Source organism: Streptopelia decaocto (assembly GCF_964273445.1).
Source record: "Streptopelia decaocto genome assembly, chromosome: Z".
Classification (NCBI taxonomy): Eukaryota; Metazoa; Chordata; class Aves; order Columbiformes; family Columbidae; genus Streptopelia; species Streptopelia decaocto.
This window is the reverse complement of record NC_138657.1, coordinates 67,139,657-67,261,552: the sequence shown is the minus strand read 5'-3', so window position 1 is coordinate 67,261,552 and position 121,896 is coordinate 67,139,657. Positions and strand designations below refer to the sequence as shown.

Genomic DNA, 121,896 nt, shown 5'->3' with positions numbered 1-121,896 from the left:
AACAGGGTGCCCAGTGGGGTTGTGGAGTCTCCTCCTCTGCAGACATTCAAAACCCACCTGGACACGTTCCTGTGTAACCTCATCTGGGTGTTCCTGCTCCAGCAGGGGGATTGGACTGGATGATCTTTTGAGGTTCCTTCTAATCCCTGACATTCTGTTGGTTCTGTGATTCTGTGATCATGGTGACCAATTTTATTTATTAGTTGTCTGGCCTGAGTGTCTTGAAAACTTTATTTCTAGAAACTTTCATGTTGGGAATATATAAATACGTTGCTTTATGAGGTTTTGTTCTTGAAGTTGCTGAAGATCCATTTTGAAGCGTCAGTAACAGGCAGGAACATTAGCAGGAGAGAGTTTGGGCTTGAATTGCTCTGCCTATAGCTTGACCCATGTTGGAATTATTTTTGGGATAGTTTATCACATTCCTGTCTCTGTCTCTTACACTACAGTTTGCAAATCCAAGCACGAGTCTGGAGCCATCAACAACCATACTGTCACCAAAGGAGCTGTGAACCGAGGGAGCAGCCTGCAGGTGCCTGAGTTTGTTGTGCAGCTGGTGTTCTGCGGATCTCTGCTGTGTTGTTTCTGATTGCCATTTTTATATGTGAGAACGTGCTGAAACTGGGCCTCTCCATTTCATCGTTCTAATTACTGTTCATAAGCAAAGGCAAGTGGCAAGAGGCAAGTGTAACCATGAGGCATGAGGGGAGGAATGAGTGTAACTGAAAGGTGCTGCAGTTGCACAGGCTAGCAATTCATACACCATGGGATGCAGAATCCTGCAGAGTTCTGTTCCTTCAGTAAAAGCACGTTTTAATACCGAGTAACACACAGTTCAATAAAAGCATAGTACTTGCTACCTTGACTTGATCTTCAAATCTCACCTTCTTTTATGGGACATAGTTTTTGATTGCTCCTCTTCGGGTACTATTCAACACACTTTTGCCTTACCTTTTTTCTTTATATTGGTTTTGCTTGTTTATGTATTTATTACTACTGTTATTTTAGATAGTAAAAAACGGGCTGAGTTCCTGGCAGAGAGAGAGATGTGTGAAGTGAGGAAGATGTTCCAGTGCTCCCTTGCTCTGTATTCTGCACTTTGTTCTGGATTCTGCATCTCTGTTAGTTTCTGCATCAGTCTTTTCTGCGGTTTGCTGGAGCCACTTGAAAGAGTCGTGACTGTGGGAAGTGGGTAGGGAATGTGATAAATTTGTTATTTGCAAAGTTTGATTGCATAAAGCATAGTTGTACTGGCAAAGTTAGTTAAGAGACCAGGGATACACTGTGAAATAGTGTTGTATGACAGTAATTAGAACTGGAAACTGACAGCTGATTTAGAGATTCACACTCTTAACTCATGCCCTATATGAGGCTGCAAATCCATTCCTCCTTTGGTGCCAGATTTGTAGGCAAACCTAATCATTCCACAGTTGTCTGTTGTCTCTCATTTTGAAAAGGAGCATTTATGTTGCAAACAGTGGGTCTGTATTACTAGTCCAGGCACCATACAGAAATAAAACTCTTCCTCTTAAGTAATTCCACTGGAACATTTGACTCACAGGAAGCAAGTAAAAGTGAAACTTCCGTGATTCAGCTATGGATAAAACAGTTAATTGTTCTTCTCACTCTGGGTTTATTTTCACAGGGTTTGGTGCATTTTTTTGGTGGTTGGTTGTTTATTGTTGGTTTTGTTTTCAGCTAAAATCTATCTACTGGAATTATAGTTGATGAAACTGTTGTATCAATCCAAGGTGTACCAAGTATAAAGATTCCTACATATCATAGCCTGACTGTATCAAAAATGTTTAAAGAAGAAAAAGACTGTGAAATCTCTTCAGGTATGATAAGCAGAATCTAGGCAACTGGTTTTGTATCCAAATCTGCTGAATGTACAAACTTTTTTTCATCTTTCAGATTAATTTTACCATGGACATGTACAGTGTTAGTTATCTTGGAAGTTAAGACAACTGTGTCATTTAATTGCGAAGAAAAAAACAGAGTGAAGGATCTTAAATGTGTCTTCAGTGTGTAAGGCTGAATACCAATAGTCCTGCTATTCTTTCCAGAATTTGTTTTGAAATCTTAGCAATGCCAAAGGCTGTTTTTAAAGTAGAGTTAAACATAGTGACTTTAAACAAGTTTTATATCCTATCTCAGAAAATCATTGTCTACACAAAATGCAGTACCAATGCTGGCTTAAGTAGACCAAAGTTACAGTAGACTTCAAAATAAATTGATAAATTGGTAGATCAGATGTGTTTCAATATGTCACTTCATAAAAACTGGAACTTTGGAGATGTGTGTATTGATTTAGATTGGACTTTGACAAAAACAAATGAAACTATTGTCTGCTTGAAAACAAGGAGTCTTGAGATTGGATCAATACTGCCACTGCGCATGCATATTTCTGCCCAAATTTTCACAGAAGCACCTTAGTCTCTCATGTCCCAATGCTGTGTCAAGATCGCAGGGTTGCAGGGACATTCACCCTCTCTCCAGTCCTGTGAGAACTGTTTGACAGCAGTGAGAATAATTCGTAAGAGGAGCTTCCCCCCACAAAATGGCCTTCAACCTGCAGAGAGAGCTCCGTGACTACCCTGCAATCAGTGGCAAAGCCACCTGGCTCCAGGGGTCCTGTGCATGCTGTGATGCCTTTGTGTGTCTGCACATGTGTGCTTGGGTCATTGCTTTTCAAAAGCGCCACTTGTTTGTGTGACGGTTTGGGAAGCACTTCAGGAGCAAGAAGGACTACATTTTGGTCTTGTGTGTGCATTTGTAGGTGTGAATTGCTATTTGGATGTAAGGCTAGCTGCTAGAGAAGACCTGGGCCAGAACTGTACGAGGCTCACCCTGTTTGGTGCCTAGCTAGTATCAAGAAATTCTGTTTATTTAGTTCCTGAATTTTTTTCAAACAAACTCTCGAAGCTGCTCTGCACCTCTCCCTCCTCAGGTGACACGGCCAGCCGCTGGGGTGCCGCTGGCGTCGCACTGACAGGGTGCGCTGGGCTGGCTGGGTGTGCTCAGCCAACTCACAGCCCCAGGAACCGGTTTGTCAGGGCCAGCACAAGGCACCTCCCTTAGTGTCCCAGCCTGGGGCCCCTTCCCTTGGGTGAGGAGGAAGAGGAGCCAAGGGCAGTGATGAAGGGGCTGAGCCGTCTGCTCCACGCCGCAGAGGACGCCACACATGGAGCCGCAGCAGCCAGCCATGACGGCCGTGAGTGTGCGGGGGTCGGAGGCGGCAGCGCAGGCCCTGGGCCCCTCGCTGCGGGCAGGACAGCCTCAGCTCCTGCTGTGCCTCGTCGGGGCTGCTGGGGTGGTGGGGTCCACCTGAACCCCCTTTTTAACTCAGCCAAGGAGCAAAACGAGTAGTGGTGGTGGGGGAGAAAGAAGGAGGTTAAACGTGATCTGCTTTATACGTAGTAGGAGACAGAGGGAGCTGGGTCTCTTTAGTTTGGAGGAGACTGAGGGGTGACTTCATGTTTATAAATATGTAAAGGGTGAGTGTCACGAGGATGGAGCCAGGCTCTTCTTGGCGACAACCAATGGTAAGACAAGGGGTAATGGGTTCAAACTGGAGCACAGGAGGTTCCACTTAAATATGAGAAGAAACTTCTTCACAGTGAGGGTGACAGACACTGGAACAGGCTGCCCAGGGAGGTTGTGGAGTCTCCTCCTCTGGAGACATTCAAGACCCGCCTGGACACATTCCTGTGTAACCTCATCTGGGTGTTCCTGCTCCAGCAGGGGGATTGGACTGGATGATCTTTTGCGGTCCCTTCCAATCCTTGACATTCTGTGATTCTGTGAAAACATATCCAGGAGGACATGTGGATGGATTGGGAGCTGGGGTTTGTCACGTTCATCTTCCAACGTTCAGCTCCTGTGAACGTCCCAGTGCTCCGCTTTAACTTCAGCCCCGAAGCTGTCCAAGGGGGTTCACTGGGATGGGTCACATCCCAGAGGCTGTGCACCTGCCAGCAGTTTCACAACTGGTCAGAGCCCTTGATCTGGCGGCCACACAGGCATCGGACCTTCTGGCCTCCTTGCACTTGGTGGCACAACTCCCAGTGACGGGGTCTCCAGGTTTCATCCCATGAACCAGTTTATGGAAGAACAGTCTGCTCCGACGTGGGCTGCAATTCGTGAAAATCGGTTATTTGTGGAAACTGAGCAGTAATTGTTAAACACTACCACAGTCCTGTCCTGTGATAGCAGCCTGACATTCAGGACCTGTTTTCCAGGGCTGTGTGTCCTGCTTCCAGGCTGGCAGAGAGGGCAGATAAAGAAAAAAAATGAATAAAATATCACTGTTAAACTCAATAGGTAGTTTTTCCCATTACTTTTTTGAATTGGAAAATGACTATTTTAGAAGAAGATTCTTGTGAGTTAACAAAATAACTGCTTGCCCCAGTCGTTTGATTTCTGGTAACAAACAAGAAAACATAGAGAAAAAATTGAAAATATTACCAAATTATTAAAGATATTATATAATTTTTAGAAACAGTAGAGTAAAAATTATTTTGTTGTCTTTTGAATCTGAATATTGTTGTTATTTTTCTGTTTTATCTACTTAGAAGTCTTCAGCCAATTCAGCTTCCTGGGTTTTTCCATGTGCTTTTTGAGACAATGACAGATTTTCATCTTATGGATATAACAGCAGGAAATTAAAAATGGGGTGATGGTGGTGGCGGAAAGATTTCCATTGTCTATGAGTACTGAAAACCCTGGTGCACTTTTTCTCTTCATTGGAAATCACCCTTATTTGTGGTATTACTGAAAGACAAATTGAGGCCAGTAAAATAAGATGCAAATATAAGAAAAGAAAAATTTTAAGTACCTCAAAGCTTGTTGAGGAAGAGTTTCTGTTTTCAAGTTAACAAAGCAATGGACTTTTCTGCATCTTTTTACTTCCTTGCCCTTCCATGTGAGGTGAAAAGTTGTCTTGTTCAATAGATTGCAGACAGAGATTGTTCCTGAATATCCTCAGATGCAACAACATTTATCTTTGCATGCTTATGTAAGATGCATGTGTGAGTGTTCATCAGCAGTCAGTAGAAATGAATGTGGCTTTATTATGACTAATTGCAGCTAATTGGTGTCCTATGTTTTGTTTCCATGTTTGCCACAAATTTGCCTTGAGCAAGATATCCTGTGAACACTGGGTTCAAACCCATGTTTGAAATCAAGGAAGTGGAAACCTCTGCTGGATACTTCTTCATTGTGTAGACTACAAAATCTACACGTGATTAGTTTATTCTGCAAAGATCCCTGTTCATTAAGCCATTTTGCTGTTAGCCACAGTCCTTGTCACAAATGCCAGGGGTGAATTCTTATTTGCAATGGGGTTTTTTTGTTTGGTTGTTTGGTCGTGTTTTTTTGGTTTTGGTATTTTTGGTTGTTCCTCCATGTTGTCGGAAAAGCGAGTAATATTCTGGGATTTACAGAGAATTTTGGGAGGATGCTTCTGTTGTCATAGTGACATTCAAAACAGCTTCACAAGTGTCCAGTTTAATTTCTAGCTTGTTTTGTACAGTACAGCTGTGATTAATCCCCCTGTGATTATAATAATGGGTAACATGTAAACTGCAATTAAGTTAATGTCATACTGATTCTCCTTAGTATGCTCGGTAGCCATCTTGCCTCAAGCCATGTTCTCATTAGGCATTAATGAACTTAGACATAATGCAGTGGGATGAACTTGCATGAGAGGCCTCTAAGGAACAGATAATTGCTGCAGTTTCTATTTCAGCGGAGAGTGCTGTCCTCTTTGGTGACACAATTAGACAAGTGGCTCTCAGGCCAAAATATTCTAGACAGAAGATATCTAAGTAATTAACTTCTAACGTGTGATATACTAGGAAATTAAAGATATCTATTAACATTTTTGCAGATGATTCAACTGATCCTCTAATTTATTGTTAAGTGTTCAATGTAAAGGTAGAAACATGAGAAACACTCTGAGCTCTAAATCAGCTAAACCAGTTATCAGACAATGGAATTTTGTTTTCCAGAGTTACTGAACTATTGGTGTCTAAATGCATGCTGCAGCTACTTCAGTTGTCCAAACATTCATTTTTTGGTTGAGACCTTAAAGGAAGGTCCTAATTTAATAGTAAATTCCACATTGTGGCCAAATTTTGAGTTCAAGTATGCACCTTTTCTTTTTTATTTAATCTGTAAAACTCCTGGTTATATTGTCTTGTTTGTTCATTGCTTGGTTTGTGGTTTTTTTGTTGTTGTGTTTTTTGTTTGTTTGTTTGTTTGTTTGTTTTGTTTTGTTGTTGTGTTTTGTTTTGTTTTAAGATGGCTCATACAATTTTGTTACTGTATACATTTTGGTGTATTTTGGTGGTGTGTTCTGTTTTAAAACTGTTCCAAAAATAGGAAACAAATACTGTGGTTTGTGCCTCAGTTCACCGCTATGCCTGTAAAATGCTTTGGGACCCATTTAGATGTGAGAGCTTCATAAATGAACTCTTGTTCCTGTGAGCAGTGCAAATAATGGTAATCTATGCTGTGAAAAGTCTGCCTCTATTTGCACTTAAATGTTGAAACTAGAAACATCAACCAGATGTTTCTAGAGGAGAAAAATGTAGTCCTGGAACACTTCTATGGTGAGAAGCAAATAATTCTCATAACATATTAAATCAGGAGAAATAGCAGAAGGTAAGAACAGTACCATCATCCCTTAAACTGCTTATGGCTATTTTTTTAGTAATACATTTTTTAATCGTGTTTTTTCCACAGTGTTGCCAGATGAAAGAGAATTTCAATATGCTGCTAAAATGAACAATTTGGAAACCATGGAAAAGCTTTTTAAAAAGAATGTTAACATGAATGCTGTAGATACTGTGAGTATGAACCGTCTGACAGGCCACTGATCCGAGATGCGATTCCTCGGGGTTGCATGGTGGAATCCCTGCCAGCTGCAAGGCAGTGAGGCTGCACCAGTCCCTTCTAGGACCCGACTAAGAAACATTTGACACCTCCAGTATGGACAGTAGGATTTGTGCAGCGTAACTTGCAGGTCTTTTCATTTAGCCACTGCTCTGTGCAACACATCAGAAACTAGGTGCTTCTGAATTGCGGTCCCTACTCTAATATTTACCCTTTGTTCTTGGGTGATTTATTTATTGAGTTCCCCATCTTTCAGAGTGGGAAGACTTAACCTTACAGTCACTTTGAGAATGAATTTATGCTGCTAGCATTACAAATTTCAAGTGTGAAGTGTTACGTTTGGTTTGTGTGCAGCCACAGGAGCATTCTAGCTTGTCCTCTGGCTTCAGGCTGAGATCAGAGTTCGGATTTACCCTGGACAGATGACAATGCATTAGTTATGCTGATATAAACTCTAGGCCTAAAATCTAAAATCACGGTAACAAAATATAGTGCCATGTTCTGCATGAGATGTAGTTCAACAGCAGTAGACTGTTCATGATATTTCTTTGGGAATTGTGGAGAATAGTTTGCACTCAGTGGCTACATTTAAATCATCTACCCATGAACACAAAATATTACTCAATCATGGGTTCTGGAAAAAACTTGCTTTCCATGCCCATGTGCATTTTGCCCACTGGGGAATTGTGGAGATGGTACAGCTGCATTCCTTGGTTTGTTTGTGAAAAGAGAGGAGACAAAAATTTCTTTTGGGTAAACTTCTCTTGAACTATGTGAGTGTTCCCACCAACTACACAGTACTCTAAAAAGTCACTTAAAATGCAGTTCTCACTAACTTATTGCTTTCCAGAATTCAATAAATTAATTACATACCTTTCCAGTCCAGCGGTTCATATTTTCACTCTGTCATCCTTAAATCAGTGTCTAAGAGATTTACTAGCATTGCTATGTGAGCATTTCACATTGATTGATTCTCCTAGTGGGGACTAAGCTTATACTGGCAAAACTATTATTTTGTTAATGTTGATCATTCCTGCCCCTGCACTCCCAAGCCAAATAAGCAAGGCTGCCAAAAAGGTGAGTTTTGTTGACAGAACTATTTCTGTGCAAGAGGCTTTTTGGGGCATAAATGCATGTCTTAAATCCCACCTTTTTATGCTTTTAACACATATTGCTGTAAATTTAGACTTATACATGAGTAAGTCAGTTGATCTGCATAGAACCATAAGATAACAAATCCAAACTGACTTTTAAAATTAATTGGTTAAATCAGTTATATATCCTTGTCTGGAGACTCTCAGTGAATTATGTTAAATTCAGTTATGCTCACTTTAATTGGAAGCAAAACTTTCTCCACTAAAGTTTAATTTAATTTAACCAATGCCTTTTAAATTCACACCATTAATTACTTTAGTGAAAAATTATTCAAATGTTCCTGATAAGCCTTGAGCCTATTCACCTGTGTGAGATTACTCACTGTTTGCAAAGTAGAAGCTTTCATTTACATAGATAATGACTCAGTCTGGGAAGGTGACTAATATTGAGTGAGGCAGGAATCTTGTCATGTGTTGCAGAGGTGTAGCCAAAAGCAAGGAGGTATCAAAAGCAAATCTAATTGCATAAATCTAGTCCTCAGCTTTTCAAATCAAACCATATCATAAAATAAAAACCATGGATGCTTCTTGTACTGTGTGCATCTCTTCTAGGCAGTATATGATTACTTAATCCCCTCGGACACTTCAGTGAATTTCAGTGAAGGGATGATATTACATAGAGTGACTAAATCATTCTGGTTCTACAAGAAATCTTTCAGATCTATACCTAAATTATATTCAAGGGAACAAAAATGCATATAAAGAATGGTTGTTGCAGGAGAAATATACAAATGTGTATATATTGACAAACACATTTGTTAATAATCAGATAATTCAGAAATCCTGATCACCTACACAAGGAAAAGAACGGTAATATAAACCTGATAACCAAAGCTTTGCTTATTTCAGCTGAAGCGCACTGCATTCCATTTTGCTGTTGCGAGAAGTCATATATCAGCAGTGGATTTTCTTCTCCATCACAAAGCTAGACTTGATATGGCAGATCAGGTAAGCTGGCTTACATGTTTTGAATCACACAATACAGGAACAAATTAGGACAAAAGTGAAGGTAAATGTTTGTCTTACACTCTGCATTTTGCAAAGTTATGTGCTTGCTGTAAATGCATCAGTTTGTCTCAGGAGTGCACACGTTGATATGAAAAAACATTGTTAGTAGAAAAACATGTTGCTCAAAGCTCCAGCTATGTCTAAATACTTGATGGGAGCAAGGATGGTTGAAGCCACATGTGCAAACACTCTGTCTGTGGGTAGTTAATCATTGGCCACTTAATATTAAAGCAGTCACTAAAAGTGAAAATTAGCTCTGGGGATCTCCAGGAGCTCAGAAGGTAATTGCTTGTGTTCTTTCCCTCCATTTCTATGTGAGTAGTTTAATGCAAAACTGTCAACTACCCTGCAGCCACAAAGACATTAAGAGTTCAGTAGCTGTGGCTGGCTTGGTTGGACCAGATGGCAATACACATCCATTTGATTCAGATGTTAAAACCAAATGTATGGTATGTTATTAATAAACAGGATATTCAAACTAGGAGTTTTCCAGTCAACTGAGTAATAGAAGTAGATGAATCATTTAATGTTTTTCCCCTGCTTGGTTCTTTCTCCTTATGGCAGTGTTCAAGCTGTAAGAAAGAGAAATTCTGGGTTGTTGAGGGACAAAGCTACCTTGTTTCCATGTTGAGCTGGAGTGAAAATGAGACCTATTAGTTCCAGTTACCAGTGGCTCCTGGCTGGGGCATCTGCTTGCAGTGTAGATAACCTATCCTCGTTAGCACTGCTTGAATTGCCCCAGAATGTTGTCCCAAGCTGCTCTGCCAGTGAATATCTCACATGCTGCTTTCAAGAAATATGACTGTCTTTCTGGAACCTGTCAGCTCCTAAGCAAATCCTGCACTGTTGTAAGCAACATTTCTCTTTTGTCTGGCAGACTGAAAGACAGTGCCTGAATGAAGAACTCTAAAATTAATAGTCTATGTTACAAATGCTAATAAGGGAGTTCTGCAAGAAGTGGACAGTTTTCTTTAAGTAGTATTGCTCTCCCTAGCAGTAGTTAAGAAATGGATACCTGGATCTTTTATGGAGTACCATTAGGTATAGTGTTAATGTAATTTTATTCTCTAACTATGCTAAATTATTCTTTGTGGCCATTTTTTTTTTTTCCAGTGTCTGTCTTCCAGATTTATTGAGGCAATAAGGTGACTCAAAACATTTTGTGGGTCCTTTAATTACCCTGATAGGGTGCATTGTGACCAGGTTGGAAACACAGACCCTCCACCCTTGATGGAGTTCTGTTAGACACTCTGAGTCTCATTCTAGTCAAGGATTATCTTTTAATTATTAGCTGTCTTTAATTCTTAGATGAAGCCTTTCATGCAGCCACTTCTGAGGACAAACTGGGGATAAATTGTAACACCTGAGGAAGTACCTCAATTCCTCTTGCGTCCTTTAGGTTCTTCTGACTCCACCTGTTATGTCAGGTGCTTTTATGGTGGAATACGAATGGTGTTTACACAGCACGTAGCATGATGAGCCATGATTTATGGTGCTGCACCCACACACAATACACACAAATTGAGGAGGAGATGTGAAAAAGTTATAGAGATCTGAGGCCAAAATGGGAAGCAAAGTGGGGACATTGGCTGGAAATTCCTTATATCTATTTCTTCTGGCTCTGAGAAATTAAGAAACCCCCTCACAACACCAGGTGATAACACTGATTTTCTAGAGCCTGCATAACAGACCCCACTTGTACATAGAATTAATTAAAAAAATAAATTTGGCATGAAGTATATTGGTGGTAATTTCTGCCTTTTTCATTTTATTTGAAGCACGGCTTGACAGTGATTCATCTTGCAGCTTGGAATGGAAATCTGGATATAATGCGAAAATTAGTTAAAGCAGGTGCTGATCAAAAGGCTAAGAATGAGGTTTGTTGATGACAAATTTTTACCGACTCTAAACAAATTGATGTTGGAAAAACATAATACTTATTCTTACAGAGTTACTTTTTTTTTTTTTTTTTTTTCCCCAGGAAGGAATGAATGTACTGCACTTTGCAGCTCAGAACAACAGTGTTAAAATTGTTGATTATTTTCTTCAAGATCTTCATCTTAATGAGTTGAACAAGCCTGATGGGGTACAGTATGTTTCTTCCTGTTTATTTCTTTGATGTCATGAGGCATCTGTTGTGGGAAAAGCAATCCCCCCTTAGGGAATTCCAATGTATTTTAATTTATTGCCAGTTACATACACTTTCAATTACTGGTTTGGGTATTGAGAAACAAGCAAGACAATCAGCCAGACAAGCACCTAAGGAAAACATTTCTTTGCCTGTCTCAGGTGAACTCCAGACACCTCTCCTCCTTCCCCTGCTTCCCTTTGTTTTGTGGCACATGATGCTCAGTCCTATTGGTGAACAATGGGAGGAAGAGGAGGTTGGGGTAGGTCCACACTGGTTTCCTTTTTCTGCTGCTCCTCGTTTCTTACTGTGTTCCTGTGCTCCAACAAGGGATCCTCCATGAGCTGTGATCCCTCTGCAGGTGTACCTCCTCCTGGGTCTCTTCCCTTGAGTCCTCTTGTTTCCTCCAGTATTTCCCCATGTGCATCCTCCCTATAGCAGTGACTGCCCATTTTCTAGTACACGTTTGCAGAGGAACCACATGCTCCTCTGATGGGTTTAGTGCTGGCATAGGGTAGGTTGGTTTTGCCTGTTGTGGAGCAGGCTGCAACACGGGCCTCTTTCATCAATGTAGAGCATAAAACTGTCATGCAGAGGTGGGCCAGGTCTTCAACAGTGCCAGGGTCTTGTCCTCACCAGGTATGCTGTGCTTATATTTTCCCTTCCCACTATACCGGGATCTCACTTTGGAGTCTTACATGGCTAAGTAGGATATTTTATCTTTACATGAGGCAAAACTATTCTTATGGAATTTGTCACCAAAACAAAGATCCCCTAAGCTCTTTTTGAGCCCTGAATTTTATAGATCTGATGGTACAAAATTCCAAATTTTTCCTAAGCCTGACAAGGCTGACAAAACAGAGTTTAACAAAACAAACCTTTGTGGTTTAGACCTTGGGAAAGAAAGGGTAAAGAGGATTTTTCTTCATGTCGAGTTTATTTAATAATGATCTATTACTTGTGTGCAATTTTTTTTGGTAGACATTTGACATAGGCCACTATGAGGTAGCCTTTGATAACTGATTAGATAGCCTCACTGTCTGACCAGTGGTATTGTTTTACATCAGGATAACTTTCTGCAGTTGAACCGCAAATGATTGGAAAAGTTTTTGTTAGTTTAACCACCATGAACACAACCCCCTAATACACAGCATTAAATTCAAGCCTCCTGGTTGAAACTTCTGAGATGCAGTCATTGTGGTCTGTACTTGCAGAATTCATGTTAAATGTGTTATGTCATGGAAATAAATCTTGCAACTTCTTTACTGCCTGTTTCTGAGCATACTCAGACTTCTAATGAGGCAGTTCTTTTGATAAATAGTTTCATACTAAGAACAATTAATAATTAAATATTTTGAGGACATTTTCTACCCTATTACCCATTCTGAACAGTTCTCAAATATTTTCTTCAGGTGCACAATCTGGTGTATAATTTTTTTTTTCACAAAGAAAACATTGCATCTTTTAAAAATTCTTACTCTTCTTGTATATATCTACATTTTGTTGATTTACCTAGTCATACAACATATAGATTTTTATGCAGATATGCATATGTACATGCCAAATATCTAGTAACTGGAAGCAAAGTATTTTTACTTTCAGTAACACTGTTTTTCTTTCTGTTTTCTAGAAAGGTAAAAAGCCATTTCTTCTGGCATCTGAGAAAGGCCATGTTGACATGATAAAAAACTTGATTACTCTGAAACTGTTTACATCTGAAAAAGATAAGGTAAAGATTTCTTTTCCACAGAAGTACAACTAAAAATATGCTTGTAAAAGATTATTTTTTTTCAGTGTAGTTACTATATAACCAAGTGACATGAATAAGCTGTGCAGGTATCACAGTGGTGGCAGTGATATATGTTGGACCAACAAATGTATAAGGATGATGTTTTTTCAGTAATTAAGGAAGGACAGTGAAACTTCTGCTCTTATTGCCAAGAGACTTTTCCATATGCATTAATAATTAATGTAAAGCAAGACTAGCATATGCTGTCTGTTGGGAGAAGTGAGAAGGTCTGGTAACTAAGATGTCAGCCTTTGTGTCGGGAGATCATGTTTCCCAGTTTTTTGCTCTGCTCAGCTGTGTCTGTGTCACTGCTGAGTCCTGCGTGACTAATTTTTCAAAGTTGTTTAAATACTTCAAGATGCAAATAAACACCCATTTTTCAGAAGTGCCTAAACACTTCAATCTGGTTGAATTTGCTTTTGACACTGCATTTTAAGGTGTCTGAATAACTTTTCAAAGTCTCTCCTTAAATTTCCTTACTCCTTTACTTCACTGTTTGTGGAACGAGCACGTCAGTGTTTCTCTGCATCTAAGGCAAGAAGAAATACATTAAAAATTGTTAAATGGTCACATACTGCATTCATAGAACCATGCAAACAAGCACACAGGAAGTTATGCCTTTTAAATTTTTTTGTTTTTTAATTTTAATTCTGATGATACTTTAGAAGGTGCAGCCCAACTTAGAGCTCTAATGTGCTAAGTAGTTTATCAGCAGCAGTTAAATGAGTGTTTTCCCAGGCATACAGCAGGCTGAACATATAAAGCAGCAACAATGAGAGGTGAATGCTGAGATCCTAAAGAGTAAGTAAGAAGTCAGGACAGCAGCTCCAGTAATGCATCTCATGGGTCACTGAAAGCAATCGCACTGTCATCATCAATTAACAAACATACCTCTTCCAAAACTGTATGTGAATTTTCTGCCCCTCCACCTCTGTAGTGGTCTGGTTGAAAAGCTGTTCTTGACCTTCATTTACCTGAAGATTAGGATCCTTCTCCTAATTGCCAGCTTCAGTTTGTTTCTAGCCAGTTCTATACTTGCTCTTGTGCTCTTGTGTCTTTTAGCTCAAAAGCTGTTGCTCTTCCTGTTAATGATATAGCTCACCCTGGTTTTGTTTGCTTGCTGGTGTGCTGGTTGTGATGGGGTTGTTTGTTTTTTGGGTTTTTTTTGGTTGATTGTTTTTTCCCCTTAATTAGCTAGTGAGGATTTGTACTGATGGCAAAGAGGACTGAAGATTATGACATTGGCATCAAGGCCAGTACAAGATTACATATACTTACCTAGGTTTTGTCTATTTATCTTTAAAACAGTGGTTTTGGGGTCTTGATGTCCCCATCCTTGTAGGAACCAGTGTCCAAAGTTTTATTCTGATCCATTCCTCAGGAGTCAGAATTTTAAATCTTTTTGAGTGCTTGCATACATATGAAAAGGTTCCTTTCAGATTAGTCTGAATCTTGGAACATGCCATGTGGATCTACCTCCTCCTTGTATGTAAAAGAGAGGTGGAAAGACCAAAGGCTTTGTGTTTAAGTACATGGTGTTTTTACTTATTGTTTCAACTTTATTCTGGGTTTTAAATGATCTTATCTGACATTTTAATTTCAAGGAGGGAAACACAGCATTGCATCTAGCTGCCAAAAATGGTCACAGCAAAGTTGTAGAAATTCTGCTTGAACAGTGGGAGGAAATAAATGAATTCAATCAGGTAAGGACACAGAAATTATTAAAATAGATAAAGTCTGAGATTTGAAAAATTGATTAAAAATAACATTTCAATGGAATAAACGTTGCAGTGAGTAGACTTCATCAGTTCTGCTGCTTTTCTGTTTGCATCCTGTTTAATTGTTTCTCCTCCAATAAATTCAGCTCTATTATCTCCTTCAATGTCTCTTTCTCTGTCCTCTGTTCCTCACACAATGGTCCTCCCTCTGTCTCACAAGCCCTATCTGCTGGTAGAAGGAAACAGGAGGACCTAACCTCCACCTTGCTTCCTGCCTTCCAGCAGTTCTTGCTACATGATCCCATTCCTTTTAGTGTTTCTAATTAGGCTGTTCCCTGAGTCAATTCAACATATATACCCAGTACATAACATTGCAGGCACCTCAGCAAAGAGGTCTTAGATTTGCACCTTGTTCATTTGATCTCAACTGGTTGCACAGAATGGGCTGCAGTCATTGCCTGTCCAACTTTTTTTTCAGGGTTAGTGTTGGTGAGTTCAGCCAGCATATTAATAAATTGCATATTAGCTGTGAAGGTTGTACCCCTGAGCTGATGCATTCATGAGCATAATATTAAGGCTTAAAGGAGGGGTGGCAGAATGAAATGCACACTAAGTACGCAGCTCAGTGTTCCTGCTTTGCAAAGGATCCTCGTGTCTTCTGCTTCTTCTGTGGGGCAGCTGGGATGAGCTGAGTGAGTTAATTCACTTTCCTGTGGGCTGACATGCCCATTGCAGAAACCTGCCATATAGTTGACTATCTGTTCTGCTGGCCCAGTGGGTGAAATGAGGAAGGGACACCCACTCTTACCCAAGGCCCTCCTCTTCCTTAATCAGCAACAGATTTAGGGGTTGAGGGTTCTCTTTTATCAAGGTATGCAAGCTTTCAGGCACACAAGCCTCTGTGAGATGTGATGTCCTCATGTTTCCAAGCCTGGTCTAATAATGCTGTTGCTTCTGCACGCAAAGCTTGTACTGCTTGTGTCCCGCTTTGCCATGGCTGGTGCTCAACCTTCCTGTCCAACTGGACATGTTCTGCTCTGTTGATAAGCAAGTGTCTCTTTCCCCAGCATGCACAAAGCACTAAAATGTATTATAATAAGTTTACCAGAGTAATGGTGGCAGGACTTCAAGTCAAAATCAGGATTTATTGATGCTTCGGTGAATGCTGAAACAGTAAGGTACTTTTCAACAAACATTTGTGTATTTTAGGAGTTGAGAAGCAGGGATTAAATTATTGTGCAGCTGATGCAACTTATTTTAGAGACTTGCTGTGAAGACATGGAGACTTTTTTGGGGTGAGAAGATTTGAAACAAACATGCAGCAGAAGTATATGCCAGAAGTATTCCTTATCACTAGTGCTAGAGCTGGGAATTCGTCAGAAATCCATGGCATTTGGCTGACAGAAATCAGTACTTACGGTATGTGCCAGGGTGTTAGCGGTGTTGCCTGATGTTGAACAACAGCAATTGCTACCCACCAGCTTTGTTTCTGTGCCTGCTGCTAGCAATCATCTTCAAAAGGAGCACAATTAATATTTATGAACTAGTTATCTGTATTGTAAACCTTATTGTACATCGGTCAACATTAATGTCATCTGTCACTGAAGTGTTGGTGAGTTGCCATTTTACCCAAGTGTTACTTTAGGAGCATTCAGGTTGTGTTCTCTTGTGACCATCTCCTCTTTTGTATTTGGCTGAATGAGTCTGATCGAGCTAACCTGTTTTATATCACATCCTTACAGTCATGCGGCTTAAATTGAAACAGATATTTTCTCTCTATTGCTCTAGAAGGGAGAAACTCCATTTTACTTGTCTGTTGAAGGTGGTCATGAAAAATGTGCTGAACTCCTACTGGAAGCAGGGAGTGACATCAATATTTTAACTCACGTATGTACACAGTATGCCTCCAGCACACAGGTACTGTGACATCTTGGGCTGTGGGAAGAACATTTTCTTCCCTTTTCTGTATGTACTAATAGTATATTTCCTACGCTTATTTTTATGAAATGGTGAAAAGATAAAGAAGTTAATAAAATAGAAATGAGAATGTAGAGAGTGCTAACAGAATAAAACTGATGTAGAAGAAATACAGCATAGATATATTTGGCAGAGTACTGTGGTGGAGGTTTTTTATTTACTAGGTGTCCAACAGTAAGACATATGGCTAAGAAATGGAACCAACCATGGTAATTGAAAAATTCTCCTTTTTGGCAGTGCATATGATTGATCTGATGACAAACCTGTTCTCCATATCTGGTTCCTGGACACCAGTCCAGCTCACATCTGTTGCATGGCCTTGGCTTGCCTGCTGCAAGGAGTTTATGATTCCAGCAGACTGAGAGCTTGCTTGTTTTAGCAGAATTAAGAGAAAATTGTCTATTGATTTATTTTTTAAAAGCTTGTTAATATGACTGTACATTATTGTTAAAGGTCAAACTGAATGAATAAGACTAGGAGACATGTTGGCTTTTTCGTTGTCCATGGCACAGGACAGCTGACAATGCTGATTTATCTCTTTCTTAAGAGAGATTGAAAAGGACTAAAGAATACTAGTGGTTTTAGCATGTTTGTTGTGATATAGTAAAAATGGGAAGTTCCTTCAGTATTTACAAAATCACATCACGCTAACTGCTGATCCACTTCGTTTTAGATCATTTTATCAAAGGACATTTTTTGGAGGGAGCAGATCATAACACAAGTTAAAATGAAAGATTGTGTATTGATAGCTCTCTTTAGTATTGTTTTTCCAGCAACAAAACCGTAAGTTTTTGCTGCCTATACCATTTCTTTCAGAACAATAGCAGTGCTTTGCAGATTGCAATTCAGAATGGACACTTATCCTTGGTTACTTTTCTTATTGATAAGAATATTGACCTGGCTCCTAAGCCTGAGGTGAGTGTAAATCAACACAACTTTTCTGCTTCTCTTCAGCATGTCCTGTCTTTTATGACCTTCCTTGGGAATTCAGGCAGCTGAATGAGATTAACTAGTTCCTTTATTTTTTCACTATAAACATCATTATGTGGTTTATGGGTGTTGGTTAACAATATGTATGGACCAACAAAGCCAAGGTCCTGTTGCTCAAATGCAGTGAATACCTGGGCAGACTCGTGGAGAGCAGCGTAGAGTTGGCCAGGCTAAGCCAAGAACTGGGCCTTGTGGGAAGATAAGCAACGTACCCTGCTTGAAATAAGCAGCAGTAATGCAGGCATCCCTGTGTGCTATGGGCAAAGAGTTAACACTTGTAACTGATTTTGAATAAAGGTAAATGAACACTTCAGTGTTTTCACCCTCTGCGCTCAAAGCGTATGCCTTCAAAATCTGCATCCCACTATTCTTTGGGGTTTAAAAAGAAAGAGATATTCCTAAAATCAAATCTTGCCTCAATTTAGATATTACAGTTTTTGTCACATCTGGGATTTTCCATCTCTACAGTACAGGATGCAAATGGAAAATGGTCTTCATGACTTATCTGCCATAATCACTGGCCTGTTGCATAATATTATCAAGGAAGACCAATTTATGTTTTGCTTGAAATGATTTATTTTAAAGATCAGGAAGTTGTTGTGCTGTTCTTTCTCATTGGCTTTCTGTAGCAGAAGCAACTCATAAAATTGTGACTTAGCTTTTGGAAATATTTCCAGTGCAGTGTTGTATAAGCACTTGCTTTATTTTTTCTGTAGCCTAGAAGAAATGGCTGTGGTTTATAAAGACACTAATGAATTGGTATCTGGCACCTGTGAATGGCACTGCTATGGAATTATTTTTCAGCTGTATTTAACAAGAAACTGATGAGTCACATGTTTAACATGATCTTGCCAATCTAATGTTTGGATTGTGACTGGTCTTGGACCTGTGCCTCAGTTATTTTAATGAATACTCACGCAAATTTAAAAAAATGGCTTAATTTCTTTCTAGCTGTAATTTGCTTTTTATAAATATGACAGCAAATCAGCTTAGTATAAAGAGTATTTCAATCAGCAATATGTGACAAGATTTTTTTTCCTGGAGTGTAGATTTTGACATTGGTTTCCTCAATACATAATTAATCTGTCTATTCAACTGTGGGCAAACCGAATTTTCTGAGGGAACAGTAACATTACTCTAACCTCCCTATTGTCAGCCAAGTGTAGCAGTACATTCGAGGTAAGAACACATAAAAGCAGTGTCTTGCTGCATTCCTGAATGGTAACACACTGATACACGCCCCGTGCACTCAACATTTCCAGGTTTTTCAGCTGTATTTGTTTGCCTGCTGCTGTGGTGTTGCAGGAGCAGGCTGCCATTTCGGGCTAACTCTGCACCTCAAGGTGTGTTTTCTGCAGTCTTGAACCATTGCTGGAGTGTATCACCTTTGGTGGATTTTAGTAAGAACCTCTTTTCCTTTTTTAATGAACTTCTAATAATGTACCCAAGTTTAATAGTTTATTATTTTCCCTCTACAGCAGAAGAATTCCTCTCTCCATCTAGCAGTCATCAGTAATCAACTACCAGTAGTAAAAAGCCTCTTGGACAGCAACCATGATATAAACGCCTTAAATCACGTAAGAAAACCTGGAAATTAGCATAACTTCACTGGTAAAGAGGAGATTATATGGATTTTTCTTGATTTTTTTTTTTTCTTAAAAGGAAAGTACAAAAGGATAGGAAGGAAGAGGCAGTTCCCTCCTTAATTTTTTGCGTGTGCGCATATGTATTAGTCACCGGTACACACTGTGCTCATATTGTTTGTACAAGATAAAGATAGCAAAATGCTACATACTCAGAAAATGTTTGGATCAATTTATTGTTTGAATGTTACAATTCATGCATAATAAATGACAGAAATGTCTCAGTATTGATCTCAGAGGGATCTCAGAATGTCACTTGGGTGGGAGTTTATTTTTTTTTCACAGCAGCCCCTATACTGTGTTTTAGATCTGTGACAAAAACAGTCCCTGTAAGGGACCAGTGTTTTACGTGTTGCTGAACAGTGTTTGCACAGCAGCAAGGCTTTTTCTGTTTCACATTCTGCCCTTCCAGTGAATAGACTGGGGGTGCACAGGGAGTTGGGAGGGGACACAACCAAGCACATAAGCAGAGCTGACCAAAATGATGCTTTACAACCAGAACATCACACTGAGTGATGAGGTTACAAATCTCTGTGGTGCAATCAGTTAACACCTTTGGCTGTTAACTGTAAAGGTCAGTGGTTCGAGCCTAGACAGGGATGCCACCTTCTGTTTTCCCCACCTTTACCGGGATTGTTTGGCCTCTGCATGGAGGCCTGGTTGGTTGTTGACCATTCTGCTGCAGACCACCTCCACCACCACAAATTCCCTGAAGTACTGGATACCATCCTCTGTGGAAGGCCATGTATTCAGTTTGGTGCTGGCTTGCTTGATCCGTTTTTAGCTGCACAAAACCTCCTATAATTGTTAATGACCATTTTCAGCTTTTGCTGTATCACTTGCTTTGCCTGAAAGACCTGTGATAAAAACACTGATATTTTTGGGCCGCATGCTACTGCTATCCAGGTACTCAGAGAACCATATCATAGAGAAAGTGAGCAGTTACACCTTTCCCCCTTTTGTCTTTGAGAGATGCTTTGTGGAGAGAGGAACAAAAGGCACCTACCCTTTCTTGTCCTCCAGGATAGGTGTCTCCCACCATCTTGTAATGATCTCTCAGCTCCTTGAATATCCTTGTATAACCAGGCTGTTCATATCAGTGTGTGTCTTGAACCTGATTTTTTATTATCATTCATAAGGTTAAGCAGCTAATTGGGAATGCCACACAGGAATGTGCCCAGAGCCAGTCAATCCTTGGGTGGCTGGGTGTGCGGGAGGAGCTGGGCAGGTGTCTGGGGCTGTTATTTGCCTCAAATATCTTGAGAATTCCTGCCTGATCGGGCATGTAGTCCCAGGTAACTGGTACACCATTTGAAGGAGGGGCCCCTTCCCTGCCCTGATGAAACACAGTAACTTCTAATGCTGTGTTGATGTCTGATCCATGTCTACTGAGCTGCCATCCGGTACCCTCAAAAGAGAAAGAGGATCTCTTGATCAAGGAGCACACAAAGGGATGCTGAAAGATCTCCTGATCTGAAGCCACCCGTAAGGACATTGAAAAGGTCACTCAATCTGAGGGCACACAGCGAAGCGTAAGCAGAAATCCAGCCCTCAAGTGTAATAGTTGCTCCTGTACTCAAGAAGAAATGGTGGAAGTGGACATTGACTTGGTTAGTAAGAAAAGCAGCAGCTCCTGCTTGAGGGGTGGAAAGGGAAGAGTCAGAAGAGACAGCCTGGCCAGCAGCAGGACAAGACAGGGAAGAAACAAGAAGGACAAAAGAGGCAGAAACTACCTGGTCCCCAACCTGAACATTGTATGAGACAGGCAGCAAGTATTAATCTATGAGCAAGGTGAGCACATTATTACCTGGTTGCTCCAGTACTGGGAAGGTAGGGAAGCCCAGCAGCTGGGGTCCATCACAAGGGACTATGGGAGTGACAAAGGGATCAGAAGAGAGACAGCCCACCTGTGAGCCTCTGGACGTGGCTCTTATCAAGTGTGAAGGCAAGGTATCTCCTCAAAGAAGGCATTGTAAACCAGCAAGACAAGTAGACTACCACAGAATAAGTTATCTGTGTAGGAGTTAATGGTGATGGACGTGGTCTACAGTGACAACCAGGCCTCCAAAGATCTGGATGACATCCAGAGCTCATGGTCCATATGGCAGAAGTTTGTACAGATCTTGTGGATGTTGTATGCTGGCGCCCTGGCCATAATGGACTAGGCAGACATTGAGGCACCAGCTGTGTATAGACCAGCCTGCCGGCTGTGGTGCTTTAAAGAGAATGTTTCTTCTCCCTCCTCATCAACCCTATTTCTCAGCTGTGGAAACACTTCCCCACCCGGTCTGTGAAGTCCCACATTGGGCACTATTGTTATGTTTGGAGAAACACACCTTGGTTTCCCATGTGACAGGTGGGGGTTGCTCCCCAAGAGAGTAACAAGGACTAGTCTTTGAGAAATTATAGTTTGCCCCTTTCCACCTGTCATTTTGTTGCTAAAGATTGATTTATACACATTTTTGTGGGAGGCAGAGGCTGCTATTTGCAGCTGTGGGCAAGTATGAAGATAAGCTCTTCTGCCACATAAACCAGAGAATTTTGTAACCTTCTTGAACACATGTTTCAGAAATGATTTGTGCTTTGTCTCTAGCATGTCTGAAGTTATACACAATAGCTACATACATATCTCTAAATTACTGCAGAAAATACTGTTGGGAGAAATTAATGAGGTGATGTGGTCATAATGTGTATTCCCAAAAGAGCTGATGAGTGACTCCAATGTGGAACCCTGAGGCTGGCGTTTCTTGGTGTTAGGCCTTGGTAGTTGACCCTGCAACCTTTAAGGTAAGGTCTGAAGGCCAAAAAAGTTCTCTAACTAGACCTACAGAATGTAGACTTGCAACATCAGGCAAGCACAAGCACAAAAACATTCACCTTAAAGGGATGTTGTGTCACATGAAACATGCTACGGGACTTGTCCAGACATGCAGGGCTTCGAGAAACAACAGCTATCTTATTTGCTGCTTTATTACAACTATAGGTGGCTGGAATTTCTTATCCTAACATTCTGTAGAAGGATAAATAAATAAATAGGTTTCATTTGGGTATATGCAGCTGCGTGGAGACTACACAACCCTCATTTCAGACGCAAAGATTAGATGTGAAGCTGGATGCCCCTTTAGCTGTACTTCTTTATTGTCTAGTTTTGTCTAATGCCTTTTTTTTCTAATGTCTGTGTGTGTGGTTTAAGTTTCATCAAACCTGTTATGGAGCAGGTAGACTTCTTAGACTTCTGCTACATATAACTGTTTATGGCATGGTTGGCTAACAAAACCCATTGTGCACTGCGGCACAATGTACCATTGAAAATTATGGATGTCCAGTTGTCTTTGCATGAATACCAGCAGGGAAAAGGTTACCGAAGAGGACAGTATAGGCAAGGGTTGGCAGTTGCATGAAGCACTCTGTCCAAAACACCTTGTTTTAAGAGGGAAGAGAGAGAGCTCATTATGTTACAGTACATTAGAGGGGCATGACATCAACTTTTTCCTCCGCCAGATGGAACTCATGCCTGGTTTTCCTGCAGAGATCCCAGATGCTCCCTTTTCTTTTCTGAAGCAGAACTGGCAGTCAGATCACTTAAAAGTTAAATTATTTCATTCTGTTCAGTATTTTCTAGGCAAGGCTGTCGCTTGTTGTGAATCTTGTTTAGATCCAGATTGTGAGCACTCTGCTTCCAGGAGGGACTTTGGCTTATTGTATTTCTTTGGTGTCATTAATTCCAGAGGCAGGAAACCCCTCTGCATCTGGCAGCTGATCTTGGCAATGTGGAGCTGGTGGAAGTGCTGCTGAAGGCAGGCTGCAAACTCAAGACCATGGATAAGGTAGCTTATGTTCCTCACCTATGCAAGGATTACATTATTTTACTGTTTGTTTTATAAACTGGCAGAGATGCAGGAAGCACTTGTTGCCAGTTGTCTTTCCTAGGTAAAGCTAACAGTTAGCTGTAACATATTAAGTCTCCTTTTAAAACTGCCATACCTGCAGATTTCAGAGATCTCAAATGGTTTTAGTGAAGAGCTGTAAATCTTCCAAGTTCCATAGTTTGAGGGGTATACAATACTGCCAGAGACCTCTGATGGAAAAAAGGACTAGGCTTATAGTGTGAAAAACAGTCTTTAGCTGTTTTAACAGTGCACCCGCAGACAGGTTCATTGCCAGGAGACGCATAGGTACTGCCAGCTTTACTAATTGCAGTGACAGCGAGTTTGCCCTTTAGAACCCTGGGCCATCTGCAAGTGATGGTGCTGTGTCCCTGAGAAGCTGTTCCAGATCTGTTCAGGTGGGTGTTTAGACTCTGTTGCTGAAGTTCAGCCTGGAAAGACTGAGGCAAGAATGGCAACAGCTGGAACAAGTACCAAAGCAAAGACTCTCTGGGGAAGTGCTTTTGAAAGGACATAGTACCAAATCCAGTATTTACAAATGTTACTAAGTTACTGGAAGATTGTTTTTTCCCTTTTTATGATGTTACCACTATATTGATTTTCTTTATGACTGAGTTGACATATTTTATGTTTATCATGAGCAAAATATGGCTCTTCAGTAATTTTAAAAAGTAATTTTCATGTACAAGTTGTCCTGATGAGAAGTTAAGCTATGGTCTGGGATCATCTCTTTCTTCTCAAGCCTGATGTGAAGCTCTGGGCTCTGAGTGTGGGTGACATGGTTGATATGTTTTGGGAGGCTGAGGTAAGATAATGCATTGCAGTTAAGCCTTCTGATTCAGAGTCATGCCTAGGCTAGCCAGAGAGATGTAATTCTCCTGCAGGTTGGCCCAGAATGAAGTCTTGTCCACTTTGGACAGGGACAGTGCCTTGGCAATTAGAAAATTCTCTCTACCTATCGCCAAGGGGATCTGAATCACGGACTGGATCTGAATCTGCGGCAAAAGCAGCAGATTTTCGGTGCAGGCAGGTGTTTTCTGAGGCAGGGGACCGCCAGGGCAGCACTAGGATCTGTCGGCTCTGGCGAGAGTCACTGACGAGACCTGGGCATTGCTGGAGCAGCTGCTACCACACCTTTAAAAAGCAGCCTATGGAGGGCTAGTTACCAGAGCAGGTAAGCAGAGTGGGATAATACAGTTTGCATAGCGGTTTGTGCAGTAGGGCCTGCAGAAAGGGCAGGGAAGCTCTGCCAGCTCAACCAGGGAGTATGGTGTCCACCTGTCTGAAAGCGTACCTTCTGCAAGGCCAGCACCCATGACAAGTCATGCAGCTGCCCAGACCAGAACCTGGTGGGAAGACGCTGCCACCCAGGTGTCAGGCTGCAGGGTGTGCCCTGCTCTTATACCAGTACTGGATGGCAGCAGTGAGCACAGCTGTGGGAGGTGTGCCCAGGTAGAGGAACTCCTCCGCTTAGTGACAGAGCTCGGGGAGCAGGTGAGTAGGTTGAGGAATATCAGGGAGTGTGAGAGTGCAATAGATCCCTAGAGTTGCACCCTGCCTTCCCTGAGGCAGGTCCAGCAGGTAGACAGGGCACAGGGTACAGAGGACTCACTATCCTCTGTCTGCATGGCGGAACGTGGTGGCTCAAGGGATAGGGGACAATGGCAGCGTGTTTCTGCCCGGCACAGAGGGACGGTCTCTGCTGCGACTACCTGCCCAGCTTCCCTTGCACAACAAGTATGAGGCTCTGCAAGTGGAACCAAACAACAATACAGAGGATGATGGTTCAACCAAGCTAGAGGTGCTGTGGAGATTAAGTTGGTCTATGCCCTTCATAAAACAGCTTCTATAAAGAAGAAAAGGTAGGTTATTGTCACAGGAGACTCCCTCCTGAAGGGAACAGGAGGTTCTATATGCAGACTGGATGCACTTCTTAGGGGAGTCTGCTGCCTCCCTCGGGCCAGGGTTAAAGGTCTGAAAATTTCCTGTGCTGGTGCAGCCCTCAGATTATTATCCTCTACTAATTTTTCAGGTAGGCAGTGATGAGACTGAAAAGGGAAATCCAAAGGCAATCAAGAGAGACTTCAGAGACTTGGGATGACTGTTTAAGCGATCAGGAGCACAAGTAGTGTTCTCTGTCCCCTCAGTTGCAGGAAATTATGAGTGAAGACCCAGGAAGACACTGCAGATCAATACCTGGCTGCAGGACTGGTGTCACTGGCAGAATTTGGGGGTTTTGATGACAGGTTGGTTTAAATGACACCTGGTCTGCTGATGACAAATGAGGGCACACCTGTCTCAAAGGTAGAAAAAGGTCCTTGGGCAGGAGTTAGCAGGGCTCATTGAAAGAGCTTTAAACAGGGTTTGAAGAGGGGAGGAGAGAAAACCAGGAGTAGGCAGAGATAAACCCAAAGGTGGTACGCCAGCATTTGAGGGATGGGGTGCTAGTGAGCCCCTTTGTCTGCTGTCTCGGTGGAGGTAGGGGATCCAGAGCCATGTGGTAGAAGAGACATAAGGGTTATAGATCTGTTAGAAACCATGTAAGCACCTGAGAATGGACACAAAGGAATCAGGGCTTCTGTAGTGCCCTGGTCTGATTTTGGGCTCAGGAAGGTTTCAAAATTATCCCAAGAGTGAGATGGAGAGAGAAAGGAGGTTAAATGCCACCTATCAGGCCAATTTATTCCATCAATTAATTATGTGGAGTGGAGAGAGACAGAGTAATGAAATTCAGAAGGAAAATGAAGCATGTATTTGAGCAGATAAGCAAAAGATAAGCAAGAGATAAGCACCATCTGGATTCAGCGTTTTCTTCCATCTGTCCCATTGGTACGGGCAGGTCTCAGGTTTCAGGTCCTCAGTAGTGGATGGCCACACAAAAGGTCTTTTTCATGCGGCTTCTTATTGCACTTGGTGACAGGAGTTGCCTGGACAAACTGCTGGCCTGGTCCCAGGTGTTGGTGGCTGATACTGCTTGAGCTTCGATTAAGCTTACGTGACCTTTAAGCATGCTCTGAGTCCACAAACTGCAACTCATGGTCATCAAGTATATTCTACCTTACTTGAGTTTCTTCGCACTACGCAGCTCACAGTGATCAAGCCTTACTGTGATTAAGCATTTAAAGCAAGTATTTACAGCGAGCACAACAGGCAAGCACCACGAGTAAACATCTTCCTGCCTTGTTCCCCCGAGCAAGCAGGCTTTCAGACAATAATTCATATTACTTCAGCAAACAGGCTTTGAGACAATTATTTCAAATACCTCAGCCTCCCACACTCACACTGTGGGCTAAGAACCACCGCCTCTCACAGCTTCTCACTGGAAAAAGGTGGCAGGATCAATAGCCCAGGTGAAGTGCATCTATATGAATGCAGCCAGCATGGGCAACAAACAGGAGGAACCGGAGGCCACGGTGCAGCAGAAAAACTGCAATGTAGTTGCCATCACAGAAACATGGTGGGATGACTCCCACAACTGGAACACTGCATTGGGTGGCTATGAACTCTTCAGAACAGACAGGCGAGGAAGGAGAGGAAGAGGGGTAGCCCTCGATGTTAGGGAGGATGTTAGGGAGTGTTTTGATTGTCTGGAGCTTGATGGGGGTGCCAGTCGGCTCATGGGTAATAATCAAGGGGAAGGCCAACAAGGTAGATATCCTGGTGGAGTCTCTTACAGCCCACCCAACCATGGTGCAGAGGCAGATGATATCCTCTGCAGGCAGCTGGGAGAAGTCTCACGACCGCTAGCCCCTGTTCTTGTGAGGGACTTCAACTCACCAGATGTCTGCTGGAAATACAACACAGCAGAGAGGCTGCAGTCTAGGAGGCTCCTGGAGTGCATGGAAGACAACTTCCTGGCACAGCTGGTCAGTGAGCCTATTAGGGAAGGCACCCCACCGGTTCTGTTGTTTGTAAACAGAGAAGGACTTGTGGGCAATGTGATGGTTGGAGGCTGTTCTTGGGCATCGCGGTCATGAAATGATCGAGTTTACTATTCTTGGAGAAGTTAGAAGAGGGCTTAGCAGAACTGCTGCCTTCGACTTCTGAAGGGCAGTCTTTGGTCTGCGTAGGAGGCTGGTTGGCAGAGTCCCTTGGAAGGCAGTCCTGAAGGACAAAGGAGTCCGGGAAGGCTGGTCACTCTTCAAGAAGGAAATCTTAAGAGTGCATGAGCAGGCTGTCCCCATGTGCCAAAAGACTAGCCAGCAGGGAGAAGGCCAGCCTGGCTGAAGAGAGAGCTCCGGCTGGAACTCGGGAATAAAATGAGAATCTATAAACTTTGGAAGAAGGGGCAGGCTACTCAGAAGGAATACAAGGATGTTGTGAAGTTATCCAGGAAGAAAACTAGAAGCTCAACAAGAGCTGAGCCTTTCTATTGCTGTAAAAGGCAACAAAAAATGCTTCTATAAATACATTGACAACAAAAGGAGGGCTAAGGAGAATCTCCACCCTGTGGTGGGTGCGAGGGGGAACACAGTGACAGAGGATGAGGGAAAGGCTGAGGTGTAAATGCCTTCTTTGCCTCAGTCTTTAATAAATACCAGTTGTGCTCCAGGTACCCACCCCCCTGAGCTGGAAGACAGGGATGGGGAGCAGAATGAAGCACCAGTAATGCAAAGGGAAATGGCTGGTGATCTGCTTCACCACTTATACACCCACGAGTCTATGGGGCCAGACAGGATACATCCAAGGGTACTGAGGGAGCTGGTGGATGTGATCACTAAGCCACTTTCAATCATTTATTAGCAGTCCTGGCTAACTGAGGAGGTCCATGTTAACTGGAAGTTGGCAAATGTGATGTCCATCTACAAAAAGGGCTAGAAGGAGGATCCAGAGAACTACAGGTGTGTCAGTCTGACACTGGTAACAGGGAAGGTCATGGAACAGATCGGCTGGAGTGCCATCACATGGCCTGTACAAGAAAACCGTGTGATCAGGCCCAGTCAACATTGGTTTATGAAAGGCAGGTCCTGTTTGACCAACTTGTTTTCCTTCTTCCTGGGGTGTATTAAAAGGGGGGTGGTGAGTAGGTCGAGAGAGGTTTTCCTCCCGCTCTGCCCTGGTGAGACCACATCTGGAATATTGTGTCCAGTTCTGGGCCCCTCAGTTCAAGAAGGACAGGGAGCTGCTGGAGAGAGTCCAGCGCAGGGCAACGAAGATGATTAAGGCAGTGGAGCATCTCCCTTATGAGGAAAGGCTGAGGGAGCTGGGGCTCTTTAGCTTGGAGAAGAGGAGACTGAGGGGTGACCTCATTAATGTTTATAAATATGTAAAGGGTGAGTGTCACAAGGATGGAGCCAGGCTCTTCTTGTTGACAGCCAATGATACGACAAAGGGCAATGGGTACAAACTGGAACAGAGGAGGTTCCACTTAAATTTGAGAAGAAATTTCTTCATGGTGAGGGTGACAGAGCCTGGAACAGGCTGCCCAGGGGGGTTGTGGAGTCTCCTTCTCTGGAGACATTCAAAACCCACCTGGACACATTTCTGTGTAACCTCATCTAGGTGTTCCTGCTCCGGCAGGGCGATTGGGCTAGATGATCTTTCAAGGTCCCTTCTAATCCCTAACATTCTCTGATTCTGTGATTCTAGAATGAGGTGACCAGCTTAGTGGATGAGGGCTTGCGGATGTTGTCTACCTGGACTTCAGTAAAGCCTTCGACACTGTTTCCCACAGCATTCTCCTGGAGAAGGTGGCAGCTCATGCCTTGGATGGGTGTACTCTGTGGTGAATAAAGAACTGGCTGGATGGCCATGCCCAAAGGGTTGTGGTGAATGAAGTCAAATCCAGTTGGCAGCTGGTCATGAGTAGTGTTCCCCAGGGCTCATTAATGGGGCCAGTTCTGCAGATGACACCAAGGTGGATGTGAGTGTTGATCTGCTGGAGGGCAGGAAGGCCATACAGAAGGATCTGGACCATCTGGATTGTTGGGCTGTGGCCAATTGTATGAATTTTAACAAGGCCAAGTGCCGGGTCCTGCACTTGGGTCACAACAACCCCAGGCAGCGCTATGGGCTCAGGGAAGAGTGGCTGGAAAGCTGCCTGGCAGAAATGGATCTGGGGGTGTCGATTGACAGCAGCTGAACATGAGCCAGCAGTGTGCCCAGGTGGCCAAAAAGGCCAACAGCATCCTGGCTTGTGTCAGGAATAGTGTGGCCAGCAGGACTAGAGAAGTGATCATGTCCCTGTACTCGGCACTGGTGAGGCCGCACCTTGGATCTTGTGTTCAGTTTTGGGCCCCTCACTACAAGAAAGACATTGAGGTGCTGGAGAGAGTTCAGAGAAGGGAGACGAAGCTGGTGAGGGGCCTGGAGAACAAGTCTTGTGAGGAGTGTCTGAGGGAAATGGGGCTGTTCAGCCTGGAGAAAAGGAGGCTGAGGGGAGACCTTATTGTTGTCTATGACTACCTGAAAGGAGGCTGTAGTATGGAGGGTGTTGGTCTCCTCTCCCAAATAACAAATAATAGGACAAGAGGAAATGGCCTCAAGTTGCACAAGGTAAGGTTCAGATTGGATATTAGGAAAAATTTATTCACAGAAAGGGTTACAAAGCACTGGAACAGGCTGCCCAGGGAACTGGTTGAGTCACCATCCTAGGAGGTGTTTAGAAGACGTGTGGATGAGGTTCTTAGGGACATGGTGTAGTGCTAGAGTTAGGTTATGGTTGGACTTGATGATCTTAAGGGTCTCTTCCAAACAAAATGATTCTATGATTCCCTGATTCTATTCCTATTCCAAGGGCAGGCAGAGAAAATTACTTCTAATTGCCCGCTTTGTCCTTAAGCACCTGCAAGCCTGAGGGCCAGATAGTGCCCTGGTATTACAGCAGTGTTGATAGAATTCAGGGCATATTAAGAGAATATGGCTTTGAGCCAGCACAAGTTCTGTCACCTTTCTGCATTGGTTTTATTTCTTGGAGAAGCTCTTCCCTTGCCTTTTTGCTGGATGATGCCTGAGGCCATGCCACTGCTGGGAACACTTGCAAGTACAGCCCTCTTTAAACTGAATTGGTGCTGAGATGCCAAGAATATTCATGTCCCTTCTGAATACGAGGAAGGAAAAAGGGGAGCCTGCTTTGATTGCACAATGTTTTGCTGGCCCCCATCCCCTGGCAGCAGGAGTCCTCAGTCTCTGGAGCATGTCATGCATCTGCATGAGATGCAAGGTGTTACAGCTTAGGAAATGCTCTCTTGGGAGCTCTTCCTTCCTCCTGTCTGCAGATATAATTGTCGTTGGTTGTGATTGATAGTGGAGAGAGTGCTCCCTGTGTGCAAGACTGCTGTGCTACATATGGATTCAGGATGCCAGTGGCGTCTGCACAAGCACAGGAGGCCAGAAACACCACCTTTTTCCACCTCTCCACTTCCCTGTGAAATGCACAGCACATGTGTAATGAGGAGCTAGAACTCAAAAGGTATATATTAGAGAATTTTATAATAGCTGGAGAGTTGAAATGCCTTATAATTTAATTACTGAACCATCTAATTAAGGGGTTGGCTTCTTTTATGTCTAATTTTCTAGAATGTCTAGCACTTGATATGTGGAGAATACCATGAACATTTACATCTGAGGTACCTCCACTCAGCAAATCTGCTCAAAATAGACAATTGCAGAGAGGGCTGGACAACTGCAGAGGGAACCCCTCAGAGCCACTGAGATGCCTTGACATCAAAGTGCTGACAGCAGGGATGGGTTCAGATAAACTGAGCAATCCTCTGCAGCTGGAATTAAAGCAATGGCTTATAATCCCTTTTGCTGGTTTTAATACCCATGAAACATCACCTTCAGTTGTGCTCACCTCAGTTGTCATAAGAAAGTAATTCCTGCACCCTCTTTCCATTGTGTGAACCAGCTTCTTTCACTATGCAAAACAAGATGCAGGTTTGCCCTTAAATTTGGAGGTCTCCAGCTTTGCCAGCCTGTTGGTCTGAAATGCCAGTTTAACCATAACCTGGGAATGAACTGTATTTGAGGTAGTTGTCGGCCTGTGGATGCCTGGGCTTGCATGAACTTGGAAGCAGTGACTGGAGAGTGTAAGCTGGTATAAAGTAAGCACCAGTCTGAGTGCAGGAGGTTTCTGGAAACAGCTGTACCTCACCAGAAATACTTTAGGGGGAGTTCAATGAGGGGGAAAAGTGACCACCTCTGGGCTGAGGAAATGCAGCTCGTGCAAAGCATAGAACTTTGATTGTAGTTACCCTAAAGCCATAAAACTGTAGTAATACGTTCTCTTGAAAAAACGGGATGGGGGGGGTCTGTAAACAAAGATCCTTTGTTTCTTCTATGCTATACTTATCCTCACATATATAATGTTCCGATTCACTACCTCTGCTTTCAGCACGGGAAAACTGCACTAGCTGTGGCATCAAGGAGCAATCACGCCCTCATTGTAGATATGATCATTAAAGCAGAAAGATACTATGCCATGAAACAGGTAAGAGATGTCTTTCCTTACACTGAGGAGAACTATAAGGGAAAAGCTGATTCTGATCCTGAAGTGCCTTTTTTCCTGGGGTGGTTCCTTTTGGCAGGTTGTAAAACTGGCCTTGATGAACTGAGATTAGGCTTGGGAATGGGAAGGTCTCTACCCCAGCTGGGTTTTATTCCTGACTGGCTGTGAAATTGTAGGCAGATCTTATCATTTTCCTGTATCCTGCTCTACACACAGACATAAAGGGATGGTGGGAGATTCTGACCTAAATTCAAACTGTGCTGTCAGCATCAGGGCTGGGATGACCTAAATCCAGGTTGATCTTTGGTCCTCTGGGACAGCAAAACCTGCGGCTGAAAAATGGAGGAGTGTGGGTGTCTCACTCCTTTGCTAGTGAGAGTTCAGATGCCTTGGCAGGAGCCCACTCTTCTCTTTTATGTGTTAATTATAAAACAATCAATGAAATGGGAAAGAACCAGTCAACAAGTGTGAATGACACAGCTTAGACTGACCTTTGATCGAATTTCTAACCTTCTTTCCTTAGCTGTTATTTAAATGTATGCTGTTTAATGATGGCCCTCGGTAAAGGGCTGAGAGTCATAGAATCACAGAATGCCAGGGATTGGAAGGGACCTCGAAAGATCATCCAGTCCAATCCCCCTGCCAGAGCAGGAACACCCAGATGAGGTTACACAGGAATGTGTCCAGGCGGGTTTTGAATGTCTCCAGAGTAGGAGACTCCACAACCTCCCTGGGCAGCCTGGTCCAGTGTCTGTCACCCTCACTGTGAAGAAGTTTCTTCTCAACTTTAAGTGGAACCTCCTGTGTTCCAGTTTAAACCCATTACCCCTTGTCCTACCATTGTTTGTCAGATGTTTTAGAGTGTAGATGACAATTATTTTGGCCTGTGTTGACTATTCCATGTCACTTATGAATCTGTACACACTCCATAGGTGATGTCTGAACAAGAAAAAGTAAGCTTAGTACCTCTTAAAATCAAAGGAGTGTTTGGAGCTGGCCTGCTGCTGGGGCCCATCTAGGCTCATGCCTTGGAACCCTGACCCAGCCCAAATGGAACTTGAAAATTCAGGACATCTCATGTCACAGGGTGTTAACTGGGACCATTTAGAATTCTGAGAAGGCTTATTTATTCCATGAGCACCAGAGCTAGCAAACCAGGGCAAAAGGACTGGTGAAAGGAACCCACTTAACTGTCAGCTCTTGCACTCTTATTGCTGAGCTGCCCCACAAATCTGTGACTTCCTTCTCATTCCTGCTTCCTGCTAGGGAGTGTTTGTTTTACCAGGTCAGCCAAGTGCCTCCCAGGGCAGTAAAAAGACACTGATCCTGTCCAAGCGTAGGTACATGAATTAGCCTGGCTTTTGCCACCCCTGCATGTTCAAATCTGTGACGCTTAATGTTGCTGGGCATCATGCTGGTACAACACAGACCTGGATCAATTATCATGAAAAACACCTGCACACATTCCCTGTGTTGTGCGTATTTGATCTGTGCCGGTTCAGCTGGAGTTGTCAGGTACAATATTTTATATGTTGTTTAAAGGAGAATTAGAAGTCATCTGCTGCCAGAGAAGACATGCCACATCTGACAGCGGTGAGCCTGTAATGCTCCTATTCTCTTGGCATTGTTTACTGAACTGTCTGAGGAAAAGAAAACATGCTTAAGCAGATGGTTTTCTGCAAGAGCTGCAGACATATTGGGAAAAAGATGCCTAAGTGTCAGTATCCCATTACCTGGAGCTAAAAGCACAGCCTTTGGGAGCAGCTTAGATCTTACAGTTATGGAATGTGACATTGTACAGGTGGTGTTGCCATTCAGGAAACTACAGCATTTTTAAACCATTAATGTAGGAACTTGTCTTTTTGTCACATTGAGATGACTTATTACCTGTGACAAGGCATTAGTTACAAAAGGAAATGTCATGTTGCTATGAGAAAGTGCACAATACTGGTTTGTGTGAGAACATTTTGTTCTGTTTGCCCTTTTCTCTATTTACTGCTTTTGCCTAACCCCACTCTATCACTGCCCAGCCTGCTTTTGATGGTCATTGCCTAGACACACAATTAGCAGCAAAGAGAAGCTGTAATGCTGCAAAGGGAAGAGAAAAAAAAGGGGTATTTTTTTGTTGTTTGCCCTATTAAATTAAAAAAAAAAAATAATTAAATTTTAAACCTCAGAAGAGAAACACTAAACCAGGGAGAGCCTGAAGCCATCCTGTAAAATGTCCTAAACCTCACCTTGCATGCGTCAGGAAGCATGAAATAAAGTCTGCACTAGAAAAATGGAATCAAACATACGTGACAATGCTAATTGAACTATTTTTTTTTTCTTGCAAGACTCTTATAACATTAGGAAATAACCCTCTTGTATTTTTCTGACTTTAATCTGGAATGGAATGATTTTTGCTTAGCACTTTTCAAATGTGGCATGCTGCCATTTCCTTCTTCGCTTGGTATCTGCTTTGTAATCCTGGATCAACCTCTTGTTAGAAACAGGACTAGCATGTAAACAAATTGAAATATCAAAGTAGTTTGAACACACCTACACTAGCGGTGAAGCTTTTCCCTGGCACCACCCTGCGAGGGCTGAAATCACTGCTAGACATGACTTTTGCAGAGGTGCCCAAAGACACAACCTCATCACTCCTGTTCCAGGTGAGCCATTCATAAGGTAGCAAAATCACTTTTAATCTGGAGGGTAAAATGCTTGCGGTTTTGGTCTCTCCCTGGTTTTGCTTATGCAGGCAATAAAACTAGATCCAGGTTCAATGTGCACATGCTTACTGGTGCTCAGGCACTTTGCCAAATAGGACTCTGCAACCTAAACCCAATGACCCATGCTGCCACCAAATGACCTGGTAGTCCCACTTCAGCCAAGCAGAGCTGACAGGGCAGAGGCAGGAACGGCCTGAGCAAGTGCCATGCCAACACTGCCTCTTCTCAGGGAGAGTAAGAACTGTGGTTGAAACCCAACTATGTTCAAAACGTGACATATAAAGCAGAGAGAGCCAAGGAACACAGCAATGCTAGCGTAGTACTTGCTCTTGGGTATCAAGTGTCACAGAAAGTGGTTTATTTTGCATTTAACTCAGTAAGACATAGCAATAGACGCGGGAGGGCTTTGTTTCTGTTCTGTTTAGACTGTAACAACACCATCTATGCTAAGACAATCTTCCAAAGAGCTCTAATCGCCAAAAATGGTTCCTTTTCCTGCACTGAGCAAATCACCTGTCAGTACCTACGTATGGCTGTACAGGACACATTGTTCACTGCTCACTAAGCAAACATTCCCAGCTTCAGTTAAATGTTTATAATCTGGTTTCTTTTTCAGGAAAATCTAGCTGATAGTGATGACGGGTCAGACTTTGGCTTGTCTTTCAAACAAGATCATAGTACACAGACCAAGCAAATCCGTTCTGCCCTGTGGAATCTAGCATACAACCAGTTAAAACCCCAGGAATGGAAAAAACTGGCCCAGTGCTGGAAGTTCACAGATGAACAAATTAAAGCTATTGAAGAACAATGGACAGGTAACAACATTTGAATGGCTAGATATAATTTATAAGCTATAAAAAACACAAGGCAGAGTTGCTTTTTAAACTGGGTATCACAGATATGTACTGCCTGTGCTGTTCTTATTTACATTATGAAAAAGAGCAGTGAATAGATAGAAGCCTTGTCCTTGGTTCCTGGGAAGTGGTCCGGTAGAAAACCAGAGGCAGTGAGCACCATGGAGTGGTCTTACAGATCATGCTACAAAGTGAGGACCTGGGGAACCTCGTGACACACTAAGACCTTGTTCACACTCTGTCTTCACAACTGCCATGAAACAGCAGTTTCTGGTTTCAGGCATCTCAAGTACTGGGAAAGCACTATTTCTACAGCACGCATTGTTTGTGTTTACCACTATTCCAGAGTGTATTTCCACACATTGAGCAAAAATGAAAGGAAAAAAAAACAATTTTAAGATGTATTAGCTTCCCCCTCCCTCTCCTTGCAGTAGCTTTATGATAAAACTAGAATTTTTGTTTGGGGCTTTTTTAACCTTTATAAACCTCAGTGTTACTTTCGCTTCTAGGGGAGAAAGGAAATACAAGCAAATAAGTAGGTTCTAAAATGTCTCAGAACTCTAGAAGGGCAAAAGCACAAAATACATTGTTACCACCATATGCAACAAATACTTTGTGTATTGCATAGGGAAAAAAAGCTATAAGGAACATGGAAACAGAATGTTGCTTATCTGGTTACATGGTATACTGCTGGCTCACCAGAACCCTGTCAAGCACATCTACGAAGATCTGGTGGAAGCAGGATTTCGGCCTTTAGCTGGTAAGTTGCGTCCTCTGTGCAGTTCTGCGGTCCCCGCGGCTGCTGGGGGGTGGGACTGTGGCAGAGCTGAGGGACAATCTCTGCCCTACTGGGAACCTGCTCTGGCTGGGGAAGGGGGTGAAGTTGCTTGAGGAAGAGTTTAGGTGCAAGGTGAGATTTCTAAAGGAAGATAAAAATGCACAGACTCTGCTTCCCTCCCTTGTCCTGCAAACACCATTAAAATGTGACTGACCATCCTTCAGTTAGATTAGTCTGACATTGTAAAAAGTGGAGCATGTCAAGCATTTCCTCTTCTTACTTCACAGAGAAGATCAGAGCTGCAAGTAGTGCTGACATGGACTCCAGAAAATGTGTGATTTCTTGAGTTCATCAATAAAATATGGCATATACGACGGAATCACAGGCCAGGTGGAAAGTGACTTTCAAATACCAATAATATGTTTTCTAGAAACAAAAACCTATTTTGAAGTTGTATGACTTTTTACAAACTTGAAGAACTTGCACTCCTGAAATAGTGCTTAGTTGTTATTTTTTTTTTTTTTTTTCTCATATGCTTGCTATAATATTATTTAAAGAATTTAAGAGTGAATGGCCTGCTGGTAATTTATGACTATACTGCTAAGCAAGAACTACCCCTCTACAATTTCTATACCTGGTTTAACATTGAGAAACTAATTCTGTATTGGAACTGCAAATTAAGCTGTTCTGCCTTTGACATGAAATGTAAATGAGATGTTTTCTACCTGAAAGAAATTAAATTTAATAAGTGAAAATTATATGTATAAATCAACACTTCCAGAAATAGGTCTCATTTGGGATTTAGGTGTTTATAAAGTCTTGTTAGGATTATAGTGTTCCTGTCTGAAGAGGGCTTTTCTCTTGTTTAATTAGTGTGAGGATTAGGACAAGTCTTTCCTTTTCAGTATTTGATTTATGTAGTGAAAATATACAAAAAAGCACTGTCTAAAACCATGTGTGGCTGGCTGCAGAATTTTCTAAAACGGTATAACCTTTGTATACATACTCAAAAAAGAACATTTGATATATAATATTTAACACACTTAGCATTTATTTACCTATTTTTTGGTCATATCTTAAATTAATACTTGGTAGTATTTTGCTGAACATTTTTACATGGTTTCTCACTAAGTATATTTTGCATCTGAAAAATTATGTAAAATGTCTATCTTTGTAGTCTTCTCTATAAGAAAACAGCAGTAGTTTGATCACATAATGAAAGCATTGAGTATGTATAGCTAGCATTATTTTGTACTAAATCTTACTGTTTGTAATCAAAAGATGATGATCTGTATCTTAGCCTGAAGTCTTACTCCTAACCCATCTCTCGTGCGAAACCTGTTTTACCACAGCTGCAGAGCACCACAGGAATCTGAAGAACAGACTAGTAAATCCTCTGGTTTTGGAATTAGGGACCTAAGATCACAAATTCTTAGATACTGACAGGTAGGCATCAAGTTCTGCAACATTAGCTTGGAAAACAAGAATGTTTAACAACTTGACAGGCTCAGTACCTCACGTGGCCCAAGTTGCACCCTGGGGGTGAAGGCTGCAACCTTGTTATTCTTCATTTCAGTATGCTGTTGTAGGATAGCATTAAAATGTATGTCAAGTACATTTAGTTGCATAAGCAACTAAAAACATGTGTAACAAAGATAAATTAAATTTTCACTTTAAAATAGACACTAGTAACATTAGAACTAAACAAAGAGATTCAGACAAAAACCACATTCTATCCTTTATTTAAAAGCGTGCAAAAGATTCCTTAAATAAAAAGTGTTTATCTTAATAAAATACGTTCTCACACAGTCTGGAGGTAGAACAACATTTCAAGTTCTCTTATCCCCCTTCAGTTATTTACTATAAAAGCACCTTTAATTTTTTTTTTAGAAAATGTTAAAAACATGATACATATTTTAGGCCTTTCTACATCAAGTATGAAAAGACTGGAAAAAGGTTTAAATTGTACCTTGATGAAAAACCCCCACTGGTGAGAAAGATATTCACTCAGTCAACAACTTTTATTGACTGAACACTGGTATGAGATTGGCCCTGAAGCATTCGCCCAACTTGTCCTGCAGGTCTCACAGTGGTAGAACCAGAAGAATGGAGCATGGTTCGAGGATATTTAGCAGCAGTGGCTTGGGATATGGTTTGCTGAAAAGTAATCACATACATCAACACTTAAATTCCCATTAAAATAGCTCTAAGTGAGCCGTAGTTTAAAAAGAAAGATTTGCAATCCAGCAAACTGAGATAGAGTTAAAACAAAACAAAACAGGTTACTTTAACAGAATGAGTAATATTTTTCCTTCCTTATCTGTAATATACTTTTAAAAACAAAGTACTAAACTTCCAATTAACTACGTACTCTGAGCTTTCATCACCTCAATTTTATTTCAGGGATGGTTTGGTTGTTTTTTTTACCAAATTGTTCAGAATTCTCCTGTAGTGCTAATTTAATCATAATTCCTTTTGAAGTTCAGTATTTGCTATGAGGAAGTCTCTGAGAGGTGTCTGGTCTCTGAAAGGAAAAGGTTTGCATTTATTTAACAACAACTAATTCTCTCCCCAAAAAACTAGCCACCTAACTGTAATAAACAGCAGCCATTCTGCTTTTAATCAAGGTAAACTTGCTCCCTTGTCAGATTAAATACAGAGAAATACATCAATTTGATTGACTTTGACTTAGGCATTTATTTGTAGAAAGAGTATATGAAATATCTCTGGGACTGTCACATTTATTACATTTCTAGAAGTCAGTTTTTGGAACAGTAGTTCAGGTACCTGTCACACTAGTCACACAATCTGAATCCAGAAATTGTTCTTCATAAAGGAAGTCTCACAACAAACCTCCAACCCACTAAGGACATTTAATTTAAATAGAAATTTCTGCTTAGGAGCCTAAATTCACGAAAGCTGTGCACAGCCTGCCACAGGGCTGTTTCACTGCAGGAAGCGCATGAGAACAGAACATCCCTCAGACAGACAGTTACCAGTATCTCCAGCTCAAATTAAAGGACCTGATGTATCTTTGCTTGTTCTGGCAGTATCACTGAAGAGAAACTGGACTTTCAGATAGCACAGAGGAAACTCAGATCCTACTTCACTGGTTAAAACATAAAAAACAACCTTCAACTGTTTCATACACCTCCAGTCAAAACTATATTTTACTCAGATTGGTCTAAAAGTGTAGCAATTGCCTAGGCCATTTAAGCCACTGTTTAGTCTTTTTGTATGTTGGTTTCACACCCTATTAATGCACTTATTTCAGTGTTTTCTTCAAGATAAATGAGACGGGTATGACTTAAAACACTACAAGCAGCAGGCTTCACAAATCTGATTGCCTTTGGACAAGAGTTTAACTTTTTTCAGCAATATTTTGCTACACTCAGCCTGTCAATCTAATCTACATCTCTATCATGTCTGGTTTAGTCTCTCTTCCTGCTATACACCATGAAGCTTGTCTTTAAGTGGTGGTTGCATGGTGATGACACCAAACATTGCTATACCAACGGACCACTTCTGCAAAGAGGAAGACTCACAGAAAAGCTGGACAAGAAAGAAACAGCTAAAGCTACTAGACCTGTGAAATAACAACAGCAGAGACAAGACAAATAGATTCAAGTGCCAATATTTACTTCCTCTCCTCACCTTCTACCCAGCACAAAGACAGTACTGTCTGTTATTTTAAACAGGACTCAAGTCTGAGCCTTATTTAATATCTCTTTGTAGGGGTCATTTTTCTCTAAACTACTACCATGTGTGTTGCAATAAGAATAGAAATGTAATTCTGACTTACCTGAGTGACTGGATGATGTTTTTCAACAATGATGGAACTCATGGGTGGAACAACTCCCATCACTGCTAAACTACCACATATTCTGGCTTTTTGCCCCATATCAGCTCGGCCTGTGATTCGAGCAGTGATTGTTCTTCCTGCTTTCTGTTGAGCAGATGTTATTACTTTCGCCACAGGCTACAAATAAATTAAGTATAATTGGTAAAAAATGCTAAACATAATATTTACAATGCTCTATAATGTCTGTTTAACCAGCCACCTGCCCAAAGAGAATATGGGATGTTGCAGATAATCCAGTTACGCTATATGAGACTGAATTTGCTCCACCTAGTCGTAACCTGGTTTATTCCATCTTTTTCCACTCTTAACCATGAGACAGTGTTACAAGCAAGTGAATTCTATACTGAGGGGAGTAAGGCTAATTTGACAACAAGCAGCATGGACAGTTTATCTTTGCTCACTGGCTGCATACTTGAGTGACAGCTGTAGGCATTTCCATCACTCTGGAAAGCCTTTCTAGCAGTGACAGCACAGATTTAAAAAAGCTTTCGTGCAGTAAAATGCTGCATCTTTCTCTGACAGCTGGTAGCAAACTGTATCAGATGGGAAAAAGAAAGAAGAGCAATGCAGAAGACAGTGGAGAAAAGTAAGAAGGACAGCAGAGCAACAAATACAGAAAAGGCAATGAGAGACACATTTCAAACAGCAGGATGCTAAAAGCAAAGTATATTCTTTCTAGAACAAAATGGTATCATGTGAAACACCAAGTGTTCCTATTGCGCCACACTTGAGGGTACGTGCATTCTTCTATTCTTCATTCTGTCACACTTCCCCCTCCAAAAATAATTTAAAATTGCTCCTAATATAAAAGGGTTTCTCTAACATTAATCAGCATTTGCAAGCTAGTGTCTTCACTACCGATCTTCACATTTGAGGAAACTAGTGGCAGTTTCCTCAAATCATCCTTGTGTTGCTCTGAAAAATGTGGAAATACTGATATCAAAGCTAGTATCTGTTATAATTATGCCTTAAAAATAAAAAGAAAGTGAACTTTAGCATGTTACCAGTTTCTGAGCTGATGCCACACCAGATCCTGCAGCTGTGCTGGTGACAATTACTGGAGAATCTGAGTCCAGCCTGGTCTGAGAAGTGCTTGCATGACCCAGGTGGGTAGAAAACTATGAATGAAACCAGAGTTCACAAAGAATTAACACAACTTTCTAGAAAATCAGTTTTATTACTCTCTAGGTAGTCAAGTTTTTTACTAACCTAACTACCCTTCTAAATTTAAATTCTTTGCAGATATTTTATCTCCAGTTTTTACTGTTTTCTGGCTAACTTAAAAATATTAGACTAAAAATTGCAGACATAGCATGAATAACATTTGATACTATTACAATGAGAAATCAGGAAGAGAGGCAAGCCCATCTTCTCTTTTCTAACCTGTACTTTAGCGTGAAATTGTTTTACAGTGGCAACATCTTCAGCATGGCTCCAGGGCAGGTCTGGAACATTTAAGCTGGATAACGATCTGGCTAAGCTGACATGACAAGACAATAAGCTGAGTTCCCTCAGTGTCTCTATGTGTTACACAGTTAAAAAAGAAGCTTCAAGCCAAGCCAGCTTTTCTTCTTTTCAGATTATATATTAAGCTCAGGTGGGTTTTTTTGCAAAAAACTCTTAACAGCTTTTTTTCCAGAAAGAACCTTAAAGAGTAAATTCTGCTTATTATAGTGACCTTGTCTTCATTAGTCTAATGGATTTTCACTAAAACAAAAAAACAGAGCTTAATGAAACTACAGCAAGCTGTGCCCCAGTCACTTCACTTACACAACAGAGTCTGAACATACCTACAGGTTTCTTTTTAAGCTTAGACTGTCTTCAAATTCCTTCCAACCAAGGAAGTCCATTTTTGTCACTACAAAATTATAATATATAATTATATTGTAAAATAGTTCTGTTCCAGCTACATGCTTACCATGTCTTCCAGCTGAAGAGTAGTTGCTGGTGGAGGTGGAGGTGAGGGCGGACTTTGTGAAGAAGGTAGCCTTCCTGCAACAATGGTACCATTATAATTTCTCCTGCCTCCTACATCTATTATTAGAAACACAAAGTAATGGGATCAACACATAATCTAGCAAACCCTAAGGGGAAGAAAAAAAAAGAGATAAGTCACAGTAAAAATTTTACTATTCCTTTGGGATTTCTGTATAATCTAATTAAAAGGATCAGCCTGTTCTTTATAAATGTGTATATAAAATGTGTGTGTATATATACATATATAGGTATATGTATATATACACACACATAAAAATTCATGTATTTTACCTTTCTTTTCAGATGCTTGGAAATAATATTTTCCAAGGGCCTTGTTTCTGTCCTTTGCCTCAGCATCCCTCTGGCACTTGTCACACATGGTGCAAAGAACTGAGGTTCTCCGTACTGCTTACCAATACTAAATCCAGTATGCAAGAGCTGCTCTTACACTAAGAACCAGTTCAGGTAGAGAGCAGCAGAACACAGGCCACTCCAGGCTTCTGTGTGGGTGGAAGATCCTTAAGGGGGTGTCAGTAAAATAAGACATTATTTTAACATTCCTGAGAACATACTGCAATTTCAAAGAGCTGTAAACCATGCACAGCAGCACCTTGTCTCCACGTACAATGGGTGGACACTGGCCACATCCTGGCTGTATGGCTGGGACGATCTATGGGCACCCTACAGCCCTCATCTCCCCCCACCAGCTGGCTAATCCTGGGCTCGTGCAACATCCAGCCAGGATTCACTTGTCATGCAATGCAGACATCCTGGGGAGGTCAGATCTTCAGACCTATATTCAGTATCTTTTCCAAGCAGTTTCAGCTTCTTCCTTTAGAATACAAACTTCTTTAAAGAAAGCAGATATTCTTATTTACTCTCCTATTTCTGGAGCAGATGATGCTGGCAGCAGCTCCAGGGCAAGAAAACTTTGCCCAATCCAGGGACTGGAGTGACACCAAGTGGTAGTTCATGGTTTTTTGTTTGTTTGCTTTTTTTGTCTTGAAGTGAATGCGAAAAATATAAGGAAAGTAGTTCAAATCAGTGTAATTCTCAAAGATTTCAAGAGTGAAAGTAGGCCAGAATATGCATTTTGTACATATATATGCACACAAACATTAAGCTTAAGCACAGACAGTGCCAACATACAGTTACAGACAGATCACAGAATCACAGAAACACACAGAATCACAGAATCGACTGGGTTGGAAAAGACCTCAGAGATCATCGAGTCCAACTCTTGGTCCAACTCCAGTCCATTTACTAGATCATGGCACTAAGTGCCACATCCAATCTCAGTTTAAAAACCTCCAGGGACGGTGAGTCCACCACCTCCCTGGGCAGGCCATTCCAATGCCTGACCACTCTCTCTGTAAAGAATTTCTTTCTAATATCCAGCCTAAATTTCCCCTGGCAGAGTTTAAGCCCATGCCCCCTTGTCCTACTGCTGACTGCCTGGGAGAAGAGACCAATCCCCACCTGGCTATAATTTCCCTTCAGGTAGTTATAGAGAGTGATGAGGTCACCTCTAAGCCTCCTCTTCTCCAGACTAAACAACCCCAGCTCCCTCAACCTCTCCCCATTGGTCTTATGTTCAAGTCCCTTCACCAGTCGTGTTGCTCTTCTCTGGACCCGCTCCAGCACTTCAATGTCTTTCCTGAACTGAGGGGCCCAGAACTGAACACAATACTCCAGGTGTGGCCTCACCTATGCAGAGTACAGGGGGAGGATCACTTCCCTTGTCCTACTGACCACGCTATTTTTGATACAGGACAGGATACCGTTGGCCTTCTTGGCCACCTGGGCACACTGATGGCTCATGTTGAGCTTCCTGTCAATTAGTACCCCAGGGTCCCTTTCTGCCTGACTGCTCTCCAGCCACTCTGCGCCCAGCCTGTAGCGCTGCAGGGGGTTGTTGTGACCAAAGTGCAGCACCCAGCACTTGGCCTTGTTGAACTTCATCCCATTGGAATCAGCCCATTTTTCCAGTCTGTCCAGATCCCTCTGCAGAGCCCTCCTGCCTTCCAGCAGGTCGACACTCCCTCCCAACTTGGTGTCATCAGCAAATTTGCTGCTGATGGTCTCAATCCCCAATCCTCAAACCAGTCAGTTCTGACTATGTTACTTAAGTTGCTACGTTACAGTGTTAGGCTTTTTAAAGTAATGAATTCTTGTGGCTTCAATAGTCCTTAAAATAAAGAGCTTTAAAAGAATCTTAATAATAATTATAAAAAAGATCACCTGTCAGTAAAACAGCCAGATAGATTTTAGATCATCAATGTTCTTATAGACCCCTTAAAGTTATGATACTTGCACACTAATAATAACCTACATTATAATGTACACTATATGTATGTTATTTGTATATCGTATGTATACTAAATACACATTATAATAACCCAACAAGAATTAACTTGTAAATGGACCAAATGCTGCTTTTATTTCCAATGCCAGTAGGTGGCACTGCAGTGCTCACATAAATACATAATCCCCCACTGACTCTGGCACATTGAAGTTTTAATGTCCACAGATTACAAGACTAGAAGAAATCACAGTAACCATCCCTGATGTCCTGATCACTGTCCTGTTATACTCGAGGAAGAATGCAAATAAATGGTTGTACAACCATATTAAATAATTATGTAACTAATTTCATTAAAAGCACCATCTGGCTGTAGGAAGAGAGATACCGTGCCTGGGGCAGGGGAGAAGGTGATAAGAGAGGCAGTGGGAGAAGACAACAGGCATGGGACCAAAGACAATAGAAACTATGAGATGTTATGACACCTGACGAGGACTACAGTAACTACAGGAAATTAAAAAGCATGATGATGGACACCTAAAAAGTTGGGTACAGGCACCTTGGTGTTGTCCAGCACAGCAAAATCTTTAGGTACTGCAGCTGTGCAGAGTATAAGCTTCTGCTTCACAGTGCAAAACAAGCAAAATGTTTGGTCCATGAATCCCAGGGGCTGGTCATGGCAGCTCTAGAGCTCAGTTTTCCTCATTTCCTTCCTACTTACCCTGTTCTTTACAGGTTTATAGAAACAACACTTTCCTGTATCACACCACTCAGATACTCAGCATTATTTTGGAGACCCACTGGCTATTGCATATTTTTGGAAAACAATAAAAACCCAAATTTAAGATAAAGCATCAAGAGAGAGTAGTTCTTAATTCATAACACAGTGAAAAATAAAGTACCTGGGCAATGCTCTGTAACATTATTCCCAAACTCAGTATCGTTTGACAAATACTTCATTCTTAGCATTCCCGAATACTGATCCTATGTTTTTACTAGCACATAGCTACTGCACTTAGCCAATGTCATATTCTAGTTTCCTAAGCAACTGTACAAATCCTGCTTATGTTTAATAGGCTCAGACAGCTGCTCAGGTAAGTCTCCTCTTCAAGCCTCTTCAGGTTTTTATTTCCTCTTCATATCTACATTTTTGGGAGGAATTTCTCTGAAGCAGTTCAGAAATTTCTGGTATAAGATTGTTAAGTTTAGCCACTGCAGTTACTTGTCTAGGGCCATTAACAACTGCTGCCAGTACAGCTGGTTGTTAAGCCACACGTACAGCTGTGACATTACTGCTGGCACAGCTGTTTTCTCTGAAATGTAGAATGCTGCACCAGCATGATTATGCTTCTACTGCTATAGATTGTCTCACTCTGAGGGGGTGATTTCATTGCATCAGTAAGGGTGTGCATTTCCTTCCCATGTAAGAGTGTGCTGCTGATATAATTAGGCTGGTGTTCCCTTTTCTGGCACAGAACTCCAACTAAATACAGAACCTGGGAGATTTACTTGCCCTTTTTGCATTAAAAGGAAAGATTAAGAAAGAATGGAGAGCTGAGAGCTGTCTGGAAAAATCAGATTCATTGCACACTGAGATTCCAGAGAGTTAAGAAGGGTTTTCCAGGATTTTCCCCTCTCCCTCCCACAAGCTGTGTACTGACAGAATTCTGGGTAATCTTCCACAGTATTTTAAGAAGTTTGCTATCCCTGGCTTCTTGTTCTGCCTTCAGCTGCAGGCTACCACCCTCACAGCAAGGCAAAATGAAGAGAACATGTTCCACCTTTCAACTACCTCGTTTCTCCGACAATAAGCCCTAGCATGATTTTTTTCAGGATTTTTGAGGATGGTTGAAATATAAGCCCTACCCCAAAATAAGCCCTAGCTACAGTTAACTTTAAAAGTCAACTTAAATAGTGTCCAGGCAGCTATACATGTAAAAAAGTAAAAATAATTTGCAATAGAATGCAGTAGGACAAATAGAGACTTTGCTGAGAAAAGCAGACACCTGACAGCCAACTGACAGTTGCGTTGCCAATGTGCTATGAGCAGGCTCCATGGACAAGAGGTGCTCATTTAGGGAAAACACTGTCACTAGACATGAGAAATTGGGGCCACTGGTTCTAAAAGAAATAGAGTCACAAGAAATTCACGATGAAATTCAGGGTTTGGAGAATTATGATGACGTACCAGAATGTGGTGAAATGACTATATTTGAATAAATGTTGATTTTTTTGTTCAAGAATAAATGTAGATTGTTGTTCATGGAAAAATAAGACATACCCTGAAAATAAGCCGTAACGCATCTTTTGGAGTAAAAGTTAATAAGACCCTGTCTTATTTTTGGGGAAACAAGGTACAGCAGTACAAAGCCCAGCATCGGAATATTTCTCAACATATTCAACAGGACTTTTTAAAGCAAAAAGAGTTTGCTAAACTACATATTGACACATGTCCTCATACTAAAACAAATTAAAAGAGAAGGGAAAAGTGAATCCTTTAAAACAAATGAAAAAAACTCCCAAACAAACTCAACAAAACCCTCACACCACCAGATTAGAGCTGCTTTTCATACTGACCAGAATCTGTCCTACTGTCCTTGCTCTGAAACATGGTCATTGCTTCGAGATTCAAAGCGCACACACCACGCATAAAGGCTTTCTTCATGGTGTCTTCATACTGTTCTCTTTCACTGTGCATTTGCAGAATCTCAGCTTTTGTCTGTTCCAAAGCAGCAGTTAGCTACGAAAGAGAATAAGGAAACAGCTGTCTTGTACTTCTGAATGCAAAATACAAGCATATTCCTCAATCAGCTTTACAAGTCACTATGTTTACAAAGATAGGCATGTTCACTTCAAAATCTCTGGTTCACTAGAGATGAACAGCTACTTGTCACTTCTCTGTACTACAGCACATTATTTGTACCAGAGTGTGCCAAGGACAAGAGTGAATTTGAAAGGACTGCCAGACCCCACCCAACTAGCCAAGCATCACTTTATCTTGCATGCTTTTGTGTTTTAGAAGTTAGGCAAGCATCACAAGCTAGATTTCTGCAGGAACATGCGTTTTCTCAAGAGAAGACGAAGTGGTGCCAGAAAATAATTTCAGTAGAGAGTGAATTGTCATCAACAATCTCTTTTCTAGCTACTGTATAAAACTACAAATACTGAGAAAAGACAGACCTTTGTAACTCACTACTTATCGTTTCTGTGATGCTAAGCCACATTTAGTAAGCCTGTTCTTAAAATTCTAGATTTTATTTCTTGTTAAAATACAGACTTTCAAAAATACGTATTTTAAAAGTTTATTTACTTACTGTGCACCAATGCGCACATTAATAACTCTACCTTAAGCTCTGAAAATTCTTTAACAATCTTAAGTGGCAAATTGTATGCAAAACTAAACTTAAATTCAGCCTTTAACAGAGTAGCTATTATAGGAAAGAAGTATTGTACTCGTCATGATCATTCATTATAATAATGGTCTTCTATTTCTATTGTCTTCTTCAGTTAGACCTCAAAATGCATAGCCAATATTAAAAGCGTGTTCTTAGAAAAGAAATATCATCCCTATTAGTGGGCAAATAGAGATTTGTCTCATTTCAGCAAGAGTCCAATTTACTTCAGCTGTGCATGCTGATCAGCAACATTTTACATCAGATGTACAGAAAAAAAAAGGCTACATCTAGAAACCACAGTAGGGATCTTAGAGCTCAGATATTCTTATGCACTGGGAGCTCTGTTCATGGCAAGTCCCCACGTTTTTAAAGTTTGCTGAGAAAGACACATGATGGAGGGAATGGGGGCAGGGGAGTGAAGGAGAGAAAGTATGAAGAAACCTTATTTTACCTCTGCAATTTTGGCTTCATAATCATTGGTGAGTTGGACACAAACATCTTCTGCCCTTAACTGACAGGCTTTTGCTACTTTTTCTTTCCATTTTTCTTCACAAAGAGAGCGCCACGCTGCCCATACTTTCTTCAACAAAGCTGTCCGGAATTGTTTGTCTGCTATTCTATTTGCATATTCCTTAGGAAACAAATATAACTACAAGTTACATGCAAGTTCAGATTTCCTAAAAAATTAAGTACTCAAGAGAACGTGGATGATTGTTTCACAATCTGTTACACAGACCACAGTGGGAATGCCTAAACCGAGTCACACATGCCGCAGTGAAGTGGTAGCATCAGCAGCAAAATTCTTCTTGCTGCACACGTCACACAGTGTAACTGCCCCATGTATGAGAAGCCACTTTTGTGAACTCCTAGGTTACACAAAACAGTGTTTTTACTGTTAGCTCAATGGCGCTTGAACAACAACCTCACATATATGGTGTAACCATGCATATGTGAAGCCATTTAACGATTACGTGGCACATTTTGATTCACTGACAGAATCATACAAAACCTGCAGTTGCAAAGATGGCAGATGATTAGCATAAAGTGACTCCCTTTAAAATAAATTTAGACTTCAGGATGCTTTAAAAAGGCTGTAAGACAACTCTTTTATTCTACCCTGCTTCAAAATATTCACCAGACAATGTGTTTCAGCATTTTTTTTTTTCAGAAACAAATCAGAAAAAATAAAAAGAGCTGAGTAAAAAACAGACTCCTAATAATAAATTTTAAGATGGGAGGGAAGGAAAAGAAAAAAAGCTATCCCTCTCTGCAAATCACCAGTTTTGGATAGCATCAAAGAAACTGAGTTCAGCCATGAATGAACAAAGATCCTGAATACAGATTTTCCTTTTTAACAGTCTGGAATGGGAAAGGTTTGCAGTCTCGACATGGGATCCTTCTTTTCTGTCATAATTAATTTAGTAGACTGTTTACCGCTAGATGCCTGATGCAATGTCCAATACTTTGTGTGTGACTAGCTCTTAGCTACTTCAAGGTTTGGCAATGTAAGAAAAGAGTGCAGCAAAGGTTTTAATTGTGAAAGTGGCTTCCTCTGAAAATATGATATTGTATCACATCACTATTCAAACATAAAGTGTTTGAAATTTAGACAGAGATTCCCTTGGCAGCTGCTTCAAAATGCAGATATGTAAACTATGGTGATTTGCTGTGAGCTGATCACAGCAATTGGCCAAATATAAGACAAACATAGGTTTGACTTTTTTCCCCATCCCAGAGAGTATTCCAATACCAGCGTTTGAGAAGTGATGTTTTCAAACAGTTATTTGACATTGTCAAACATGTCAAAATAGAAACAATGTGATTCCTTCAAACTGTAACAGGAACTGCAGCAACTCTGACCCTTTTGAGTTCAGAGGTTTCATTTTAATCTCATTTTTATTTTGCACACATACCTCTTGTTTGGAATTAACGTGCTGAATTCGCCACAGCATAAACTTTCTCATCAGCTCTGTTCTCTCCTTTTGTCTCTCTAATGCTTCAGTCAAGTTAGTAATCACCTGCAAAAATATTTATTAACACAATAGCTATGATCTTTGTATGGTCAAATGGAATGTAATGTGCGCATCAGTTACTTTTCACTTAAAGCAATTGCTTTTAACAGATGCTTTCTACTGAATCTTCCCCTTACTCTAATCATGAAGAATAATCAGAGTTCAAATCAGAAGTAAAATTCCTGGGGCTTCAACACTCAGACTGTGGTACTTAAACACTTTACCTATGTAGTTTTAGGAAAAGTTCAACAGAATTGTTATTTCATCCTGCATCTGCAGGCTTTTGTGCTACTTCCTTATAATTAAATGCTACTGTACCAGAATTACTTATTTCAAAGACAATTTTGATAAATTAGGAAAACTTTATTAAAATTTTGGTTTGGTGCCTTCTTAAGTAACTGAAGTGTAAAGAAATTATTTATCTGCAGAAAGCTTATTCAACTGTCTGAACAGAATAAACAAGCTAAGGAGTTGCAGAGAACCAGAAAAATCTTTAGTGTTAGTCTCTTTAAAAGTTCTCATGAAAGATATCATTTAGTCCTATAGCAACCAAAATATTTGAGAGGCAAGATGGCCTACTGGCCAGAGAACACAACTAGCAATTTTTACCATCAATCTCTAAGTATGTTTTAATTAGTATACAGAAACAGCTGAGGTCACCTGATTAAAAATTAGTCCAGGCATGGTACAAATTAGGTACACCAAATCACTTGCCTAAATTCTTAGGCTAGATTCTGCCATCAGTCACATCTGAGCAAGTCCAGTGCGCAATAGTGACCAATCTTATGACTCATGGGAGTAAAGCTATTTTAACTACCACATAAAGATTGCGAAAAACCCTATTCCATGATGTTATATGCTAACATGTCTTAATATGTTATATTGCATACGTTACGTGCAATAATTGAATATACATAAATGAAATGAACAATACTTAAAACAAAATTTATCCTTTAATCAACAAAATTATCTAGAAAATTTGTTTCAGTACAGAATTTCATACAAACTGTTTCAGTCAGTCTTCAGAATTTTAAACGAAATATTATGAGGCAAAAGGATGGTTTATGTAAGGTGTTTAAAAAAATCAAAGTCAGAAAACAACAAAAGTCATTTTGATACATTTGAAGTAATTTAAAACTGATACACCTCTAGATTTTTAAGAATGAGGTAATCATAGTAAGATTCATAGATCTAGTGTTAGTTACTTTTCTCTGCTTAAACATGACTGATTTTAAGTTTGTATAGTTTCAGAATAACGGAATAGTCTGAGCTATACAGTAACAAAACATTTATCTAAAATGAGAAGTAAATTTGCATAAATTATCAACAAATCAATAAGAAAATAGAAAGCAAAGGAAATTAATATAATCACTTCTGTTGAAAAAGTGTCATACTAACATAAAACATCAACTTTTGATATTTCATACTTGCTGATACACATTAGAAGTCTTATTCTAAATCTATGCTTGTTAATTAGCATATTTTGGCCACTAAAAAGCATTTGTGAGGTTTATAATGTGAAAACAAGAATCCACAGTATTCATAATCCTTGAGAGGCTGATGGACTTTGTGTGATGCCAAAAACCAGCAGTTTTGATAAATATGGTGTGATACATGGAAACACTGCCACTTACTGTTAAGATGGTAGAAATAATAATTTTCCATTGAAAACAACTTGATTTTGGAAACAGAACTATTAAATTGACTGAAGAAATAATTTCTTTGGTAGCAGAAAAAAGCCCACCATTTTCTAAGTGTCATCAAGAATTATAGCACATTAAACATGAGTGACATACAATGATATCCACGGAATTAGATATGTTTGAATGATATACCCTGAAATAACAACAGATCTGTATATATGTACTAATTAAATTATATTTTACTAATCCTGCTTTTGTAAAGTTAAAACATTCTTGTTTACTTGGTCTGCAAGACTAGACTATTTTCCAGATGGACACAGAACATCATCTTCCTCCATCTTTTAACTCCTTCAGTGGATACTCTTTTTAAAGAAGGCAAATAGGGGTCAAACCATCAACCTCTGCTAAGTGTTCTTAAGTCCAAGCTTAAAAAAGCAGCATAGCAATAAGAGGATTCAATTATATTATGTGATTGCTGGGCTGCCAAAATTTTATATCCATTTCCACAATTCTAGTTTATGTTGAAGCTGCTGATGTTGTTGATAGAAGAAAAGTTTAACTCAGAGACCCCAAATGTACAATCCTAAGAATTAGTACAAATGTACAGTCCTTAAGAATCCTAAAACAGAGACTCTCTAACATTTAGGAGACTGATGCCCATTTAAATTTCAAGAAAACAAATCCAGTCATTGAAAAATTAAATGCTTTTCAAGTGTGAGAGCTAACAGACTCATATAAGCCAGTGTAATCTTCAGGAAATAAGTAAGGACCAACAACAGATCCTACATATAAGGACAGACAATGCAAAACATATAACATTAGCAACAGTAATTATTTTTCTAATCTACAGTCTAAATCTATTATTCTCTTATTTATATTACTTGCTGCAAGAAGAACTTTGTTCAAAGAGATGGATCCAAAAATTCAGTGTGGATATTTTTTAAATTAAATTAAACTACCACCTCATCTTTTCTGCCAATAGAGATTTCATAAGTATGTAGCAGCTCCTTCAGGTTTTCCATCTCACTGGTCAGTTGTCTCACGTGTGCAGTTTGTTTCTCTTTTTCTTCTCTCATTTGAAGCTTGTAATGGTCAATCAAACTAAGCCTCCATTTTCTCAATTCAGTCAGAACATTTGTCTGAAAAGTTAAAGGGGTGACAGTAGAGAAATTAGTAAAATTATTCCTTTCTCCCTAATCTTTAAATCTTAAAACGCTTAGCAGTTAAGGAGACGTGGATATTTACAGTGATCCCTCCATTACACAGGCTGTCTATATCTCTAAATATTAAGCAAACATGAGCTTTTGAATGATAGCAAACTGAACATCTCTCATGGAGAGTTATTCCAAAGTTCTGAAACAAGATATTCTAATGCTTACATGCAACACACAACAAAAACGATCAAAAATAAAACTATAATTTCACAGTGCAATCACACTGCAACCTTTCCTGCACTCATGCTTACTCTACAACACACTGACATCTGTATATGATTCTTAAGAATTCCATACAAAATAAATACCTTAAGACTTCCACTCCAGAGATCAAGTATACTTTCTATTTGAGTTACTTTTTCATCAGGTAAAATTAATTCAGTTGTTACAGTTTCATTGATTTCTCTTGGACCACGTGTGGACCCTTGTGAAGAAGTTTCTTCTGAAAGACCAGGGCAAAGTCGTTCCATATTGGCCTCAGAAGGCTCCTTCAGTGATATTAAGACTAAAATGAAACAGAGAATAAAGAGTGATAGTCTGAAAATGCTAACTGGTCTGCATTCTGGATGTAACCCAGGAGACAGGCATTAATAACAACAACAAAAAGCCATCAGAAACCTCCCTTTCCCATGTAAACCAACCTTAATTCAAATACATGTTTCCAAGATAAGTATATTTAAACCAACAGTCCTACTGTAACATTAGGCAAATCAAAACTGCCACTCCCTTAAAGAACAGAATCTTTTAATGTAATTTCATTTTAAAGAGGATGCCCATAGCAAGTACCAAAATATAGTGTTGCCAGAAACAAGACCCATCTGATTCAGTAAAGACCTTTTGTTGATTAATGTCTCACATCAAAAGTTTAAAAACTTTTGCCATTTTCCTTAATGAGACTGTAAACTTCTGAGGCCAGGGGCCTGCCTTTGTGCATTCACAACGCAACCTTTGGATGTATTTCAATGTTGGTATGTACTTGCATCCATTTTCCTTGCAGGCTTTAAATTGCTCATCTAATTAGATTTTAAACTCTTTTAGAAAGGAAGTATCTATTATGGATTTATATAATCCCTTACACAATAAGGCCTCACTTTCAGGTGCCGTGGCTAACTACCACTGCAGTAAAAATTAATCCATGCCCAGAAACGAATGGGCATGTATGTGAGTTCCAACTGATGGGAACAACAACAAAAAAAAAGCACAAAGAGGTTAATAATTAAGTAAATAGATTAAATTCAATCTTGTTTCATATTTAGTTATTCCTGACAGAAAATTTGTTATTTGAGTGGCCAGCTGAATAGAAAAATTTGAAGAGGGATTAGCAGATTCCTGGTATTAATAGCAATCAGGACGACTTCAAAAGAATACTCTCCTTCTTTCACAAATGGAGAGGGGAAACCTCCAAAATCTTATTCTCCCCTTCTGAAAACAAATATTGTCTATCCAACTGGTTTTGTAGTGGATGGGTACTATTTTTTGTTACAAGCATCCAGAGATAAGATTAACTATTTGTCACAAAACAGTATCTTCAGTGGACACTGGAAATGTATGTTTCTAACTCATTCAAGGCTGAGCATGATGGTTGACACAGTTACCGCGACTGTCAGGCCTCCCGTCCAAAGGAAGTGAGAGAATCTGTCTGGCTAATACTCCCCCACATCAAGTAAGCTGAACTGCAATGACTACACTCATGCTCCAAAACAAGACAGAAATAAGGAAGAACTGTGACGCAGAGGCAGTTATAGCTGCTTTTTGGCATTCCTCCCAAGGCCATATACAACTAAACACCATAAAATTAAAATTGGCTTGAGCTAAATTAGCCCCATCTAATACACCATTTCTCTAGACTAAATGCCCTGCCCCATTACGTAAGCAGAAGTCAATAAACAGATTCTTCCCATCAGCACATCAAGATCAAGTTCTGGCTTTTTTTCTTTGCTACTGCTGTAAATAAGAGAATTAACTAAAGGCAGAATTTGAATATTGTTGCTTGTAAAGATCTCCAAATATATGACATGCTAGCCAGATGACCCACACTACTTGAAATACTTCTGATTTCAGAAATGAAGAATCCGGCTGATGTTTCACAATATAAAATATTTGGCAGTGCTACTATTATCAGGTATTCCCAGTTTTGTCCTTCACTACTTGTTCCCGTTCCTGAATCACTGTGCTCTTCCATCAATTGCAACATTGCTGTAAAATGTGTGCTTTGCTTTTATTTTTAAACTTTTATTATTTGCTTGGTTTACAAACATATCAAATTTTCACAGCACAGTTTCCAAGATATTTGCAAGGAAAACCAGAAAAAACTGTAACCAATAAAAACAGCGTATCAACATAGACTGACTATTGCCATAATCCGTGATTGCAGTAGAAAAAGTTTGTCGCTGGTTCCCATTAATGCTCCCTATGTTCAGATTATCCTAAATCAGCTTTGATTCTTCGTATTTACCATTTATCATAGGATGTATCCTTCACTGAATCCACTAAGTGTATCTGTCACATATTTATACCATTGTAGAATTTAATTTACAGAATAGAAACATTCCAGTTGGAAGAGACCAGCAAGATCATCGAGTCCAACCATAACCCAGCTCTAGCACTAAACCATGTCCCTAAGAACCTCGCCTAAATGCCTTTTAAACACCTTCAGGGATGGTGACTCCACCACTTCCCTGGGCAGCCTGTTCCAAAGCCTGACAAACCTTTTCCTAATATCCAATCTGAACCTTCCTTGGTGTAACCTGAGGCCATTTCATCTTGTCCTATCACTTGCTACTTGGCCTTCCAGTATTGACTTAATTTTCTAGTTCTATACATTTAATTAATTTATTTTTTCTTATTCCTAATCCTCTCCTGTTGTCCCTGTTCTTTCCACTGCATTAAATGGTGCCATTTAGTTAGAATGCACTAAGTAATCAAGGACATGGAACTATTTGGATATGAAAAAGTATAAAAACGTACGCCACTAAATAACCGCCACTTGCATTTACTCCGACAAATCTCTAGACTGTATTTTTGTTTATAGTAGAGGTTATTAGCTGTTTTTCCAGATATCTGTTATCCCAGTACTACTTTTTTAAAAATGTTCTTTCAGTGCTTTTGTTAAGTGAATAAGCTTTCACACACTTCTCACAAATGATCTGCTATCAGTGGCCCAAGCTGAAGGCAGCAATTTGCTAAAATATATATTTTTTTCAAGAAATATTCTCAAGTTCAATGGATCAATACTGAGGACTGGTACTCTGAAGAGAAGGAATCTTCCCACTGTTTGGGCGTGAATCATCATTACACATCTTTGCTACAAATAATTTACTGTTCCAGTCTTAGTCATTTTCAAATTTAATCAACTAAACTGGTAATGAGAACAGGAAATTAAGTTTTAGGTTTCAAGGTTTAAAAGCATTTGGACATTGAATTGAATAGCACAGCATGTTTTTTTCTATTTATTTTTCTCATTTGTCTGTAAGCTTTTAGTGAAGATACTATGTGTTATTAGATTTACTGCAACAAATAGAGGTTACCAGTAATTAGACTTCTACCTTCAAAGAGGAAACATTCACTTCAGTTTCAAAAACCTGAGAAGAAACTCAAAATTCCAGACCAAAGAATACTACACAAACCGAACTCAACTTAAGAAAGCATCATGTGGTAATGGAAACTCTGTTGTTTTCAATGCCAATGTCACATGGAGAAGGGGAAAAAATATTGCAAGCTTGAGAAGATCTGTAGAGGAGAAAATTCTAGGCATCAACACTATACTCAGCACAGACGTGCATTTTATTTTACTAAGTTATAGAACACTACAGTAATAAATTCCAGTTTTGTTATTTTAACACAGCACCAGCATTAGAGCTGGACAGGGAAAGAAGAAATGTCAAAGAGCCTGTCGTAGCATAAGCATGTAGCCATGTCAAAAGAACAGAGCTAAACAACAAGAACAACAACAAACCCTGGCCTTCAGAAACAACCCGCTAATCTATCCCACTGATCAGTATCACAAGTATGGCACTGAACTTGAATTTACCTACTTTTTTGCTGTCCATCCAAAGTCTTGTTACTAGTAAAATGAAAAAAGAAAAATGTATTCAGAGGCCATTAACACTGGGGCAAACACCACTCAAATATGCAATAATCCTCTACCAGTACTAGAGGTTATATAGAAGAGTTGGAAAGATTTTGGTCAGATTCTTTTGAAAAAGTTGAAATAACCTCCTTTTTACAACTAGATTGTTTCCAGATCTGTCTCAATGAGATACAAGACATTTCTTTTCTAGAATGACAATGACGTTTTAAACACCAAACCTATGTTTTGATACAGCAGCAAAGCATCAGAAATTTATTTATAGTGTGTAGTTAAGAGAAGCATTATGGGGCCTTGTAAGTATTCTCCTTGCCTCAGCCTTTGAGATGAACAAGCACACATTCTTAACTGTTTTTAACAATTTCTTTGATTTTAAAAATAAAAGACAAATTGTATTTTACAAGGTGCTGCCCTTTGCAAAGATACTAAATATCGGAGTGTCTGTAACTGAGGGCAATATGGGACTCCTTGCATTGAACAACACATACAACCACAATGCAAAATTTTGATCACCATCAAGTATAAGAGCATGTCTTTACCCTCTGCCATGAGAATTAACTACAGCTTGCAAATAACTATTCTTATTCGATAATACCAAGCATATTCAAATATAACTCTATTCAAATATTTCAAGAGAAGTAATCAAGGGAATAGAAATTCATTCTCTCACTTCTGTTGCGTACCAATAGGCAGTCAAAAGGAACAAAGAGTTCACAGGCTACGTGTTTGGCCCCAGAAAAAAAGAGAAAAACAAAAAAGACCCCACAAGAGCACCACCTTTCTCGCAGAATTAAAGAGAAAGCAGACAGAGCTGGCGAAAATCTTATCTTCAGACAATGACTGAAAATTGAGTGTACAGTCACCTGCCAAAAAAAGGTACAGTCTAGTACTTTGATTCTGATTTTCTTTCTTATGAACAGTAGTATTACACATCACAAATATTTCATTAAAAAACGATGTTTCACTCAAACTGGAAGACAAAACTCTACACAGAGAGTGCACTAGGGTCAAGACCTGAGCTGCAATTTGCTCCATAATATAATTCCACATAGCTGGGTTTGAAATGTTCTACTCCCCTTTTAAGAAGAACTTCTCAGGATGAGAAATGCTTCCAGCAGCTGACCTGAATTGCTCTACAACTGAAGAGGTTTGGAAGTGTATTTGAATCCTGGCCATCTGCTAGTATGACAATGGATGAAGACACAGGGGCACTGTGCTCATGAAGCTCAGGGAAGAATACAGGGAATGACCACAGCTATTGTAAAGAAAGCTGAACCTAACACAGGAGAGGCAAAGGGTGGCCTTGGTTTTTCATAAATGACCATACCAGTCGAGTGGATCAACTGGTTGTTTAAGTGGCCTTAGCCGATCAAGAAGTGTGAATGCATTTCTCTGCTAACCAGATGAGAATGCAGGACGTGTTGGCTCAACCCAACACAGTATAAAAACTGAGCAACCAGAAAAAACAGACTTTCAACAGAACAAGGGGTTTGAGCTGGCTTCAACCTCCATAGTCCTTCATGGCAACTGGGGACACCCAGCGTCATGATGGTTAGTGTATTGAGACCAGTAACAGGAACCATGTTGGTACTGTGATCTAACTGTATATGACAATTTCTCTACTATGCTGTGACTGTTCACCAAGTCCTGCTCAGATTTTGGCTAACATACAGCTCATGCTAAAGTCTGGTGTATTCTGGGAGTAGTGCTATTAGGTCAAGGCAAGAGCAGCATGTAGGGAGGACATGATGGACAGAAGGGCTACAGGTCATTATGCAGCCGTTATCACCTGCAGCTTGCTGTCTCCTGCAGCCGTAATCCTTGCACATTCATTGTCTGGCAGTTCCCTCAGAATTCACTAACTAATGGAAATGTTGTGGACCAAACTTCCAATCTGGAAGATATAAATATGTCATCTTACCCAAAAGGCTTACGAAGGATATCCAACAGCAGCTGGACTGCTGAGGCTTTTGTGCTTACTGGTGTGATACAGGGGATGCCTGCGCTGCAATGGAGGAGGAAGGAGGAGCAATCTTGCTGTCAGCTGGGCAACTATTTTGCTCATAGGGTGAGAGCTACAAGTTGCAAGTTATTAAATGGAGAACTTGTGAGTCAGAAACCTCATGAACTAAGGGATGAATTAGTAAGGTCACGTGTTAGACTAGTCTGTACAAAAGGGATTGAGCCCTTGTTTGATGTGTTTGTTTTCTTTCCTAATGAGCTTAGAGAATAAAGTTTAATTTACAGAGTATGCTGACACGTAAATTTGAGACAGTCAAACGGACTGTGACAGGTGCTTGCATTGTGATTTCAGGATATTGCTTTATCACCCTGATGAAACAAGATTCTATGTAACAGCAAGTAACTTCAGACAAGTCAACTGATATTAGAAGACTAAGCCCTTCCCACGTGCAATATCTAAACAAACTTTGTCTGAGTGTATTGGGCTCTTGACAGCAGCCACAGAATATTCTTTAGCTGATTCTACTAGGCTGCAATTTTTGGTACCTAGATCTGATATAACAGATGAGGATATTTTATTCCCCCAATAAAAATATTTTGTATCATAACTTTTTAAACCCAAAGCAACTGTTCTCCTTCTAGGAAATTTTTCTACAAGTTTTGACTGTTCAGGAATAATTGCCATAGTACAAAATACCAGCAGCTTCTATTGATCTGATTTCTTATGCAACTTGGTACAATTTTCACACAGGACATAACTACACCGGGCTAAATTAATAACCTTCAATATGTAAAAATCATAATGCAAAGGCTGCACTTGAACCTTCTACGTTGACAGAAGTTTTTCTAACATTATTCATATTCTAAGTCCAGATCTACTTCCATTACAGAATATTTTCTCTCTCCAAATCTCTGTTCCCATTCTCTCAATGAAACCAAAATCATGCCTTCCACATTTCCTATGGCAGTCTGATATTCAGAAGAACAACCACCCTAATTCTGCATGGGAATAAGTTACAGATGTGATGTCCTTAAGGACTAAGATTCACCATTAGTTTATAAAAATAATAGAACATTTCTCATTATGGCATACTTGAAAGAGAGATATTGGCCTGGGTGTCTGAATGTACCTAAAGTCCACTGTAGAGATTCATTATGGAAGGATACAGAGCATAACCAATACTAACACCCTCACTTTAAAGACAATTTCTTATCTTAAGAACCTATTTCTAGATTTTTAAAAAATTATATTGTATTAGCATGAGTGAATTAAATGGTAATTGACAGCTTACTAAGCCTGCTTTATATTCCAGTGAAAACAAAGTACAATTTAAGAAGATAGATTTTTTTTGTACTCATGGTTCTTTTTCTGATATGAAGTAAACAGCTGCCGGTGTCTGCACTGCCCTCTGCAATCACACTGGCAAATTCCTCCTAGCAGAGAGTTATTTAGCTCTGATCAGCGTAGCCGGGAGTTCTTCCACACATTAGCCATGCAAAACATTTATTCCAAGATAATGATTAGCACCAGACTTACATAGCACTTCAAGACTGCTTAGTCTCTAGTAGTAAAATTATCTGCACATTTTGCACCCCATGCTCCTCTAAATAGTAGAGATAAATCCATCCTCAAGGATCACAAAAAGAGGAGTGAAAACAGTAGGTAAATATTTTTCTAATGAAATTGCATGATAAAGAACAGAAGTTAGTTTAAAGTAAGTTCTTCCTGATTAAGCTAAAATCCCTAGTAAAGAAATAAAGCAGGCATGATTGTTTACTATTTCTTCTGAAGCAAAATTAACAGAGCTCCCTCAATCGAAATGCTAGTGATATAAGCAAACAACATATAGCCATAAGTGCCAGTGCTACTAATGCATCATAGGACACTATACAGTCCTAAATACCAACCAATAAAGTAAAACTTAGAAGAGAGTGATTGAACTAAAAGAGCACGAATGACATTCGTGTAGTGATATGATTAGTCTTCATGCAAAGCCCTTTTAAGGTAACTCCTGCTTCCAAATAATCCTATTTTAAATATTAATTTATCATGACACCACAGGTATGAACAAAACCAGTTATGACCTGTCAAATTTCAGTGAAGCATACTGTAAGTAAGGGCACTCCTTTTTGCATTATTACACCAACCACTTTAAACATCTACATCACAAACCACAGAGAAACGTGAGAACATCAATGCTATAATCTGAAACCAACATCAGAGACAGAAATCTTCAGTCAATATGCCTTCCTAAATTTCTTGTGCAAAATGTAAATGTACTATATATCAGCTACATATATTTTTTCTAACAGAAGCTATTAGAAAACTTAATTCAAAAAAGTTATATCATTGCTCTTGTAAGCTCAAAACAGAGCTTTGCACATACTACCTGGAGTCTTATGGTGAATGGCATCATCTGTTGCAGTTGCAAACCTGACACCTGCTCTCAGTTCTGAAGCAGGTTCTGAACTCTTTGAGACACGCTGTTCAAACTTCGGAGTCACTACAGCATAATGAAGCAGCTCTTCATATTCATCCTGTCACAAAGTGAAGGCAAATAATTATAAAACTACAATTACATTTTTAAAAACTATGTACGAAGGAGTAGAAATGGTTTTCAGGTTTTTATTATTATTATTATTACTGTGAAAACTAAGAGGATTTCCCTTAAAGTTGCAAAAGCAAGCTGTTTTCTAACAATGATTATGATAATTTATCTTTCTATTGTTTCATGTTCATTCCAATTACAACTACATAGTTACACAGAGAGACTTTCCCAGATGTCAGAATTGGAAATTATAATAAGCACCTTAAACAAAAACGTGAACTAAAAAAAAGCTCCAGATCCTGTAAGCTATTAATCACCTGGTACTATTCCTAAGCATTAGTATTACTGAAAAGAAACATGTATATTTATAGCCACGAGAAAGATGCTACTGAACACAGCCACATTTCACATTCCATAACATTACAATTTCTTTGGCGAGAGTTCTAAAGCCTATCAAAAGACATTTGATTATCCAGTATTTCCTTTAGATTAGATATAATTGTCACCTCATATTATTAATTTTTTAAATCACATAGGTATAGAGAATGTGTATATAACACTAAAATAAAAGCTTTCCAGTTAAGAAGTTATAAATTAGTCTAACTGGTATATGGCACTATACTATGTATGAAAGTGAGCCAATTAACGTTTTTTTTAAATCCCCTAGTTAAACAGATTTTCAGAATGCAAGTATTTAGAATTCAATGTGAAACTGTGAACAGTCTGTAGTATAACTTAAAGACACTGTATGAGGAGTGGTTAGTCATATGAGGAGCGGCTAAAGTCACTGGTTTGTTCGGGCTGGAGGAGACTGGGGGGAGACCTCATCATGGCTACAGCTTCCTCACCAGGGAGGAGGAGGGGCAGGCCCTGAGCTCTTCTCTAAGGCAACCAACAACAGAACCCGAGGGAATGGCAGGAAGATGAGCCAGGGAAGGTTCAGGTTGGACATTAGGAAAAGGTTCTTCACCCAGAGGGTGCTGGAGCACTGGAACAGGCTCCCCAGGGAGGTGTCACAGGCTCCCCAGGGAGGTGTCACAGCCCCAAGCCTGACAGTGTTCAAGAAGAGACTGGACAATGCCCTCAGACACATGGTGTGAACTGTGGGGTTGTCACATGCAGGGACAGGAGTTGGACTTGATGATCCTTGTTGAGTCCTTTCCAACTCAGGACATTCTATGATACAATCCAGTAATTAATTTTAAAAGCTCCAGTAGCAGTTAAATGCTGAAACCAATCATAGCCACTAGTTAAACATTTGGAAAAAAAATGCCAGTTGGAAGGTACTAAACCAGGCCACTAGTAGTCATTTTTTCTTCACTTAATACTGTTCAGTATCCTAATGCAGTCAAACCTCAGAAACCAACTGTGAATTTAAAAATTATTTTCCTCTTCAAGCTGAGAAAAGTTAGAGTAGAAACAATCAGTCAAAAGTACTAATTACATGTAGTAAGTTTTTGGCTCTACCAGCTGAAAAGGATAATATTTTAAAACTTTTAGTGTAACCCTTACATCTATGAGGGTTTCAACTAATTAGATGCCACTTAAAGAAGCTAGGTTTTGTGCATTTTAGCTGAATTATAGCTTCCTTTCTATTTCCCATCTTGCAGTCTATCATGTTAAAATTGAAATGCATGTGAAGCTATATAGTTATAAACAAATATCTACTGTATCTTTTCAATAAGCAAAAGGGAGTATCGTGTTCCACATAGAACATATAGTTAGTTGTGCATCAGTAAATTATCAAATTTTCCATATCCATATCTTTCTAGAGAAATACAGTTTAGATTTTATCAAATGTCAAAAAAAGAAAATAGATATCTTCAGATGATTTACTCAATCAGGAACTACAAGTATCTATGCAAAATTCCCCGCAGCAAAATTTCAGCAGAATAAAAAAGCCAATGTGTTAGTCTTAGTTCCACTTTAAACAAAGCTGTCAAACTGTTAACTACAAAAATTCTGTTAGAGCATAAGGCTACAGGAATATAGTTCTAAGGCTGGATGGTCAGAGAAGTTTTGATCATTTAAAGCATACTATCTTGGTTTTGTAGAAGTAAATAAATTAGTGTTGCAATGACCAAGGGGCACAAGAGCATTGAGGAGTTTTTAAAATTCCTTCTTAAAATATTATAAAATTCTACAGATGCTGCATAGAATCTGCCCTTAGGATTGCAGTCAAGGTTACTGAACAACAGGAAAAGAATGGATTAAATGGATAAAGTCTTGCAACTCAATTATCAGTAAACGGAAATTCTCGGAAAGCCAGTGGATTCTTTTTATAAGGAAAAGGTAATAATCTGGCCTCTATTTAAAGACATCGAATTATCTAAAAGGCCCAAACAAAACAAAAAAGGCCCTTCAAAATTATCTAAAAGGAGTACTTCCCTGTCAGTATTCCTATTGCTCAGCTGTGACCCCAGCGTTCTTTTTCAAGAATAAGAGGCTCCTATGAGGAGTCGCTGAAGACACTGGGTTTGTCTAGGCTGGAGAGGAGGAGGAGGCTGAGGGGTGACTTCATTGCTCTCTACAGCTTCCTGAGGATGAGAGGTGGAGAGGGAAGTGCTGACCTCTTCTCACTGCCATCCAGTGACAGGACACATGGGAATGGCTCAAAGCTGCACCAGGGACATTTAAACTGGACATTAGGAAGCATTTCTTTACTGAGAAGGTGGTTGAACACTGGAACAGGCTTCCTAGAGAGGTGGTTGATGCCCCAGGACTGTCAGAATTTAAGAGGCATTTGGACAATGCCCTCAATAATGCCCTCATGCTTTAACTTCTGAATTGGTCAGGCAGTTGGACTAGATGAAGACTGTAGGTCCCTTCCAACTGGAACTATTCTATTCAAGACCTGTTCTCAGTTGCAAAGCTGTCATTCATTAATATTAGTTTACTTTATTATTCTCCGCAAGGTGGCTTTAGAACCTCTTTGATAATCAACCAGATCATAAAAGAAAATTCTGCTCTTTCAAAATTTGTTGCACAATATCTTCATCCTGTTTTACAACTACAAAAGTCATTGGAAACATCGATGAATTACTATTGCTGAAAAAGGGTTAAGAAAAATTATCCATGTGATATGACCGCAGAGAAGCATATGAACTACAGAAATGAATCATCCATGAACAGGTAGTTCAAAAGGGACAAACAAAGTCAATCCACATGAAGAAAAAGTCCCCTTAATTTAACAAGGCTTGTGCTGCACAGGCCCATTCCACCAGGTGACAGAAGTGGAGATGCATTTCTACATGACAACTAGCAAAACTTATTTTCTTCAAACTAGCCTGTTTTGGATAGAATCCGATCAAAGGAAAAAAAAAACATCCATTACTCAAACAGGAACTACCAATTACTATAGGATAAAAATCTGCTGCTTTCAAAAGCATAAGACTTTACCCAGTACCCTTCCATCCTCTCAAAGTAATGCTGAGCACAGAAAAGGCTAAAACCCCACTGTTATTGTTCTAGCATATTGTGACATATTTGATGCAGAAAACAAAAATAGCATTTCCTTTCTGAGATTAACTTGGCCACGATCCTACTCCAAAGGAAATAAATTCATTAAAATGAATCAACTCTTACAACACCATGTATGAAGTCTAACACACACACTTCATCCCTTAAAAATAGTTTCTTCTTGATAAGACTTAACACACATAAAAAAATAACACCAGGAAAAAAAAAAAAAAAGAAAAGAAAATTGTACCATTTTACTTTTAGCTGTCATTGATCAACCTCTTAGGTTCAGATAAGAATTTTGACATAAACTGAAACTTCTTGTGAAATGCACAAAAGGGAATCCAAGTGAAGATATTTTAATCTTGGATTTTGTTGTCTAATTTGCTTCCCTTCGCTAACATTTTTACTGTTATCCTGTATGCGTAAAACATAAAAAAGATGCAAGTTTTGTTAGATTTCATCTTAATTATCCTTTGCCAAATAAAATGCCATGCCAGTGAACTAAATGAGGTTGCCTCTTTCCTACCTGAAGATGTGAAGAAACAGAACTGCTGCGAACAGAGTCTTTTGGCAAAATTGGACTTGTGCTTTTCTCCTCATTTGATGACATTCTGTACAAAGTTAGTCTATAAAACAGTAGAAGCTGAACTTCATTTTTTAATTCCAACATGTTTACTGTATATCCACCAACAATTTCCCCAGAGACAGAGATTGTGATGTAGAAAATACATCAACGCCCCCTCAATGGGTTAAACTGATAATAGAGTCTCATTGTATAATGCTAGGTAGGAAACTGCCTTATCCAAACCATACTAAAAACCACAAAAAGACTTCCACTAACTTTAAAAGAAAACAATGGCAGATCCAAAAGCAACAACATGAAAGTTTTATTTTGCATTGATTGAATATGTTTAATACCTAATGCTTCATGATATGCAATTATAAAATTTACACCAATAGTAACTAAAATACTCTGCTAGAGGAAAAACAAGAAACAGATATATCAAGAATAAGAGAAGCCTTCATTTGCAGATACTTTCCTGTGTCAATTCCTCCTTATAATTCATACTGTATTGGTTTGGACCAATATCAGCTTGTTTCAGTACAAAATTCTGAAAGAGCAATGCAGGAATGACTGAGCTACACTGCCGTTTTTTACCCTTAAACTACGTCAACCACAGCCGCATCTGAGATGATACCCTAAACACTCCAGTTCAATACCCTGAAGCCTTAACTTAGTTGTCAACATCAGTCTCTCTCTACTTTTTTGACTCGTCTTATAGGCCCAGGAAGATTAACAGACATTGAAGAACAGGTAATGCCTTAGGTTCAGGTATCACTCCACCAATTTCTAAGCAAGAGAGTGAGATATTCTTTGAACACCTGGGAAGCAGATGATGTAGAACTGAGAAGAAACTTGAAGATTTCTTGAAAGATATATGTCTCTTTTAAATCTGCTGCAGCTTTGAATAAGTTCTTCAGTCAAGAACTGAAGTTCTTGTGATAAAACTTGATAGGATACAGGGAAAAAGAATTCTAAAGGATATGAGGAGAATGAAAGGAATTACAGAATGAGTGGGAACTAAGTATTAAACACAGTGAATTTGTTAATGAATGAATAGCAGAGTGATATAGTGGCCTGAAGCACATGAAAAGTAATCACCAGACATGTTGAGCAGGGAGCTGTCAGCAGAGAGTAAGTACAGGAAGAAGACCACCACAAATAAACAGAGGAATCAGCTGCTTGTACAATGCGGCAAACAACCACACAAGGAAAACTTATTTTTAGAGAGACCTTTAAAACGGTCAATTATAATATTCTCAGCTTTTTTTTAAACAGATGCATTTACTGACAGAAGTGTTGTTTTTAAATTGCTAGTTGTACTGTCTTTAATTTGGGAGGAATACTCTCCTTAAGCATCATCATCTTGTTTTCAAAATGTAAAAAAAATGTAATAATCTCATAGCATTCTGTGTGGGAATACAGAAGGAAATTGTTTTTTTGTTGAATTGATTCTCCTTCCCTCACAAAAGCTCTCTCTGCCATGAGTATATACACCTTTCAGAATGGGAAGTTTGTTCCTGTGCTGAAGACGGACATTTTTAAATGGTATAGAAACAGTTTTAAATGCTAAGACTTTCTACAGCCCAAGGTTGAAAAGATATGATTACCATCTCTCTACTTCCTGCTGAGCCCTAATATACTAACTGTGCTTTTTAAGTACAAAATATGAAGCCTTGGGAAGGTTTACTAAGTACTTCCACTGCTGTATACCGGTGTGTAGATGAGAGAATGAATACTAGCTTCCTCATCTGTTCTGTTTTCATTGTCTCCTTCTCTGATAATTTTCTTCTTTCATCTCTCCCATAAATTATTCCCTATCTGTTCCTTTGGTTTTGGCCTCTTTACTTAATCAAATAATTTTATACTAGCACTGCTCCTTCCCTTAGTCAATAAATTCTATTAATAACCAAAAAATATTTATTCAGTAATCTTAAAAAGTCAGGTTCAACTCCATACGCCTTCCCACTCATATGGTTTCTAAAATTGTGGGTCCTGAGTGCCTTAAGTTCTGGAGGTATTCAAATGCACGTGTGTGTGTAGGGGGCATTAGGGAGGATCACAAAGGACTGGCTATCTAGCACTTACAGGTATTATAGGTGTATTTGCAGGCAGAAATTACAAATACTGTTGTTTTTGTTTGTTTTGTTGATCTAAAATACCATAGATTCTTCTGATAAACAGGAGAGCAAAAGGAAATACATGTGAGCACAGATGAGCTCAAGGAAGATGAGGAGAAAGGTTTCTTCTGAAAAGTTTGTTCAATAACTTAACACCACTGTCCTACTTCTATTTGCAATTTTCTGAGACTGTGTCCTTGACATTCAGTCTAGTGCTACTCTCAAGCTTGTGGTCGTCCAAAACTCAAAAAGCTCCTTTGTCATAAATGGTGCTACCTCTCCACTCCAGGTCACTCTCCCCTTCAAATCTATAACCACAGCTCACGTGTTTCACATTGTATTACAAGTCACTCACTGTTACCTCAAACTCAGAGTGTTTGCCGCCCCTTCCCATCCATTTTCTTTATACCATGGATTAGGCCTCCCAGATGTTTGTTCAGTCTCCCCTGACTGCTTTTACTGACTTGAATGCCTCTTTAGGTTCCACTAACAGGTTACTACTTAAAGTTTGAACTTTCCCCACATTTCTTGGTTTTGCTTATCTGTACCTCTAATGTTTGCATTTAGAGTCTAACCTTGTGTTTTGATTATTGCAACATTCCAGCGAAAATCTCAGTAAATCTAAAATTCTAGAAATCTGCTAATGTACTGAACAATAGATTGTATTACTATGATAAATTAAGATAAATACACTTATTTTAAGATGATGTTTACAGACATCATTACCACATCATGCTAAGAATACGTTGTCTGCTTTGATCTCAGTGAACAAGCACTAAGTTCAAGAAAATACTGGATAAGTTTCTGAAAGAGAAATCAAGGGTTATTAAGTAAGACACCACCTCTAGGTCAACAAGTTGATTTGCTAAGCTGCAAATCATTATATGGTGAGGGACAGGTGAGAGGAGCATCTTCATGCTTACCACATTCTTCTAATCTTCCTCGAGCATCTGCCAAAACATATATGTCTGACTTCACTATGGAAAGATTGCCTGTTAAGAGCAGCTTCTTCCAAACCTGTGTACAACTACAATGCTGAGAGCTACTTTTAGAAACAGGATGCAACTATAAAGCCCTTTGGTCTGACCCACCACAGCTGCTCTCATCCTTAGTTTTGAATTGCTTGCCCTGTGATCAGGATTTTGTGTTTTGGGTTTGTTTTAGAGTAAAAGTTGAAATAATTGAATGCTGCATTCAGACCACAGGCCTCAACACCCAGGAAAGACAACCACTCCCTCTCCCAGCACACACAGGACATATTCCTTCCCCTTCACAAGTACCCCACGGCAAAGCAGCACTGCTCAAGTCCACGTTTTTAAGCTCCTCACTGCAACACCTCCGCAACGAACCCTGAGCTGGGGGTACAGCGACTGCTGCTGTCACGTCAATAGCGACCACAAGGACAAGCCGCGGGGTGTCACACAGACACCCGGGCGGCAGGGCCGGGCAGTCACAGGGGTGGACAGGCACGAAAGAGCACAGTTCCGTATTAAGAGAAGGCATTTTAATCTTTTTTTTTTTTTTTTTTTAGCAACCAGCCCAACTACCCGGGGGCAGTGGTACGTACCTGAGGGAGGCGGGGGTGGGGGGGTTGCGGCTAAGCCGCCGAACGGGAACAGCGGGATTACAGAGAAGGTACTGTGGAAGCCGCAGCGCCCCCGGCCGCCCCCGCCTCACCTGCGGGCACCGGCCGCCGAGCCGGACGGTTTCAAACTATCGGGGCGGAAGAAGAAGCACCTCTCTCATAGGCTCAGCCTGCCTTTAGAAAGCGTTATGCGATTGGGCAATTCGGTGACAAAAGAGCCAATTACATCGTTCAGCCGGAGGAAGGGCGTGCCAGCCCATCCCACTGCCGTCCCTCTTGCGCCGGCGCCCGCTTCGCCTCCCGCCGCCTTCCGCCTGTCGGCGGCTGCCGCGCGCTGATTGGCCGCAGCTTTCCCGGGGCTGGCGCGCGGGTGGCGGCCGGCCGTTGGCGGGGGCGTGAGGGGCCGCTCGCAGGGTGGGGCCTTGCTGTGGTACCGGCGTTGGGCGGGCGGTGACCGGAACGTGTTGGGTTCGCTCCTGCGGCCCCGCGGAGGCTGTGGTAGCCCCCCGATGCGGTGGAGGCCCCGTGATCCTGGCCTGCGTCCCGCAGGGAGCCGCGTAAGCGGTGGCGAGTGGCCTTGTTAGTGCGGGGGAGGGGATAGAGGCATAGGGGATCGTGCTGGCCTAAAAGCTTGGGCTAGGCAATGTGGGAAAGCCTGGTGTTGTGCATGCTGGAGAACAGCTGTTGAAAGGCATCCCTGTGGAGAATGAAGGTTTTTTTATTTTAAAAAAAGAAAGCGGATTCTGTGGTGAAACTAGTCATTCTTAACTGTTCCCACTTACGCTAATTATGAAGCTAGAAAACCTCCCCGAGTAGGTGCTTTAAATAACTTTAGCAGTGATGTTACAGAAGGTGCTATGAGCTCAGGATTTCAGGCATTTCTCTCCAATCCTGTCTTTTTATAAAACCTTTTCTAGGTAGATGTGCTAAATGAATTCAGGTATTAAATTCAGTCTAGCCTGTGGCAGAGCATCCTGCATTTGAGACAAAGCTGCCGGATCAGCAGTTGGAGCACTGACTGCTTGATGTGTTCCCAAAGAGAATTGCTTTTATTGCTGTTATGTTAGCGCTATAATAAAAATAAATTCAATGCCAGGTTTTAAAGGTTTCCTATTGGACATCAGGGAGTCCTGTTTGCCAGGCTTCGTTTATCCTGATACCACGTTAATTGTTCTTTTTGTAATGCAAGCTGTGATATATAGAAAATACCTTCAAAATAATTTACAGCATTGAACTCTGGCTACAGCTACACCATCTGGAGTACTAGAGCCGCAAACATCCCTGTCATAATATGTGAATACATGTTATATTGCACAAACATTTTCTCTGGTAACATGAGACATAAAATTTCCAAACTTCCACAAAGTTGTTATTTATAATTTGCCCATTATACACATTTACAGCAAAATATGTGTCTTGTTCTAGAATCTTTTGCATCTACAAAGCACAGTTAAACAAGGAAACCATCACAAAATTTTAACTCTCTTAGAGGCATTAAGTTCTCTTAAAAGTAAGCCTTTTTTCCATAGTAAAACTCCATGATTGGTTTGTTTGTTTTCCAAAAACTCTTTGACTATTGCAGTATCCACTTAATTGCTGGTTTTATCTGATGTGAAGCTTCGCTAATGTAGAGTGCTTTTGTTTTTTGCTGCTTCCCACTCTTAGGTCTGAGCCATACTGAACATGATAAAACCCAAGACTTTGGTTCTGCTTTTTTGGGTACTTTGCATAAGATACATTAGTGTGAAAATGTCTACTTTCTAGGTCACCTCTAAGAAAAAGATCACCACAGCCTCTGGATAAATGAATAGTTTTAAATTAACCCAGGAATAGTTTCTTAAAATGAGTAGGCTGGTAGAAATACGATATTTGTGGTTTTTTTTCTTTTTAATAGTTTTTTTCAGGGATTTCAAGAGAAATCTTTTACCATGGCATATATTGGTTATATTTTTTACATTTTCATAACTTCCCTGTTTTTATATATGTTACATTGTTCTCTGTTGTATTTATAATGTGTTTATGCATTTTTGATGGGAAATTGATTGCCCAAATCTACCTCAAGCTCAGCCCTAATTACAAGCAGGTCACTAATGTCTGTATAGGCATCAACATAAGATATTTCCTTACCTCAGCCATGAGCTTTCATGCAGTAAACTAAATTCTTCATTTCTGCTTTTCTGAAAACTTGTCTTTAATCCCAGTCATAACTTCAGTCTATACCAAATGACCAACATATGTCAGAACTAACAGAAAGCGTTGCTTTCTGTTCTCCATTCAGTTCTCCATTCTAGCAATCTACACAGAAACCATCTGTTAGCTCAAGGTATTCTATTTTTCTTTGCTAAAAATTAATCATAATTTCAGTTTAGTATTAGCTAAAGAGAGATGCTGACTTCGTTAATATTAAATGCTGTAGAAATTGGGACTTGCCTACATTAGACTTTCCTTTACACCTAGGAGCTTGAGGAATAAAACAAATTTCCCATATTTTTTGGTAAATTTGTAACCCTAATTATAACTAGAATATTTCCTAGGTTATAATAAAATAAGATAAGCATATTCTGAAATTAAATTTAAATCATTCCTTACCTACGAATACCACTGTGGGATCAGCAGTGTAGTCTCTTGAAGGTCTTGCAGTGAACCAAACACTTCAGCTCTTGATTACCAAACGATAATCCTGCCCCAACCTTAAACATTGTCTAAGTCTTAACCAGTACATCTATATTTGTTCAAAACCTGGTTATGACTGAAAATGGGAAAGAGATTAGGTTCAGTTTTGAGCCCGGCAGGGTTTGAAGAAAATTTTCAGTACAGGACACTGTGAGATCTTCACGAACGGGATGAAAGCTGTTAATCTGTAGAAATGGCTGCCCAGTCACTCTTTTGGTAGCTTTTATGGAACTTGTTTAAGAACAGTTTGGAGACATATTTGGAGTTGGGATTTAGATAAAGTGGCAATAAAGGGCTGTGTTTAATTGCAGCATCTGGTAAGGTCTGCTTGATTGGATATGCAAAAACTGCAGCCTGAGTGACTCCTCATTATTGTGCAGTCATTGTGTTTCACTGAGGCCTGTAATGCTATTGCTGAAATTAGTTTCCAGAAAAGCAGAATGGAAGGACTGTGTTTGCTGATGCATTGTACTGACCATGAAGGGGTAGATGGTTTCAGAGGAGCATATTTTTTTAATTGATTTGGTTTTATGTATGTATGATAGGATCTTTGGTTCCAGTTAGGTTTAAATTTCATTTGAAGAGGAACTGTGTTTTGTAAGATCTGCATGAATAGGAAGACTACTGACCTTCAGATCTTGTCTCAGCACTATTACCTTTCTCTTTTTTTTTTGGATGCTAAACTGAACCTGACATCCAGCTGCAGTTGTATCTTGGTGACCAATGCCTACACCAATGCAAAGCATAATCTATTTTCCTTTGCCACAACTGGCTTTTCTGCAAGGTCACAGCTGAGGGAGGATTTTGTAATAAACCAAATTATTCCTGGACAAAAGGGAATAGGGTCGTTACTGTACCCTGACACAAATTTATAGGATTGAACCATCCCTAAACTCTAAAATAAGGGTCACAAGGAATAATACTGTTTATCAATGGACTGAGTTGACCTCCATATCAAAGGACAGGAAGCACAGTGACTTCCTCTACACATATTTCTAGTATTTAAGAGAGAATACAGTTAAGAGTGAGACAAAAGCTCCTCCAAAGAGCAATTTTAGATCACTGAATTCAAATGAGCTTTTCTGACCCCTTTAACTACTGAAATTCAGCCTCCAAATTTAGGTATTTGCTTGGTGTTTGAAATAAGGTCACAAAAATGTAGAACTACTGCAGTGTTTTGAAATGCTTGTCAACACTAACTTTTCAATAAAGCTTACATTTGTCTGATGCACATTAGTGAAACAGAGTACAAGTTCCATATCTCAGACCAAATAATGTAGGAATATTATTCAAAACAGAGATGATGTATGCTTCTGGCATGTTGTTCATACTGATTTGTGTTGCACACTGCTGGTGTAAAAGAAGATGATGAATCTTTCTGCATAAAATAATTTTTAAAAATACATTACTACCATTGGCACATAAAACATAGCCTTTAAATATGTGTTTAGTTTTCAGTCTTACATCTTTGGGAAAATGCAGACATTTAAAAATTGAAGGAGATTGCAATGAATACTCAAACCAGTCTTTGTGATGCAAACATCTACTGCTACTTTGTAATTAGATGGATAAAAAGCAAAGGAGATCAAATGGTATAAAGCCGATTACTAGTATAAAGAGATAATTGTAGATAGTTAGAGAGAGAGCAATGAAATGACAATAATTATCCTACTCCCACACTGCAGATTTCAGGGAGTATCTGATAAAACCTTCTGTTGAAACTTTCTGATTGTGAATTGCGTATCAAAAATACCAGTCATCTTTAATGTTGGAGTCTATAGTACAATAGAACATACAATTATTTTTCACAGAGGGAAGGAGATTTTTCCATGCTTTTATGACCTGATAGGTTCATATGCTGCTCTAGCCAAGCAAATGTCACAGCAGTGATTTGAGCCAGGAAAAGTACAGTAATCTGTGCAGACTAGTAATTAGTTTTGAACTGTTACTGTCCTGTGCCTTTTTGAAAGAAACAGGGAGAAGGGAGGCAGAGAAAAGAGCTTGAACTGATTTAATAGCATTAGCACATCTAATGACAAAAGGTCATATCTTTGTTCTTTGAAATGTTTTTTGAAGGATTCCAAGTACAAAGTAAGCATAGTCTAGCTTATATGAAATATTAATTTCTAGTGTTGTCTGCGGTTCTATAGCTTGTTGAAACACTTTTTCTGTGTTTTCTTCCACCCCCGCATTGTGATTACTGTGATGGAAAAGCAGATGCTTTGTAATAATTCGGGTGTGGATACTGTAGTGATTACTGTTTAGCTCTACCACATTAACTATTTAGCTGTTTACTGCGTGAACACAAGATCTGTCTCCTCTCGTGCAGTGTTAGATGCAGCTCTGGCCTCTAGATAGTCTTACAATCTCTTTTTTTCTCCATGGCTCCACATGCTTCAGACAGAAGCATTGAGTGTCTGGAGGGAAAGAGCCAGGCAGAAGGCACTGAGCTGTCTTTCGGGGAGTTACATTCAAAAGACTGTTTATGGCTACTGCCTTATGCAGTGGGGCCTTCAGAATTGCATGGTCCAAGATGATTCCTTTCCCATCATATGAACTGAAATATGAAGTATACCTGATTGACAGATCACCTATTTCAAGAGTAATTTTTTTTTTTGTTCCAACTGAAATAAATAAACATTTTTTCAAAATACCAGCATTTCATATGCAGTTGAAATACTAATTTTATTTAAAAAATAATGGCTGAAGATAAGGCATACGGACACTGTGACAGTGAAGTTCCACATATTTTGGAAGCTACTGGCATTTTTTTCTTTAGTGGGAGAAACAGGAGACCAGCTGTTTAAAAGGAAGGCGTTTCAATGATTGTTCTGTTCTGAGTACTGAAAAGAATTGCAATAGAAGATGCCTGAATATTCTTGCTTCCACTCTGCTAAATTCCATTCTGTGGCACTATGTGACTTCAGTAATTATCTGTTCCTCTGTGGCAAACAGTGGTAGCACTACAGTGACTAGAATAGATCATTTCAGTGAAATAATTTTCTGTGTAAAGTACTTAATAGCAATGCATAGCTTATATTTTTAATAATTTAAAGAGTATTTTCTGTTGCAAACTTCTGAATTGAAAAAAAATACAAGCAGCTTGATAAAATCTTACAATGCTGGGAATACTCTGCATAAACCAAAACAGCATTGTAAGTCATGGAGTCATGGGTATGTTCCTGCTATAAGAAACACTCTTGAACCAGTCCAGAAAAGATCTGTCAACAATTTTGCCAAAAAACACCTGGAGTATTTTTATGGCAATGTTACTTTACTCCCTTTAACCTATAGAGAAGGTGTGATCAGTTAGGTCTCTCTAATAGGGAATCAAAAGATCAACATCCCGGGAGATCTTTCAGTGGCAGGGTGCACATGTACAACATATTTGTGGTGACATATTCTGCTTCAGGGGCAGCAGAACACTACTGTGTTACAGAGTATTGGATGACCGTAAAATGCACAGCTTCAGCTTCTTTCAAGACTAGCATTAAGGATGCCCATAGATTTGCTATTGAAAATCGTATCTGAAGAATGAATACTGATTTTGGTTCTGTAATTTTTCCTCATGGCAGCATGTAGGACTTTAAAGAAAGGTAAAATGCTGTTTCTTGTAAGAGTCTATGGAAAGCAGCTGGCAGCAATTAAATTCTTTTATTTGAAAATAAGTAAAAGGTTTTCCAAGCTTAATTATATTAATGATCTGTTCCTAAGGAAAACATAATCTTTATAAATAACAGTTGTGGTATTCATTGCTGTCTTTAAAAAAATATATGTGCTGTACTTGCTTTAGCACTTTTAAGAGGTTCTTTATGCGAAGGAAGACTAGACAGGTTATTTGAATGAGGTTTCCATTATAAAACACAGATCCATTTGGCAAATGACATGCAAGAAAAGCTTGAAATGATTAATGTGAAGCAGACTTCCATCCTCCCTCTAAGAGCAGCCCATTTATATGAGTGATTGTATAACAGTCATAATGTTTGAGCATCTCCCCAGCATCTTATGGCAGGATCAACACGTTGGCTGTTGAGAGCTGTAAACACATACATTTGCACTCTGGTGTAATTGCTTCCAGCTCCTTTGCCTGTAGCCTTCATTCCTTCTCTCCCCTTCTCAGGCAAGTTCTGCAGTCCTTGTGCTTGCCTGCTCCGCATCATCGCAGGCTGAAGGACAGTTTCTTTCCTCAGAGCTGGTTTCTTCCCAAGACGTGAGTCAGCAAGCAAGGGAGCTGACGACATTGCCGGGATGGACCATGCAGAGATGTGCCTCTGCAGTGCCAGCCTTTGCTCATACAGGAATCAGCAACGATTTTTACATCAACTCTACACCAGGTGGCAGCATAACATGCAGCTCTGCTTGTGAGCTGGATTTAAATACACAAACATAATATGCAGCAGTCTGTAGAATTCAGTCAGTAGAGAAAGGAAAAATCAGCTTTAGGTGTTGAATCCTCATTTGTTCATATTCTGTCCACTGCTCATCAACCTGGCCCCCCAGCTCTTATATTCAGCTTTAAAGGAGCTTTGATATTATAAAGAGCTCTGAAAACTCTCCAATCCACTTGAGATGTTCTGCAAGAGGTGTTGTGACATTCAGCTATAGGATTTCTCTCCACACATGTCCCAGGACCAAGTGTGTACTAGGATGAAAATACACTAGGCTGAAGCTTGAGCTTGGATTGCTTAAGGTGTGTGGAAACACAAAGCTGTCTAAAAGCCACCATCCATTGTCTCACTGTGTTCGCCAGGATGACAAAGCAACAAAGTTCACTTTAGTCAGTTGGTCCCTCTCCCTTAGATCACAACATAGAATATGAGCAAGTGTTTTGGATAACTTTTAGAGCTGTAGAATTTTCTTGAGTTTGGGGCTTAGTGCTAACTGTTGCTCTTTCGGCAGCCACAAGATAAAAGTTGATATAAGCAACTATTCTTGATTACTCCTAGGATCACATATGTGGTAGCAATATCCTGGCTCTGCTACCCCTTTCTTTTTTTTGAAAATCAGATTAAGAGTTTCTGGAATGTTTATAGTATAGTATAGTATAGTATAGTCTAGTCTAGTCTAGTCTAGTCTAGTCTAGTCTAGTATATTACATTACATTGCATTACATTACCTTACATTACATTACATTATATATATGTTGACAAAGACTAGTGAAATATCATTAACTGAAAGGAAGAAAGTCACTTAATTAGATGGTCTCGATCAGGGGTGTCAAATTCATTTCCACCGGGGGCCACATCAGGCTCGTGGTTGCCTTCAAAGGGCCGAATGTAATTTTAGGACAGTATAAATGCAGGAGTACAGTCCTAAAATTATATTTGGCCCTCTGAAGGCAACCGCGAGGCTGGTGTGGCCCTCGGTGAAAATGAATTTGACATCCCTGGTCTATATGGTCTATGAGTGTACACTAAAGGTACACTCACTTCTAAGTTTTAGAGTGGATTGTTGGCATTCATTTTTAGATGCAGAATACGATTCATTATGACAGGTTTTTTCTTCAAATTGTCTGGCACCTAGTTAATAAAAAAAAAATTCTCTCTGCCAATATAGAAAGATTCCTAGTCTTTGAAGCACTATCACCCCCAATTCAGACTGTAAGAAAAACTTTGGTTGCTATTAAAATACCTTTCAAACAAGTGTTCAGAAAAGCTCCCTGTCTGTGTGTCTGTGACATTCAGGCTGAAGTGTTTTGTGTGGTATTCGTCCTACTAACTTTAAGGCCTTTTTATTGCAGACATCTTCTTCTGGGCTATTCATTCTGGATTCCCCTTATAGTTGCTTAAGGGACATCTGAAATAGCATAATGTGAAAAGACTTTTAGTCTTTTATAGTACTAGCAGTGAAACAAGTGCCTGCAGGGGTCAGTTGATCTCATACATTTCTAAAAGGTCAGATGAATCATAGCAGAAAAGTGCTTATCTCTCTGTTGTGATTGTAGAGAGAGTCTAGACAACTAGTTCAGATATCTACATTTGCATTTACTTGGTTGATTCATATATTTTGAATTGAATCATACTTCAAATGGAACTATGGACTCAGAGGATTTGATTAGTAAAGCCCAGATTTTGGGGCGTTTGGCACCCAAATTCTGCAGGCCTGGCTTAAATATTGATCTGAGCAATCCATATCCATTTTTGGAGTAAGTAGACGCAACTCCCACTACATCAGGTGAGGAATGAATCTGGCAGGGCCTGTCTGACTTGGTTCCAGAGCACTGTGTTAACATAATGAAAACATAGTAAAAGCAATATAAGGCAAGACTCCTTGTTAAATGTTTAAATGGCTTCTTCTGTGGTGTTTGCACAACAAATGTAAGAAGCAAAACATAGCTTTCATTATAAAAAAAATATGTGAAGTATTTAAGATGCAAATGAAAAGCAAACTGACAAATGAGACATTTACAGAAGACAGTATTATGAAAGAGAATAGGAAGATAAAGGCTATATGAAAGAAATTATATAGACAAAACCAAATCCATGGACATGAACTGAAATTAAGGGAATAAAAGTATTTATGGAGATTTTTCCAGCCTTGAATGAAAGAAGGAGGAGGAGAGAGAGGAAGATAAAAGCATGTGTGTGTAGATAAGCCACAACTTTTTAGGCAGAATGTCAAAAGCTTTAACATTGGGATGAAGCCAAACAGAATCAGTGACAGGGTAGAATGTAAGCTTGTGTGAAACTGCTTTGCAATTAGTTCATTAATCAGCAAAGTCAGAGACTAGTGTTCTGGAAATCCTGCAAGAATATCTGACTTTTAATTATTAATTTTTGGAGTCCATGAGCTACCACTTAGCACAAGCTTCTTATTTCAAGGAGATTAACAGTGCAGGGTGAAAAAACACTGCCTAGCACTCACAGACCATCTCTGATTATCTTCACAATAGATTTTTGAGACAGTGATTGGAGCTTGAGGTGGGAAATGTTGAGAAATGAATTGTGATATTCACAATCATTCATCACTCCAGTCTTCAAAAAGGGCAAGTAGAATGACCAGTCAGCCTCACCTCCATCCCTGTAAAGGTGATGGAATAGCTCATTCTGGACATCATCTCCAAGCATGTGGAGGAAAGAAGGTTATCAGAAGCAGTCAACATGGGTTCACCAAAGGGAAATAATGTTTGACCAACTGGATAGCCTTCTACGATGGTATCATTGGCTGGGTAGATGAGAGGAGAGCAGTGGACATTGTCTGCCTTGCCTTCAGCAAGGCTTTTGACATCATCTCTCACAACATCCTCATAGGCAAGCTCAGGAAGTGTGAGTTGGATGAGTGCATGGTGAGATGGATCATGAACTGGCTGGATGGCAGAGCTCAGAGGGTTGTGATCAATGGTGCAGAGTCTGGTTGGAGGCCTGTAGTTAGTGGGGTTCCCCAGGGTCAGTAGTGGGTCCAGTCCTGTTCAACCTGTTCATCAATGACCTGGATGAAGAGACTGAGTGAACCCTCAGCAAGTTTGCTGATGGCACCAAGCTGGGAGGAAGGGCTGACACACTAGCAGGCTGTGCTGCCCTTCAGAGAGACCTGGACAGGCTGGAGGACTGGTCAGAGAAGAACTTGATGAAGTTTAAAAAGGGCAAGTGTAGGGTCCTACACCCGGGGAGGAGTAACCCCAGGCACCAGTACAGGTTAGGGCTGGAACTGCTGGAAAGCAGCATTGCGGAGGGAACTTGGGAGTTCAGGTGGACAACAGGTTGATCATGAGTCATCAATATGCCCTTGTGGCCAAGAAGGCCAGTAGTAGCTGGGGTGCATTAGGAAGACTGTGACCAGCAGGTTGAGGGAGATTGTCCTCCCCCTCTGCTCTGTCCTGGTGTGGCCACATCTGGAGTACTGCGTCCAGTTCTGGGCTCCCAAGTTTAAGAAAGACAAGGAACTACTGGAGGGAGTCCAGAGGCGGGCTATGAAGATGATGAGAGGCCTACAGCACCTTTCTTATGAGGTGAGGAAGTCGTGCAACTAGACATCCTGGATCTGTTCAGCCTGAAGAAGAGAAGAGAAGAGAAGGCTGAGAGGGGATCTTATAAATGTTTATAAATCTGGATGTCAAGAGGATGGGATCAGACTTTTCAGGGGCAATGGGCACAGACTGAAGCAAAGGAGGTTCCATCTGAATATGAGGAGAAACTTCTTTACTTTGAGGGTGCCAGAGTGCTGTAACAGGCTGCCCAGAGAGATTGTGGAGTCTTCTTCTCTGGAGATGTTCAAAACCCACCTGGACACATTCCTCTGCAATCTCCTCTAGGTGAACCTGCTTTAGCAGGTGGATTGGACTAGATGATCTCCAGAGGTCTCTTCCAACTCCAACCATTCTGTGTTTCTGTAATAGAAACACCTCCAATTTTACACTTAATACATTGGATTTTGAGCTGCCCATCTTCGTTCAGAAACAAGATCTTCAATTTACAACACATTTTTTGAGAACATGAGTTTAGTGCTTAACAGTTGTTATCCCTTCCTCTTAAAAAAGCTGCAGCCGAACTGGAAAAAGTTCCAAGAAAGTGTAAAAGGATGATATAAAGTACAAAGTGGCTACAATAGGAAGAACAATTAGGCAAATCAGAGTTCTTCAGCCTAAAGAAAAGACTATTCTGTGAAAAGGTAATAGAGAGCTAAAACAAGTGGTCTGAGGGTGGTGCATTAGGGATTTCTTATTTACTCATTTCCAGTTTACAAAGTTGAGGAGGATCTGTTGAAGCTAACAAAAACTTCATGCAAAGCAAGCAAGGAGACTTGTTTCTTTGCCTTCTTTTAGCACCTGTAGTTTCTTTTGCAAGAAGCTCGACAAATTCACTCTACAAAGTTTACATGCCTTCAGAAGAAGAGTGGACAAGTTCATGGAAAGAAAATCCACCAAAACCTGTTGAATACAACGACACCTCTGTTTGAGAAAGTCCCAATGTAACATGTCTTTGGATGTTAGGAGATCGTTTGGGAGAGGTCCTACTACATGCCATATTGTTCTCTTTTTTGTTTTGGGTGCTCTTTTGAAGACAGAATACCAAACTTGATGAATCACTAGAGTTTGCCCTGACCTAGAATCACCGTTATGTTAGAAACAGTCCTGATCTTAGATAATAATGGCTTTAAATGATTGTGTTAAAATAGATTTACAACACAAGTATATAATTTATATTGAGATATCTTTCAGGTTATGAAATGGAATTTATCAGATTTCTTTTAAGGTAGATCAAATGCTTTTCATTCTGTATGTGAATTACAGTTGTCCTTACTGTCATTGCAAGAGTGTGCTTTAAAACAAAAGTTGAAGGCTTTCACATGTCAGTTCTGCTTCAAAACAAGTGAAGATGATAAATAGGAGAAAAAATGTTGAAAGGACATGTTACCTTTAACCATATTTTCTGGTTTTCTTCTTCAAATATATGTATTTTTCTTCTCTTTTTGGTTTAGTTCACTAAGTTTTGTTTAATTTACTATCTCCCACTTGCTTTAAATTTACCGTAAGTACAGTTATGCCAAACCCAAGAACATTCACTTCCTATTTTCCATTTTTATCAGTGTGTTTCTTTTCCATTTATGGGAGAACATATCTACTCAGTGGTATCAAATCTGTGGTAAGTGCTGCAATCACTCAAATTTCCCTGCTTCCCTTCTTCAGGACTGCAGATTACACACTTTCCAGCATGTTATGTGAATACAGATGGCTCTTCTATTTGTGGAAAAGAATAGCACACTAGCAAGAAATTTGGCCTGGAAGAAGAAAGCAAAAGGAAACAAATAACTTTGCTTTGGTGGTGTCATGGCAGGTAGAAGGCACCTCTTCAATCTAATTTTAATTTTAACAGAATATTTGAATGTGTAAGCATAAAAGTAGTTAGCATTACATGCCCTACAGTCTTGTATCTGGTATGATGCAGGAAGTCAGAAGGAACATATTGAAATTAGCATTCAGTTGAAGGTGAACTGCTTATATTCTATTACATATATCTATTAATATGAAGACAATAATTTAGAACACCTTTAAAGATATTAAATACCACCTTTAAAGATATTAAATTAATACCATCAAGCACATACTCACTAAAGCCTATTGTGATAATGCCAAGTAGGAATTTTATTTGCAGTACTTGGAAACATACCACCCATCTGTAGGCCAGCATTAAAATTCTCCCAGCCTTCTTTTCCATTATATAATTAATCAGTACTCAAATCTATATTGAAAAAGAGCTTTTCAGCTGGCAACCTGCAAAAAATAGCATAGCAAGAGTCTTTATCGAAGTGTGCATAGTCAACAGTGACTGAAAGGTTGTAGTAGGAAACAGAACTTTAAAGAATGCCTGAAATGGAAGGCCTGAATGCCTTTTGTAGTAAGTCTTGTGTTGAAATAAAGAAATTAATTCCGGTAATGTATCTGATCAGTACAGTACTGGCATGTGTTAGTGTTGCTCTCTTTTTGTGGTATAAGTTGACTTTGCTGAATGGTAGTGAGGGCTAGGGGCAGGAGGAACAAGTGGAGAAGGACATGCAGCAGAGGACTAGAAAACCTTAAAATTCTATCTCTCTTAGTCTGGACAAAGACAGAAGGCCATGCAAAAGTGACCAAACAACTTCTTGCTTTAAAAAAAAAAATATATATATATATATATATATATATAAAATAAAGGAAGTGCTTCATGCCGATTTAGAAGACATTGTAAACATTTGAGATCAGATTGTGCTTGTGTAAATTTAATTATACAACTTGGATTTACATCTGAACTAGAAGTCAAAACTCCTTTTCCTATCAGTGGAGAAAAACGTGCATGTCTATTTAACATGTGATTTATTTCATCCTAACGCAAAAATCTAAAGCCTGCTACAGGACTCAGGTGACTAGTTCAGATGCAGACATCTAAACCTAGATGAGAAGTATTCTGCTGGTGTGCAGGAAGAGGAAGATGAGTTTTGTTTTGTTTTGTTTGTTTGTACAAAAGCAGCATGGAAATTTGTAACGAAGAGGGAGAGATCTTAAGCTGGAGACAACAGTACTCAGAATGTGGTTTGACACAGTGAGAAGTTGCTCTGCTGGCATCAAAATCTCTGCCCAAGCAAGAAGCATCCTCCCTTTTGGATGCTGTGAGGTATGTGAGGCATGTGTAAGGAGGGGAACCAACACTCCCAGATGAGGTATGTGTGCTTGTAAATACTCACAGGTCCTGTGAGAAAGAGATGTGCATATGTAACTGTGTAAACATTGCACATACATCTAGTATTGTGGTTTATTAGCATTTTATATACATCTAATACTGTGGTTTACTTGTACTACTGAACCTTAAATATACAGCTCACGGATTGCTGTTGTTAATAAATTACTTCCATTCTGATTTTGGTGTAAACTGAGTAGCTTTTCCCTGCAATAATGTATCGCGTTTAGCGGAACTCTGAGGCCAGTGTGCTGCTACTGCTGCTGTGCTCTAAGAGGAAGGACAGTTTTTTGCTGTAGAGTAATAGCAAAGTTAACAGCTAGTTGATAAATAAGTTTTTGATTTATGGTGAGATCTTGCCAGTCTCTGAAATGCCTGCAATTGAAACTTTTCAAATTTGTGTATAGATAAAATGAAAACATCAAATAAGGGTCTTAGCTTTGTATCAGTTACAATAGTTCTTGAGGGATTGAGGAGAATCCTTCTAAATCTAGGAGCTTGATTAAGAAATATAATTCAGGAAAGAAAGATCATAGTTCATTCATTATGACTTGAGTAAAAAGGGAAGTAGAATAAGCATTACTGATAGTATTTAATAATGCACCAAGAATGAGTCTTGTGAGACGCTATGGGAACTGCTGCGTTCTAGAGTTGTATGACGAACAGATTCTTTAAAGACAAAGTCTTGATTAAAACCTTGGAAATAAAGGAGATAACTGAGTAACAGTTGGAATCGATTTTCTTTTAGTTAGAAGACATAATTAAGATATGATTTAGTATTTCTCGCCCTTTCTAGAGTTTGCATCAAGTTCATAGGCTTTAGTTTTTAAAATGTTATGACAGTTTTAATTGACTTAAAGGTTTAAGCTTCCCCATTTGAGCTACTATGTGTGAATAGATTTTGGTCTTGAAGAGCTTTGTTAAAACCCCCTGAAGTTATGTGTACAGTAAGCCAAGACTCTGATCTATGTGAAGGCTTTTAATATACTTCGAGGAAATAAGGCATTCATTGTCTTAGCCATCGCTGTGAAGAATGGTTGTGCAATCCTTAAATAATTAATTTTGAGTCATTAAGACATTATTTGCAAGATTGCATCTTAATTTTCTTCTTAATGTTGCCTCATGCTGCAGTTTCATCATTGCAGTTTAAGTTCTTACAAAGATACTGCAATGTCTTGAAAAGATAATTTTTCTTACTTCTAAAGGGAACAATTGAAATGTGATATTAAGGTGATTTTACAAAAAAACTCTAATTAGCTGGTGGCATTGGCAATCCTCAAGAAAACTCACATTGTTATGCAAAAAGTAGGTTTTTTTGGTGTGTGTTTGTTTTTTTCCTGATCACACAGATGTATCAGTGTAGAACAGTTAAGTATTATAATCACTAACGGCAAGAATATATCATGTCTAGACTCTGTCAGAGTTTTCTGTGCACTGAATGCAGATGCGACATCAGGCTGTCAGATCTGTAGCTCATTTTATTCATTTTACCTAAGGGAAACATAAAAGTGTTTATATGTTATTATATATTTAATCAGAGATGGGGGTTTTGGCTAGCCCTTCAGTGATATGGAGTCTTCGATTTTCTCTGTCATAGTGACTGCATCTGTTTCTAACATTAGGCAGGCATCATTCTCTCTTTTTTTTTGTGTGTGTGTACAGAAAATGAGGCTTTCCTGAGATACTCCTCTCTGTCTGTGCTCATATTTGATAAAGAGAAGGATCTAATGTTCCTGATAGAGAAGATAATTGTCATTAAGGAGTTCTGTGTTGTTGTTTGATATCCTAGTATGTTTGTGAAGCACTTTGAAATATTGATGGGAAATATACTAGTATGTAAAGTATTCCTGTTTGTTAGATAATCATTATTCATAATGAGCAATCATATCGAACATATCTTTTAATCTGTTGTCTTTTTATTTACTCCTTCTACATTCAGATCATGAACACCACTCAATGAGACCAGCAGCTCAACAGACTGAGAAATGGTAAATTTGAAAAGACAGCTCAAGGGAAACCAAGCAAATGCTAACTCTGCTTCGTGGCTGGGAAAGCTACAAGGTATATGGATTCTTAATTAATGACTTTGAGAAGCATTAACTGTTCTGTTCTTTTTTAACCACACATAGAATCCTACATTTCTAAAGCTTTAAGGTGGATCCAGGGTAATAATTTGTTTGACTAAGTGATTTATTGTAGTAGCACATCTTCCAAAAGATACATTTTTTCTTTTTCACTAGTGGTAGCTACCTTAACAGAGCAGTAGTCACACAGTTTATTTCACATTTGGGAAAGCTTTCAGTAGTGCCAGACCATTTCCAGAATATTCTGATACAGCTTTTCCCAGTAAACAGTAATAGTGTGGTGGTTATACTTGTCAGGCTTATTACAGTTCTTCTTTCGTTTTTTTTTTTCCTTTCTCCTTTTTTTTTATTTTCTTGAGGTTACATGCAGTTTAATATTCATATGAAGTGAAAACTATTGTTAGCCTTTTATCTGATATCACTTATCTTCCCATTACATAATGTTTATTGTTGAGATCCCTTCAAATATGGTCATGGATATTTCAGTTAGATTGTGTTGCAGATTTAGCACTTTTACACTGTGTCATGCTCCTTCCTTGCCTGCATACGTTGATAGCAGTATGAAGTCTCCGTTGGACTTCATAATTTTCACACAAGTACAAATCCTTTGCGTACTTGTGTAGTTTGCTTTGTGTTGTTTCCTTTCCCAAAACAGCTAATATACAAGTACCTGAAAATGTGGTATTAAGAGAAATAATGCTTAGAATTCTTAAGTATTATTTTGTTTGACAGCTGTGTAATTATTTATTTGTTTACCAATTCATTTCACGTAATCTCTCATAACAGCCAATTCAGGCTTTTGTGACCAGTTTTGTGCTTAAGATTTCTAAGTACTTTAGGGAAGTTTTTGGAGAAAGGCACATACCTCTCAGGGAGGTATGTGAAATTTCAAAAAGGGCTTTTCTAGCAGACATGTTGTCCCACATTTTGAAAAAGGAGAAAGGTGAATGAAGAAAGGAAGTGATAGTGTCCACAAGAAATGATCCAGTGGAATAAATACAGGCCTGGTAAAGAGGAAGGTTTGAGTCAGCCCTGTATTCCTACAACTGATGTGTCTTATTCTTGGTTTGGTATTTGAATATTGTATAATGATGAAGTAACTAAATTCATCATTACTGTTTCTGGGCTTTAAGAAACTAAGAAACTAAAATGTAGAGAATTGAAATCTTACAGTTTTCAAATCAGCTGTTAGTTTTGCACGTGCTCGTTTGGATGTGCTCACTACAAGATAAACGAGGAAGAGTTCAATAGCAAGGTCCTTCACTGAGGACAGGACTTCATGTTGTTTTTCTTCAAATGTGCTGAGTACTTAGGTTCATTCAAAAGCAGCAGAAGCTGCAAGTGTTCACTACTCATGGAGCTAAGCAGTACATGTGAACTCACTTGTCAGCTAGTGGTGTTAGATACTTGGAAATGTTCACTAGTCACAAGCCATTCCGTTCCTTCATTCATGTAGAATAGAATAGGCACTCTTTAGCCTAACAAATAGCTAGTCTTAAAGACTTGTGTGGAGGAACTGTAACTTTCAGAGCTTGGCCAGTAAGATTCTTATAGTCCCAATGCTTTTCATCAGGCCAACTAGCCCAGTGACTAATTGTTTTCAGCCTAATTGTTTCAGCCTTATTGCTTTCTTAGTTCCTGTTAGCTTCTCTGATTGTGACATAGATCTCTCCTGATAAAAATACCTGTAGTGGAGCAACTGGCTGTGAGAACACTCAGCAATATACAGCTGGCCCTGACAATGTACAGCAACTGGCTGTGACAAGACTCAGACCTGGGATTATTTTTTCTGCTAAGTTGATGCCATTGCTGGGTACATTTATTGTTTCAGTCCAATTCCTCAACAACAGAATGATGGAAAAATTTGCTAATGTGTTCACTTTTTTTTTTTTTTTAATAGAGCACTTTGCAGTTTTCTTGCAACAGTAGATGAAAAATAATTTCAGGTATTTGGGCTTCCAAAAGAAATGCAGTTCTCTTATGTAAAGACATATTTTGCTGTATAGATGTTTTTGATAGAAAACATGCCTGTTTTCTAGCAGGAACATCTGCAATTTGAAAGGTATGAAGGAGGGAAAGCAGTGATATAAGCTCTGTAAAAATGTACATTTTGGAATATGGTATGTCCTGCAATTACGCGAGTAGATGCAGACTTCCAATCATTGCTACAAGTAATACACAAATGATGCAAAACAGAAGGAGGAAGACAGATAAAGGTGTGATGAATCCTTATTGCTTGTTTCTTTACCTCTCCCATTAGCCTCTCTAGCTCCTCCTTTGAACGTGGTTCTTCAGCATGATGTTTTGCAATTAACATTTGGCTGCCAGTGCTTTTGTGACATTTGTTATATTCACTGGTACTTCATTCACTCTAAAATGAACTCTCTTACCACTGCATTTGAATGTTTTTTGAATATTATTATCACATTCATATATAGTCTTGTGCATCCTCTCTCCTTGGAGACTACAGAGAGCATTTTTCTCTTGAAGCTGGATTTTAGAATAGTCAGTAGCCCTCATGAGCCATGCAGGATTTCCCTGGATCTGACTCATTAATAATGTTTTCAACATCTGCCCAAATAATGTTGTCCAGCAAATGAACAATGTCAGTTTCGACCTCTACATACCTATATAAGAACCTCCTAGCTATCTAGGTCAAGACTTTGTCTATACTAGTAAATTAAAAACTCTCCCAGGCACTGGGACTAACTAGCAGTTTGTGCCATGGACATATGTTAGTAAACATTCTTATCCTCCAAAAATAGGGTGGTTGTGTACAAACTACCTTTTAGGAATAGTTGTGGGAACATTGTACCTCACAAATCATGCTCATGAATTCTTTGTGAGAGATATGTGACTAAATTGTTTTAGGCAACATTTTAAGAATTTTCTCATACAGACAAGTATGTTCTAGTGTTCAGGGATGTTTCTGGGTGTTGTCTAGTTCAGTACTGTAGATACAATCTTTAACAGAGTCTGATAATCACAACATTTGGAATAAATAAAAGGGTAACAAACAGTTCCAATTGGGGAACTAGGCAGTTGATAGTGTACTGGAAAACAGTAGAAAAACATTTCAGCATGCTCATTCTATATATGTTCTTTAATATTAGGTAGATATTTGAGATGAGGTCTGATTATTTGCTAGAAAACCTGAATTAATATCGCAAATGGTGGGGCTTGTTGCAGACCTTACAAAGTTCAGTTTTATAGCCAGTGTAATGTGAGAATGATTAATAGTGATAGCCCTCTCTGGCCCTGAAGATTAAATACAGACTGCAAGTGTTCTTTATGAAGGGGAACTCATAGAAAGCAAAGGATGCAGGAAACTCTGGAGCTCAACCTGGGTAACTCCTGAGTGTTCTCTCAAGGTATGACTTGCTGACATTAGCATAGCACTCCCTTCCTGTGGCTCCTGGGACAGTTATGATGGGAGCAGATTCTTCTTTAGCAGCCAGTTTGGCGCATACTCACCACCTTAGATACAAATAAGCTCCAGCTTCAGTAAAGGTGAACTGTGGGCTATGTCCACAATTACCTGAGGCAGAGAGAAATAGACCCAAATTTCTGTTTTCTGCATTTTCTCCATTGCTGTATCAGGCTACACAAGCAGAAGACCATCTCTACAAGCTGTCTATTTGCCTCCCAAACTGATGAATGACACCACCTTGCAAACATCAGAAGTTGAAAGAACTGGGAGACACTAACCACTTTCCAGCGAAACACAGATAAATGAGGACATTCTAACCAAGCAGTTAGTATAGTGTCTAAGAGATGAGAAACTGGAATCAGCTAAAATGTAACAAAAAAATTTGGAGGTCTAAGTTGAAGATCTAAATTGAGTTAGAAGTTTTTCAAAGCCATGATGCCATCAAGCTCAATAAGAAACTAGCCTATTCCTTAACTTAATGAAAGTCTTCCTAATCTGAATCTTTAAGAGTCTGAAGCTTTTTTTCACTCAATGGATCTGAGAGAAGGCTTAAGAGCAGACATAAATATGCCAAGCACTCTGGTGCTTTCAGTCTCTGTTAACTCTTCTGGGTGTTTCCAATCGACAATGTAATATTTTTTGGACATAGGCCTGGATGTGGCCTCCTGAAAGTGTAACCCTGAATATTTGAATTCTGTTTTAGCATATAGTGGCATAAGGAAACAGAACAGTTACATGGATTCCTATTATAGTGCCTTTGTTTAATAATTCACATTACAGTGTCATAAGGAAGTCTGTTGTGTTCTGGAATTGGCAATTGTACATCACCTTGGAAGAACATTTTATTCTTTGTTGATAGCAAATTTAGAAGAGTCCATTATGATATCTTGATGAAAAACAGGAAGATTCTGTTTTCAAGAAAACGACTTTGTTCTTACAGTCATCCAATATTTGTATATGGATTTTTAAAAATACATTTAGATATATCTGCTTTCTTGCAATAGCTGAGACAGTTCCTACAGACCCATATTGTAATGTTTTTTCTGTAAGGAAAGAGCATTTTGTGTTCCAAAGAACTTCTGACCTAAAAAGACGCATTGAATAAACACAGAAAGGTTGTTGTCTTCAATATCTCGATGAACACCATGACAAGTTGTCTTTGATATTACCCCTGGCATGCAGAATTCATCAAGTCTTCATCTTAGTTGTTGAAATTCATAATTTTTTAGCCATTAAGCATGTATACTAATATAAGTATCCCTCAATTCAATCTAAAGTGGAGCATGGGGCTCATAGTCTTAGACTGAACATTTTGCATAAAAGGGAACTTTAAAGAGTGTGAAGACTTGGTTAAAACAGTGAAATAATATTTTCTCTTTGAAGCTTTTAAATATAAAAGGTGATGTGTGCTTGCCTTATATAAACTCTGCTTTTACTCAGTTTTGTATTTTTTTAAAACTTTTTTTAAACTGTGGCTCAATTATATTTTTTCATTATTTGAAGCATGTGAATTTTCCACGAGTTCACTTTCACAGCTGTTTTGCCTGTGAACTGAATCTACAGAGTGACAGTGTCTTTAATATATAGTTAATATTTTTGCTATTGTAATTCTTCAGATTTCAGCAGTTTTAGTCCCGATTTATTTCCTAAAGTATAAATAAATCTTTCATGCATTGTTGTGTGTAGCTAATGGCATAGTGTTTTTCTCAATGTAAACTCTACTTAATCCCTTAAATAAACAAAATCTTTAATATGAACAGGCAGTTATAGTCTGACATAATGACACATAGAATTAAAGCGACAAATTATCCAGCATGAATGTGGATGATGCTGTTTTTGCTGAAATCTGAAATATTTGTATGCTCTTCAGTATTTAATCAGAAATTTCAACCCAGAAAGTGGTTTCTAAGTATTACATCTCTCCAGCTCTTTTTTGTATGGCTTAATTGCTCGACATAGACAGTAGCCAGTATTTCCATTTTTCCTTGTTACTGGAACATCTTGCTGAAAGATTCAAACACAAGTCCTGGACTCAACTCAAATGCCACTGGGGAGGCTCAGGGCCTTAAGCAAAATGTTCAATGATAATGGTCCTCTTCAGTCATGAAACCTACCTTCTGTTTAGCACTGAGAAAATACAGATCTTGTTCTTTTGGTATTAGTTATTGTGAAATTCGGGGCCTGGACTCACGGAAGTATTGGTTTGATGGGGTATGTGGATTAGAAAAGTCTAGGGTTAATTTATGCATTCAGTCTTTCTAATATCTTATAATTCAGGTTCTCTAGATTTAAATTAACTGGCTCTTCTCAATTGGAAGTGTTCTAATAAAGATATTTTTTTCTGTGTGTGTCACTAGACTCTTTTCTCAAGGCAATTTCAGCATTATCCTCAAGACCATGCTCACAGGTTATGCAGGAAACAGACTACAAACACCAGTTCTGTTGTAAAGGCCCAGTGAGGTCTGTGTGTCCAGACAGCCCAGTGGATTAAAATGCTGCCAAGTCTGGATTTCCTTATTACTGTTAATTTTCCTCTACCTGAGCAAGCTTCTGAGGGCCTCACTGAAAGCAGGTGAGTCCTGTGCAGGCTGTAGTGTGCTCTCAGTCAAGGCCTGCAGAAGAAAAGCCCAAATCACGTCTGTGCTCCCCAAGCTTCTCTCTGCTCTGCTGGAAGTCAGTAGCATAAAGCTGGCATTTAGGTATTTCAGAGATTGCCTGACAGAAAGGCAAAAGACACAAAAAGGAGCAAATGAAGTTAGGATACCTGTACGCTGACTACAATTCCTTCCAATATCCTCTTTCATTCTTCCATTTTCCACGGGGAAAAAATGACTTGGAGGTTATTGATATAACATATGGGGCTTCTGAGCCATTATCAGTCTCTCTAGGAAGATTCCAGAGCTCTTTTATCTTGTAGAGAAGTGCAGCATAGCAGCTAGACAGGAAACCAAAACCAGTAGGCAGTCATCTCTGATGGAACAGAAAGCTGCTAAAGAGATTATAAAACAAAAGTAGACATAACTGCTGGATGCTGAGATCATTTATCACAGAATCACAGAATGTCAGTGGTTGAAAGGGACCTCGAAAGATCATCTAGTCTAATCCCTCGCTGGAGCAGGAACACCCAGGTGAGGTTACACAGGAATGTGTCCAGGTGGGTTTGAATGTCTCCAGAGTAGGAGACTCCACAACCTCCCTGGGCACCCTGTTCCAGTGTCTGTCACCCTCACTGAGAAGAAGTTTCTTCTCAAATTTAAGTGGAACCTCTTATGTTCCAGTTTGAACCTATTGCCCCTTGTCCTGCTGTTGGTTGTCACCGAGAAGAGCCTGGCTCCATCCTTGTGTCACTCACCCTTTACATATTTACAAACATTAATGAGGTCACCCTTCAGTCCCCTCCAAACTAAAGAGACCCAGTTCCCTCAGTCTTTCCTCATAAGGGAGATGCTCCACTGTATCCTGTATATTAATTTTTTTCCACCTTTGGAAATAAGGAAATGCTGAAATTTAAACTGTTCAGATTAAGAAGTGTTGAAGTAGAACTGGCAAAGAAACATGTTCATACCTTCCTTTCACCCTGTTGAAAAAGCTGAAATCTTTCAGGGAAGCCCTTCCTGAGATTCCGGCCCTAGGGATGTAAGATGTTGGCATTTTGTTTGTGACCAAAGGTGATTAATGGAAAACACAAATAACTAATGTTTTTTAGTAAAACTGTCAGCTATCATACACCTGGAAGACCACCTCAGGGAATGTAGTCCTCTTTTGAAAAGTTAGGGAGTACTGCTGTATTTTCAGGCCTTTTAAACAATTGCTGTTGACCGTCAGATGGTGCAGTACAGGACATCTGAAGGGATTTTGTCTGCAGTGATTTTAAATATTGGACTTCTTCCTAAAAGAGAAGGAACTGGGCTTGGTGACTTTATTGTGGTTCATTGCCCTTTATTGTGGATTGTTAAAATTTGATCTACAACTGTTTATTCTTCTAAAAATACATGAAAATAAGAGGCATCATACAAATAACAGAATAAAAGGAGACTTGTACATAGATGTAAGAAGGGAGCAGACTGATCTTTGAAGCATCAATATATGCCAGAAAAAGCTAGACAAACCAAACCAGAAAGTAAGTAATGGAGGATTAGGGAGGAAAAAAAGGAAAACAATGTGAAAATGTAGAAATGTTATTTTTGTTTTGTATTATCTAAGATAGCTTTTAATTTTCTTTTCTACTGAAAGTACTGTGTGTTGATAATATTTTAATAAAGGGACTGTTCCTTTTTGTCTGCTGCCATCCAGAGACCTGGACAGGCTGGAGAGTTGGGCAGGGAAAAAATTAATGAAATGCAACAAGGGCAAGTGTAGAGTCTTACATCTGGGTAGGAACAACCCCAGGTTCCAGTATAGGTTGGGAGATTACATATTAGAGAGCAGTGCAGAGGAAAGGGACCTGGGGGTCCTGGTGGACAGCAGGATGACCATGAGCCAGCACTGTGCCCTTGTGGCCAGGAAGGCCAATGGCATCCTGGGGTGTATTAGAAGGGGGGTGGTTAGTAGGTCCAGAGAGGTTCTCCTCGCCCTCTACTCCGCCCTGGTGAGACCACATCTGGAATAGTGTGTCCAGTTCTGGGCCCCTCAGTTCCAGAAGGACAGGGAACTGCTGGAGAGAGTCCAGCGCAGGGCAACAAAGATGATTAAGGGGGTAGAACGTCTCCCTTATGAGGAGAGGCTGAGGGAACTGGAGCTCTTTAGCTTGGAGAAGAGGAGACTGAGGGGTGACCTTATTAATGTTTACAAATATATAAAGGGTGTGTATCAGGAGGATGGAGCCAGGCTCTTCTCGGTTACAACCAACAGTAGGACAAGGGGCAATGGGTTCAAACTGGAACACAAGAGGTTCCACTTAAATTTGAGAAGAAACTTCTTCTCATTAAGGGTGACAGAACACTGGAACAGGCTATGTGGGGAGGTTGTGGAGTCTCCTACTCTGGAGACATTCAAAACGTGCCTGGACACATTCCTGTGTAACCTCATCTAGGTGTTCCTGCTCTGGCAGGGGGATTGGACTGGATGATCTTTTGAGGTCCCTTCCAATCCCTGACATTCTGTGATTCTGTAATCTGACCTGGTTTGGGGAGCACATTGGGTGTTAGGCAGCTGTGATGGCTGGTTAGAGTCCCTGTTCTGGTGTAACGCTGCCTATAAGTTCTGTACTTCCACAGGAAAGATTCATGTGGGGTCACTGCAGTGACAGGGGTCTGCCACTGCCTTTCCACAGCTCCTTCCAAGGCTGTGCCCCAACCGCACACATATGGCAAAGGACAGAAGCTGTTAGGAGCCTGGTAACATCTATGTGGCTTTGCCGTGAAGACTTGGCACCTGGGCTTCTTAAATAAGTAACAATCTCGCTGTTCCTTTGCAGGACTTGGAGGACAGCCTTGCTGACCCTCTAAAAGCAGTAAGCATTCTGTTAGATTTGAGACTGACTGTGTGGAAGAGCTGTATGCATAAGCATTTTTCAGTTTGGAGGACCTTGAGTCCATGACTCATCATGCCTGGCCTTTGTGTTAGATACTTGGAAGAAGTGGTTTTGTGCCTCCTAAGTGATGTGCCCCCCTCCAACAGGTAGACACCGATCTGGCTTGCAGGGGCAGATGTATGGGCTTAGGAATGCAGTTCTTAATAATAATAATAATGCATCTAGGTTCATATCAATACCTGTTATGTCTGATTTAGGGCTTGATATTTTCAATTAAGGGCATTGATTAATATTTGTGGAGCTCATTAGAAGCATGATCATACATCCACACACGTATCCTATTTAGGCATGCAATATAATGTGCAATGTGATTAGCTGTGGGGCAGTGATGATTAAGCAGCACAGGATCTTTCTTCCAAATTGTATGCTGCTGTTTATTATTTCTGGGACTGCAGTTATCTTTCCTCAGTCTGATTCATTCTGAGTCATACAAAACACGTCCTCATTGAAATGGGGTGCACAGCAGCAAGGGCTGTCGTGCTAGTTCTGCACCATTAGGTAATTGAATCTTTTCTAGTGGAGATGTCTGTTACGCAGGCAGTACAAAAAGACTAGGAGAATGTGGGCGTCTGGTGGGAGGAATCGAAGTTAGAGGAAAGATACCTATTAGAAAAACTTCAGCTTGAGATTTCTTGTTACAAACTCATCAATTTTTCCATTTTAAAATATTAGTACAATGTAATTTGAGGTATGGAAATGATTGTTCGTATGCAGAACTAATGCTCTTTAATACAGTGAAAAAGGGTAATGAAGATTCATCTGTTTGGGGATAGATTTGGGGCCCAGTTTTGATATTGGATCAGTTCTCATGACAGACATTAGTGAAAAGGTATTTGAAAATACGTCTCAGAAATCAGAAAGTGGAATGTTTCATGATTTTTATGGATTATCTCACTAATCCTACTGATAACAGCACAGCAGCTTCCTTTGATTGTTTTAATCCTGGAGTCTCATTTGGTAAGAAGTTTAATAGGGCACATTCTGATTTACAAACAGTGTTACCCTCTTTGTGTGAAAGGTAGAATTTGAAGAAAGCAATGCAGTAAATATATTTTAAATTTATTTTCTCATCTACTGACTAAAATTCAAAAGCTGTTTACTCAGAAACAGGCAGCCTACTCCTCCACTGCTTAGAGAGATATCAGATTAAAGAAAACAGCCACCAAGGGTAGCACATCAGAAATGACGTCTATAGTAACAAATTGAGGTATTTATGCAGAGATGAGGCACTTCCCTTACCCATGCTGTGAGCAAGTCAAAAAGGATTATTATGGATAGCTGAAAAACCACCTCTTCCCTTCTGTCACTGATGGGAGAAGAAGAAAATGTCTATATAGTTCATTTGGAGTAAGAAATAGATGAAAAATGAATGGCAGACATGAAATATGCTTTAGTTTTAAAGCACTGGTTGATGTACAGTTGATTGGATGTGCTTTGGTAGCAGCAAGGACTTACATTAGATAGAAACATGAACCGAACTGCCTGAACACAACAGGGGGACAGTTGCTGCGTAAGTGCAAAAAAAGTCAAAACACAGCACTATTCATAAAAATATTTAAAATAAAAGTAAATAATAATATACATTTTCCTTTATTGGAAGTAGAGTAGTGTATAGAGGTAAAATGTGTAAGTCTGTTGTTTTAAATGTAATACATTTTTTATTTATTTTAAATTCCTTTTTGCTTTGAGATACCTTCCATGGCTATGAATTATGAGAGTGTCTTTTTTAACTGTGTAGCTTTCAGTAAAATCCATTATCAGTTCTTTGTTTGAATTCAGTTCACATCGTCTTCTCATAGGCTATAAAGAGGCTCAATCTGTTCCAGAACAGTAATCACAGTCCATTAAACTCTGTTCCCTGTAGTCTTTGTTCCCAGTTACATGTGATACTGTAATTGCGTGTGTGTGAGAGGCAAAAAAAAATCTTTAAGCAGCCTTGCAAAATTGTCATGAAGATTTACCAGTCCAGGCAAAACATATGCTTGCCTCCCCTTTAGAGCAGTGATAATTTCCCTGAAAAATATGTCTTTCACTTGCCCAATAAAAAAATACCAAAAAAGCACCCCCCAGCTCCCCTGCCCAAATCAGCCCGACCTTGGAGTAGTAGGTTTTTGCACAACTGTATCTGAAAGAAGTATTCCTGTATTAAATCATTAATGTTCTTGATCACCAGCTTAATCTGCACACCATGAAGAGCAGCCAGAAAAAAAAGAATAGCCTTTCATGTTAACTTCAGAGATAACAGTGTTCATGATCTAAAAGGCTGTCTCTGTAGATTGAAGGTCTCATATTTTTCTGCCACATCAAACCTGTTTTGAACTGCTTTAACTCCATTGATTTCTGCGAGGCATATTATAAATCTGGTGTAAGATCATAAGAGTATTGACAGATTTAAGTTAAATAATAAATACAGTAATAAAGGATGTTAGATTCAAGCTGCAGCCCTATGTGGTTTTCAATGTTTTTTCAGTGTAAAGGGATGAAGCGCTTCAAAAATGGATGTCAGCTGAGCAGCCTGTCTGATCACAGCAGTTGAGAGTGCTGCAGAAGTAGATTTCTAGTGTTTTTCCATGCTCTTCTACTGTTAACAATATCCTCAGCGTAGTGGAATATACTGTGGAGAGCTTCAGAGAAGCTAGGGTATTTTGCTTTTTGTTTGGCTATGTAAGATAAATCTGTTCAAATGAAGAATACTCAAAGAATAAGTTTTATCAGAAATGATCTGATTAGCATTTTAGCCCCAGCTCATTCATTTATTTCCCTCGAAACAAACAAGTCGGTTTGGTTTCAATGGGCTTCTCACATAAAGTTCAAACCTTTAGTTGTTTTACTGTAATAATACCAATGTGTTCTGTAGTTTTATAGACTCAAGACTAACAGTCTCAGAGCTATCATCAGCTCAAAACCTTGCACAGTATGGCTGAAGGTCTTTGCTCTTTTTTGTAGGCTGCCTTTCCCACAACCTGCTGGACAGTAAATTCATGCAGTGTTGTTACAATAAGGTTTAATTTCTTCTCTTAGCTGTAAAGAGAAAATACTTATGTTTTAATGGAAAAATGATTGCAGCTAGTTTCAAGAGAGAGCTCTGATGCTGTATAGTAAGATGCCAATCAAGAGGGCACCCTGGGCATCCTTTTTCTGCATTATTCTGCTGGGATTCATAGGAATGTAACCTGTTATTTTCTGGGCACCAGGGCGTCCCCAGAATTAGTGTTGCAGTCCTTCCTGCAGATTGTTTGCTATTACAGAATGGAAAGGAGTTTCTAAAGATAATACGTGGGGAATTGTCATAGGTATTTCTCCTTCTATAAAAACAAGCACAATCAAACTGCAGTATTTACCTATGCTTTTCTTGCTAAAATAAATGCTTTACTGATGTTTTCTAAAAAGAATGAATACCTACTAGCAAGCTATTATTCCTGAGGAACCATACAGAAACATGCAGTGTGTATGCATGGAGGGAAGATGGAGGTTGGATGAAGAAAGAGATTTCCATTTTCAGTATTCAATTCTTTATTTTAGAACAAAAGAGAAAAGTCTATTTTATGAAAATATTTTGACAGTGTCCTTTTAAATGCAAGCTTTCATTTCAAGGCATTTAATTTGCAGCATAGTTTGACTGTGAAACAGACATAGTAATTATCTGGCCGGTTCTTTCTATTTTGTATAACAAATTTGTTTAATTGGAAATGGGAGAGCAACTTGAAACCGACTACACTTGGTTTGTATTTGGGTGAAAAGGGAAGGATCTAGACTAAAAAAAATGTGTGTTATGCAGTGGACAGGTGTGCTGTGTTCTGCGGACTTCATTTATTTGTGCTGGGGTAGTAGTTTATGAAAGCCAAGGGACACGGGTGTTTATATGCTGTTAGAAAATATCATTCAGATAGATGTATATTAGGGTAATGAACAGGGGATGGGACATGGTCAGTGACTGAAAAATCAGATTAAAATACTTTTGGGAGTCATCTGAGCATGGCCTTACTCTGTTATAGGTGTGAAATGTTTAACATTATTTTCTTGTACATTTAAGAAGGTTCAGTTCTGGTCAAAGAGGATATTCTGTGACATACCCGTTATGTGGATCAACCATTTTCTCTGTGGAAATGTACACGATATGTAATACATTTGTAATGTGGCATCCACATGCATACTATATACAACAGAATACGGGCAACTGAAAGTTTAAGTTAATTCTCACGTTATTTCAATTGAGTTGAACTTCTGATTTTAGTTTACTTTGGATATAAGCCTTCAATAATTATATTTTATATATATATATATATATACACATTTTTCAGGTTTTTAGTTCATAATTTCAGAGAAGAATTAAAGAAGACTGCATGTGTACGCACTGGATATGCTGGACTGCTGTCTGAAGTTTAACACAAGAAGCATTCCTTTGTTAAATTGCCAGAGAGCCTTCCTAATGTATGGTTCCAGAAATACCAGGGCAAATACAAAGTTTACACTCTTATTTGTTCTGTCCTAGAAGTAACTAGCACTGACATCTTGGGAATCAAAACTCCTTTTTAAACAAGCTTCATTTTATGCTTTAGTACACAGAATACACAATAAAAATGCATAGTTTGAGAGGAATGTATCATTAAATGAGTATTAATTTTGAAAGGTAAAGCTCTGAAAAGCACTTCAATTATGATTCATTATTTATGTAGTATGTATGTACTAATACAATACTGTTGTACAATAAAATCTGGAATTATAAATCCCCTATCTTAAAACACTACTATGTAGCAGCATAGTATTTGATCAATAAACTGAGTTACACAGATGTGTCAGCTTGTAATACTGTGTGTTGATTTGTGTGTATCAACTAAACTGACTAGGAAAGGCACATAGTATAATGTTCCATATATGGAGTACTGACTAGCTCCTATAGTAAAGTTTCCATTCATTTAGTGTTTTCAATATTGCATTTGGGAGTGGTACTGTTACCTTTTACTAAAATTGCCCAGCATGTTCTATAATGCTTAAAATTGCCTGAAATTTTGATCATTTGGTCTGATTTTTTTTTTTTTTTTCCGATAGCTTACTTCAATATATTTGTTTTCAGCCATTCTTAGGGATAAAGCTAGAGAAAAAGTGCCTTTTCCCAGTGCTTAAAAGAAGGATAAATGAAAGTTATTTAATCTGACATTCTTATGCCTTTTGGGACGGTATTTGCAGTAGGAAAAGCCTTTCAGTCAAGTATGGGCTTATTTTGTTCTTACAACATTCTGTTTATATAAATCCATGAAGGATTCTAATTTGCACATGCACAAGAGCACTGGAACAGGCTCTGCAGGGAGGTGTCACGGCCCCAAACCTAAGAGTGTTCAAGAAGAGACTGGACAATTCCCTCAGATACAAGGTGGAGTTGTCATATGGAGGGACAGGAGTCAGACTCGTTGATCCTTGTGTGTCCCTTCCAACTCAGGACATTCTATGATTCTAAGACCTTTAGTATTAATAAACTCAAATGGCATATCCTGGTGTGTCAGGGCATGCTTCAGTGTCACACAGCTCCTAGGGCTGACAAGGCCATGCATGAGAGATTCAGGCAGAGTATCTAAGCCTGGTGCAATGTCTCTGTGATGCTCTTGCCTGTCCTGCAGCAGGTTGAGGCTGGGCTTTCAAACTTGTGTTCCTCTTTTCTTCCTTATATAGGTGTTGGTGTCTGCACCATATAGAGGAAAGTTTCAGCCTGATGGGTTCCTAAATGACAAGAAACCAAGGGCAATAGCAAGAGTGGCAGGGAACTGCTTTGCTATCTGGGGCCCTGTCCCACTGTCCCCAGTGGGACAGTGAGGTGAGAAGGGAAGGCTTGGAGGTGACAGCCAGTTTCAACAGAGAGTCCAGGTCATCAGGCAGGTGCATGGTGGCAAGGCAGGTCCAAGATAAGCTGCCAAGTCAGTGAGAAGGTCAGGATCAGAACCAAGGATGGTAGCCAGGATCTGACACAGTCTGGCGATCACCAGGAAGGTTTGTAATGATGAGGCAAGTCCTAGGTCAAGCTGGGAAATCAGTCTGCAGGTCAGGGTCTGCATCCAGGTAGTGAGAGAGGATGGAAAGGATTCAACGAATTGTGGAGGCTGAGGACAAGGAAAAGAAGCAATTAGAAATGACTTTGCACTCTGGGTCTTGAGTGAAGTTTAAAAAAATCTGTTTGGATGTGAAGACTTAGACTGGGAGGAGGACTCTGAGTACCAGACACATTAAATGAAGAGTGTAAGAAGCAGACTGGATATCATGAGCTGGGACTAGAGCAAGAACTGGTTGAAGGGAAAAATGCAAATGGTCCAAATTAGAATAATGGGTTGAAAAATATTCATCTGTTGAAGAAAACATCTGTCTTGTGAAATGATGGTGAAAGATTCAATTCCTATGCTTTCAGGAGGTATTTGTACAACACTTAAGAGAATGACAGGCTGTCTGAGGTTACTCTGTTTAAGTAATATAGGCATGACTTATAGAGCTGTCACTGACATAGTCATTAAAACTGAGTTTGTGTATGTATTGTCTTTATTAAATTCTCACAAACGTACCAAAGATGAGATCTCAAAAAAACAAAGCAAAGCAAAGCAAAGCAAAAAAACATTTGTACATTGGTACTGCAGTCTTTAATTACAGGCTCACTTTCCCCGCACACCACCCCCCCCCCCCCCGCACTGGACAACGGATGATATTTTGCTATAGATGGAGACCTGGAGTTCGTAGAATTCAACCCCATTTATTGCATGAATTGAATACTTCACAATCAATGTGGTAGGACATTGTAGAAAGGGGTGCTGTATCATGAATATAAGCTTTGCAGAGTTTAGATCAGTTGCATGAACATAGGCATTTTTGATACTGTAACCTATTACAACCTGGCCAATTTTGAAGGACATGAATCTTCTGTAGATACTGTGTCATGTGACAGCCTTGTGCAGGTATCTCGTATGTCCTGTAGCATAGTGCTAGACATCTATATTTAGGCACCTGAACTGAGACCCTAATCTTTGTGAAGCACTTAAAGTAATGACTATACTGAAAAAAATTAAGAGCTAATTAATACTGGTTTGAACACCACAGAACGGCTGGAGAGGAATGATGTAAATTAGATTTAGGGTCTTGCACCAGAAAATGTTGATAAAGCCAAACAGATTATTGCTAAATTAGAATAAACCATTTAATGTGGAGTGGGATAAGTGCTCCATATGAGAAGTGGCAGAATAGGGATGTAATAGATTATTTTCATACAAATGCTAGATCAAGTTTGCATAAGCATCACAGACCTCCTTTTTTGGTTCTTTGCTTTAGAGGTTTTTACTCTTTTAACAGTTTTTGTGTGGAAGCATGCAACAGAAAATAGTAAGAAAATGTTGATTTTTTCTCTATCTCTATGAAGTTAACAACAGTTAAATACCTTACTTCTGGTGTGATGGAAAGTGATGCTGCTGGTTGAAATCTCTGCAATGAAGAAAACCCCTAAATATAGCCTTCAAAAGAATATGTATCAAAATGCCTCAGTCAGTATCACAAATGCTCTGACAATTACTGTAAGTATGAAATGGTGTAAGTAATACAAATAATATCACAGAGCCATTTAAAATAAGGAAATACTTCAGGTGCAGAACAGTTGACCTATGCTGTATTGTCAAAAAATTCCAGCATGCACATGCACAAGGTTAAGCTTTTACTTTACAAATACTGACCCAGATAGTCAGCTGTCCTGTTTGTATTCCAAGCACCTGGTGAAAACTGACTTTATGTGACATTTATTCTCTCTGTCTCAACTCTCAGGACTCCAGTTGCCCATTTACCTTGTGGTCCATCTGAGGAAGTACTGCGCCATTCCAAGTCGCACCCAGCTGTGACAACCATTGTGAGTCTGCTGTTCACAGCTGGAAAATACTGTGGTACTAAGGGACATGAGCTTTTCTGCCATATATTTTGGACATCAGACTGGCAAATTACCTCTTATGTTCCCTTGCATTGACAGAAAATCTGTGAGAAAATTTATGCCAACTTTACAGTAAGTAAGGATTCCCCTTAAACTGTGAAATAGCTAAATAGCTGCTACTTAAGCATTCAGGATGGTCTTGGCTTCTCTAGTGGTGTAATACCCAAAATCTGGTCCATAAAATGTGTCAGAAGCAGCAGTTTTGTTTATCATTGGCAACGTGCCACCATTATTTTGAAACTGTAAAGATAAACATGTTTTGGTATAAATTGCAATTAAAATGTTAATTTGAGCCTCCAATCTTTGCTTTCTTTCTCTCTCTGTTCCCCTCCCCATTTCTCACTTATTTTTGGTTGGAAATGAAAAGAAGAGAGCAGAATGCTAAAAGCTTTCCTCCCAGCAGTGTGTGTATATACTTGTGTGTGTTATGAAAGCCTGCGCTGATTGCAGCAGCGGGAGTCAGCTTCAGGGAACAAAAGCTGTTTTCTCTCCTTGCCATTTCCTGTTCAGGAATTAATCTTGCATGTGTGCGTGCATACACACACAGACACAAACACACACACACACACCTTGAAACACAATGTGGGCTGGATTTCACTTCATCAATGTGTTCCCCATAGCTCTGTGTGAGATAATCTCAGCTGTAATACACAATCTTTTTTTTTCTTCTAGCAAATTTATGTTTAATATTCTGTTGATTTTGTGTTTCAGTAAACCTAAACCCAATTTTTTAACATAGAACATCATTTATTATAATACATAAGATCATTGATCCTTCTCAGAAAGAAGCAGCTGCATATATTCTTTCTTTTCTAAAAAAGGTGCAAGAGATGGCGTTTTCTGTTTGACAGCCCAGAATGAGAAAGTTGAGTTAGAAGTGCCAGGAGTCAGCTTGTCAGTTATCAGGAGAAAACTGGAGATGAACATTAAAATGAGACCTTAGCGATGTGAATTATATCACTTGTGACATTGTGACAGTGTCCAAATAAAGTGACAGCATCAAAAATTCCATCTGGAAAGACTGTGTATAAAAAATTGCAGGCATGCCCGTTATGCCATGAAACTACAACCATGCTGACATTTTTAACCACATTTAAGCCCGTGCTCCTTAAGTTAATGTAACGGTGGAAAATTTTATGTTAGTAGAAGACATCAACATTTATTGACAAGATAAGGAACTGAATATCCATTTCATAGGTGTGCAAGTTCAACATGCCTTTCAGTTTGAATTCTTATGCCATACTTGGGGTGGAAGGCTACGTTTTCAACTAGTATTGGACTTCCAACGAATTTATAAGCTTCTTTCTTTATAGGTACAGGATTGGTTAAAATACAAATGTGATTGGCAGGATTTGAAAAAAAAGAGCCAGAAGTAAGTGAAGGACCTTCTCATCCAAATTCTGGGCAGGATAATAGCATATTAGTTTAGGTTTCACTTCTCAATACTGACATACTCCCACCTCTGATGGAAATCTTGGTCAGCATTTCTACTTCTACAAAGACACCTGAGAGATATTTCTTAAATGCCTGAACAGTAATAGCTAGTACTTCTTATGGGTTTCTTTCATGACTGAAACTCTGACATTCTTTACATGAAGGAAGAGGTGAGAAGGAAAAATAAAGCAGCAGATACAACAGAAGATTCTTCTTGCTTTAAATGACAGAAGAAAAGGTGTGGTGAAATTACAGTATCCAAAATGCTACTGCTTTCAGCCTTTCATGCGTTATTACTGGTGTTTGAAATCCATCCACAAAGTGATATTCAGTTTGCAAAATGCAGTCCTGTTGTGCAGCTTTTTTTTGTTTTTCTAATGGAAAGGAGATGGTAACAGAATGTTAACTAAAGAAAACCCTAATATTAGTGCTGAGAAATGAAGCTCTGCAGTAAGGTTGTGTAGGAATTAATTTGTTAGTTTCCAGTTATTTTTTGGATGAAGCTGTCAGCCACTCTTCAGTCAAATTGACATTACAACCCAGTGTCTATTATCTTTCTTGTAAACAGCTGTTGGAAATAGCATTTCTTCTTGAGGCTTAGTTGTCTTCTCAAAATTGGCTTTGTCTTCTGCAGTGTATAAAGCCAACTGATTTCTTAGCTGAAGCATTTAAATGAATTGTTTATTTTCTAGCATGCTCACATATGCCTGTCTGTGACCAGTATTCCATCTGATAAGAATTTGAATGCACAAATGAGAAAAAATTAAGAACATGCTGAGTTTCTGCCCTTGCAAAAGCACATCTCAAGGTGTGTATATCAAGTTAATCTCTGCCTCCCCTTTTATCACCTGCCTGAAACGGAAATTTGCAAAAATGACAATAATGCAAATTACTTGTATCACTAACTTTGGAAAGAGTTTGAACAAATTCTTATGTCGTGCTGGGGACAGTTAAACTAAAACATGCACTCAAAGGACTCGAGACTTTGCTGAACAGGGATCCCATGTGTTTGTGTACTTATAGATGTTCCTTGACTAGAATATTAGATTTTTGTCACATTTACCTCTTCCAACAGCTCGTTTATTTAGTTTTGATTTGTATCAGTCTAAGTTAAAAGTCTTTGATAGTGCAATTCTCTATTTAATACCTCGGGTGCTAACTGTGAGATTTTCAAGTTACTTGTGAAAGGTAGTATGAAACTCTAGGAATAAAGACGCAGGAAAAGAAAATAAAACATAACACCATCTGATATTAGAATTCTGGAAGTATGGACATAACTAGAGAGATACTAGGCTGGAAGTAGGATGAAGATGTGTCTGGAACTGCTAGAGTTGAGATCCATGTTAAATTTTGCAACTTCTAACATCTATTAAAGAGAATTAGTTTTGCTTGGTATTTTCAAACTCAATAGTAAAAATGCTGGTAGCCCATTAGAATTATAACTCTAGCACAAAACCCCATGTGTAAGTATTATTTTCTCTGTGTTTGGGAGCATGTGGGTATCTATGAGGGCAATACTTCCTCAAGAGAGACGGAGTGTTATCTTTTCTGTAATGATCTTTTCTGTGAATGTACAGTGTTCAGGCCAGCAATATTCAGGACAGTGAAATAAGGAGAATTCATCTCTGTTAGCAGAAAGTCACTGGACATTCGTCTCAGAAGAGTGTATGTGCAAAGCTATGATTCAATGTCAAACATGGCTGAAGTCTTCTGTCAGTGCCAACACTGGGGTAACTTGCTTTTCTGATACAAAAGATAGACAATGTTCTGGTAACAGCAATAATGGAGGTTATTTTCAAGAGTTCGTTATCAAACCTATCTACATCAGGCAAAACCTTGTCCTTACTGATGACAGAGATCTGTGCAGGACTTACATGGGACTAGGATTTCATCCACTATAGTTACAGGCTGCAGTTTGTCACGTGATGTCACATAAGCATGTAGTGGCATCTCCTCCTAAGGGCTGCTTATCAGGTTTTGTTTTATTAATAAAAAATAAAACAATCAGTTTCAGTAAGGTGGCTCTAAAAATGAGATTTTAATGAGCATATTTGACTCTATGCTGCAGAGTTTTTCCAGGTTTATGTTTTTCCATTGTAGTTTAAGTCTAGAAACGTCTGACTGGAAACTTTTTAGTGGCATACCTCGAAGGCAGTTTTACCTCCCAGATGGTAGAAGACTGAAACAAAATGAGGATTCAACTGTTGCTGATATATTTAATGAAAGAGAAGGGTCAGAGCTGGGCTGCAAATTCAAAAGGGAGTCCTAGAGAGTTAAACTTGCTATTCCTTAAGAGAAAGCAAGGCCCAAAAGTGATATTTACGGGTATTCGGAGGGATCATTTTCCTTCCTGTCTTTCCCCTAGTGGTAGCTGCTGATTCATCTTTCACTGGTGGCAGCAGTAGTAAATATTTTTTTAGGGGTCTGATAGAGGTAAAGTAGTCAACTATGATGATTTTACCTTTTCTTCTGAACTTATCAGCTTCACAATTTTTATGACTAGCATGAGCCCAGCATTTAGTTCTAGCATCTTCATTTGGTCAGTTTAGGTTTGATACTCTACATGTTTTGGGTGGCGTTTTGGGTGGCTTTAACCTCATTTTTAACTGAACCATTTGTTGCAGATTGTACAGGATATATGTGGACACATACAAAATGTGTCTTGCCTGGAAAGTGCTGTTACCTGTTCAGCAAATCTTTTTGAGACTATAGCACTCAACTTATTGTGCGCAGAGGCACCCTGTAAAGAAAAAGCAACCTGTGCAGGGCCAAGGAATATCCATGTAATAATGTGCCTAATGGCAAAAATTATATGTATTTGTGAGAGTACTTCTATTGTCATCTGGTCCTCTGTTGCTGTCCAGTCCTGCTTTTTACCTGTTCAAACACGTCTGTCTCTGGTGTTATAGGCAGCGGTTGTCCAATTCCCGGGCTGCTGTTTTGTGCCTCCTATCAAGGTGCACTAGTAATAGACTGGTCAGATCCATTAATATGTATTATTTTTCAGAAATATTTCATTTGTAGCTTTGGTAGAATAAGGCTCAAAGTTTAATGTTTGAATTGAGAATTCTTTGACATATCTGAATTTTAAGAACCAGGCTCTCCTTTTGCTATTTTGCATTTTTCTAAATTTTTATGAACTGTTTTTCAGACATAATGGATCAGCTAATTTGTCAGGATATATCTAAAATAAAACCTAGTTTACACAGTCTCAAAATTTGAAATATACAGAATTAGTACATCTTTCCATGGAAGTTTGATTACAATGATATCTTACTGACAAAGACCAAAGTATTTACCTCCTGCATAATTAATTTTTTATATATATGTATTTTTTTTAAAATTTATTTTTATTTTTTTTTCCTTGGGGAAAGTTCTGACTTTCCTTGGGGAAACTTTCCTTGGGGAAGTTCTGACTGTCTTGCAGAATAACAGGGAAAAGAAAAGCACTCTAAGTTATATCACTTCCTTGAAGGTAGAAAAAGTATTGTAACTATCATATTTTTTTTACTGATCCTTGTACTGAGTGTCGAGGGTTAAGATTGCGGGGTGACAATAAAACCCTGGCAGATGTATTGTTAACCTCCTCTCCCCCCCCACTTCCCCCTTTTTGCCCCTCCCTCTCCCCCCTTCCCACTAAGGACAGGCGATCGGGAGGGAAAGAAGGACAGAGAGAAGAGAGTTGGAAAAAATTAAAGATGTTTTACTAATGCTACTAATAAGAATAGAGAAAATAATACAAAATATACAAAACCAATCTTGAAAGTCTCAGCAACTGCAGAGCCGGCAACCAAAGTCCTGGATTGGACTCTGCAACCAAGCGGAGCTGGATTCAGTCTCTCACTAGGCCTCAGTTCTCAGGGACGACCAGCCAGATCCTCTCCTAAGGTCGGCCATAAGGAAAAAAGGGAAAAGGGGAAGAGATCCTCGTGGTCTCCCACTTTTATATGAAGTATTCACGTGAATGGAATGTTATACACAGTTGGTCAGTTTCTTGGTCACTTGTTTCTCGTCGCCCCTCTCGCGAGATGTCCATCTATGCTTATCAATATGTTTGCATTCCATTGCTAGGTTTACCAAAACATGTGTCTGGTTCTCCAGGAAAATGCAGTTAATATGAAGACTTTAGCTGACAGGCAAAATTCACTGAAAGAGAAACTTGTTTTTAACAAAACCAGGACACTGAGTCATGAGAGAAGATTCCTCTAGAAGAAGAGAAACCTATTTTATTTTATATTAGTGGATATTACTTGCCTTTCCCATCATAAAACTCATCCTGATGACTAGTTGATCTATTGGTATCAAGCTTTGTGTTACATACAATTGTACATGATTTGCCTGACATATTCTGTTTTTAACCAGTCCACATTTTTTTGTTTGCTTCAGATTTCTTCTCCAGATGTATTTTTTTTGTTCATTACATACTTAGTTTGTGGTAAAAGTTGGGCTGCAGTTTTTTTCCCTAGCTCCTTATTTTTCACTTCAATAATAGCAAAACAGTATGTTTAGAATCTGATTTTTCTGGATCACTATCAAAACATAGGTCCTCACCAATTGGGAAAATCTGCTAAATACTTGCAAATCTGCTGAAAAAAACCCCCAAACCTGTTGGCAAATCTACACAGAAAACAAACAAATAAATGTGTACCGTATAAAATCCCATAAGGTTTTCCAGTTCTCCTAGCAGTACATATTTGTCCTGTCTGTGATGTGTCCCTCTTCACAATGCCTAGATGTAATTTTTTCCCGATTTATAAACATTATCACAAATTGCATTTTGCTTTTCTTTCTACAAAGCAAATATATTGTTTGCTTGACTTTGTCATGTACTTGCATCAATTTTAAGCGTGGTTTTATAGTGCGCAGAGTAAAACCAGGTTAACCCGAGTCAATCTGAGGCTCAGGCCTTCAGGGAGAGACAAACTGAGAAACTGCATTTTGAAAGTCTGAGTGAAATGTTTCACTTGGAAGAAAGAATGCAGCAAATTAAAGTCATCTTTCCTGTGATCTAACTGAAGTAAATGAAGTTCTGCTACACAAGGACTTGGATCAACTTTCCTTTGTATATTCTTTTATTGTTATTATTGTTGTTATTTATCTCTTCCTTTGCTGTCCCGTTAAACTGTTTTTATCCCATCCTATGAGCTTTACCTTTTTTGTTCCAAGTCTTGTCCTTATCACACCAATGGGGAGGAGTGAGCAAGCAGCTGTGTGACATTTAGTTGCTGGCTTGGGCCACACCACAACATATACATACCTGCTCATTCTATGCAGACCTTAAATCGAGCTGCCTTTGTCTTTGCTTTTGAAGTGTCAGAGAGACATAGTTAACTCAGATTATTTTGTCTGTAACTGAGAAACTTACTTCAAATCTTATCTTCCCATTCTGAACCTTACAGGGTGCAAACCTGCATGGCATTTGGCTTATGTTGGACTGTCTTATGGCAGTGGATGTTTTTGAAAACTAATCAGAATTATTATATGGTTCAGAACTGAAGCTGCTCAGGAATTTTTTAGTGCAGTTTTGTGAGCAGTTGAAAAATGTTCATTTATTAATACCAAAAGCTTTTTTGGAAAGGATTTGTTCTGATCAGCTTACTGATGATCTTTAAAGAAAAAGTCCAAACATCAGGCATTACATATTGTGCCTTTTCCCAAGGCTTTCATTTAAAGAAAGAGTTCTGCCTTTCTTGACCTGAGGAGTGCCGTACAATGGCACAATGGTAGACCAAATTATTTCCAACTCCTGTGTGATGAGAAAGTGAGCTCATTCATACGGAATATTTGAAAAATTTATATTCTCCGTCTGCACTCCGCTGCACTCAATGTCCTTGCTTAAGTCTACAGATCCATTAAGGAACTAAGCATGAAATATTTTGGAGGTTGCTTCTTTATCTGTACCCTTTAGAGATAAAAATGGATGTTGCAGCTTACAGAACTGTTAGTCAGTTTGATACTGAGAAGGCAGGTCCATGGGGCTTTCTTTTGTAATACTTAAGACAGTTCTAATCGGATACACTGATATTAAAAAAAAAAAAAAAAAAGAGGAGTGAAGTCTTTTTTTCTTAATTTTTCAACGTTAAAGTCTCTAGCACTGTTTAAAACTCCTCCAAATTAGGGAGAAAAAAAAAAAAAAGAAAAAAAATAATGAGAAAAGATAAATGGGATAATATAGAAGAGGAAAGACAAGATATCTTTAGCTGCCACCTGCTATCTATGTTGTTTCTGAAGCTTAGCTATCTGGGAGTGAGTGACCTGTGATAATGAGATCATTAGGTCTGTCTTCCAGTCCTGTAAACTTCCAGTCTGCATTATATGTTGGGGAAATTCCAAGCTCCATCTGGGACTGTTAGCCTATCAATAAAATGGATTCCCTGCAAGTCAAGTGAAATCAACTCTAAGCTAGAGACTTAATGCTCTGAAAAGACTTAATGCTCAGTTCATCTTGAGTCCTAGGTCCAGTGTGGTGAGAAGAGCTTAATGTTGAACACCAGTAGTGCATTTTTTTTTTACCCACAAAAATGCTGTTCAAAATCTTAGAAGAGAAAAGCAGGGAGAACACTTTTTGTGATTTTTTGCTTTATTTTTTTCTCCAGTTCACCACTTGGGCTAGCAACTGAGAACATAAGACTTACTCTGCAACAGCTGTTACTGATGCACACCACTAGCTCATCTCTAATTAGAATAAAATACTTTCTCAGCAGCAGTGTATCTGTAATAACTTAAAAAATAACAATGAGAGCACAGAACGAACAATTTTTTTGCTCTTTGCCATAGCAAAGTTTTTTTATTCTTTGTACGACTTCTGAACTCTTCCACCATTTAAAGAAATGCTTGAAAAAATTATTCTACTGGTCATTTCATAGCAACAGCTGTTTTACCCAGATATTTTCTTTTGGGCATGCATCTCTGCCTCATTATAAATGAACACTATGTTTCTACAAATCTAAGAAATTTAATTTAATGCAATTCAAAGATTCATAGAATAGTTTGGGTTGGAAAGTGCCTTAAAGATAATTTAGTCCAACCCCCCTACCGAAGGCCTTCCACTAGACCAGGTTGCTCAAAGCCCCATCCAGCCTGACCCTGAACACTCCCAGGGATGAAACATCCACAGCTTCTCTGGGCAGCCTGTGCCAGTGCCTCACACCCTCAAGGTGAAGAATTTCTTCCTTACATCTAATAGAAATCTAACCTCTTTCAGTTTAAAGCCATTACCCCTTGTCCTATCACAATATGCCCTTGGGAAAAGTCCCTCTCTCGCTTTCTTGTAGGTCCCTTTGAGTTAGTGGAAGGCTGCTGTAAGGTGTCCCTGGAGCCTTCTCTTCTCCAGGCTGGACAATCCCAAGACTCTCAGCATGTCTTCACAGGAGAGGTGCTCCATCCCTCTGATCATCTTCATGACCTTCCTCTAGACTCGCTCCAACAGAACCATGTCCTTCTTGTGCTGGAGGCCCCACAGCTAGATGTAGTACTCCAGGTGGGGTCTTGCAGGAGGGAGTAGAGGCGCAGAATCACCTTCCGCAACCCTTATCTGTAAAAAAAACTCAGGTACAATGTTGGTTTGTTTTTGTTGTTTTTGTTTGATTGTTTGTTTGTTTTAAAGCTATTTGTTTATTTCAAAGGTATTTTTATACTTAAAAATCATTCTGTTACTACATCTGAATTGGCAACTTACTGCTGACAGAAAAACAACTGCCACACTAGCTGTTTATCATAATAGAGCTGTTACATGTCTTGGCCGAACTAACCCTCAGAAGAGTTTCTTAGATGTTCCTAGTCAAAACCTAACTAGCAAAAAATGCAAATGACTAGGTTTAAGACAACATTTGGCATCCTCTCTCTGCTGTATGCATTTCTGCTGAGGAGCATAGTTTGGCTTCTTCAGGGTAGCCAGAATTATCTATACGACCAATTAATCTTGCAAAGGATAGAGGAGTTGAACATGAACTGTGCTGATCAGGCATTCCAGGGCCTGGACTGTGTCCCACTTTGTGTCTGAGTCATGTGCACATCACAAATAGTGAGTGTAACAAGGAGCTGATCATCAAACACTGAAACTAGTGAGAAGGAAGGAAAATATTTCTGCAGTACATGAAAGATTTTAGTGGTTTATTTGCCTTTTTAGATTTATTAAGTAGATGCAAATCACAAAAATTATACAGAAATTTAGGTAGCTGTGAAAGGATTTTTTGTGCATCATGAACTGATGGTTTCTGTTATCTTGTAAACCATTTTTACTCCTCTTCTGGACCCCATGGTCAATGGTTGCTCAGTCATCCTTTATCATTCATTTGCACCTTTTCCTTTGAACATGCAGCCACTGTTGATCCCACCGCCTTTCCTTTACATTCTCCCATCCCTCGGATTCTAGCCCTATTATTTGAAAGAAAACATACACCATCATTCATTTAATGCCATTCTCTTTCCTTGACTAATCAAGGCCTGAAGCAAAATTTTGTGGCACCTCTGGTTTTGATGACAAAGGTGATCCTTAAAATGACTGTTGTTCACTTTCATGATTTATAATGTCAAACCTGATTAAAAACTTGCAAGTAAGCCAGGTATTTATCAGATCTACTTTTAGTTATTAACCTTCTGTAGATTGTTTTTAATTTTTTCAGTCTGCTAAATGAAGCATGGAGCATACACAATTGTATATGTAAATGGTGCATTCTGCTAGTTCCAGAAACACATAATAATAAATAGGTAAAACTAATTAATTAGCTATTAGCAAATTCAGAAGCCCAACACAAAATAATTCTTCCTTATATAGGTGAACTTCTCCTCTCTCCAAATCCTTGTCGTTTGATCTTTTGGCCCTGAAAGATTTGCTTGTTACAGTATTCCCAACATTTATGACAACTAGATATCATTTGCTTTCAGGGTATATTATTTGAAATGGAGTATGGGTGCAAGAAGACGCCTGCTCCCTGTGCCTGACCTTAGCAGTTCAACAGTGTTGTGTGGAGTCCTAGAAAGCATCTTTTTTGCCACCTGAGAAGAAAATGGATTTTCTGTGCAAATGCTACTTTGTCTTGGAGTAAATGTAGCTTCTGTTGCTTCTCTAAACGTATCCCACAGTCCTGGCCTTTCTCTGACTCCTTACATAATGATGTTTACAGAACCTGAATTCTATATGGGATCTGTAGATCTTAGCACAAAGCAAGGTGGGAAATATCTCTGTTCTTGCAGCTGAAGAGAGGTAAATTTTTCCTGACTGGACAAACTTTCATGAAAGTAGTAATAATGAAAAGAAAATAAGGTCTAAAGAATTCTTCTGCAATTAGAAGAGGAAAAAATGCATAAAGAGGGAGAATAAAGTCCACGTTCTAGAAACAAGCAAACATTATATTCTGATTTCTGTCTTTCGGATTATTTAATCATGTTTGTTTTTTTGTGGTTTTACTGGAATACAAAAGAAAGTCTGTGCCTTCTTTTTCTTCAATTAACCAATTAATAAGCCAAATATTTTCACTTTTCTTTATTCCTTTTGGTTTATGACAAGAGGAATCTAATTGGGAGAAGAGAGGAAAAAGATAATACCGTCAAATAAAATGTTCTAACAAAACTTCAAGTTCTGTTTTACAGTGTCTGTTTGCTGCTGACAGTTAGAAACATGTTGTCTGAGTACACGTTCAAGTACTTTTGTCATCATTGCAACAGAGGAATCAGTTCCTATTATGCCAGTCGTATTGCTAAAATTGCAGCAATATCAGCTTTAAAGCTTTCAAGCTTTATTTTTACATTTTCCAGATTAATTTTGAAAGTCAATCTGTGGTACTTTTAGATGTAGAAGTTATAAAGAAATTAATGAAGTTGTCAGAGAAGTTAATGGTGGATTTCTTCCTTACTTAATTTAGGCCTCAATTCTGTCATATATTCAGAAAGTCACGAAGGATGGACCTTTGGGAAAGTGTGATGCTGTTATTTATTAGATGCCCAGAAAAAATAATCATAGGCCCAAGTCCTATAATTTACTGTGTATAGACTGAAGGTTACACCCATGCAGAGCCTCAGTGAAGTTAACAGTGTTTCATGCTGGCACAACAATCTGCCCATCTGCTATAATTGCAGGATCAAGACAATGATTTGTAAATTACAACATTGATGGGCCAAACTGAGATGCTAATTCTTCCTCTAAAACTCTGGGGGAACTCAGTCCTGTCTTTAGCCAGAGAGCTATTCCAGAGATGTCTGTCTGGTGTATAGATAGTAGTGATGTTTTAGAGGTAAATGGCCATATTCTTGGAGGCATTCTCACTGCATTATGTGACCACTCTGAGATATCCTGATATTTCAAACTTACTGCAGTTATTTAACCTAATCCATATATGTAGGATGTAATTGCTCTCTCTCTTGTAGGAGGTAACACAGGAAAGGAATGGCATAATTCTGCATGTCTCTGTTCTGTAGTGACAGCCTGTCATTTCCCGTACTCTGCAACAGAGTAGGAATAGACAATGTATGTAGGCTGAACATAGTTGCTTGGTAACCATTTTTTTTTTTTTTTTACTTTCTTAAATGTAATTGCCTCTCTTCAGAAAAAACATCCATTAGTTTAATTTCTTTTCATGTTGAAGCAATAAATTATCCTTTAACTCCTCTGAGTATCTCAATAAATAGGGGGGAGGTTGTCTGAAATTTCAGACTGTTAATTTTCTTGGACTTTTAAAGGCAAGTCATCTAGTAAATGTTAATATGGACGTTACCATAATCAGATTTTTTTTTTTTTACTCAAGGAGAGATTATATATAGCATACATTAAACTTCAAAATTGTTATACTCTGGACCATTTTTGTGATACAGGAGTGAAATATTTGCAGATTTGATACAGGTGTGAAACATTTGCAAATTTGACACCCTTCTATTTAAAAATCAAGTTTGTTCATCAGTTAACTACATTAATATTATTATGACTGCAAAGCCACAGACATATTTGCACAATACTGTAAATGTTAGGAAAGACACCAGGTATTTACTTGGAAGTAAACTCTGAACACTGTTAAAAAAACTGCTTAAGTTGATGTAGAATATGTTAAAAGACCTAAGATGAAACCCTTCCAAAGTATAAATTAATTTGGTGATGAAACTAATTTGCTGCTGTACACAGAACATATGGGAATAAACTCTGGGATGTGAAGCACAGTAGTTTTAAAAGGGTACGGCAAACAGTCTTTAGTAAAACTCAACCATTCTGAGTCAGCTAAGGGCTACACTCTGAATATTTCGAGAATATTCTGGATGACATGGAAATCAGTGGATTTTTATTTTTAATTGTATCAGTGCAAATAAACTTCCTATGTAGAAGTAAGAAGCAGCTAGAAATAAAATGCTAATAAACAATATCTTACTTATCTACAAAGACCTAGAGAAATTCACAGTGCTTAAATCTCTTCCGGTTGTTCATTTTGGGTGTTCATATGTTTAATAAAAAGAATCTTTTTCTTTCTACTAAATAGCTTCATCATAGCATGGACCATGGAATTTATAGCATCTCATTCATCACCAGAAATGTATTGTGAATAAAAATAAGTTGTGTCTCAGACTGATAAACTATTTTGCTGCTCTTTGCCTCTGACTGACTATAGTTTGAATACTTTTCCTTCAACATTCATGTTTTTGTGAGCCTATTACCTTACTATTTCCTGATGTTAAGTGTTTCTAGCCACTAATCAGCTGGTGAAATCTTGTAAGGTGAAAGGAAGTTGAAATTTTATATCATCCCACAAAATGTGACATTTGCAGACAATTTTTATCTACTTCTATTACTATTGTGCTCAGGAGTAACCATGAAGGATTGCAAAAATGGGCATTTTGAAAAAAGGCGGCAGTTGGTGCTGACATAGTACTGGTTATGACAGATCAATGGGTGTCCAGGTTTCAATGGATTTCTACAGACTGTCCCAAAAAGGTCATTAATTTTTAAATTGCTCTTTTCCTATAGAGATAAATCAAAGACAGTATAGGGACTGATTAGGAGGTCAAGTGTTATCTTGAAATGACTGCACATGCTTATGCAACATGTAGAGTAAAATTTGGAGGTCTTTCTGAAATAGATAATACCAGAAAACACACCACCGAATTGTGGGGTTTTGTGAAAGTGTTCCTAAGTCATTCAGAACTGTATATTGCAAAAGCGCGTCTGTATCTAACCAACTGACCCTGACATTGTGTGGCAGTAAATAGTATTTCAAAGCAGGTAGAGTGAAGATTCAAAACTTCTGAATTGAACCGTTATATATTAGTATTTCTTGCAAAGTGCATACAAGTTCTGCAGAATGTTCCTCAAAACATTTTGTCTGATCTCTACAGTATTTTCCAGCTCTTCTTACAGAGATCACTTGGGTGGACTTTGCAATTTCAGCAAGAGAGTGTTGGTTATGAAAATGGACCACAGCATTATGTTAAATATGACAGATATTACCAATAATATGCCTGCTAAAGTGTTACCAGCATTATGGGTTATTATTATTGGAATTTGGTATCTGAGTGCTTAAAACATGATTGTACAAAAATCTCTGATCTTTCCTTTTCAATTACATATTCTAGTCTTCACATTTGTCAAACAAATTTTAAACACATAACCTATATATATGTTAGACACCCTGTAAGAAGAACCCCAGATTTACAGTTTGGCATAAGTATCATTTTTTGGTAAACATAATTCATTATTATAAGATTATAATATTCTCTGTTATGTTTAATATCTTTGTCAATGATCTAGATGAGGGGACTGAGTGCAGCCCCAGTAATGTTTCAGACGACACCAAGATGGGCAGGAGTGTTGGTCTGCTTGAGGGTAGGAACACCATACAGAGGGATCTGAACCAGCTGGATCATTGGGCTGAGACCAGTTGTATGAGGTTCAACAAGGCCAAGTGCTGGGTCCTCTGTTTGGGCCACAACAACCCCAGGCAGCGCTACAGGCTCAGGGAAGAGTGGCTGGAAAGCTGCCTGGCAGAAAAGGATCTGGGGGTGTTGATTGACAGCTGGCTGAATATGAACCAGCAGTGGCTGAGGTTTATGAGGTTTTATTATAAAGCTGAGAAGACTGTGTTTGTTAAAAATCATGGCCATAGTACAGGACCACTTTAGTTAGTATCCATCTGAATGTCATACTAGAGTTTCTTTAGGTGGATGTATCTCAAAAGTGTGTCATCCATCTTTTATCTTCATGAAAAGTATCAATCATTTGAGAACTCTGCCTGTTTCCTCATCAGGTTCAATTTGGTTAGTCACTCTCTGTCTTTTTAGGTACAAGGATAAATTTACGTGCCTGTGCTTGAAAAGGGGAAAAAAAAATCTCAGACTTACATTATACAACATTACTGGAAGCCTGGACTATAAAACATTGCTGAGCTGATTGTGCCAACTAGAAACGTTGAAAGAAATCACCTGTCTTAAACAATTCCTTTATGCTTGCAAAGATCCTTTATAGATACAGGTTATAATGTCTTTTTTCCAACCTATTTCTCACCCATTCAGAGTAAGATTTGTGTGACCTATAGAAAATCACAGCTAATTTATTGCAGCTCCTCCTCTAGAAGTGCCTACCTATATGACCAGAACTGTGTCATTGTATATAGCTGTATCAACAAAACATTTACATTGTAGAATTGCTGTTACAAACTGCCTATTTTTAAAATGTATTTTCTGTATTAGATAATCATTATATGAAAGAAGAAGAAAAGAAGAAAAGCCTAATCACATCTTAAAACAAGATTTGCTCTCCTGGGCTATGTGTAAATTTACTGGAGGAGGAATGTAAAAGGGTGATATTCCTCTCATTAAAAAAGTTAAAATTTCCTGGTCATAGTAGCTGGTTGTGGTTACATGTTTAAATACTCCTGCATTCAGATCACAATTATGTCTACTCTTATCCCCCCAGAATTCTCAACAAAATATGAAAATGAAATGCAATTGATTGAAGTCATTGAAATCAGTGTGTTCTCATTCCTTAGAGAAAAATGTCAAAGGCAGCTGATTCTGCAGAAGTATATGGTATTCATGCTGCCACTGAAATATAAACAAATGCTTAAAATGAAGGCTATGCTGCAGAGGGCATGGTCGGTTTGTGTGGCTTTTGATGCGTAGTCCCACATGGAACTACAACAGGTGGCCACCCTTCTGGTACCATCTCAGAGTGTATCAGGATATTGTTAATGAAGTTAGCCTTGTGCTTTCCAGCTACTCATATGGTTTAGAATGCTAAGAAACTAAGTACACAATAACAGTAACTCTTAACTGGATAAATAGTGTAAAATGCTAAAGTAACCTGCAAATTTTGTTTATGTCCAATATTTTGCTTATAAATTAATTAAAGGATAAGGTTCAGCAAGAATATTATTTCCTTTTTTTCACATGCCACTTTAGTATAAATGATTAAACACATGAAATTAGTTTCTTGACTTCTGCCTACTTAGTCAGACTCTTACCTGTCATAAAAGAAAAAAAAAGTGTTCAACTTTAAAAAGTATTTCTCAGAAACTGTATGCATAGCTGTTTTCAAATCCATAGAGACTCATATATATAACTATTTTTCCACATCATACAATACTTTCCTTGCAGTTTTAAAAAGGACAGTAGTTGTTAGGCATCCTCTGTTATTATTCCAGTGCTGCTGGACAGTCTGCAGGTCATAGTGTTTAGTAGGGTAATACTACACGGTGAGTTAAGAGTAGGCACATTCTGCTCTGATGGGCTTCCCTGCAACACCTTACAAATACTTAAATATTTAGGGCATTTATGCCAGGCTACTTTATTTGCTGGTTTGACAAGTCAAACAGCAGTGATGGTTTCCTTGAAATATCTGACAATATGATGGGTGTGTTTAACTTGCCACATGTATTTTTAGTTTCCATCAATAGCTTGACTTGTCTTTTAAAATAATTACATAGGCTAGCTAGTGAGCTGTTATCAGAAGTCTGATTGTGTCATGAATGCTATGACTCAGAAGTGCTGTTTATAGTAGTTCCAGGAACTTCACAGGTCCTCCTTTACATGTGACTTACGGACACAGACTTAGGATTTTCGTGGTGTTCTCACATAAGACAGATCACCCCTTAATGCTCGTCTTCCTTTTGTGCCTGTTGATACTTACAGTGACCTGGAGCCTGTAAACAGCATGTTGCTGACACGAGGCAGACCTTTAATTCCTCTAGCCATTTACAGGCAAATTACTGAGATAAGAAGTTTCCCTTTATGACAAAGAGTACAGCTTTGAGGACTAAAGTAAAGTAGGTAAGGCTGAAATGATTATCTGCTTCCATGCTGGTCTATTGGAGCCATTGCAGGGATACGGCAACTTACCACAGCACATGGCTGGCTCAGATTCAGGTCTAATTTGTAACCCCTGCTAGTCATGTGTTCATGTCCGTTCCTGGAGATGTATCCTTCAGGAAGACTTGTCTTCCCTGATTATTTTCCAAGTATTGTTTGGACAGTAATAGTATAATTAAACATATGGTTTTGCGAGTCAAACTCCCTAATATGGATACTCTGATCTGTAACAGGAGTGAGAAGGGCAGACTTTGATCCGTTTAGGAGGATGGTTGGCAGAGTCCCTTGGGACACAGTCCTTAAAAACAAAGCAGTCCAGAAGGGCTGGTTACTCTTCAAGAAGGTAATCTTAGAGGCACAGGGACAGGCTGTCCCCATGTGCTGAAAGGTGAGCTGGAGGGGAAGAAGGCCGGCCTGGCTGAATAGAGATCTGTGGCTGGAACTTGGGAATAAAAAGAGAATTTATAACCTTTGGAAGGAGGGGTGGACTACTCAAGAGGAATGCAAGAATGCCGTGAAGTTATGCAGGGAGAAAATGAGAAGAGACGAAGCCCAACTAGAGCCGAGCCAGGCCACCGCTGTGAAAGGCAACAGGAAATGTTTCTATATATCAGCAACAAAAGGAAAACTAAGGAGAATCTCCATCCCCTGATGGATGAGGCAGGAAACATAGTGACAGAAGATGAGGGAAAGGCTGAGGTGTAAATGCCTTCTTTGCTTCAGTCTTTAATAGTAAGACCAGTTGTGCTCCAGGCACCCATACCCCTGAGCTAGAAGACAGGGCTGGGGAGCAGAGTGAAGCCCCAATAATCCAAGGGAAAATGGTTGTTGATCTGCTACACCACTTGGATGCTCACAAGTGTATGGGGCCAGATAGGATACATCCAAGGGTGCTGAGAGAGCTGGCAGAGGTGATCACTTTCCATTATCTACTAACAATTCTGGCTAACTGGGGAGGTCCCAGTTGACTGGAAGTTGGTGAATGTGATGCTCATCTACAAGAAGGGCCGAAAGGAGGATCCAGAGAACTACAGACCTGTCAGTCTGACCTCGGTGCCAGGGATGTTCATGGAGCAGATCATCCTCAGTGACATTACACAGCACATACAAGAAGAACAATCAATCAGGCCCAGTCAACATGGGTTTATGAAAGGCAGGTCCTGTTTGATCAGCCTGATCTCCTTCTACGATAAGGTGACCTGCCTAATAGATAAGGGAAAGGCTGTGTATGTTGTGTACTTAGACTTCAGTAAAGCCTTTGACACCATTTCCCACAGCATTCTCCTGGAGAAACTGGCATCTCATGGTTTGGATGAGTGTAATCTGTGATGGGTAAAGAACTGGCTGGATGTCTGGGCCCAAAGAGTTGTGGTGAATGGAGCCAAATCCAGCTGGCAGCTGGTCATGAGTCGTGTTCCCCAGGGCTCAGTGTTGGGGCCAGTTCTGTTTAATCTCTTTATCAACGATCTGGATGAGGGGATTGAGTGCACCCTCAGCAAGTTTGCAGATGACACCAAGTTGGGTGGGAATGTTGATTTGCTGGAGGACAGGAAGGCCATACAGAGGGATCTGAACCAGCTGGATCATGGGCTGAGGCCAGTTGTATGAAGTTTAACAAGGCTAAGTGCTGGGTCCTGCACTTGGGTCACAACAACCCCAGGCAGCGCTACAGGCTCAGGGAAGAGTGGCTGGAAAGCTGCCTGGCAGAGAGGGGTCTGGGGGTGTTGATTGATATCTGGCTGAACGTGAGCTAGCAGTGTGCCCAGGTGGCCAAAAAGGCCAACAGCATCGTGGCTTGTATCAAGAATAGTGTGGCCAGCAGGACTAGGGAAGTGATTGTCCTCCTGTACTCAGCACTGGTGAAGCCCCACCTTGAATCCTGTGTTCAGTTTTGGGCCTCTCATGATAAGAAGGACATTGAGGTGCTAGAGAGTGCTGGAAATGGCCTCAAGTTGTACCTGGGGTAGTTTAGATTGGCTATTAGGAAAATATTGTTTACAGAAAGGGTTGTCAGGCATTGGAACAGACTGCCCAGGGAAGTGGTGGAGTCACCATCCGTGAAGGTGTTTAAAAGATGCATAGACGAGGTTCTTAGGGACGTGGTTTAGTGCTAGAGTTAGGTTATGATTGGACTCGATGATCCTGAGGGTCTCTTCCAACCAAAATTAATCTATGATTATATGGGAATAGGATAATATTCTGTACCTAGCAAGCAGATGCAACAGAAAGTATTGTATATATTTGCTGTTGATTATGTACACAAGAGTTAAGTTTAAATTTGATGTGTGTCTTTAGAATGTGAAGAAATTCATGTAATACTTCTACAGCACAGTTCTTACTGTCTTCCTGGAATACTTTGTTTTGGATGTTTTTAATGCATACTTTTATTACATCTTCTTTACTTATTCAACCATGAATTTTTTTCCAAGAAAATAGACAACACTCTTCAGTTATATTGTTATGTCACCCTTTATTCCAAATTAGAGAAAGATATTTATCATTTATTGTGTTACTGTGGCAGGATGCAACCCCCCCTCTCTCTCCCTCCCTCCTTCACTATGGAAGGAGTAGACACATCTCCCTCTCTCTCTGCTGTTTGAGGCTGACAGCTTCTTTTGTTTGGCCCAGAGCCCCTGGCCAGGGCCGTTAGGAGAAGCAAGCGCGAGGCCAGTGTGGGGGATGTTTGGAGGCTTCAGGGGCACCCACAGCCAGGGCGGGGGTGCAGAGAAGCTTCTGGAATGCCCACAGTCAGATCTGATCAGCCAATAGAAAACGGGACTCTCGTCGAGACTCCGCCCCTTGTGGCGGAGCTCTTGGAGCACGAGCGAGATGCTGCCCCCCAGAGCCCCGCCCCCCCGGGATGGAGACTCCGCCTGCCGTGCCCCCACAGGTGTGAGTAAAACTTCTCCTCGCAGGATTGCGAGTGTATTTACTTCCCGTGCACATTTGCACGTGTAACTTTCTGTGCTCAATACAAGCATGTGTAAAATCAATCCTCACAGGATCGTGAGTGTATTTTCCTCACGTGCTTCCACATAAACACATGTAATATTCCGTGCACCTTTGCACGCGTATTTCTCGTCGTAGGATTGCGAGTGTACACTTTCCGTACTCAATACGAGTACATGTATCCCTTTAAAATAAACCACCGTGTTCAGGCAAGCGTGTACTCCTCCCGGACTCAGAGACGGCTCCGGAATTGTTTTGGGTGAAGCCATGTGCATGCACACTGTGGACCTCCTGTTGTATTAGTTGCTGCCCCTTAATAATTTTCCTCAACTGATATCAGAACCTGTATTCAAGTCACTTTTGCAGTGCTAAAACCCAGTTTCTCACCGCTTTAATAAAAGTTGTTTTGGACCCTGTTGTCCCTTAAACTAACCTCGGGGTGCTTCTGTGACAGTTACTGGAACACAAATCAATTAATATTGATTTGATATTTAAAGTAGAAGTCAGGCGTATATTCTGTGAGCTGTGTGTCTTCCAACATTGTCCAACGTTGTTGTCATCTTCTTTCATTGTATTTGAAGTAAAAGTGAGAAATGAAAGAAATACAGACAGAAACTAATTTCCAGCTTAACACTTTTATTCTCTAAACTTTCTGAGTATATAATTAAATCTATTGGATCTTTTTTGAAAGACATCAT

The 121,896-nt window shown here is 39.4% G+C and overlaps 2 protein-coding genes across 5 annotated transcripts; one reads left to right on the top strand and one right to left on the bottom strand.

Annotated features, from left to right (window-relative positions):
• Positions 1-3,138: 3,138 nt before the first annotated feature.
• ANKDD1B (ankyrin repeat and death domain containing 1B) lies at positions 3,139-36,332 on the top strand (the record flags this gene model as incomplete). Its single annotated transcript, XM_082074712.1, is given in 17 exon segments — positions 3,139-3,214; positions 6,748-6,855; positions 8,805-8,821; positions 8,825-8,887; positions 8,889-8,999; positions 10,838-10,936; positions 11,041-11,145; positions 12,818-12,916; positions 14,581-14,679; positions 16,483-16,581; positions 17,488-17,586; positions 19,140-19,238; positions 23,033-23,131; positions 31,527-31,622; positions 34,971-35,169; positions 35,837-35,968; positions 36,274-36,332. Coding segments are annotated over 17 exon segments (1,659 nt in total).
• A 1,380-nt stretch (positions 36,333-37,712) lies between these two features.
• On the bottom strand, positions 37,713-68,849 carry POC5 (POC5 centriolar protein). 4 transcript variants are annotated; one of them, XM_082075526.1, is made up of 12 exons: positions 68,701-68,846; positions 64,978-65,077; positions 60,831-60,978; positions 52,700-52,896; positions 52,140-52,316; positions 49,436-49,540; positions 47,974-48,153; positions 46,705-46,867; positions 41,767-41,882; positions 40,853-40,966; positions 39,789-39,965; positions 37,713-38,143 (listed from the first exon to the last, which is right to left on the bottom strand). In XM_082075526.1, the coding sequence occupies exons 2-12, from the start codon at positions 65,059-65,061 to the stop codon at positions 37,994-37,996; spliced, it is 1,611 nt and encodes a 536-aa protein (XP_081931652.1). In that variant the 5' UTR covers positions 65,062-65,077; positions 68,701-68,846; the 3' UTR covers positions 37,713-37,993. The 4 variants fall into 4 exon arrangements, with proteins under 4 accessions (XP_081931652.1, XP_081931649.1, XP_081931651.1 ...); XM_082075523.1 differs by having other exon boundaries at positions 41,767-41,840; positions 68,701-68,802; XM_082075525.1 differs by lacking the exon at positions 64,978-65,077 and having other exon boundaries at positions 68,701-68,849.
• Between the last annotated feature and the right edge of the window lie 53,047 nt (positions 68,850-121,896).

What these genes read in the sequence shown, in the direction of transcription:
- POC5 (XM_082075526.1), bottom strand. Translation starts at nt 65,061, where the DNA reads ATGTCATCAAATGAGGAGAAAAGCACAAGTCCAATTTTGCCAAAAGAC. An exon ending in CATTCACCATAAGACTCCAG is followed by an intron (nt 52,897 to 60,830) that starts GTAGTATGTGCA and finishes GTTTCATTTTAG; the next exon opens with TCTTAATATCACTGAAGGAG. An exon ending in AACATCATCCAGTCACTCAG is followed by an intron (nt 38,144 to 39,788) that starts GTAAGTCAGAAT and finishes ATTACTTTTCAG; the next exon opens with CAAACCATATCCCAAGCCAC.